Source organism: Canis lupus, chromosome 23, assembly GCF_048164855.1.
Source record: "Canis lupus baileyi chromosome 23, mCanLup2.hap1, whole genome shotgun sequence".
NCBI lineage: Eukaryota > Metazoa > Chordata > Mammalia > Carnivora > Canidae > Canis > Canis lupus.
In genome coordinates, this window is record NC_132860.1 from 41,277,744 (window position 1) to 41,379,930 (window position 102,187).

At 37.4% G+C, this 102,187-nt stretch overlaps 2 protein-coding genes across 3 annotated transcripts; both read left to right on the plus strand.

Moving 5' to 3' along the window:
* Positions 1 to 15,597: 15,597 nt before the first annotated feature.
* FOLH1 (folate hydrolase 1) lies at positions 15,598 to 81,159 on the plus strand. Of its 2 annotated transcripts, XM_072794980.1 has the most exons (19): positions 15,598 to 15,827; positions 18,260 to 18,368; positions 23,529 to 23,715; positions 30,973 to 31,074; positions 38,839 to 38,964; positions 39,811 to 39,997; positions 43,496 to 43,589; positions 49,980 to 50,078; positions 50,367 to 50,452; positions 51,991 to 52,110; positions 54,301 to 54,383; positions 59,908 to 59,971; positions 64,017 to 64,084; positions 66,555 to 66,646; positions 68,224 to 68,314; positions 73,111 to 73,375; positions 73,887 to 73,968; positions 78,428 to 78,520; positions 80,258 to 81,159. In XM_072794980.1, exons 1-19 carry the CDS (start codon positions 15,710 to 15,712, stop codon positions 80,445 to 80,447), a joined length of 2,256 nt encoding a protein of 751 aa, XP_072651081.1. In that variant the 5' UTR covers positions 15,598 to 15,709; the 3' UTR covers positions 80,448 to 81,159. The 2 variants fall into 2 exon arrangements, 1 of the variants encoding a protein (XP_072651081.1); XR_012015802.1 differs by lacking the exon at positions 73,887 to 73,968.
* Positions 81,160 to 91,761: 10,602 nt separating this feature from the next.
* Positions 91,762 to 100,054, plus strand: LOC140615591 (tripartite motif-containing protein 64-like). The gene is made up of 7 exons (XM_072795435.1): positions 91,762 to 91,896; positions 93,508 to 93,922; positions 94,689 to 94,784; positions 95,455 to 95,685; positions 96,492 to 96,514; positions 97,854 to 97,951; positions 99,344 to 100,054. The coding sequence occupies exons 2-7, from the start codon at positions 93,512 to 93,514 to the stop codon at positions 99,835 to 99,837; spliced, it is 1,353 nt and encodes a 450-aa protein (XP_072651536.1). The 5' UTR covers positions 91,762 to 91,896; positions 93,508 to 93,511; the 3' UTR covers positions 99,838 to 100,054.
* The last annotated feature ends 2,133 nt before the right edge of the window (positions 100,055 to 102,187 follow it).

A 102,187-nucleotide genomic window follows, 5' to 3' on the forward strand; every position in this document is an offset into this window, starting at 1 on the left:
AATACAGAGGAAGATAGAATATACACAGACATATGGGACCGATTAGTCTGTGTGGGAGGGACAGCACAGAATTAACTACTGATTGTTCTAGGGCACAACCAAGGATCTGGATGGCTGAAGAAGAGTGGAAGTTCTCTGAAAAAGTGGTCAGGATTTTGGAATTTTAATCCATAGACATTTACCAAGATTTAGAACAGACATGTTATGAAGACTGACATTAATACACACATGATAAAATCTTGCGGCAATAAGGAGGAATAAGTTATATAATCTCATGATATGAGCATTGTGCTGGGGGATTTTTAAGGAGGACAGAGAAAAAAATAATCCGAAAGCGTCAACTAGGAGAAAGGACCTCTCTACATCTAGGTCCAGTGACAAGAGGTCTGAGAAACAAACCAGCAAACCCTTGAGAGTATATATTCTCTAAGTTTGTTCTTGTTATTATTCTTTCAACAGATATTTATTAGAATGCTAACTATATTCAGGTCAATAAATGAGGACTTTTTAAAAATATATTTTATTTACATATTTATTCATCTTACAGCATGCACTTGTGAACACACAAGCGGGGAGAGGGGCAGAGAGAGAGGGAGAGATAATTTCAAGCAGACTCTGCACTGCAGGTGGGGCTTGATCTCACACCCCTGAGATCATGACCTGACCCAAAATGAAGAGTTGGATGCTTAACTGACTGAGCCATCCAGGCGTCCCATGAATGAGAACTTCTTATATAAAGACTCCAGCATTATCTGATTCTGCCATTTTCATAGGTTTCATTCATATCTATCTAAAAGATTCGTATCCAGCATCTTTTAGAAGAAGATGGACATTCGTATCCTTGTGTTCCAGCCAATTTCCAACTCAGAAAACCATATTGTGCTTTCCTACGTATCTTCCTGCTATTTCAATTGAAAAATCTATTCTCTGCTTCCTCTCTATGGAGTTCAGCAGAGAGAACAGTGCCTGCATGTTTCCAGAGTGGGAGACTCTAATCAAGTGGTGTTTTATACTGTCGACTGATGGTGACACAGTCTCTTCAAAGTGCTTTCAGAGTCTGCAGAGGAAAAGTACCCAACAAATATCAGAGCTGCTAGGAACTTAATCATGTACCCTAAGCAGGAGATCACTCAAATATAATTGGCTAGAGGTTTCATTTTAACCTTTTTTGCTGGTCACATGTCACATCCCTATACCCCATGTGTTCTTGCTCCCAGGCTTATAAATTGTGTTTTCTTAAATTTGTTCTCTTTTTCAATTCACACAATCATAATGATTCTTCTTTGACAAGAGTCTTTCACTCTGATAGTTCAATTCATCCACATGCTTATAATGAACAAGATCTCAGTTCCTAGGGGAAAGGGAATGAAAAGATGAATGAATTCTGGTCCCTGTGGGCCATGAGCCTGCGGCAAAGAAGGAAGTTTGGTTCCCGCTGCCTCCCTAATCCTTTGGCCAGGAGAGAACGATTATTGTTTTACGCCTCCTCACATTAGCAATCCCCTAGGGTAGTGCCTGGATGTGGGAATTATTATTTTTTTTTAATTTTTATTTATTTATGATAGTCACACACACAGAGAGAGAGGAGAGAGAGAGAGAGAGAGAGAGAGAGGCAGAGACACAGGCAGAGGGAGAAGCAGGCTCCATGCACCAGGAGCCCGACATGGGATTCGATCCCGGGTCTCCAGGATCGCGCCCTGGGCCAAAGCCAGGCACCAAACCGCTGCGACACCCAGGGATCCTGGAAGTGGGAATTATTAGCAAGCACCTCAGATGCTTCTTGCGAACACGGAGTGATCCTAATAACATACCTGTAATTCTGATGTGGATCTTCCCTTTATGCGTCCTGAAGGGATCCTGCTTCCCCAATTTCCTCCTGCTTCAGTGTTTTCTGGTCATGTCACTATTTCACAGAAGTTCTGTTTCTCCTTTTGTTTTACTTGAAAGTGAAATTCACAGATTTTTAAGAATACAAAGTGTTCTAAAATCTGCCCACAATCTATCTTCTGACTCTGTGTTTTGGAGGACAGGCTTTTTCATGCAATAAACAGTTTGAGGAGATAGAATCTTCATTCCAAACCACAGTTGACAAGTCCAGGTGAATAAGTGAGTAAATCTGGGCGATGTGTGGTATGCTGTGGTAACATGAGTTCAAAGCAGACTTCAAAATCCTGATCTGTAAAGTGAGACAGCTATAGGCTACCTCAGAAAATGTGAAGATAATTAAGAAAATGTAAATCTTGATTCCAGTTCCTGGCACTTAGTAAGCCTTAAAAAAGTAATAATAACTATCATTGCTATGTCATTTTACTTATTCTACTTCGCTATGCTCCAGACAAATGAACTGCTAATTACCCAAAGGTTCTTGCTCATTCTCATCTTGACAAGTATAAATGGGCTCTTTCACCACCCTCTATCAAAATCAACTGCTCTTTGTAAACTGAGTTCAAAAGACTTCCCTTAGAGGCCTTCCCAGACCTTCCCGTGGCCAAGGGTGATCACTGTTCCCTGTTCTTTATACACAGATATTTCTTCCCTCCTTGACAATTATCACATATTTGTGTGCACTAAAATTGTTGTTATAAAGACATGGTTTGCCTTCTTTTCCTTCAAACTATTTACATAACACGCAATTGTTTTCTCTCTCTCTCTCTCTCTCTCTGTGTGTGTGTGTATATATATATATATATATATATATATATATATATATATATACCTTAGTGTATACTCTTTTTTCTTTAAGATTCATTTATTTATTTAAGAGAGTGCATACATCTGAGCAGGGGGAGAGGCAGGAGAGAAAGAGAGAAGCTTCAAGCATACTCTCCATTGAGCTCAGAGCCTGATGTGGGGCTTAGTGGGGTGCTCAATCTCAGGACCTGGAGATTACAACCTGAGCCGAAATCAAGAGTCACAAGCTCAACTGACTGAGCCACCCAGGTGCCCCCTTTGTGTGTATTCTTAATGTTCCACCCCAGCATTGTCTTCCAGACTTCCTCATGAAAGTAGGGATCATTATTTCTTGTGTTTACCACTATATGACCCTTGAGATGACTGAGTGCTAGTTACATAATTACACCGGCACTCAATAAATATTTGATGAATGAATTTTGGATCTTAAGGCAGGAATCACATCCTACATTTTATATCCATTACAAAACTACCACAGAGTTAAGCATGTGACAGGCAAAGTTACTTCCCTTGATGAACACACACTCTAGTGTGGAAAAAAATGCCAAAGAAAAAATCTGCAGTTAATAAGATAAATAGAGGCATCACACTAATTCCCCAGGGCTGCTACAACAAAATGCCACAACCACGTGGCTTAAATAAGAGGAATTTATTATCTCACAGTTCTGGAGGCTAGAAGTCCAAGATCAAGGTGTTGGTAGGGTTGTTTCCTTCCAAGGACAATGAGAGAAGGATCTGTTTCATGTTTCTACTCTAACTTCCACTGTTTGCTGGCAATCATTGGTGTTCCTTGGCATGTAAAAGCATCACCCTAATCTCTGTCTTGTTTTCACAAGGCATTCTCCCTCTATGAATGTCTATGTCTAAATTTTTCTTTTTCATAAGGACACTGGTCATGTGGCATATTGCATTAGGGCCTCCTCTAGTGGCCTCATTTTAACTTGATTTCCTCTGTAAAAGTCTTGTCTCCAAATAAGATCATATTCTGAGGTACTAGGGGTAAGGACTTCAATATATATAAATTTGAGGGGAAACATTCAAGATATAATAGGCACATCTACATTTGATTGGAGCACAGAAGTAACTCATTTCTAGACATAGTTCATAAGATCTGAGGTTGCTTACAAAAGATTTATAAAGTGTAGTAGAATAAAAAATAAACAAGGATATAGGGAAGATGTGTTAATTTAGCATGCTTCCCTAACATCTTATGGGATATAAAATGGCTAACCAATAATTCTAAACTATTTCAATCAAAGGAAGATAAAATAAAAGCTATTATATATAAGGTGCCAGGTCATCTGCATTTCTGTCCAACGAGAGGAAGTTTTTCATGAGATCTCCATAAATATATTCTTCCTGTGAAGAAAACTACATTTTTAATGCCAAAGGCAGATCAGTGATCAACCCACACTAGGAGGAACAGAGATGGAAAGAAAAAGTAAAAGTACATTGCACATATACCTCTGAGTATTTACAGTGAATTCTGAAAATTATGGATGTACATATATGTGGTTAATTTCAGGACAAAGAAATATCTGAACACAGAAGGTACAAGAACAGAATGTGAAGACATTTAGAAAGAAATTTGCAAAATTTAGGTCAAGCAACAAAGAATTCCCCAAACTAGAATAAAGATGACTGTCATAGCCAGTATAAGTTAAGGGATTATTAAATTGGAATTAAATATTTATAACTGACCAGTGCCTCAGGGTGCACAATCCACATTGAGTACCAATAGTACCCCCATGAGAGCTGTGCAATGCCTGGCTCTGATAGAACCCCGTCATTTATCATTGGTGTTATATAGCCCATAATGAAATTTAAATTAATAGTGCAAAAAAGTACATAGTTTTTATTCTTTTATTTAGAAGAAAGGATTTTTTTTAATTAGCCTTTTCAAAAATCTTTCCTTTTTGAAGTCTTTTTTTTTAAGATTTTATTTATTTATTCATGAGAGACACAGAGAATGAGAGGCAGAGACACAGGCAGAGGGGGAAGCAGGCTCACTGGAGGGAGCCTGATGCAGGACTCGATCCTGCTCCATGATCATGCTGTGAGCTGAAGGCAAACGCCCAACCGCTGAACCACCCAGGCGTCACTGTGTTTTGAAGTCTTGAGTTACACAACTCCTCCATATTTTGGGCTGTGATAACTTCATCTTACTCTTGCTGACAAATTCCACTCCCAGAATGTAAAAACCCACAGTAAGCTATAATAATAATGATAATAGTAATAATAAAGGTGTCCTGCCTATTGAAATAGCATAATACCCATTGAGGTAGCATAAATAGTTACCCGATTTGCTTATTAATCAAAATTATTTTCCTATGTGCAGATATTTTTTAAAAGTAAGTTTGAAAAAAATAAATAAATAAAAGTAAGTAAGTTTGTTTGTTTGTTTGTTTATTTTAGAAAGAGAGAGAGAGAACGTGCATGTGAGCACAAAAGTGAGGAGAGGGGCAGAGGGAGAGAATCTTAAAGCAGATTCCCCGCTGAATGCAGAGTCCAAAGTGAGGCTTGATGCAGGGCTCCACCTGGTGACCCTGAGATCATGACTTAAACTGAAACCAAGAGTCAGATGCTCGACCGACTGAGCCACCCAGACACTCCTCCTGTGTTCAGAGTTTTAATTGAATAATAGAATTTATCTGGGATGATGAAGTCTGAAAAGGAGTCTTTCTGTCAATAACTTACTCTGTCTTTAGGTAAAGTCAGTAGTGAAAATGGGGAGAGGAAAGGAATGTTTATGACCTCAATTCTCCAAAGGGGTAAAAAAAAAAAAAAAAAAGAGAGAGAGAGAGACTTAAAGGAATGTCTGGGTGGCTCAGCAGTTAAAGCATCTGCCTTTGGCTCAAGGTGTGATCCTAGAGTCCCAGGATCAAGTCCCACATCAGGCTCCCTGCATGGAGCCTGCTTCTTTCTCTGCCTCTTTCTGTCTCTCATGAATAAATAAATAAAACTTAAAAAAAAAAAAGAGAATAATAAATGAGTACTATAAGCTAATGACAAGAAAACAATTCCATATATCCAGGTAGAAACACAGATGGAATTGAGCAGCCTTCCGAAGAAACAGGAAGAGGAGTATGTAGGAGAGATGAGAATGAGCATTGTAAGCAGAAGCTAAGCTACAAAAGGATATCTTGACTATTCAGGGCAGAAATGCCTTTTCTTCTGGCATCTGAAACTACTTTACAACTCTCTCTTTGTCCTTGTCCAGGGGGTAAATGTTTATTTTGCAGGGAAACTCCTGTTTCCTACTTCATATCAAGTTTCCTATTGCTGGGCTTTCCAGAAAGGATCCTCCCCCATTGATTTGCCTCCTTAGGAATAGGCTGTTTCTTTATGTATTTAGATCTGAGATCTGGAAACATTCCTTGTCCTGTCAGTTCAGCTAGGACAAAGCTAGAGTTTTTCTTTCTAATTTGTACCAAAATTTTTTTTTTAAAGTAAATTTTTTAAAACTAGAACAAAAAGACATAGAGGAAGAAATTCTAATCCAAATGTGTTTTGCCTGGTGGACCTAATTTTTCAGTCTTTCTGGAAAATATCACCTTGAAACCCTCACTCTCAGGTCTCTTTCACCTTTATCCCATAATTTTCTGCTCTCCTTTTACTTTCCTGCTATGAAGGGGAAGATCTGGAACAGAAGAACAGATCAAATTCCTCACCAGAAAGGGCAAGAAACAATGAAATGAATCATCAAGCATTCATTATTGTATATCATCATATGATCACGTCAGAATCACAAGCCGAGAAGCCAATCTTGAAGATCAGTATATATTTCCTGCCACTTCTGAAGTGTAAAGAGGTCTTTCTCCCACAAAAATGTTCTAGCCAGTAACCTTATACCACACAAAGAGCTTATTTGCATATTATTAGCCAGTAGCTCAAAAAACATCTTATTTAAGTTCACAACTCTTGGCAGAAGAAAAGGTGGACATTCATTAGGGGTTTCTTAACCGAAGTAGAGAACATATTAGAAATGTACACAATTATAGAAAATACATTTCTGAAGAAAACAACAAAATATTGTAGTGTAAAAGGGCATCAAGTACCCCAACACAGGAAGTGTGGAATAGCTCACAACCTATTCTAGGCCCTCAAATGGTTGGTTAACAAACTCCTACTCCAAAAACAAAAAGTCCTTATAAACCTAAGTAAACAACTTACATTAGTGAATATCTTTGGCAAGTGACCTTTTCTATATAACCCCTGGACCCGGATGAATCCAAAATCCCAAACTGATAAATGAGCAGTGCTAAGTTAACTTAACTAGGAGGCCATTAGAATGACGTGGTTCCAATGCTAGGGAAGCCTTTGTAAGCAAACTCAAATCTAAGCCTCAAGGTTAAGAAATCAAAATCCTAAGGACAGGGGCACCTGGGTGGCTCAGTCTGTTAAGTGTCTGTCTTCTGCTCAGATCATGATCCAGGGGTCCTGAGATCATGACAGGCACGCCCCAAGTCAGGCTTCCTGCTCAATGGGGAGTCTGCTTCTCCCTCTGCCCCTCCCCCCACAGTCCTGTGTGCACTCGTGAACTCTCTCTCTCTCTTTCAAATAAATAAATAAAATCTTTTTTAAAAATGCTAAGGACAACCATTCAGAATCAGCCAATTGAACTTTAAGCTATAGTCAATCAGTAATTTCCTTACTTCCCTTTTGCCCTTTCTCTGTAAAAAGCCTCTCAGCAAGCTCCTGTCAGTGGAACATTCTTAACCACTTCCAGTTTGATGCAGTCCAATTTGAATAGATTTTTAAAAAATACTCTTAAAATGTTAGCATGCCTCAGTTTATTGTTTAATAGTTCAGTTGTGATAAGAGGGAAACAAAGGAGACCTTTCCCCCACTGCCCAATGGCCTCCAGGAGCTATGAGCAAACAGACAAAGGTACCTGTTGAGTCTCTTGAGCACTGCCCTCTAGCTGCCTCTGGAAGTGATGAGAGCTGAGAATTCAGAACTAGAGCTGAATGAGAAATGAGATGAAAGAGGTTAATTATTCAGGATTATAAGGAGGAGAAACCAACTCTAGTTAGGTTATGCAAAAAGGAAACTAAGGGAGCAGGGGTTTATTATAAAGCCACGAGATTGTCTCACAGAACCCAAGAGCAGGAATGGCACTGGCTCTCCAGAAACACTGAAACCAAGATCTTGAAGGTCAGGAAACAGGGAAAACTCCATTTCTGACGCTATGTCTGCTCCTTACTGACTACATGCTTCCTTCTACTTTCTAATTAGTCCTACTTTCTCTGTTATCATATCTGTGTGGTAGGCAGAAGCTGACTGGCCACCTATGTAACACTTCTAGCCACTTGGGCAAACTTGAATTCAACACCTTACCAAAAAAGACTTTTCTCTAAGCTGAATCAAGTGTCTATTCTTCATTCAATTAACTGTGTCTAGGGGCATGGGGTTTTCAAGGTCAATGTCCACTACAAGAATGGATTTGAGTAAAGTTTTGGAAAAATACACAGATCTTGATGAAGAATTTAAACTTTATTTTTAGGAGGGAAAACAAGTAAAGGCAAAGATTTTCAAACAAAAGGTTGAGATGATTGTATTTATTTTTTAGGAGACATTGATGGTAGGTAGTTGGGTATGAGTAAAAGAGATAACAGGAATCAAGTCTACTTCATTTATTATTGTCTGTTGTACCTGGCATAGTTCCTGGCACATAGGAGACACTAAATAAATATTTCATAAGTGAATAGGTAAAAAATGACTTGAGATTTCATCTTCTGCAGCAATGGAGAGTGGCGTCATTTATTCAGAGAGTGCAGACAGGGAAGCTAGCAGGAGGTGGGAGTGGTGTTGGAATGTGGTGTTATGGATTTTACCTCAACATGACTAGGCTAAGGGACACCCAATTAGCTGGTAAACACTATTTCTGAGTGTGTCTGCGAGGGTGTCTCTTGAAGAGATTAGCGTTTGATTCAGTAGGCTGAGATCTTTCCTCACCAATGTGATTGGGGGCCTAATAAAACAAAAAGATTTGAAAAATGTAAATACTTTTTCCTTCTTCTTAAACTGAGGCTTACATCTTTTCCTGCCCTCTGAATTCAGACTTAGGGACTTTAATCAGAGATATCCCTCCCCACCCAACACCCCTTCTCAGGACTTTGGACTTGACTGAATTATACCACTGGCTTTCCTGGTTCTCCAGCTTGTAGACAGTAGATTGAGGGACTTTTCAGCCTCCATAGCCATCTGAGCCAATTCCTATAAATAAACTTCTCTTATATATACTCACATGTATCCTGTTGGTTCTGTTTCTCTGTTGAACCTTGGCTAAATACAGCTGGGTAATAGACCAACTTCTTGATCATGTGAAGTTTGAATGGCCTAATCGACTTCTAGGTAGAGATCTCAAGTAAGCAATTAGATATTTAATTCTGTATCTCAAGGGTGAAGTCTAGGCTAGCAATAAACATGAAAAAAATGGCAGATTTCATCAAGATCAATAATATTCAGTGACCAGTTATTGCAACAAAGAAATCCATTGGCTTAAAAAATATAGAAGTTTATTTTTCAATTCTTTGAAGTCTAATTGGACAGTCTTGACTACTGGTCACTCTTCTAAGAAATTATTTAGAAATCAATGTTCTTTCCATCTTGAGGTTATACCATCCCCAAGGGCCTTGATTCCTCTCTTAAGATTGTGTGCATTCAGCCAAAAGATTGATGTGAAGAGGGAGAGTGGAAGATTGTATTGAGGCTTTTATGGGCCAGGCTTGGCAGTGACAGACAGTACTTTCTCCTGTATTTTAGTAGACCTTATGCAGTAAAGTGGACTACCTAATTTTAAGAGATACTAAAACTTGTAGTCTAGCTGTGTGCCTAGGAAACAGGCCAATGTTTGGTGAACCTCTAGCCAGTTTCTGCTAGAGTATAAATGGTACTTAGAGTTTGAAATCACCTCAAAGGATACCATAGAAAGATGAGAACACAGGGCCAAAGGCAGACATGTGAGACACTCAAACATTTAAAGGACTGGCAAAGGAGGACCTGGCAAAGGAAACTAAGGAATGTCAGTAAGTTTGAGAGTGTCATCTAATCTAAAAGAGAAAATATTAATTGGGGAACTAGTAATTAACTTTGCTAGATAGACACTGTGACACTTTTTTTAAAAATGTTCTTGAGGGCAGGTTTTATATAGAAAAAATATTCAGAGTTTGACTTTGATTTTTATAATTAGTATTTGGTTGATTCGAGTTAGAAATTTTAAAAAGCCTTGTTCTTCCTTATTGGCTTTAATTTCAGTGTATGTATCTCATTCTATTTATAAATCTAATAAATTTTAACAATAACTATGGGACATTTTTTCATTTTAGTCTTATGTTACACTGTTAACATTTTAAATAGCATTTAATGGATTCTATTAATTTTTAGGCACTTCAATCACTTAACAAAAATTTTCAAGTACTTGAAAGTAATTCTTATAAGTCTAATAAATTTAATTTATAATTATGGAGAATCTTAATCTCTTCTACATATTCTAGTAAAACTGCATATAAATATACTAAGTAATTTCAATTTAAAATCCAAAAGGTGAACTCAATTACTTGATTATACAGCTTAAATTTAGAATAAAATCTAATTGAATAGTCCAAATTCTCTCAAATATCACATATTACATTTTTGAAATCCTAAATATGCCTAAATTTCTTATAGTTAATGAGTCCAATTACTCATACATTTCTATGTTTAAATCTAAATATTCTGGGGCAGCCCGGGTGGCTCAGTGGTTTAGCGCTGCCTTCCACCCAGGGCCTGATCCTGGAGACACGGGATCAAGTCCCATGTCAGGCTCCCTGCATGGAGCCTGTTTCTCCCTCTGTCTGTATCTCTGCCTCTCTCTCTCTCTCTCTCTGTGTGTGTGTGTGTCTCTCATGAATAAATAAATTAAATCTTTAAAAAAAAAAAAAACAAATCTAAATATTCTGGAGGTAAAAACATGCTTTTTCCAAAAGGAAACACTGGTGTTATCACAAAGGGTCTTCAAGGATACTCTCTCAGATATTTGGGATTTGCACAATTATCTGAGATACTGACCAGGGATACTCACATCTGTGCTTGTATACCCTATTGTAGTCCCTATATCAACCCACTAAATGGTCACATGGATTTCAAAATTACATGCTTGGATGGATTTAATCTAATTCTTTTTCGTAAGACTCTACAGCCCCATACGGTGATTATATCACTGGAACTAATTTTCCTTGATTCTTATGTTATTTAAAATGCCTTCTTCTGTAAATCTAAATACCTGTGATCTTGATAGAAACCTGTATGTTAGTCATGTTTTTTCTATTTGGTTGGAACAGATGCTTTTGTTGGTCTAGATTACTCTCATAGCTATATAGCCCCAAGGTTTAGACGTTCCAATGGCAGAGAGAGGTGGGGTGGGAGTGGGGAGAGAGGGAGGAAGAGAGAGACTGAGGCAGGGTGGACAGAGAGAGAATTGACTACAGTCTTGGTAATTTTGAGAACTGAACAACTTACCTATAATTGTGTATGTGAGTAATTGAGATAGATTTAAAATCAAGTGTGTATGGGGGTGCCTGGGTAGCTCAGTTGGTTAAGCATCTGCCTTCAGCTCGGGTCATGATCTAGGGGTCCTAGGATCAAGCCCCACATCAGGCTCCCTGCTCAGAGGGAAGTCCACTTCTCCCTCTGCCCTAACCCTGTTCGTGTTCTCTCTCTGTCTCTCTCTCTCTCTTAAATAAATAAATAATCTTAAAAAAAAATCAAATCAAGTATGTATGATTTTAAAGCCATGATTTTGAGAAGATGTACTTGGCATATTTGTATATGGGGATATTTGTGTCTTTTCAATAATATTTATTGTTGTTGTGTATTTTTTTTTAGGTGAATACACTTAATGAATCCAAGATTCAGCATTTGGGAAGCTGGATCTTTATTAATTTGTTGTTTTGGTTATAATTTGGGCCTTTCAACCTCCTTTAGTTTTTAGTATTGCCATGTAGTTTGTTTTTAAAATGGTGGTGAGAACATTTAACATAATATCTACTCTTTTAACAGATTATTTATGTATTTTGCTTTTTGTTCCTATTTTTTATTTTTTTAAATTCCAATGTAATTAACATACAGTGTTATATTAGTTTCAGGTGTACAATATCTGATTCAGCACTTCCATACATCACCCAGTACACTTAATCTCCTTCACCTACTTCAACCATTCCTCCTACCCATCTCCCCTCTGGTAACCACCAGTTTGTTCTCTATAGTTAAGAGTCTGGGTTTTTAAAATTTGTTTCTGTGTTCATTTGTTTTGTTCCTTAAATTCCTTATATGAGTGTGATTGTACAGTATTTGTTTTTCTCTGACTCATTTAACTTAGCATTATACCCTGTAGATCCATCCATGTTGTTGCAAATTGCAGATTTCATTCTTTTTATGGTTGAGTAGTATTCCATTGTATACATATACCGCCTCTTCTTCTTCTTCTTTTTTTCAAGATTTTATTTATTTATTCATGACAGAGAGAGAAAGAGAGAGAGAGAGGCAGAGACACAGGCAGAGGGAGAAGCAGGCTTCATGCAGGGAGCCCCACGTGGGACTCAATCCCTGGTCTCCAGGATCACACCCAGGGCTGAAGGCGGCGCTAAAGCACTGGGCCACCGGGGCTGTCCTTGCCTATTCTTTATCCGGTCATCTATCGATGAACACTTGGGTTGCTCCCATATCTTGGCCCTCTTCTATCAGATTTCTAGGTGTTTTCTGAAAAATGGTATTGTTATTTATTCTGTACAATGTTGTCTATAGATACAATGTTATGCACCATATCTCCAGATCTTTTTCATCTTGCACAACTGAAATTTTATAGCCCTTGATTAGCAACTCCCTGGCAACCACTATTCTATTCCTTGCTTCATTGAGTTTGACTATTTTAGATATATAAGTGGAAGCATGCAGTAATTTCTTCTTTTTTTAAAAAAGATTTTATTTATTCATGAGAGACACAGAAAGAGAGAGAGGCAGAGAGATACAGGCAGAGGGAGAAGCAGGCTCTATGCAGCGCGCCTGATGTGGGACTCGATCCTGGGACTCCAGGATCACACCCTAGGCTGAAGGCAGGCGCTAAACCTCTGAGCCACCCAGGGATCCCCAGAGGCATGCAGTATTTTCCCTTCTGTGACAGGCTATTTCACTTAGCAGAATGTCCTCAAGGTCATTGATGTTGTTGCACACCGCAGGGGTCTCTTCTTTTTCGAGGCTGAATAATATCAACTTGTATGCATACATCACATTTTTTTTAACCCATTCATTGATTGGTGGGCATTTAGGTTGTTTTCACATCCCAGCTATTGTGAATAGAGCTGTAATAAACATGGCAGTGCTAATATCTCTTTGAGATCCTGCTTTAAATTCTTCTGGATAAATACCTAGACATGGGACTGCTGGATTATATGGTAGTTCTATTTTTAACTTTTTGAGGAAACTCCATACTGTTTTTCATAGTGGCTGCACCATTTTACATTCCCTCCAATTGTGCACAATTCCAAGAATTCTAATGAAAACAAAACAAAACAACAACAATAACAACAACAACAAAACCCAGAGATTCTGGCTTTTAGTTTCTAGTTTGATATAAACAATGTAGTTATCCCTCTATTCCATATTCCTCCCATTTCTGAATAAAATTGCATTTTAATTGAATCTTCAGTTTCCTCTCCCCTTATTCTGTCAAGAGCTTTGACAAAGATCTTTCTTTAGCCATATGCTAACTCGATTCCCTTCAGTTTATGTCTTAATATATTTTTTTTCAGAATTCCCATTATAGACCTTCAAAGCTGTGACCTTTAGGGCAGCCCCGATGGCTCAGCGGTTTGGCGCCGCCTTTGGCCCTGGGTATGATCCTGGAGACCCGGAATCAAGTCTCACGTCGAGGTCCCTGCATGGAGCCTGCTTCTCCCTCTGCCTGCGTCTCTGCCTCTCTCTCTCTGTGTCTGTCATGAATAAATAATTAAAATCTTAAAACACACACGCACACACACACAACTGTGACCTTTAGGGACTCTAGGGGGGACTCAGTTGATTTTGTCTGACTCTTATTTTGGCTCAGGTAATGATCTCGAGGGTCATGAGATCAAGCCCCTGGTCAGGCTCTGTGCTCAGTTGGGAGTCTGCTTGAGAATTCTCTCTCTCCCTCTGTCTCTGCCCCCACCCCTCTGCCTTGCTCACACATTCTCTTACTCTAGAATAAATAAATAAATCTTAAAAAAAAGAGTATCTGTGACCTTTGCCAATATTTATTCCCAATCAGCTTCTGGGAGTTCTTACTTTTATATTTCAAACAAATCTCAATTAAGTTTTCACTTTGCTCTGTACAAATCCCCCTCAGCTTGCTTCTTACCAAACGAAAATCATTAACGTTCTCTGATTATTCTGCTGTGTATGGAATAAAAAAAAGCCTTTTCTACTTCATCTGTCTGGAGAATGCCCTCTCCTTTTTCAAGTTGTTTAAGGCCACTTCTTTTTTAAAATGTTTATTCATGATGATATTTGTGGTGCTACTTTTCAGAACAGATTTCAGCTTTAATTCAATATATTAAATTCTTATATGAATCAGATACACATAGTAATTTTTGGTATGCTTAGAAAAAAATTGTTCTTTAAAATATTATAATGTGGGGCACTTGGGTGGCTCTGCTGGTTGAGATGAGGACTTTTGATTTCTGTTCAGGTCATGATCTCAGGGTCATTAGCTCTAGCCCTATGTAGGGCTCCTGCTGTGGAGCCTGCTTAGGATTCTCCCTCTGCCCCTCCTGCTCTTGTTCTGTCTCTCTCTATAGAAAAAGAAAAATTATATTATAAAGCTACTATAAAAAATAAAGGAGATCATTTATGTATTGATATGAAAAATTTCATTATTGAGTAAAACAAATTTTAAAAATTATAGGTATGTATATGTATGAAAAAAACTTAGAAAAGCCGAATACTCAGTGGAAAATAGCTTCTTACTTTTTAAGAAAAACCACATTTGTAATCTTTAGTAAAATGCAGCCTTTTCTGTTAATTTTTATTACTCAATAAAAGTTGCTTACTAAGAAGTGGACGGGAAGTAAGATGCTCAAGGAGATCTTTTACACCCTTCTTTCCTTTCCCTTACCATATCACCCTCCAGGGGTAAATACTGTAAACATTTTGCTGCTAACACTACTGGGACATTTTTCTATGCACACAGGCAAAATGAGAAATAGAAAATGAGAGCATGCTATTGCTTTCTTCTTTCTTTCTTTCTTTCTTTCTTTCTTTCTTTCTTTCTTTCTTTTTCTTTCTTTCTTTCTTTCTTTCTTTCTTTCTTTCTTTCTTTCTTTTTCCTTCCTTCCTTCCTTCCTTCCTTCCTTCCTTCCTTCCTTCCTTCCTTCCTTCCTTCCTTCCTTCCTTCCTTCTCTCCTTCCTTTCTTTCCCTTTCTCTTTCTCTTCCCTCCCTCCCTCTTTCTTTCTTTCTTTCTTTCTTTCTTTCTTTCTTTCTTTCTTTCTTTCTTTCTTTCTTTCTCTTTCTTTCAAGATTTTAGGGCACCTGGGTGGCTCAGAGGTTGAGCATCTGCCTTAGGCCCAGAGGGCGATCCTGGGGTCCTGGGATCAAGTCCCTCACGGAGCTCCCCGCAGGGAGCCTGCTGCTCCCTCTGCCTGTGTCTCTCCTCCCTATGTCTCATGAATAAATGAATAAAACCTTAAAGAAAGGGAAAAAAAGATTTCGACTACTGACATACAGGTAAGCACACAAGTCACAGTCGGCCAGTCTCAGGAGGCGAGCTCCGGGCGCCCGCACTTTGTAAGAGCTCCCGAGGCTGATTGGTCCCCAGGGCGCTCCAACTGCTTTAGGGCGGAGCGGGCGGAGGGGGCGGGCGGAGGGGGCGGGCGGGCGGGCGGCGGGAGCTGACTGGCCCGGCGCGGCGGGAGGGAGCCTCGGTCCCTCGGTCCCGCTGCCCCGTTGCCGCGGGGTCACAGCCCAGGCGCAGGCCCCGGGGAGCCCGCCGGCCGCGCAGAGATGTGGAACCCCCTTCGCGAGGGCGACTCGACCTTCGCCGCCTGGCGCCGCCCGCGCTGGCTGTGCTTTGGGGCGTCGGTGCTGGCCGCCGGCCTCCTCGTCCTCGGCTTCCTCTTAGGTAGGGGCGCTCCCCGCAGCCCCCCCGCAGCCCCCTCCCGCAGCCCCCCGCAGCTCCCCCGCAGCTCCCCCGCAAGCCCCCGCAGCCCCCCCCGCAGCCCCCCGCAGCTCCCCCCGCAGCTCCCCCCCGCAGGCCCCCGCAGCTCCCCCGCAGCCCCCCCGCAGCCCCCCCCCGCAGCCCCCCCCCCGCAGGCCCCCGCAGCTCCCCCGCAGCCCCCCCCGCAGGCCCCCCCGCAGCTCCCCCGCAGCCCCCCCGCAGCCCCCCCCCCCGCAGCCGTGGGGCGTCGCCGGGACTCTCTGGACGCCTGCGTCTGGACGCCTGCTCCCCGGGGGCTGGGGTTTGGGTTGCGGGAGTGGGGGCCGCGGGGGCGCAGTCGGGGTCCCGGCTGCCGTGGGACGGTGCCCCGGGGCTGCAGCGGGACGCGGGGACCCCGAGACTGGCCGTCAGCAGGTGCCGCCCGCTCCGGCCCGTGGAGAAGCTGCCGCGTTAGGGCGCGGGGCAGGGGGACCGGACCGTCCCGGAAGGACCCTGGCCTGTTGGGGTCTTGGGTCGCGGCCTGGGCCGCTTCCCGTGTAGGGTCGGTAGACGTCGGGCCCCGGGGCACCGAGGCTCTTCCCGCTCCTCATTCTTTGGTCCTTGAGGCTCGCACAGTTAGAGGAACACTCGGACACCGGCTGTTACTGTCCCGCCCTGCACGCGTCTCTGCCGCCGGGTCGTTGGCGTCCTCCGTGTCCGGATTCGCAGACTTAACCCAACTTCCTAAGACCCAGGGGCTGCAGGGACAAGCTCTGACTCTCAGATTTCAATCTTGACTCTGCTACGCCTCTGTGGCTTTGAACAATTTATCGAGTCTCCCCTGGCTTCAGTTTCTCAATCTTTATGAGGAGGAGAATAGCCGTAATTTATTCGGAATGGGCAGTGAAATAGCGCCTAGAGCTCCTAGCGCAGTATTGGGGTGTTGGCACTTTTCTTTATTTCTGCTTGAGGAGGAGGAGATGCTTTCAATTGGACTTTGGTGCACGCGGCTAGTGTAAGATAGTTCACCTCTGCTCTGAATTCTGGATTCCTCTCCTGGGATTAAGAAGACCAGGGCAGAGGCCAGCTATGCTGACTTAAGTTAGCGCTCTTTGGCTAGCTGTGCGATCTTTGGGGTCACTAATGGACTTTTGAGCTTCTCTCTGCTTGTAACTAACACGTGGATGTTAGTAATCACCGAGGGTGGCTGTGGGGTTGAGGTGAGGTGAGTGCTCATTAAGGACACGGTTCAAATTGAGTTTCAATGGTCTCAGTTGTAAAAATGGGAACTAGACTTGGCAAGGCTGGTGCAGGGATTAAAATCTGCTTCTCAGAAAGCATTCTTATTCTTGCCCTCAGCCTCATCCTTGTATTCACTGCCCAGTGGATGACACCGGATAAGATCTTTATTAGGATTTATGAGGTTACTTTTCTCCTGGGATTCTCTACTTTCCTCTCTCCCGTGGTTTTCCCACTTCATTTTGTTCATTTTTCAGCTCTCAATTCAAGCATTTCATCCTCAGTGTGTCTTTCCCTCCTTCCAGGCTGATCCAAGTCCTTCTGTCCTATGTAGTGGTAGAAATAGATTTCCATGTGCTGCCAACCATTTATTTCAATATGCATGTAAATGTGCATGTATATGATTAATACTTGGAAAGTTCTGTGAAAGCTAGATGGGTGATCCCAGTAATTATTTTATGCCCAGATCATACCATTTCTCTAAATAAGCCCTGTAAAGATGACTCCTTTGCCCCAGGTTGAAACGCAGAGCTACAAGGGCTAATTGCTCTACGTGGTTTGGCCACCCATTCCCTGTGGCCTCTGTGTGCAGTGGACATCCTACAGAGCCATTGGGTAAACTGTAGTTTCCTTGTAGCTTTCTAAAGTTCAACACATTTGTTTTAGTTTTCTGAAATAGAACAAATTACAAGTCTGAGTTTTCTTCAACTCTGAAGTAATTTATGTACTTGAAATAGATTCATCATTAATTCATTATAAACATTTACTAAATGCTCATTCTGAGTCAGCAGAAGAGCAGTCACTGGGGATAGAAATTTTCAGGAGAAAATCGGTAGAGCTTTTTGCCTTAAACTTTAAAAAATCTTGTTTATCGCCATTTGTTGAAATTTAATTTAATTTAATTTTAGTGGTCATTTTCTTAAAAACATTTTTTTTTAGAATAGCAGCAACACCTGTCATTGAAATTGAATTAAAAAACTATGTTGTGACTGATCCATATTTGAAAAGTATTACATTGTTTTTTTTTTCCAGTGGAAGTGGGCAAGAGAAATTAAATTTAAGAAAATCTCAGTTAATACGAGAGGCCATTGATAATTCCCATTTCACGTATGATAGATAGGAAAAATAGGTCCTGTCTATAAACTCATGTCTCATTTTTATATTTTATATTTTTACAGGATGGTTTATAAAATCCCCCAGTGAACCTACTAACATTGTTCCACAGCATGATATGAAGAAGGCATTTTTGGATGAATTGAAAGCTGAGAACATCAAGAGGTTCTTATAGTAAGCACATACTTGATGGTTTATATGAGTAATTTGTTGGAAGTTAATAAGTTTAGAAAGTTTTGATTCAATATTTTACGTACAGGAACTGGCTTTTTAGTTTTATTTGTTGAAGACCTTGTATCATATTTCATCTGGACAGGATTATACTTCTTTAAATTAAATTGTATCATTTAGAGACAGTTTTGAGCAGGAGTCAGCAAACCTTGTCTGTAAAGGACCAGCCCCTCGTAGACCAGCTGATTTGTGTCACAACTACTCAGCCCTGCTATTGTAGCACAGAAGATGCCATAGAAAATACATAAACAGGGACGCCTGGGTGGCTTAGCAGTTGAGCATCTGCCTTTGGCTCAGGGCCTGATACCAGGGTCCTGGGATCGAGTCCCACATTGGGCTCCCTGCATGGAGCCTGCTTCTCCCTCTGCCTTGTGTCTCTGCCTCTCTGTGTGTGTCTCTCTTGAATAAATAAATTAAATCTTAAAAAAAAAAACATAAACATATAAGAGTGGCAGTTTCAATAGAACTTTATTTATGGGCACTGAAATTTGTATGTCATATATGTCACAAAATACTCTTCCTTTTTTTATCTATTTAAAATGTAATAATTTTAAATTATTAAATTTTCAGCTTGTGGACTGTACAAAAACAAGGAAGTGAGCTGGATCTGGTCAGTGGAACAGAGTTTACTGACTCCTATTTTAGAGGACAACATTATATTTTAGTCAAAAAAGAATAAACTTGGACTTTGGAGTCAGATATACTTGAGTTTAACTTCCATCTTTACCCATTGAGAGTAAAATCACTCAGAGTGAGTACTTAACCTTCCTGAGCTCTCATTTCCACATCTATAAAATGGGGACCATGATATTGTTGCTGTGACCAAGATGAATTAGAGAGCGTTTATAAGTCATGGTTTGAAAACTTATTCCCAGTTTCCTGAAATAGCTGTCTCTAGTGTAGAGCAAAAGATGTAAATGAGTAAATTTAAAGAGTATTTGCATAGCAACAAAAATAAAACACTTGGGTAGAATGATTATATGTAACTGATTAGAATACTTTGTTTTTCAAAGCAAAATACTTGATGTTTCTGATAGTGACTGCAGGATTCCTTAGTGAATACAAGCTATACGTTTATATAAAAGATAGTTTTATGTGTGTATATTTATATATTTACACACACACACGTATACAAGCACACATATATGTATAGATGTGCACACATCTAATCATAAAAACACATATGTCTATTTTAATTACAATAGAATTAAAACTACAAATAAAAATGTGTTAGGGCACCTTCCAAATATTTGGAAGGGCCATTTAAGGTGAGAGAACCTGAAGCTTAAATTTTTATTTATTTTTTATTTATTTTTTATTTACTCATGAGAGACACACACACACAGAGAGAGAGAGAGAGAGAGAGAGAGAGGCAGAGACACAGGCAGACGGAGACGCAGGCTCCATGCAGGGAGCCGGATGTGGGACTCGATCCTGGACTCTAGGATCACGCCCTGAGCGTGGCTTAAATTTTTTGGAAATGCCTCCTCTACCTCTTGGATTTATTTCACTATAATTATATATAATAGGTACAATAAAAGTGGAAGTCTGGCAAGATAGAGTATTCACTCCTAGACAGAGCTGCTGTCCCTGCTTCCTTCTTCCTTTCCTAGCCTGTAACATGGACTGAGCAGCAAAGAAGAGAAGTGAATGCCCTCATTTCTCTTTCTGGACCCTGAATAAAATAGAAGCTGGCAGTTTCTTGCTTATTCTCCATGACCCCGACCAAGCTTTTCTGACTGTTCAGAACTCAAGGATTTTCACTGTTAGCACAAAAGATAGAGAGTAAAAGAACCCCAGCTCATCCCTCCAACGACCATGAAATTACTCGAAACCTCCTGGACTCTCCAGATTTCCTATTTGCCATTTGGCCATCAGAGAGTTTTCAATCTAATTACACCCTTAAACCAGGGGTCGCCTCCAGTCTTCCATTTTATCCCCCTTTGCTTGGCTGCTAAAGATCCTCCCTACTTCCAAGCTGTCTGCCTCTCCATAGTGGCTGAGAGGATCAAAGCTGTTCATTCAGCTTCCCTTGGGATGCTGGGTTGTCCTGTTTCCCTTCTGTTTTGTAAACACCTAGTTGAATTCTTAGCTCTGTTGACCATTTTGCATCTCTTTAGAGAAACATTCCTTCTCTTCCAGGTTCTGAAAGACAAGATTATTTTAGAAAACTCTTTTTAGACCTTTGGGTTCAGAATTTCACTGATAAGCCTCTGAGCATCACTTCTGCCTTTTACTAGTTGCCTTCGAGGCATCTAGCTCCTGGGAGCAGTGTTCTAGCATTTGTAACCTGGATAGTGTATTAAAACAGGAATGCTAACAGCTCTTTTTATTAAATGAGATAATGAAATGATACGTGGAACTTCTTAACCAGATGGAGGATTTTAAGTACAAGTTGTTGGCTATTTGGGATGATTTGTAAATTATTATTTTTAAAGAAAACTTGAGATTTTAGTAGGACCAACGAATTACTTGCAACACACTTCTAACTTGATTAAAACAAGAAAAAGTAAGAGCTGCAGTTTAATCAGTTACCCAATTGAGCCACAGATCTTTGAGAAGTAGTGAGTTAGCAATATTCTCCCCATATACAGATGAGAAACTAAAGCTCCAGGATCACACAGATTAGAGGCAAATAGAAGATTTTATGCCAGTTTATTTATTTATTATTGGAAATGGATTTTTTTATCCTCTTATTAGGCTCAGCTTTGCTCCAAAGGAGTGGATTCCAGCCCTGATTGTAGCACATTTTGTATCCTAGTTAGTAATGACAACACTGTTACAAGGAATTTGACTTCTAATAGCCAGGTCTGATAATAATCAATCCCTCCTGCCATCTCTTCCTCACTCCCTCCCATCCTTCCTTCTATCTCTCCTTCCCTCCTCTCTTTCCTTTCATTTTTGGTGGTGAGGAGAGCAGGTTCAGGACTCCTTATTGACAACTGTTCTTGTCCTTTTTCTTTTTTTAAATTATTTTTTTCCTTTAAGAAACTCTACCCCCTAACACGGGACTCCAACTCCTGATCCCAAGATCAGGAGACTTGTGCTCTACCAACTGAGCCAGCCAGGTGCCCTGTTTCTCACATGTAGGGACAGAGTTATCACGGACTTAAAGGAAATATGCATAATCTGCATCCACCTTAGTTATGTTACAGTTTGTGATCTGTGTACTATAGGAAAAAAAAACCCAACATGTTGGCTCTTTTTCTGTTTTCTGTGCCGGTATACATTGAAGAGATAAAAGACAGCTGCCTCTTAAAATTGTGTTATTTTTGTTACTACATTTTGCAAATACGTTAGAAATTTTGTGTGAGTCGTTGTAAGGGAACAAGAATGTCCTATATCCCTTTCAAGGTTCTTCTAGCAGGCCTAAGAATTAAATTGACCCAAGAGAGATTCACAGGAGAAAATCAGACTTAATAGTGTATGTGTGGGGAATCCATATGGACGTGGGAATTCCAAAGATAGGCAAAATGAGGTATATGTCATCCTGAAATAAGTAGAAGTGGTCAGGGGTTTGGGACTTCAGAAGAAAGGAATGCATTTCACAGGTGATAAGAAGAGCAGATGTTTAGTAATGAGATAATCACCTGCCATACAGATGAACCACTCAGATAAAATTGATCTCTGCTAATAACCCTTATTTTGAGAAAGACCCCCAATTTAGATTCTTCTGTGTTGTAAAGGAAGCTGCAAGTTTCTTTTGAGCCCATAGGGCTTTGATTGCATTGATCTCAGAATAATGTTCTTGCCAAAATGGCCCATCTTGGGGCAGTCTACTTTTGGACCCTCTAAGTGTTAAGTCCTTTAGCATTTTTTGAATAAGGATTTTGATACTATCTTTATACACACAATTTAAATTATTTTAATAGAACTACAAAAAAAATCATGAGAACTCCAGTTTTAAAAAATCGAGAGTTATTTTCTTAGCAGTTAACCTTCTTAGTCAAAAATTAAGATACACAGGGTGCCTGAGTGGCTTAGTTAGTTAAGCCTCTGCCTTCCGCTTGGGTCATGATCTTGGAGTCCTGGGATGGAGTCCCACATCAGGCTCCCTCTGCTCATGCTCTCTCTCTTGAATAAATAAAATCTTAAAAAAAAAAATTAAGATACACAGTAAAATCAAACATTTGAAAGTGGAATCATAGTCATAGATTTTTAAAAAATCCCTATAAGGATAGACATGTGTTGATTTTAGAAAAACCTACATATTCAGAACCAGAAGTTGTGAAGCTCAAAGTTCATGATCTAGAAATAAATGTCTTTTTATGATACATGATGCATGTGGATTTTTTTTTCTTTAAGTGGTTTAAGATGAAAATATCAATAAGCCCAAACTTCAGAGAAACAACACATTTCCAGGAGAGAGATAAATTTAAACAAACAAAAGCACAGACATCCAGCCATATTAAATGAGAAGGTAGTAAACTCGCGAAAATGTTTTTGGTAGCTAAAATTTTGCCCTCACAGCTTATTTGTTAGAGATATTTCTGGTCAGGCTAATTATCATCATTGATTTTTAAGTGTATTACTGTGCATGATGAATGGAGTACAAGAGCTTCGGTCTGAGCTTCTGTAAATATGTTTAGATTATTCCTTAATGAAGATAGTTTATAAGGTTGCTAATCAAAAGGTTTCTCACTTGGCCGTAACTCTAAGTATTTAAAAATAAATTTAATTATCCTTTATTCTTGGCATGTTACAGCCTGATATTTTGTATGAAAACATTTTTTACCTTCTAATTATATTTTACACAGTGAAATAAACAAGTAATTCTATGAAAGTTCTAAGATGCATGAGTCTTAAGGAAAGAATATGATATTTTCCTCATCTATATGGGGACACATCCATAGGATCACATAACAATTCTCTACAAAGATCAGTTCTTCCAATTTTTCTCTTGAATGAGTACAAATTAGAGCATGAAAACTTTAAAATATGCTTTGAAAAATCTATTTCATGCAATAATAGTGCCACTTTGCTTTTTTATCGTATCACATTTCAAAGCACTTTTAAATGTCAATGTGCCATACTTGTTTGTTCACTTGGGATAAAAGCTGACTAAACATTAATTTCTAACCACTTTCAATTTTTGTTCACCAGTAATTTTACACGGCTGCCACATTTAGCAGGAACAGAACGAAACTTCCAGCTTGCAAAGCAAATTCAATCCCAGTGGAAGGAATTTGGCTTGGATTCTGTAGAGTTAGCCCATTATGATGTCCTGTTGTCCTATCCAAATAAGACTCATCCCAACTACATCTCAATAATTGATGAAGACGGAAATGAGGTAAAAAAAAAAAAAAGATAAAAGATAAAAAAACTACTTACATCTCTATTCTTTTCAAATACCTTTTATGAAAGAATGCCCTATACCATCTCTAATTATTGATAGAAATCAGTATCATTGAAACTTGTGAGTGATATCTTTAACATCTCATTACCAGTGTTATTACTCCTTTCTTATGATGTTTGAATTTAGTGTGATGTTGGAAAAAGTCTGAGAAATTAATGCTTGATGACATTTCTATTTTCTGTTTTATAGTACTTCATGCAATAAAATACAATATATTAGTACTTTGAAGCAAGTAAAATAGACACATTTTTGATAGGTTCAGACTATAAAAGATACTGTATAAGTTTGGGGCTGTGAGGAAACTCAAGACCCCACTCTATGCAGTATGAGTCAGCAGGGTTTTTTTTTTTTTTTTTTTTTTTTAAGATTTTATTTATTCATTCATGAGAGACAGAGAGAGAGAGAGGCAGAGACACAGGCAGAGGGAGAAGCAGGCTCCATTCAGGGAGCCCGATAGGACACTCGATCCCAGGACTCCAGTATCTGGGGGCTGAAGGTGGCGCTAAACTGCTGAGCCATCCCGGCTGCCCAGTCAGCAGGTTTTTATTGGTACTTATTGATATGACTCAGGTGATCATGTGTTGAGCTCTGTGCCCAGAATTTGACTGTGGGCATTTGAAAGGGAAGAGAGTTTGGAGAGAATGTCTATAGATGATATCGAAAGAATTTACAATCTTGTTTGCAAGTTAGGGTACATACTTGAGGAAGAAAAGATAATACAAGTAATTGAGGTATTTTTTAAAATTTAAATTCAATTAGCCCACATATAGTACATACTTAGTTTCTGACGTAGTTTTCAGTAATTCATCAGTTGTATGTAACACCCAGAGCTCATCATCACATGCCCTCCTTAATGCCCATCACCCAATTACCCCATTGAGATATTTCTTATCATTATATATAATCAATAGGAAAGCTGGTAAAATAAAACTTATACATTTAACCCTATTTCGCATACCTTAGTTTTAGAGTTGTATCTTACCTAAAATAGCTCCTTTCAATCTGGGTATTTTCCTTCAGTCCTCTTGTTAGTTGGGCCTTCTCAATTGTGTATAAGCTTCAAATACTGTGAACTGAAAATGTGTGATTTAAATATATTTACATTTAAAAATTTTTTCTAATATGTTGATAACCTTCTGTCGACTAATGTATCAGTCTTTTAATGGCTAATATGCTGTTATGTTTTGCTGTCAGTGTTGTAATCCCTTGCTAAATTTCCTAATATGATTTGAAACTTCCCACACTATTTTAAATTATAGTAGTTAATAGTTTATCAAAATATTAAACTATCTCAAAATTTAAAAATTATTTTTAAAAAAGGTATGTGGAATATCTATATACAATATATGGTCCCATAACATTTGTTAAATAAATGGGGACATGCCTATATAATTAAGTACTAAACAGTCTATAAAAGAATGTTTTGGAAAATTATTTAATGATGAAATAAAATATTGATTATGTTAAAGAATATGTACATGTACTTAAACCTCTGTCTTGGTTTGTCAAATTTGGGGATGATCTATATACAAATGAGGAAAATAGCATTCATGCACTTCTTTTTTCCTTATTCTTTCATCTCCCAGTTTTGACTGTGAGTTCGCTTTTATTATTCCCTTTCATTGTTTGTTTTGCCATTATAAGCATTTATTAAATTCTTCAGGCCTGTCACATAATAAAAGGTATCATGTAGAAATGTCATTTTGGAGATTTTCTGGAAAGGTGTTAGCTCTCTTTTGGGTTCCTAGACCAATTTTTATTGAGATGGGGAATGTTTCCCCCACACATCCAACAAGTAATTCTCAGACACCAGTTGGGTGTCCTACAATTCAGATCAATTCTGACACGACCTACCTGGAGATACTGGCAGATTCCATAGGTAAGAGTTAAGTATCATAAGACTGTCCTCCCCCCAACCCATTCAGATGCCAGTTGTAAGACCAGGTTGTTAACCTGTGTTTCTGACCTACCAGCTGTAGACTGGAGGTTCCAATGACCCCCTTCAACTCAGGAGACAGGTTGTTAATTCTACTTCTGACAGACTGGCAGAAGTCCAAGGTTCCTATGATCCCCTCCTCAGGTTTGATTAATTTGCTAGAGCTAATTAACATTTACAAAAAACATTTTACATCCTAGATTACTGATTTATTACAAAGGATGATAGATGATAGGAAGCAATAGCCAGATGAAGAGATGCATGAGGCAAGCGATGTGGGAAAGAGCAGAGAGCTTCCATGGCCTCTCTAGGAGCGCCAGTCTCCCCACATCTCCATGTGTTCACCAACCCAGAAGCTCTCCAAACCCTGTCCTTCGGGTTTTTATGGAAGCTTCATTACGTTGCTGTGATGATTAAATCTTGGCTGTTGGTGGTTGATTCAACTTCCAGCCTTTCTTTCCTCCTGGGTGGGAGGCTGGCTGTGAAACCAGAGGCTGGTTCCAGGCCTCTAATCACAAAGTTGGTTCTCCAAGCTCCTATCCTTAAGTGGAGTCAAAAAGTTACCTCGTTAGCATAACAATAGACATCTTTGTTGCTCTCATCAGGAAATTCCTTTTAGAGGGTTTTAGAAGCTCAGTGCCAGAAATGGAATAAAGGTCAAATAAATAGAGGTTTACTGTAAATCACAGTATCACGCTGCCTAAAGCTTCCTCATTTTTTAAAAGCTGTATTAGTTCATTTTCCTTCTCGTTTTCATCTGAAGTACACCATTAGAGCTTCATACTTCTCCAAAGTCCTTGTTTCCTCCCTATTTCTGCCTTTCCTGAAGCAAGCACTATTCAAGTGTTGACACAAAATGAACAAACCTTTTACAAATTTTTCAAGGAAAAAGAAAAAAGTTTTATTTGAGCCCAAGTTAAGACAGCTGCCCAGGATACACAATCTTCACAAAAGAAAAAGGAGCATTAGGGGGGGTAAAGGAAGAGAAAAGAATCATGTAATAGGAAAGTGGAAGTGACTTAAATGCTGTGTATCAGTAATTAGAAAAAAATTAATGGAAAAAACTGTCCGATTAAAAACATAGTATGTCAGACTGAGTAAAATTAGCTATGTACTATTTTATAAAGATTGACTTGAACATAACATCACAACTAGCTCAAAGTAGCAAAACTGAAAAAGAAATACTAAGCAAATATTGACTTAAAAATGATTTTATCTTATAAAGTAAATTTTAGGGCAAAGTCAAAAACCTTATTAAAAGATAAAGAAGGTCACTATCTAGCTGTTTGAATTTACCAACAACTCTAAATTTGTTTTTATCTGTTAAAGGAAAAGATACAACAGGCCCAAAATGGATTTACTTATACTGAGCCCCACTTCAGCAACCAAGACTTAATACCTAACCTTATGCAGTTTCAGCCTCTCCCAAGAATGTAACCCTTAACTAGTCAGTCTGGAATGACCTGGTCAGCACTGATGAGGTAATCCACCCACATGACCCCTTCTGTCCTGTAAAGGACAAAGATCAATAAGGAAAAATACAGGAAAAGCATAAATAAATAATATAAGGAGTGAAAAAAAGAGGCGTATCTATAGATGCACAGATTCAAAAAAGATAGGAAAATACTAGGAAGAGGTATGCCAATAATTCATAGCTGGGATGAAATCAAAAGATGGAAAAAACATGAAAATTGACATAAGAATGCATTTTTAAAAACTCAAAGAGTTCTATAACATTAAAGAAATTAAATCGATACTTCAAGGACTCCCACAACACAGAGCACCAAGACTAACTGGTTTTCCTTTAAGTTTCAAAGATTAAAGTGTAAGATCATTTAAATATAATACAACCTATTTCAGAGAATATTGAAAGTTCAACTCATTTTTTAAGGCAAGATATGATCTAGAAATTATAACTCAACAAGCAAATTGCAAAAAAACAGGTGAAATGTGTAGTGAATATATATGGATAATATCATTATCATTAGGAAAAGGAAAAATTACATATTTATCTCAAAAAATATCCACCCCCCCCCAAAAAAAAAGTTGAACAAATGAAACGTAAATTTCATGACAAGAACTCTTAGTAAACTTGGAAAGGAAGTTTTTTTTTTTTTTTTTTTTTAAAGGAAGTTAATTAACATCACCTAATAAAGGTCACAGCAAGTATCAAAAAAAATTTTTTTAAAGATTTTATTTATTTATTCATGAGAGACAGAGAGAGTGAGGCAGAAACAGGCAGAAGAAGAAGCAGGCTCCCTGTGGGGAACCCAATGTGGGACTCCATTCCCAGGTCCCCAGGATCATGCCCTGAGACAAAGGCAGATGCTCAACTGCTGAGCCACTCCAGGCATCCTGCAAGTATCAAAATTAATGGGGAAACATTAAAAACATTTCCTTCAAGTTTGGATATCCCTACTTTTCAACATTTTACATGGTCCTGGCCAGTGCAGTGGTACAAAGAGTGATGGGAGACCAGGAGTAACCCTCAGCTGACATTATATTAACTAGAGCATCAAATATTTTCCTTTTCTGAGGCAGACAGAACCTAAAATGAAACCATGTCAACCACCACCTTCCAAAATTCCCCACATAGTCCATATGGCCCATAATTTTTCTGTGATCCACAGAGGGTGCAAAACTTGTCTGAATCATTGAGAAAGTTTATAAAAGAAACGGTAGTAAAGTACAATAGAAATCCATATAGAAACAAAGTCACTGCATCAGCCAAGTCTTTCAGCCAAGGGAGCATTCAAGTTGGTCTCAATTTGCCCCAATTACCAATTTGCAATTTTAAAGCCTCTGGACAAGTGGATTTTAGAGCAAGTTTATGAGTTATTTTAATAAGTGGGAGAAATTTATAAGATCAAGGAAACAACTTTTTTGGGTGACTTTATCAAAGGTAGACTATATACCAGAGAGCATTGCTCAACTTTCCAAAATTCACCAAAATAACCTCAAATTATGTATTCAGAGTATAACTACAATAACTTTGGTTAACAAGTTTTTATTTCTATTTTTACCTTTTGTGACATAAAAAAAAGGCAGTATAGAGTTCAATCTATATCATGTTATCTCTATATAAACAAAGATACTGTGTCTGTATGTATTTAAAATATTTCTGGTAGAATCCACAGACCACTAGTGGTATTAATTGACTGTGGAAGAAGGAACTTGTGTATGTTGTGCTGGAGAGTAAAAGTTTACAGTTCACCACAGAGCTCAGCTCTGAATAGTCATGATAATTAAAGTACACTGGGAGATGGTGATAGTACAAAGGGTGATAGTACATTTGCAGGTGGGACAGAGGGATGAAAACAGTTGAATTGTTGCAATGTTGATAGATAACTCCTGAATCTGAAACACAGCATTTTTTTTTTTTTAAGAAATAGAGGTAATTAGCTACAAAAGCAACTCCTGGTTGTAGTAAAATAAAGGAAGTTTTCAACTTTTCGTGTCCCTACTCCTGGGCTCGCAGAGAAGCTATACTTGAACATTTACCAAGATCAAAATGACTTGGCAAAACTTTAAAGTATGGGCTCTATTTCTGCCCCCAGCACATATTTTACCTCTACTTCATTAAAAAATAAAAATAAAAAACAGCCTAAAAACAAAGAGAAGCTTTCCAAACATAAGGATAAGAAAAAGAAAGAAACCTCCCTAGTTCCCATAAGATTAAAATCATGCAGACTTGCACATGAAAAAAATAAGATAAAGTCTGTAACTTTCCAGAATGTTCTTTGTCATGATGATTTCTCACTCTTTCTCCCCCTTCCCTTTTTTGGGAGGCGGGGTGAAGGGAGTGGTTAGCCTTATTAGTTTTATTTTTTAGTAGTTCAGAATCTAAAAAATCTGATCCCTACTTAACAATGTCATAATTCAATCAAGATTTCTGCAATACAAACATCTTAGAATACTTTCACTTTGGTCATACCCCACCAATTTATGCCCATAAATCTAATTCAATCTTGTTCTTTTCAATTTGAATAATACTTGCTTTTTACAGTATATTTGTTTTTTCCACATGATACCTTGCTTACCAGCCCTTGAATCAACTTAGAGCTTCCTTTAGAGGCTTTGTTTTGTTGAATGATATCCTTTAGAGATATTCTTTGTTTTAAGTGAATATCTGTTGGCTCCAAACTGGTGATTTTAGGTAGAAAATGTGTTGTTCATTTTTCTTTTCTTTTCTTTTCTTTTCTTTTCTTTTCTTTTCTTTTCTTTTCTTTTCTTTTCTTTCTTTTCTTTTTCTTTTTCTTTTCTTTTCTTTTCTTTTCTTTCTTTTTTTCTTTTTGAAAGAGAGAGTGCATATGCCTGCATGTGAGGGAGGAGAGGGCAGAGAGAGAGAGGGAGAGTCTCAAGCAGACTCCATGCTGAGGGCGGAGCCTGACGTGGGGCCCAATCCCACAACCCCAAGGCCAGGACCTGAGCTAAAACCAAGAGTCAGATGTCCACTCAACTACCCAGGCGCCCCTCTGTTCTCTCCTTTTACAGGTCCTCACATAGACATCCAATGGGTTTGTCTCTAGAGTATTCTTAACCCTGAAGGAGTTGTTCTTCAGAGACCCAGCTTTATGCAAGGGTGTCTTATTAGACTCCATTATTTGGACTGGTCAGTCTAGTCTTTAAACTTCTGTGCCTCTCCTTTGGCTCTAATGGGTCCAACTAAGGCAAAGGCAGACTTTAGAGCAGTCTCCCAGTTTTCTCAGTCTTCCTGTTTTCATGTCATTCTTTTGGCTTTTGAGTATTCCTTACTCCCTCCCCCCCCCATTTGACGATACATTTTAAAAAAATTATATTTAGTTCAGCATTTTTAGTTCTTTTCAGGGTGAATGTTGTTCTGTGTGTCTAGATACTATTTGGTATGGATCACTCCAAAATGTAATTTTTTTTATGGAAGTGAATTTAGTGTTTAATTTGTTGCTAAATAATTAACAGTATTAAAAAAGACTAAGATTACAATACAATACTACTTTTTATTTGGGTGTTAAAATTTTCGTCCTACAAAAAAGATTTTTTTTTCATCCTACATCAAAACCTGCTGCTTTGTAGATCCTCTCTGGGTCTGTGGCTTAGTCTTCTCATGAAATCATCACAAGCTTCTAGCACAGTGCTGAGTATTTGATATGTACTTTCAAAATACAAAACACAAAACCTTCTACTGACAAAAATGATAATGCACATTTTTCCTTGTTTGATGGTAGTAATTAAACTTTACCTGACTTAGTTTTAACTATAATATTTTGTTTTTCTAGATTTTCAACTCATCGTTATTTGAACCACCTCCTCCAGGATATGAAAATGTTTCAGATGTTGTGCCACCTTTTAATGCCTTCTCTCCACAAGGAATGCCAGAGGTAAAAGTGCAATACAATAAAATAAAAATCACAAACAGAACCCCCTCATACAGTCAGGCAATAATTAATCAGTTATAATGAAATTTTTGATATAATCCAAATTTACACAGTTTTACACAGTTCTTAATGAGGAAAAGACTATTTATTAGTTTTATCAACAGTTTTTAAAGATAAAATTTACTACAATAACATGCAGAAATCCAAAATGTACATTTATTGACTTCTGATAGATGTATATACCCGTGTGATCCAAATCTCTTAACACACAGAATATTATCACTTCAGAAAGTACCTTTATGTCCTTTCTCAGTCGGTACCACACCTCCTGCCCCCTGCTGGGCAATCCTTTTAGTTTTTTTTTTCACCATTGATTAGTTTTGCCTATTAAAAAAATTCATATTGATAGAATTGTACAGCATGTAATCATTTGTGTCTAGTTTCTTTCACTAAGCATAGAATCTGTGAGATTCACGTTTTAACTTTTATTTTGCTTTTTTATTGCCAAAGAAATAATTTCCATTGTATGAGAATGCTGCATTATTACTGTTGCATAGCACTGATTAGTTTTCAAAGAATTTGCATCAGAGTATTGTCACCATTTTCAAATGAAGAGTATGAATATCCATTCTAGAAAATCTTGTGTGGTCTAGTCTATAAAGCAGTGTTATCATAAAGCATAATTATCATCTGAAATTCTGTGGTTAGTCCCCAGATTTTTGCCCAGTACTTTGTTTTTTTGTAAGAAAGCTACATTTGAAAGAGTTGGATATAATGTATTAGTATCTTTTTAAAAGTTGTTAAGTAAATTCAATTTTGGATGTATTGGGTTGAAGTGCCTGGGATATATTTAAAAGAAATTGTTAATCCACAGGTATATTGAAGCATCACTCAATAGAAGTCTCTTTATATATTCATGAGAGACACACACAGAGAGAGAGAGAGAGAGAGAGAGAAAGAGAGGGGCAGAGACACAGGCACAGGGAGAAGCAGGGCCCCTGCAAGGAGCCCGATATAGGACTCGATCCTGGATCCTGGGATCACGCCCTGAGCTAAAGGCAGATGCCCAACCGCTGAGCCACCCAGTTGTCCCCTCAATAGAAGACTCTTATTGGAAACATTCAAAGTAAAAAATGTGTTTTTAGAATGAGTATCTTAAAATCTGTCTTCACCAATTAGGATTTATTGCAACAACATAAGGATGATTTAATATCAGGCAGTGCCATATTTCTAATAAATAAGAGAAAAAATACCATTTTTATTTTCAAATATATTGGATTTATTAACTTATTTATAATTTAAAAACTCATAAACTTAGAATGAAGGAGTATCTTCTGTTAGTTGTATGATATTTACTTCAAATGAATGGTTTTACATCTTAATGATATATTAGAAAAATTCTTTCTGAAATTTAGCACATGAATAGAATGCTTGCAATCATAACTATCTCATAATTATAACATGGGATAGGAATGAGACATATAAAAATGGAAATGAGATAGTTTATTTTATTTTTTTAAAGATTTTATGTATTTATTTGACAGCGAGAGAGAGTGAGTGAGAGAGAGAGAGCGCATAAGCAGAAGGAGCAGCAGGCAGAGGGAGCGGGAGAAGCAGACTTCCCACTGACTGGGAAGCCCAACACAGGGCTCTATCCCAGGACCCTGGGTTCATGACCTGAGCTGAAAGCAGACACTCAACTGACTGAGCCACCCAGGTGCCCTGGGATAGTATATTTTAGATCCCAGGCATACTGTGGTCACTTAGACTTATTTTGCAGATTAAGGTTCCTTACCTTCATGGGCCCATGTATGATCCTTACTTTATTTTCTCTTCCTTTCATCTCTCATCCTTATTCTCAATCTCATTCCTCTCTCCCTGCCCAACATATTTATGTCCCTAGCAATGCATATATTCCTTTTTTTTGTTTTCTTTTTTTAGAGAGAATGAAAGAGCAGGGGAGGGGTAGAGGAAGAGGGAGGCAGGCGCCATACCCAGCGGGGCTCGATCTCACAACCCTGAGGTCATGACTTGAGCTGAAATCAAGAGTTGGACACTTAACCAACTGAGCCACCCAGGTGCCCCCAACAACGTATATATTCTTGAAAACACATGGCTTTATTTTGTGTTTGACGTGTTTTAAATTTATGTAAATAGCATTAGGCTTTAGGTCCTAATTGGTCTCTTACTCTTTTCAATTAATGGTGTTTAAAAAAATCCACCCATGTTGCTTTATGTCAGGGTAGTTTACTTTTTATTGTTGCCTCTCATTCCAGGTTATGTGCACACCACATGTAACTTGCCCATTGCCTTAGTGGTGTACGCTGCTTTACTCCTAAATCCTCATCACCACAGTGTTGCAGCGAACATCCTCATACACATCCCCATCTGGGCTTGTAGGGGTTTCTCTGTTTACAGTAAATCAGGTGTGGGATTCTGTTTCAGGTGTGGGATTTAATTTCACAATGTCCAAACTCTAGCAGTTTATTGCTTCCACTGACACTAAATGAGGATCCTTTTTCCTCATATTTTCGTCAACTCTTGAAGTTATGTAACAATGAATTTTTGCCCTTATTTTATTTTAATTCACATTTCTCTGATTACAAGTGAGGTTGCTCATCTCTAAACAAATTTATTTATTAGCCATTCTGGGGTTTATTCTGTGCAATGTCTAAGTATAATCTTCTAATTTTCCTGTTGAATTTTTAGCCCTTTTCTTATTAAATTTAAGGGTTTCTTAAATGTTTTACTTATTTATTTCATATTGTTTAAATATTACAAATACCTTCTTCTAATTTTCACCCATTTGTTCATGTTATCTAAGCTTCTCTTTATTTATTTGTTTATTTATTTATTTAGAACACAAACAGGGGGAGAGGCAGAGGGAAAGGAAGAGGACAGGAAGGCCGATGTGGGACTTGATCCCAGGACCCTGGTGTCACAACCTGAGCCTAAAGCAGATGGTTAACTGACTGAGCCACCCAGGTGCTCCAAGCTCCCCTTTATTAAAAAGATATCTTTAATTTTAATATTGCCCAATTATTCTCCTTATGCTTTTGTATTTTGGGTCTTCTTTATTAATCCTTTTTGTTATTTATGGTGATATATCTGAAAAACCAAAACATACAAAAAATATTAATACTTCATTATTTAAAAATAGCATTAATATTATCAGATTGGATTTAAGTATATATGGGCAAATAGTGTATAATAACATGATATATAACAAAACAATATAATTTATAATAGTTCTAAAAGGGGCATCTAGGTGGCTTAGTGGTCAAGCGTCTGCCTCAGGGCATGAACCTGGGGTTCTGGGATCGAGTCCCACATCAGGCTCCCCGCAGGGAGCCTACTTCTCCCTCTGCTTGTGTTCTGCCTCTCTTGGTGTCTCTCATGAATAAATAAATAAATAAAATCTTTAAAAAAATAGTCATAAAATTTAAAGTATGCTTTAGACGTCTTCAATGAATGTGAAGTTGTTGAAGAACACTGTGAAATTTATTGAGCAGCGAAAATGTTATGTATAAAGAAACAGATTACATTTCTAGATGAGAAGACACAATGCTATAAGGAGAAAATTTTACCCACATTAGTTTGTGGCTTTAATATATAATCAATTGAAATCCCCAAATAATTTGTGGACCTTAACAGAATTATTCTACTCATAAGAATCATAGAGATTATTAACTCATTTCTTTCAAGTACACTTAAACTCTTCTAGATTAATGGGAAAATAGAGCCTGTGATTCTGCATAAGATTATTGTTTGTGTCGAATATTGGATGAGTTTGTTGGTGGATGTTCTTCCCTGGATCACCTGTTACTCAGCCAGTGCAACATTAATTCTTTTTAAAGTTATGTATGTCTGTCTGTATGCTTAAGATAATTCACTGTAAATAAGCTTTGGATCTACATCTGAATTTTCTGGAGTGTGAAATACTGGACTCTGCTTTAGGCTATTTGAAATGAACAATTTGACAAGGTCTTATAAAAATCTATTCTAATCTAGTGGTTCTCAAATTTCATTGTGTACCACAATTACCCATAAGACATGTAAACACCAGTTCTAGTTCCCACTCCCTTGAGTTTTGGTAGGTCTTGATAGTTCAAGTCTAACAAGACCCTAGATGACACGGATTCTGAGGTTTTAAGAACCATACTTTGGGAGCCACTGGCCTGGCCTCCCAGTTTGGTTTCAATTAACAAGAGCAGGAAGGTGGAAGCTTGCAAGAAATGGAAAATTCTAAGCTGGCAGTGCAAGATTGTATTTATTCCCAGTCATAGAACAATGGTACAGTGTAAACTTTACAAGAAGGTCATTGTCTGAGAACAAAGCTTTTTTCTTTTTTTCTTTTTTTTTAAGATTTTATTTATTTATTCATGAGAGACACACACACACAGAGGGGGGAGGGGGGTGCAGAGACACAGGCAGAGGGAGAAGCAGGCTCCATGCAGGGAACCCGACATGGGACTCCGTCCCAGGTCTCCAGGACCACACCCTGGGCCGAAGGTGGCGCTAAATCACTGAGCCACCCGGGCTGCCCACAAAGCTTTTTTCTAAGTGACAGTGACAACTTGTGTTTGTGAAGTGCCCAGAGGAGTATCAGTCACGCTTGTTTTCATTTTCAAAGTATACTGTCATGTTTCAACTAATGTCTTCTCCAATCCCTTCTCCATCATAATTTGTTTTGTGAGGATTGCAGCTTAATCAACATATAGCCACAATTTACGTGTATTTAAGGATGTGGTCACCCCAAAGTTAGTGATATTGAATTAGGGATAAATTTCAAGCGAAATTTGAAATTTCGATACTAAAATTTGAAATTTGAAATTTGATACTAAAACGAAATTTGCTGAAATCAGATTGGTTAATAACTCTCTAGTCACAGAATGATAGTGAGCCCCAGAGAGGCCTGACAATTATAAATTGGACATACAGTGCTGTCATTAATATTGCATTAATATTGGATTCCTTGAGGAAGAAATAGAAGAACTAAATATTGCATTGCTTGAGGAAGAATATAAGAGCAAAAAGTAATCCCTTTACTGAAGCAAAGATTCAAATGCCACCTTCTCAGGAGACTTTTCCTCTTTTCATTTAAAATTGCATGCACCCATGTACTAATTTACTCTTTGCCTCTTCAACCTTGAAAAAATTTTCTACAGTACTTATCGCTTTTTAATATACTGTATAATTTACTTAGTTATTACTTTTATTATTATCTTATCTTTCTGCATTTCACATGAATGTAAGTTCCTCCAAGGACGGGGATTTGCTGAATCCCTAGTTTGTAGAACACTGTGGACTGTGGAGTCCATAAGGATACATTTTCAACAAGTTTGTCAAAAGAATCCCAGAAGTAGCTTAGAAACAACTTTATTTTGGTATCTGTCATAAATTTGTTGTGAACATGCTATGAGAAATTAGCCACATAGGGAAACAATAAAAATAAAATAAAATTATAGGATACAAAAAGTTGTCCAGCATAGGGACTTCAAACTAGGAGGGGTGAAGAGTTTCCAAAGGGAGACATGAGATCATTTTAAAGAAATCAGTTTCCTCCGCCAGTTTCTCAGTTTACAGTTACATTGGATTGAGAACTAGCCCATGGTCAGGTCCTGCTGGTACTTTGTCCCCACTTCCTTATTTATAATCATTATCCTCAAATGAAAGACATCTCTCATCCATCCTAAAACAATAGAAAGCATATCTCTGAGTCATAAAAATCTCTGAAGTTCTGGAAAAAGAGACAATAGTGAAAGATTCTAACAGCTGGGCAACAAGTGATTTGGCAAGTCAGATGGTTTGCAATTAGACAAAATCAGATGAGCCTAATTGAGTGTCTAGCTGACATCATTAGAATTAACTTGGATAATAGATCAGTGTGTGATTTGGGTGTTGTAACTTGGAAGGAGATTAAGTTATTTAGTGAAAATTCCATAACAAAACTTCTTTGGTTCCCATCTCAGTTTCTCAGAAATTATGTCTAAAAGCAAGAAATGTGAATAGAACTAATGTGGAGTCGTGTCTCATCCTAGCTATAATTTATTCATGCAATGACCTAATGTTTTAATATCTGATAACATTAAGAGATATAGTTCAAGTAAAATTTTATGCTTTGGTATTATTTACACACATTTGTAACATTGTCAGACTCAGTTTGATACTACTAATAATTAGCTTACTCCTAAAGCATTTTCTTAGTGCATACATCCGGTCACAAGACATCACAGAACATTCAAAATTATATATGTGTATATATATACACACACGCACAAATATATACACACGTATATATACACACACACAAATATTTACACACATACATATACACATACACATATATACACACACATATATGTGTGTGAGTGTGTATGTGTGTGAATTTATATATATTCTTAATCAAGGGAAGTTTGGCAGTGATCAAGAAAAGACTTCCAAACATTCCCAGTTTCTAGGTGACAGAAATTGAAATGAAATGTAGCATGCTAGAAGTTAATTAAGAAATGTTCTCTTGGGATCAGTAGTTTGTGTCAGAGGAGGGAAGGGCAGCTGGATTGAGCAGAGGGAACAGTTGACTCTCACTGCCAGTTTAGAGACCGCCTCAGCTGACCTGAAGGGCAGCTCTGGAGTCAGTAGAGCCCTTCAGAACTGCCTTGGGCTGGACTAAAATGTCGAAGGCTTTATACTCCCACATACATCAATCATGGACTGTGTGTCATCCTAGAAAGAGGCATGACTTTGAGCAGGGTGGTTGTCCATAGCTGAAGCAATTCCTGAAGAGGCTTGGGAACTGAAGGCTGTCTGCAGAGAGCCTTCCTTGCAGCGGGAGTGAGAATGTCTTCACTCAAGGCGAATCTGGGCAGCACATCCCAATGTCTAGGATAAATATATTTTACTGTAGAGTACAATTCTCTGGGGGAAAGGTGGACAAAATAGAAGCTCAAAGAGAAAAAGGATGATACAATTCTGACTGAAGAGTGTCTTCCTGTATTTTTTAAATGGATGATGTTGAAGAATAAATCAGTATAGAGTGTGTATTCCTTTGGATACATACAAACGTAATGTACAATTGTTTTCAAAATATCTGTACTTATAATATGCTGGCAATTGCATTTGTTGTAGCAACTTAAGGGTATGATAAGCAATTTTAGATATTAAGTAAGTATATGAAGGAGGATGTTGCTTTTCAAAATTAATTTAAGGAAGTAGGTAAGAAAAAACTGGAGAACACTGGTCTAATCCACAGGTCATTTGCAAATGAGAGTATTGAGACTCAGAGATGTTATGAGACTTGCACATGGTCATACTAATAATAATATGAAACCAGAGCCGTAAAGCCATTATATTACCTGACCTTTCTTCCTTACCTGGTAGTTATGGAGACCCATTTGTGAATACTTCTAAGAGAATAAAGTTCTTGTCAAGGGTTTCTTAACCTAGAGTGCCTGGACCCCTTCAAACTGCATGCCGCACTGTATATACATATAAATTTTGGGGGGAAACATTTCCATGGCATTAGAGCCAATCTAGTAGAGGCATATAAACAAAGCTTACTATTAAATTCATAACATCTCTAACTCAGGCCATTGCCTGAATTCAAGTTCATTTCTCCCTTGAATCTATTCTGTGAAGCTCATGTTTTTCTGACCCTCTTGCACCTTCTTGCCTCTTCCCTCATTCAAAGATGTGAAACAATCCTCCAGCAGAGAAACCTCCTTGTATTACATCTTACTTATACTAAATCATTCCTGATCTCAACAGGGTGATCTAGTGTATGTTAACTATGCACAGACTGAAGACTTCTTTAAACTAGAGAGGGACCTGAAGATCAATTGCTCTGGGAAGATTGTGATTGCGAGATATGGGAAGATTTTTAGAGGAAATAAGGTAAAAATCATTTCTTTTTCCATTTTTCTAAATATAAAAAATCATTTGATATCTTTACATGTGCAGAAACACACCCATAAAACTTTCTGAGAACCATGATCCTCTCTTATTCTTGACATGCCCACGTTATGGGAAGGACACATTTACTAGTGTATAGACAGGGGTTTTAAATTGGGTCAGTGGTGTTTGGATGAATGTAGAAATTCAGGGAGAACAGAACAGATTTCTCCACACCTACAAATCATGTGTGTAGTCTACATAGAAGCATTCATTTGATTTGTTGTTGCTATCAGTATCTTTGTTTTCAATATTGTCTTTGAAAATATGTACTAAATTAAATTTTAATGTGAATTGTTATTATAGGTAATCAGAGAAACCAAATTATACATAGCAGTTTTTAAAAATTACTCTCACTTGATCTGTTAATTTTTTTCTCTTTTGTGAGAAATTAAATTTCAGTCTGGCCTGTAGAGTTTACTTGCTTCTTGTGCTTCGAGACTAGTGGAAGAAACAGCAAGTACTTGCTATCAGTATTATGGACATTTTCCAAATCTCATGCTCTGAGGGATGATCCATCCCCAGAAACTCTTTTCTTTTCTTTTCTTTTCTTTTCTTTTCTTTTCTTTTCTTTTCTTTTCATTAATTAATTTTTTTTTCTAGAAACCCATTTTTAGAATTTGAAGTAGGAAAAAGCAAAGCCAGTTCTCTGTGAGATATCCTTTGTTGTAGGTCTAATGATTAAAGATTGGAATAAAGTTTGGCTATTCATTTAAGTGTAATTTCAAAAAAAATTGATATTATCAAATCTGGAGCAACCAATCTGAAATAAACACATTGTGCTTCCAGGTTAAAAACGCCCAGCTGGCAGGGGCCAAAGGAGTCATTCTGTATTCAGATCCTGCTGATTACTTTGCTCCTGGGGTGAAGTCCTATCCAGATGGTTGGAATCTTCCTGGTGGCGGAGTCCAGCGTGGGAATATCTTAAATCTTAATGGTGCAGGGGACCCTCTCACACCTGGATACCCAGCAAAAGGTAAATGGTCAGGCCTTAATCATCACAAGAAACTTAAAAACATTTTGAAGTGATTTTATTAAGGGATTTCCAAATGAAGTATATCTTTTTAAAATTCTCTTTGCCTCTAAGAAGTAAGTTAGAGTTTCAAACCCTGAAAATTATTGGATTAGGTCCCTTATCTCTTATTTGGGACCCTTGTGCCTGATAGGTTTTAGAATTCAGATATTTAAAAGTAACATGGTGCTGGCAGCTGGTGGCTCAGTCAGTTAAGTGTCTGCTTTCTGCTCAGGTCATGATCCCAGGGTCCTGGGATCAAGCCCCACTTTGGGCTTCCTGCTCGGTGGGGTGGCTACTTTTTCTTCTCCTTCTGTCTGCCGCTCCCCCTGCTTGTTCTCTCTCTCCTTCTCTGTCAAATAAATAAAATCCCTTTAAAAAATTAATATTAAAAAAAGTAACATGGTGCATATACCATATATTGCCTAACACCCTGGAGGCTGGGATATAATACAGGAAGAAGGTATATAAATATTTTTGCTATAAAATTTATGAATAATCTTACTAACGGAGGTAAATAATAAATGATAAACAGTATGAATAACCACATATCTGCTCAAGTTAGATTTTGCTGTCTAATGAGTTTGCATTATATCAGGTTTTTGTTTTTGTTTTTGCTTTTAAAGATTTTATTTATTTATTCATGAGAGACACAGACTGAGAGAGAGAGAAGCAGAGACACAGACAGAGGGAGAAGCAGGTTCCATGCAGGAAGCCGGATGTGGGACTCAATCCCGGGACTCCAGGACCACACCCTGAGTCGAATGCAGACGCTCAACCGCATCAGATCAGGCATTCCTAGATCAGGTTTTGATGCCAAGTAAATTCCCTCCAAATCTATGGTTTTTATAGGTTTTGGATTTCCTAGTTGGAAATAGCAATAAGGGATAGCATGAAAGAAGTTTATAAACCCCTGAAATGGCACACTTAAAATATAGAGTCCAGGGGTGCCTGGGTGGCTCAGTCAGTTATGTGTCTGACTCTTGATTTCAGCTCATATCGTGATCTCATGACTGTGAGATCATGCCCTATATCTGGCTGTGCACTCAGCACGGAGTCTGACTGAGATTCTCTGTCTCCATCTCCCTTTGCCCCTCTCCCTGCCCCCCACCGTAAACAAATAAAATCTTTTGAGAAAAATAAAGAAATAAAATACCGAGTCCAAAAAATGCTTATTGCATCTTTGCTGTATAAACCCAATAGTGATAGCTTTCTAAGGGTGTTTCCTGAATGACTGCTCTTACATGTATTAAGAGCTACTGGCTTTGTAGTATTACTGCCCCTCTGCTTGACAAAGGAGGCAAGGGAGACAAGAAGATGATCTGCCCAGATCGCCACACCACTAGATGAGGGCTTAGAATTCCACTTTAGGCAGCCTGGCTCCCAAAGCACATGCTTGTGTAAGGCCGAATGCTCCCCTGTAGAACTATAGTTTGATCACTAACAAAGGGAACCCATTTATTTTGAATGTTTTCAGCTACTTGATAATATGTACAAAAATCTGTAATCGTTGAGTTGTGTGTATGTGTGTGTGTGTGTGTTTTAAGGATTTTAATCTATTTATTTGAAAGAGAGATAGCGAGAAATAGCACGAGCAGGGACAGGGGCGAGGAGCCTGAAATGGGGCTCAATCCCAGGACCCTGAGCCAAAGGCAGATGCTTAACCAACTGAGCCACACAGGCACTCCTGAGTTTTTGTGGTTTAAAACTAGTTAAGGTGTAGAACTAGTATAAAATAGGCCGTCAAAGTATCTGTGGCAGATTCCTATTTATTCTTCATCTGGTTTTTCTGTCAAGTTGTAGACTCCTTTAAAGCTTATGTATTTTGGCTTTATAAATCTTTTTGTACACTCTCTATAGTATACTGTCATAGATTTTTTAAACAATTCATATTATCCTATAATAAAATCACATAAATATACCTGAACTTCACTTACTTCTTTATTCCCAAGTTAAAAAAAAAATACAACTTGTCTTAATCTCAGTTTTACAAAGCTAAAATTATGAATGTAAAATGAACTTAACTGGGATATTTCTGTTGATTATCCTTAAATTTAAACCATAGTATTTTGGGGGGGGGGGGAATGGTATCCCTAGGAGGCTTACGTTTATTGAATTCTCTTTTGTGTCCTATTCTTTTTTTCCTTTCCTTTTTCTTTTAGCTTTACTTTTTATTATGGAATAGTTCTGACATACAAAAAATAGACAATTACCAACATTTTATCAATCTTGTTTCATCTCTTTTCTTCCGTTTTTTGTTGTCACTTAGGAAAATTTTTAAATAAATTCCACATCACATATCATTATATGGGATTTTTTACTCATAAAAAATATACTTTTGCAATCACCTAAAGTTCTTATTAAATAATTTAAAATTTGGAGAAAAAAAGGAAAAATCACTCATTTTTTAAATCTGAAGAAATGACAATATGTTTTTATTTTGAAATAGTTTACATATAATAAAGTGCACAGATCTTAAGAATTCAGTTCAATAAAATTTTAAATTGCATATATCTGTATCACTCAAAATAATACTGGACATTTTCATGACTCCAGAAAGTTCCCTTTGCTCCTTTTTCTGATGAACCATTCTGATATCTCTCACCATTAATTTTGCTTTTGAACTTCATATACATAGAATCAATGTGTATTCTTTTTTTTTTCTTTAAGTTTTTATTTATTAGAGCATGAGCAGGGGTGGGGGCAGAGAGAGGGGGAGAAGCAGACTCTGTGGAGCACAGAGCCAGCCCGTGCAGGGCTCCATCCCAGGACCCTGAGATCATGACCTGAGCCTAAGGCAGATACTTAACTGAGCAACCCAGGTACCCCTAGTGTATATACTTTTGTACTTTGCTGCTTTTATTCAGTATAATGGTTTGAGATTTATCTGTATTATTGTGTGTACTAGTAGTTTGTTTCTCTTTATTGCTAAGTAGAATTCTACTCTGTGCATATACTACAGATTGTTGGTTTGTTTTTAAATGGAATGCTGCATTAATTTGTGTGTTATCTTTGCACAACGTCCAGGCTAATCTCCGTATTGTTCCAAATTTAGTATATGTGCTGCACCAGATTGTTTATTCCTGCTCTTGTTGGCAGACATTTGCACTATGTCCTGTGTTTGGCTGCCCAAATTCAGCTGCTATGAACAACTTGTACACGTCTTTTTGTGGACATATATTTTTCTCTTCCTTGGGGAAATACCTAGGGAAGTACTTGCTGTGTCTGAGTGCACAATTCTGTTTAACCTTAGTTTTTGAAAGAATTATCCAAAGTGACTGAATAGTTTTATACTTTTGCAAGGAATGTAGGAGAGTTTCAGTTGCCCCACATACTCACTAACATTTGAAACTTTTTATTTTAAAAATAAAAGTGAGATATAAGGATGTGTTTAAGGTGATGTACAGAAAAACTTTTGAAAGGGACTAAATTTTTACTAACATACATTCACCTCTTTTTCAGAGTATGCTTATAGACGTGAAGTCACAGAGGCTGTTGGTCTTCCGAGTATTCCTGTTCATCCGATTGGATACAATGATGCACAGAAACTCCTGGAGTAAGTTTGTAAGAAGCAAACAGATGGCTGGCTGGCTGAGTATTTTCCTTTACTGGCAGTCTTCAACTATTGGCAATATTCAACATCTGAATATTTTGTCAGTATTCAGAAATGCTGAAATTCCCTTAGATGGTAGAACCTATAATTTTATCACCATTTTAAAGAATAGTGGTTCTGTTCTGGAATTTGTATTACCTAGTGGTATCCAGTGTGTGTCATGAAAATGAGACTTTCACTTCTCCAATTGCCCAGGGCATGAGTGATCTGTGGCTCGAGCTACTCTGCTTTGAAATCCACCACCCTGTTTGTGTAAAGGCCATGCTTCCCAAAGGTGTTCCCAGTCAATGACTGGTTGCAGCGGGAACGTTAAAACAGGCCCATTACTGGAAGGCACAGGGCTTCTCTCATGGGAGACTTTGGCTCAGGATTCCACAGCAGGCTTGCCCAGCTCGATGCCACCACCCACCACCCTTTTCTTCCTTCCCTTTCTCCTTTACCCTATATGAGACCTGTATTGCAGTCTGTTAGCTTTATCAGCCTTGCCTCCTCACTCCCCCTAAACCCTCGCTATTTCTCTCACAGGCTTTTCCCCTAAGAAATCTCTTACTCATCTAATCCTCATGTTGGCTACGACTTGGGTAACCTCAGATAATACACTGTGAAAGCTATCCCATTTTATTTCCACCTCTATTCCTCTCCCCCCTCTGATTTCCTGACATTTGAACCCTCCCCCTCTCCTGCCCTGCGTTCTCCCATCTGCATGTCCCTTCTTGTCCAGTCTCCTTTGGGAAGGAGAGAGGATGTCTTCTTCTCTGTCAGTAGAATTGTGAGAGAAGCGTCTGGCTTGTTAGTAACTTTTCTTATTTGAGTTTAAAATATTCTTAATAATTTTATTCCAGGCTCCATAAGAAGCCTTTTTTTTTTTTTTTAAGATTTTCTTTATTTATTCATGAGAGACAGCGAGTGAGAGGCAGAGACAAAGGCAGAATGAGAAGCGGGCTCCCCATGGGGAGTCCAATGTGGGACTTGATCCCAGGACGTGGAATCATGACCTGAGCGGAAGGCAGACGCTCAACCACTGAGCCACCCAGGTGCCCCCTCCATAAGAAGACTTTTTATATTTTATTTTTATTTTTTAAGACTTTTTATGAGCTAATTCAATGCCCTCCTTTTACAGTTTAGGAGGCTGACATTCAGAGAGTGGAGGGATCTGTCCCATTTAATGGCAGATTAAGGAATAGCACCTTGGTCTCTTATTTTTGGGCTCTTAGCATTACCACATGGGTTAGAATTCAGGATCCAGGCACAATATTTGAGGGTGTCATGGACTACGTGTATGTCTAAGCATCTTTATAAATAAAGTCTAAATATTCATGATATTTAAAAGATAAAGTGATTGTAACATTATTTATAGTAGTGAAAAACTATAAATAACACAAATCTTCAATAATTGGTAAGTAGCCAAATACATCACTGGCTGTGATAGTGCATGGAGCCATTAAAATATATGTTGTATGAGAATGTTTAGAGATGTGGAAACACATTTATGCTACTAAGTGAAAATGGCAGATTTATCTATATATCTAGATACATACAGATATGTCTAAAGATAGATATTAAGTTTTTAGAGAGTAATCTCAATTATGCAAAAGTTTTCTTTAAAAACGAACCTGTAATATCTTTGTAATTAGAAAAAGAATGCATGGAGGGAGAGAAGGAAAGATCATATGGAATCGACTTGAGGTATATTTAATTATGTCTACCATTTGACTGCTCTGATTAACTAGGTCAGTGTCGGCTATGTCCTAAATGTGTGCTAGAATTACTTGATTGGAAAAAAATCACAAATGCAGTTTACCTCTAATGTATTTAAGTCAGCTTCTTTAAGCTGTCTCGTAAATGTAATCACTATTAGTAACATAACTTCTATGGAAAAGTGTATTGTGCATTGAAAACACCATAATTAAAAATGAACTTTAGAAGCACAATTTACTTGGAAGTAGGAGATGATCTTTATATGTTAAAAGCAGGAAAACAACTTCTATTTCTTTTTAAAAAAATTTTTTTTTATTTTTATGTAATTTCTATACCCACCATGGGGCTCAAACTCATGGAGAGTTTATGGAGATGGAGGTGGAGAGTTGCATGCTCCACCAACTGAGCCAGCTGGGAGCCCCTTCTATTTCATCTTCCATACTTTCTAAGATATTGTGAAATATTCTATACGACTGGAATTTAGTCTTATAAATTTTTTTCAAAGAACATATAATTTGTTTATGAATTTCACTGTGCAGATTTACTTCCTTTACACATTTACGCACTTAAGTGAGGAGCATGCTCCTTGTCCTTGACAGTCAATTCCCAGATGCCGACAAATGATTAGCCATTTCGCAGTAGGTATTAATTAGAAAAGATGGTGTTCTACAAGTTGGATACATCATAAAATGGAAGTTTCTTTTTTTTTTTTTAAGATTTTATTTATTTATTCATGAGAGATACACAGAAAGAGGCAGAGACATAGGCAGAGGGAGAAGCAGGCTTCTCGCAGGAAGCCTGATGTGGGACTTGATCTCTGGACTCGAGATCAGGCCCTGAGCCGAAGGCAGATGCTGAACCACTGAGCCACTCAGGCATCCCAAAATGGAAGTTTCTTAATAAATGCGTGAGAAGATGAAGAGAGATGTAAGTCGTATAATGGCCCAAGAATGCTGAGAATTTCAATAAAAAGTTGATGAGATGTGAGTTTTAGTAAAGTAAAACCACATTTACTTGGGGGGAGAGGGATTCCTATCTACATAGAAGGGAATGTGATTATATGGTTTTTATTTGCCTCCCTAGGTAACTACTAGGATTATGATAGCAACACCAACAATAATGACAATAATAATAGCATCTGTCAGACTATTATTTTTCAATTTTGTTAATCTGGTCAAAGAATCAACTTTTGGTGTCATGGATTTTCTCTATTTGTTCCTCTATTCTGTATTTAATTATTTTTGTTACAGTCTTTATTATTTTCTTTCTTATGCTGGATACAAGTTTGGTCTGCCTTTATTGTCCAGTTTTTTAAGGTAGAAGACTTGTTTATTGATTTAATGTCTTTCTACTTCTTAAATACGGATGTTTACAGCTATACATTTCTCTCTAAGCACTGCTTTAGCTGCATCCCCTAAGTTTTGATATGTTATGTCTTCATTTTCATTCATCACCAAGTATTTTCTAATTAGTCTTGTGATTTTTTTCTTTCACCTGTTGGGTATTTAAGAGACAGCTGTTTGATTTACATATATTTGCATATTTCCACAATTCCATTTGTTACTGATTGCCAATTATTTTGGGGCTGGATTAATAAACAGATTATATAATTAATAAAAAGGTTACATGATCTCAGCCATTTAAATTTATTTACTCATAAAAAAAAATTTATTTACTCATTTCACAGCTTAATATATAGTCTATTCTGACAGAATGTTCCATGTGCATTTGAGAAAAACATGTATTCAGTTATTGACAGAGTGTTCCATATGTACCACATGACATTTCTGGCTTGCCAGCTTCTTTAGCTCCAAATCTGGGGTAGATAAGCCAAAAAGGAAACTGAGGGAACCCACCACTGTCTTTTTTTGTATCCTGAGGTCTCAAGCTAGTTTTGTTCTATTCTCTCCACCCTTCAGAACCTAATGTTTGTCTTCTATGTCCATATGGTCCAGAGAATTTAGTTGTACTTAGCAGGAAGAATAGGGTAAAGCATATATCCATCTTTCCAGAAGCAGTCTTTTCCTTCTCAAGCTCCTGTCATGGTACCCTAATCATATTATACCTCAGCCAAAACAATCACCATGCCTGACACTTGCTCTATACTTTTCTGCATCTGTACCTCTTTAAATCATACTTTATATCTGGAATGCTTGTCACATCATCTTCCATGCCCAGATCTTAGCACATCCTTTAAAATTCAAACAAATAAAACTTCTAGAAAGTTGTTTATGATCCCACAAGCTAAATCTAGCTTCTTTTTTCTATATTCCTTAGAACTATCTCTATCATTTGTCTTGCTTCGTTTTATATCATAGTTGGTTTTATATGTATCTTCTGATTAACTTCTGACTAAACTTCTTGGTAGAACCACCATGTCACATACATATTTGTGTTCCTTAGTGGGTATAACACATTATCTTGAGCATTGTAGACAATAAATCTTTGCAAATGGAACAATAAAAATAAATTTGCTATAAAGATATAGATTTTATTTTATTTATTTTTAAAGATTTTTATTTATTTATTCATGAGAGACACAGAGAGAGAGAGCGAAAGAGAGGCAGAGACACAGGCAGAGGGAGAAGCAGGCTCCATGCAGGGAGCCTGATGTGGGACTCGATCCTGGGACCCCAGGATCACACCTTGGGCTGAAGGCAGGCACTAAACTGCTGAGCCACCCAAGGATCCCCAAGATATAGATTTTAAATGCAATAATGTTTATACATATTTATTGAGCATCTACTATCAAATCTTTTCAGAGACATTTTCTTTTTTTTTTGACATTTTCAAAATTTACTTATATTTCCTGAAATTTTTGTGATTTGAAAGTTTAATATTCAACTTTTTAATTTTCTTAAAATCTATGTTTTATTTATAGAGCAAGTAAGTATCTAAAGAAGTTTGTATCTCTATTATCTCCACAACATCTTTTGACTAATACGTCTATTCTCCATAGATGTGTGATATTTCTTAAATTGATACATTAGATTCTTACATACAGCTATTATATTCTGTTCTAGTCATCTGCTTACTTCTCCTTGTGGGGCACTATAATTTCATCTCTTTATTTTATTATTTTGTGGGACTCTGGACTATTACCTTCCTTATGTTATAATACACAATTGACTTTAATTCATGATGAATTTACCTTCTTTTGTTTTTCATATTTTTATTTTGAAAAGAAAATACATTTACACGTTCAAAATTCAGAAGAGTATACAGTAAAAGGTTTTTGTATTTACCCATTCACACCAAAAGCCATTAGCATTGTTAACCTACAATATACCATTATAGTAATATTTTATGTATAGTCAAGGATAGGTATATTTTTCTTCACTTGTGTTCTGCAATATTTTTGCATATTTAATAGTTTGCTGTTTTGACTGATTATGTTTTCTACCAGTGTAAAATGCCTCTTGGTGTTACTTGATGCTCTTTATGTGAAATTTTATTATAAATTTATTATAAGTTTATGTGAAATTTTATTAAAACAAATTTTATATAGTATGTTACTTGAAAATATTGTTAGCCAAGCTCCTTAGTGAGAGAAGGAAAAAAGTAAGCATTAAGCATTTACTCTCTGATAGAGCATTTTAAAACAGAATATTACTTATAATTAGTTTTCTATGAGAAGATAACCTAATCGATTGTTTTAACATTATGTGTGCAGTAGATTCTAGGTCAAGTAGAACTAATCACATTTCCTCAAATAGGCAGGCAGGGAGCAGTAGTTGTGTGTAGGCACAGAACAAAGGAGGAGGTGCAGAGCGTGCTCCACTGTAAAGCCTAGGGTGCGTCATCTTATCTTTATGATGACAGATAAGGTCATAAAAGATAGATTGATCTTCCCATACTCTTAATTTCCCCTTGAACCACATACCTTTATTTGCTGCAATTTTGCAAGGGTACATTTGGTTTCTGTGCCCAAATCACGAAAAAGTCCATCAGTGCTCTTAACAGAGTAAAGGCAGATACGTTGTAGTATACCACAAGAACCCCTTTGTTCCATAAACATTATCATATTATATTCCCCAGTCACCTGCTGAGAAGTAACTGGGGTTAGTGGCATAGACTGGATGGTCTGCCTGAATCCTTTTACCTTTTTAAATTACAAAAGAAAAAAATATGAAACTTTTAGGACCTGTTGATTGAAGTGAAATCCTTTCCTTTGCTCTTCTTTGCTCCCTAATAGATACCTGTGAAAGCACTTTGTAATAGATGACAATATGGGGATATATTGATCAGTGGGGAAATGACAAAATAGAAAATCCCAGGCTTTGACATCAGAGCTCTTCCTCAGAGAGTGCCCTGGAAAGAACTTTTAAACTGGCTTTCTGTTAGAAGCTGGGAACGCAGAGTCTGGATTCTTAGTAAATATTTGACCCTCAGCTATACCACATACCAGCAGCACAACTTAAGGCCTGTTACCTATCTCTCTAAGCCTCATGCCTCGTATCTTTGAAGTGAGAGTAATAGTAGCTCCCACCTCATAAGAGTCGCAGTAAGGGGTAATGGCATTTCCCTGACTCATGGAAGCTGTTATGAGCTGGCACTCAAGAAAGCGAGCTCTTTGACATTTTAACTGTTAGCTCCAGAGTTTTCCTCCAGCTAATAATCCTTTGTGTTCAATAGGAAAATGGGCGGGGCAGCACCACCAGATAGCAGCTGGAGAGGAGGTCTCCAAGTGCCCTACAATGTCGGACCTGGCTTCACTGGAAACTCTTCTACACAGTTAAGAGACTATTTTTATTGCAACTTCCTTTCAGGGGAGAAAAGCTTTCTCAAAAAAAAGAAAAGAAAAAACAATTATAGGCGATAACTGGAAAAGTACTATATATCTAGTACCAGCAGGAAACAAAACCATAGGTTTTAGAAGGGAATACAGTTACGTCATTAGTATTGCACAGCTGGACAATGGAATTCTTGCATTGTGTACATTTAGAAACTTAAGGTTAAACAAAATTGTGAGCGGCAGTGTTAACCAGTGTTTTCAGAATGTGTCCTCTATTTCTGAATTAGAAAAGTCAAGATGCACATCCATTCTAACAACAAAGTGACAAGAATATACAATGTGATTGGAACTCTCCGAGGAGCAGTAGAACCAGGTAAATTAATCATTTGTTCAGCAAATATTGATTGAGCAGTTCTTCTGAGCCAGGTACTGCTCTGAGCTCTGAGAATGTAGGGTAATGAACCATAGCAATTCTTCCTTGATGGAATTTACATAAACACAAGATACATGAATATGAGGTGATTTTGTATTGTGATAAATGTAAGAAAAGTAAATGTAGGGCTGGGTTGGTTAGATGCCCAGGATTAGTTAATGTTGAGCTGTGCATGCTTCAATGAAAGGATCAAGGGGGAGGAAGGTCAGGGAGAGATCATTTTTAGGTATTTTCTCTGAGCTTTCTGGATTTGTTTACCACATATTTTGCTTGAGGAAATATCTTCATGATAGCTACAAGCATCTATATAAAAGATAACACTCAGAAAATTAAGGTAAACTTGGGGTTCCTGGGTGGCTCAGTCAGTTAAGCATCCCACTCTTATTTCGGCTCACGTCTTGATCTCAGGGTCATGAGATCAAGCCCCAAATTGGGCTCCAGGGCCAACTTAAGACTTCCTCTCTCCCTCTGCCCCTGCCCTCCAAACCCCACTCATGTGTGCTCATTCTCTAAAAAACTAAAAAAAAGAAAAAAAGAAAAAAGAAGAAAAAAAAAGAAAATTAAGTTAACCTTGAATTAATGGATCCTTTGCAGAATTTTCTTTTACATTGAAGTTAATGAGATATATAGACACATGATTTCCACAGAATTTCAGATGACCTACAGGTTCATACATTTTATAAATAGCCTTACTTCATTATGTTTTGATCCCTTAGAAATTATGGTTATAAATGTTACCAACAGGCATATGGTTAAATCACATAGTTTTCTTAGAAGCAGTCATTGCTTTCTTTCAGGAACAAAGAATATTGGTATACTTTCAGTGAGTATGAAATAACATATAAAAGGCAATTCATTGAATCTTTCCAAGTACCTTTTTTTGCTGGCTCTGTATTAGTCATGAGGGATAGAGGGATAAAATGAAGACATAGAGATATGGACAAAAAGCCATATGTTCAAGTGTGGTAACTGCTTTGCAAGATATAATAGTATTGCTCTGAGAGCTGGATATTTGAAGCAATTCTGTCCCCGATAGAAGCTACTAAAGAGTTACAGAGCGGGGAAACTGTTGAGCAGTACCTTGAAAATTGACTAGAAGGAGTAGAAGTGGAGAACTTACTCTGTGACTACTATGCTCTCCCACTCTGAAAATACTGGAAGCAAAGTGATATGTAGGTAAGAGAGGAGTAACAGAGAATTATAAAGAGGTGGTAGAATAATTTCTGTCCTTCTATACTTATCGTTACTTACATACTTACGATTACTATCATAAACTGAAGTATACCCTTGCTTATCACATTCATGTTTTCTTCATACATCAGTATCAGAACAAAATAGTATATTTACACAAATCTTCAGGAGCCTTGGTATCTTTCTTTGAGTCGTGAGTGCTCTGTGTTTAGATACTCTTGAGTCATTTGCAGTTTGCTCTGTTATTGACCTGGAATGACAAGTAATTTTGCAATGATGCTTTCTAGACAGATATGTCATTCTTGGAGGTCACCGTGACTCATGGGTGTTTGGTGGCATTGACCCTCAGAGCGGAGCAGCTGTTGTTCATGAAATTGTGAGGAGTTTTGGAACACTGAAAAAAGAAGGTAATATAAAGAGAAAGTGAAAATATCAACTTCTCTGAATCTCAGGCTATAGTCCTCTGTAAAGTGTGTAGAATTACCACCTTCTCACAAGATTGTGTGCAGGGTCACCTGAGAGGGTATGTGCAAAGTATACCATCTGCGTAGCATCAATTACTTAGTAATACATACTAGCATAGAACAGCTTTCAATAACTAGTGGCTATCCTACTCAAGTGGGTTAGTTAACTATACTGTTTCTTTATTTTTGATTATTTATAGAGTAATGTTTACATTATTGATATTCATAAAATCATAATCTGAAATAAAGGAATTCTGTTGTTAGGGGTCACTCTTAACAACAAAGAAGGTGAGGATGGGTTTCTTCACAGGAGAGGACAAGCCAAAATTATGTCATAGGCTAAAGTGTCCTGATCAGGGAACTGTGAGTAGAGGTTCCCTGGGCCCTTCTTGCCTCACACATAAGGTCAAGTGTACCACGTAAGTGAGGAGATGGACGGTTTCTCAGAAGAGTACTGGTCTCGCTGGCTAGCAGGATTCTCAAAAGCTTGACATTTGCATTCCCACACCCTCAGCCACGGTTTGCTCTACCAAGATTTAGGTTTATACTCCTAGCACCATTGCTCCAAACATTTTAGAATCTTCCTATGAAAACAAAGATAAAATTTAGTTCAAATGGCTGCTTTTTAAACATAAATACACATTGAAAGAGGAAAATCCACTCTGTTTACTGACCTGCAAATGAGGGTTTGGGGCTGGAAATGTGATCCATGTTTTTTTAGCAACAATAAAAACAGTGGCAAAAATATGTTAAGTTTGCCTGGTAGTTGTTTTCTCAGAGAACCAGTGTTTTCATATGTTATCTATTTTGAACTCCTAGCAACTAGGGAGAACTTTACTTAGCTATTTCTGTTCTCATTTCACAAATAAGCTAATCAAGGTTTATAGAATCCAGTTGTGTAGCTAATATGTTGTGTAGCTAGTGTGTTGTGTAGCTAGTGTGTCGTGTAGCTAGGGTGTGTCAGAGTCAGAGAACCAGGGTTTAAACTCAAATTTTTGGCTACCAGTCCATGAAACCGTGTCTCTCTTTAAAGCAAAATGTAAAGGGACTCTATTCTTTTTTCCCCACAGCTCTCTTACATTTTAAGAACACAGAATTATGAAGACTTGAGTCTACATAGCTCATGAATTCGCTAGTGTTTAATATTAGTCCAAAAACTGTCACGATTTTGTAATAAGATTCCCTCTGATGGGTACAAAACATCACAGTGACAATGATAGCATGCCAAAAGAATGCAGTGATAAGGAATAACAGCTTATAGGAAGTTTGAATAATACCATGAACAAACTTGGCAAAAATAAAATACTGGACTCAGCTGTAGGGATAAACTTTTTTACTGAGCACAAATGAGCTATTTACTGAAATAATGACAAGTTTTTGGAGCACGTACGAAGTGCTGCATTTGTAAACATGACTCCATGCAATCTTCCCAAAAATCAGTAGTATTTTCATCTTTACTTTGCTACTCCTGGCATACAGATGAAGGAAAGATCACTTCCTCTTGGTCATACTGCTAGTAAGTGAAAGAACTGGGAATTTCAATTTGATCTTTCTTTAACTCCAAGATCAGTGTTTATAACTCACAGCCATATCATCTCCTTGTTGAATGATGCTGAATTATTGTAGCAGCCACAGATATTGGTACTGCTAACTGAGCTTCTGTTGATGAATTCTGTCAGAGAATGGAGTGAAATCACACAACCAGCTGACATTGAACAATTGTTTGTGCAATGCCAGAACGTGGAAGAGCTGTAAGGAATTTTCTCTCAGTCCTATCTGCTCTCAGAACACAGAACACATCTAGCACTTTCTTCTTTCACTCCGGACAGCTGCTGAGCCCAGATGGGTGCCTGTGTGTATCCAATCATTATACACCAATTAGAATATTATGACCTCACAGAATTTTTGCAATGTCTACATTTTCCCCCTTTTCAGTGCAAATGTGCTCCTTTGTATTGACCGATCAGCTTTAAAATCTCATGAAAGGAAATTATATAAGTAAAAATGCTCACCACAGTTCACCTTTCCTAAACAACCAGTGAAGTTTTAGTGTTGTTTTTCTGTTGAGTTTTACAATGTCTTAGATATATTATACATTTTTCCAGCATTTATGTGTATACACATATATTTTAGGATGGAGACCTAGAAGAACAATTTTGTTTGCAAGCTGGGATGCAGAAGAATTTGGGCTTCTTGGTTCTACTGAGTGGGCAGAGGTTAGTTGATAATTTGCTACAATATAAATTTTCATAATAACAAGGCAGTTAGGACTTAATTCTCAAGGATGTAAAAATAACAAGTGATTTCAGAGAGAACATATTCAGACTTTTTTTTTCCAAAATCTGAAACAACACCCGTTGTTCAAAAATGACAATCTCTTTGTATTAGAGAACTGTTTTGTTCGAACCTTTGAAGCCACTTAATGTCTAATGTCAATTGTCAAAATAATTTATCTTCACTTTCTGGGAGTGTGATAGTAAATAAGTAATTTCACTAGAAACCGAACATCAAAATTAAATAACACGTTTCTATTGCCCTTTCCAAATTAGCTCCAAAGCTAAACACATTAAAATACCCCCTTGAGCCTTTATAGTAAGGTATACCTTTCACATTTATGTTTCCTCTATGATTGACTCTAAATTAGATCGTGGTAAAAATGAGGAAGAAAGTCTCACTGCATAATATTTGATAGGCCCCTTTAAAAGTAATTTTACCTCTACACAGAAGACATGATACACAAATCAAATGGTAACCACAAATCAGAAACCAGTAGTAGACATGCAAAAAATAAAGAGAAAGGAATCTAAGTATGTCACTAGAGAAAGCCAACTAACCATGAAAGAAGAGAGCCAAGGAAGAAAAGAACAGAGGAACAACAAAAACAACCACGAGACAAGTGACAAAATGGCAATAAGTACACATTTGTTAATAATCACTTGGAATGTAAGTGGACTAAGTCTTCCAATCAAAAGACAAAGAGTGATGGAGTGGACAAAAAAACAAGACCCATCTACATGCTGCCTACAGGAGACTCATTTTAGACTTAGAGACCCATGCAGACTGAAAGTGAGGGTATGAAGAAGCACTTATGCAAATGAATATGAAAAGAAACCTGGTGTAGCAATACTTATATTGGACAAAGCAAACTTTAAAACAAAGACTGTAACAAGAGGCAAAGAAGGACACTGCATAATCATAAAAGAAATAATCCAACAAGAAGATATAATGATTCTAAATATATGAAACCAACATGGGAGCACCCAGATATATAAAGCAGTTAATAACAAATATAAAGGAACTGATAGAAATACAATAACTAGTAGGAGACTTTGACACCCCATTTATGTCAATGGCTATATTATCCAAACAGAAGATCGAAAAGGAAATAGTGCCTTTGAATGACACTTTGGACTAGATGGATCTAATAGATATATTCAGAACATTCCATCCTAAAACAGTAGAATACACATTCTTTTCAAGGGTACATGGAACATTCTCCAGAAAAGATCATATATGAGGCCACAAAATAAGCCTCAACAAATTAAAAAAGATTGAAGTCATACCATGCTTCTTTACTGACCACAACACTAGGAAACTAAAAGTCAACCATAAAAAACAAAAACAAAAACAAATGGAAAGACCACAGATACACAGATTAAATAACATAATACTAAACTACTAAACAGTAAATGGGTCAATCAAGAAATGAAAGAAGAAATTGAAAAATACATGGAGACAAATGAAAATGAAAACAATATGGTCCAAAATCTTTGAGATGCAGCAAAAGTAGTCCTAAGAGGGAAGACTATAGCAATACAGGCCTATCTCAAGAAACAAGAAAAATTTCAAATAAACAACTTAACTTTACATCTAAAGAAGCAAGAAAAAAGAACAAACAAAACCCCAAGTTAGTAGAAGGAAGGGAATAATAAAGATTAGAGCATAAATAAACAAAATACAAAATAGAAAAATAATACAACAGATCAATGAAACCAGGAGCTGCTTCTTTGAAAAGATAACAAAATCGATAAAGTTTTAGCTTTATAAAGCTAAAAAGTTTATAAAGCTGATAAAAGTTTAGCTAAACTCATAAAAAAAAGGACTTACATAAAATCAGAAATGAAAGAAAAATAACACCACCACAGAAACACAAAGGATTATAATGAAAAGTTGTATGTGCCAACAAACTGGACAACCTAGAAGAAATGGATACATTCTTAGAAACATGTAATTTACCAAAACTGAATCAGGAAGAAACAGGAAATTTGAATAGACCAATTACCAGCAATGAAATTGAACCAGTAATCAAAAAAATTCCTGACAAACAAAAGTCCAGGACTGGATGGTTTCACAGGTGAGTTCTATAAAAAAGTTAAAGAATTAATACGTATTCTTTTCAAACTAATTAAAAAAAAAAACAGAAGAGGAAAAAAAAATAGAGGAGGAAAGAAAGCTTCCAAATTCATCCCATGATACCAACAGTACCCTGATACCAAGATCAGATAAAGACACGACACAAAAAGAGGACTACAAGCCAATATCTCTGATGAACATAGATGCAAAAATCCTCAACTGAATCCAACATACCTTAAAGAATCATTCACTACAATTAAGTGTGATTTAATCCTTGCGTGGTTCAATATTTGCAAATCAATCGATATGATACATCACATCAGCAAGAGAAAGCATAAAAACCATATAATCTTTTCAATAGATGCAGAAAAAGCTTTTGACAAAGTACTATGTCCATTCATGATGAAAACCTTCAACAACGTAGCTTTAGAGGGAACATACCTCCACATAATAAAGGCCATATATGAAAACCCACAGCTGACATCATATGCTATAGAGAAAATCTGAGAGCTTTTCCCCTTAAGGTCAGGACAAGACAGGGATGTCCACTTTCACCACTTTTATTCAACATAGTACTGGAAGTCCTAGCCACAGCAATCAGCCAAAAGAAAGGAATAAAAGGCATCCAAATCGGTAAGGAAGAAGCAAAGCTTTCCCTATTTGCAGATGGCATGATACTATATATATAGGAAACCCTAAATTCCACCAAAAACTACTAGAACTTATAAGTTGCGGGATACACAATCAGTAAGGTTGTGGGATACAAAATCAGTATGCAGAAATCTGTTGCATTTCTGTACACTAATAGTGAAGGAGCAGAAAGAGAAATGAACAAAACAATCCCATTTACAATTTTTCCACAGATAACAAAATTCTAGGAATCAACTTAACCATAGAGATGAAAGACTTGTATTCTGGAAACTTTAAAATATTGATTAAAAAAATTGAAGATGATGCAAACAAATGGAAAGACATTCTATGCTCATGGATTCAGAGAGAAAATATTGTTAAAATGTCCATACTACCCAAAGCAATCTATAGAGTTAATGCAAATCCTACCCAAATATCAACAGCATTTTTCATAGAACTAAAACAAACAATCCTAAAATTTGTGTGGGACCTCAAAAGGCCCCAGATAGCCAAAACAATTAAAAAGAAAAACAAAGCTGGAGGTATCAGGGCCTAAATGTGAGACCTGAAATCATAAAAATCCTAAAAGAGAGCATAGGCAGTACTTTCTCTGACTTTGCCATAGCAGCATTTCTCTAGATATACCTTCTGAGGCAAGGGAAACAGAAGCAAAAATATTGAGATTACATCAAAATAAAAACCTTCTGAACAACAAAGGAAACAAAGAACAGTACTGAAAGCGTACTGAGTGGGAGAAGATATTTGCAAATGACTTATCTGATGAAGGGTTAGTATCCAAAATATATAAAGAATTGATACAACTCAACACAAAAAATAATCTGTTTAAAAAATGACCAGAAGACATGAACAGACATTTCCCCAAGAAGGTATATGGATGACCAATGGACACATGAAAAAATGCTCAACATCACCCATCATCAGGGAAATGGAAATCAGAACCACAATGAGGTATCACCTCACACCTGTCAGAATGGCTAAAATAAAAAACAAGAGTGTTGGCGATATGTGGAAAAAAGGAACCTTTCTGCTATTGGTGGGAATGCAAACTGCTGCAGCCACTGTGGAAGACAGTATGAAAATACCTCAAAAAATTAAAAATAGAATTACTACATGATCCAGTCATTGCACTACTGGGCAGTTACTGAAAAAATATGAAAAATATTAATTCCAAAAGATATATTCTCCTCTATGTTTATAGCAGCATTATTTACAATAGCCAAATTATGGAAGCAGCCTGAGTGTCCATCAGTAGATGAATGGATAAAAAAGATGTGACTATGTGATATATATATATATATATATATATATATATATATATATATATATTTCAACCATAATCTTGCCATTTGCAACAACGTGGATAGATCTAGAGAGTATAATGCTAAGCGAAATAAGTCAGTCAGAGAATGACAAATACCCATATAATTTCACTTGTGTGTAGAATTTAAGAAACAACCAAAGGGGGAAGAAAGAGGCAAACCAAGAAATAGGCTGTTAACTATAGAGAACAAACAATGGTCACTAGAGGGCAGGTGGGTGGGGGATGAGTGAAATAGGTGAAGAGGATTAAGAGTACGCTTATCATGATGAGTATTTAGGTAATGTATAGAATTGTTGAATCACTATATTATACACCTGAAACTAATATAACACTCTGTTAGCTATACTGGATTTAAAATTTATAGTGCATATATTTAAACTTGCATATATTGGCTTTGTGGAACAGAAGCATTAGCTATAAATGTATGCAAAGTTAATGTTTATCTCATTAACTTCCAATCATGCTGTAAAACTTATTTGGCTTCTATTGCATACTCCAGGAAGTATAAGAAGCTGTGTAAACTTCAATTTTCTTTGGTGGGTGGTGGGTGGTGGTGGGGTGGGTCGGTAAGGTAATGTTCCTGAAGATAGGAAAGATTTATGGTGGCATCAGAAAGAGCCTAAATATTTTGAGATTTGTCTCTTTCAAATTATTTTAACCACTGAGAGTTGCAGGTTTTTTCCACTTTCTTTCTTACTGTCAGGACACTTAGGAAATTACATGTTTTGGAGATTCAAAATCCACTTGATAGCTCAAAAAAAACTGGCTACACTTTTTGTATTTTAAAATTGTGCAATGATCAGCCATGACCAGTAGGTGGTGCCATCCTATAGAAGAACTTCATGCTTCACATATTTTTAACCCATAAATTTGAAATTGTTCATTCCCTGAGAATCAGGCAAGATTCTCTGCTTAAATAAAGAGATGCTCATGGGTGGGGGGAGCACCTGGGTAGCTCAGTTGGTTAAATGTACCACTCTTGAGCTCAGCTTCAGGTCTTTAGCATGAGTTCATGAGTTCAAGCCCCATGTTGGGCTTCATTGGGCTTGGAGCCTACTTAAGAGAGAGATATTCATAGGAAGATTTCCACTAAAAGGGTTTCTTTCTTAGGTCATTCATGTTTGCTAAGAGAATTTCTTAAAGGATAAACCATGGCATGGCTAAGGAATCAATTCCTTTTCTATTTACCATATTAAGAATATGGGCAGAGTCATCTTAAATTTTAGTCTTAAAATATTATTATTATTTCATAGAATAATATTTATTGAAATTCTTTCAAACAAGCTCTGTTCTGAGAATCTTATATATCGATTTTGTGGTCAGCTTAATTCAGAAATCTGCACACAGCAAATGTACATTGTTTTAGGGGAAGGTTATGGTATATGTTTATGATTTTCTTTCTTTTTTTATTATAGGAGAATTCCAGAGTCCTTCAAGAGCGTGGTGTGGCCTATATTAATGCTGATTCTTCTATAGAAGGTAAATAATATCGGTCTCATGGGAAAATATGTGATCATGTTAGTAGCAGCCCCTTAATTCATAAAGAATGCACTAGCAAGGGAGGCAAATCCTCAGCTACTGTGGGTCTGGCTGCTGCCCTTGCCTTCCAGTGGCTGTGAGCCTGAGTGCAAATTTGGGAAAGTAGCTGTCTTGGATTTACTTTGTCTGGCAGATTACCTTGTCTGTGCTAGGGATCATAAATACCTGTTAAATGGATAAGGAAATCCTAGAACTAAAGATGTCTAGTTAAATGAATAAGTGAATCACAGAACTAAAGATTTCTATGGTTTTAGAATAGGGTAGCAAAAAAGTATAGTTTAAATATAATCCTGGTTTCATCACACCATGCATATCATATGCATATTGATTTTGGAAAAAATACTGATGTCCATGTGTTTCTTTTCCTTAAGTCTTTTTCCCAAATTCAATGAATAGTTACTGAACACTTCTCTATGCAGCGTACTTTCCAGTATTTCAAAGGAATCAGGATGGGGGCATCTGAGTGGCTCAGTCGATTAAGCATTTGCCTTCAGTTCAGGTCATGATCCCAGGGTCCCTGCTAGCAGGGAGCCTACTTCTCCCTCAACCTCCCTCTCCCACATGTGTTCTCTCTCTCTCTGTCAAATAAATAAATAAAATATTAAAAAAAAACAAAAAAAAACAAAGGAATTAGAGGTTAGGGTCTTGCACTCAGGAGTTTGTGGCTCAGTCCCAGTGATAAATCAGCGTAGGATTCTAATAATATGCGAGGACTGTGAAAGGCTATAATCAGACTGGTCTGGGAGTTCAAAGGAGAGAATAGTAGGAAGTTTGGGAAAGACTTGAGAAATGTTATAGACACTTGAGACTGGCCTTTAACAATGGATTTGCTTTTGATAAGCAGAGATTTGAACAAAAGGACATCATGTTTGCAAGATCAAGCAGTCCATTGTCCTACTGTCTGCACCCACTTGTCTTTCTGTTCTCAATCGTGTGCAATTCCCTGCCAGGGCAGCTGCTGTTCTCGGTCTTCAGATGGGTGTTCAACACACATGCTACCTGTTTAATTCTTATCCTGACAGCCTTCCCTGAAATGTTACTATTCTTGGGAAGCCCTGTCTGTAGCACCCCTCACCACCACGACTAAACAACTATTTGCTTCACACACTATGTCTGTTACTAGGCTGTATTCTTCAGCCGGGAGCAGGATCTTCATAACTGGTGGCTTCCTAATGGCTTGTTAAAGAAACAGGTGTTGCACAAATGCAGCAAATGAATGAGTCCATGAACACAGGGTGGACCTTTAGAATCTTCCTGTTAGCATATTCATAAACTTTCTGTATCAGCAATAATTGAGGCCTTGCATTTTGATGGAGGCATGTTGGTGTGTACATTTCTTCTTCGACCACACGTCTCAGTTACATTGTCCCTGAAGGTAGCTCACACAGTGTGTTTCAACCTTCCTGCCCTACGTCCTCTTCTTACATTCATGATGAAGGGCCTGTCCTTCCTCATGGCATTGCCGCTTCCTAGTTGTGTGACCTCAGGTTGTCACTTACTTCCCTCCTGTGTCTCAGTTTTCTCGCCTCTATGTAGAGTTACCAAGAGCACATGTATCTCTAAACCTCTTTTTGGGCAAAAGAAGTTAATATTTGCAAAACTCCCAAACTTGTGTCTTGCACAGAGTAAAAGTTCAAAACTACTAGCTTTGAACTATTACCCTTACTTAGAAACACATAAAAGGATGAAACACCTTTGCTACACAGAGTAAATACTTAACCATGTATTTTTCAAAAGTAGAATAATGTTGTCTTTATAGCTAGTGTTGTTTGTAAGATTTGACTTTTAATATATGTTTTTAAATCATTGGAATTTGCTGATTATGTCACTCCCTGCCTTAAAATGCTGCTTTGTTTCTTCATCATTTTCAGGATCAAGAGCACCTGACCCTATGTTATTCGATAGCTAGGACACCCCTTACCTTACTTTGTTTTATATTTAAAATTTTGTTAAATATTCATCTTCAAAATAACACAATAAGTTGTATATTGCCTTTCTCATGCTAAAGGCAAAATTTATAAAACAAGCAAAAACCTTCACTAATGTAACTCTCAAACTCCGCTTTCTCTAAAAAGGTACTACTGCCCTCGGTTTGGAATGTCTCCATCACACTGACATTTATATAAAGAATTTAGCTCACACAGACAATCAATGGTGTTGAAGGCACTATCTTAAATGCTTCACATATAAAAATTTATTTAATACAATAATCCTGTGAAGGAGGTACTTTATCATCTCCCTTGTGTAGAAGAGGAAACTGCCAACTCAGAGAGATTAAGTAACTTTCCCGAGGTCACACAGCTAGCAAAGGATTGAGCTGAGACTCAAATCTAGTTTTATCCTTTATCCTTCTAACCACAGTATTCTGTTGCCTCTCACTACCTTATACGAGTTTTCATTACATATTACATGCTATGTGGTTCTGCATCTCCCCTTTTCCATTCAACAGCATATTACAGAAAACTTTCCATGTCAGTATATATATAGACCTATTTCACTTGAAAATAAAACTTTTACAGTGTTCAGCAGAGCAATTTAGGTCTCAAATTTCCAGCTGATCGTCATATTGCTTCAATTTGTTGCAGTAAGTATCTTTTGTGCTGGCCTGCCTTGCCTTTTCTATACAAGTGGAGACCTACAATACCATTGTTTGGTCATGGTACATGTGCATTACCCCGTAATACATGCAGCCAGACTACCCCTCTGACTCTCTGGTTTGTACTCCTAGCTCTTTATCTGTTTTAAAAACTGCAGTGGCTAAATTTGTGCATATTTATTCTTCCAGTTGAATTTTAGAACCAGCCTGTCAAATTCCATGAACAGTTCTGCTGGGGTGTTTTACTTATTTTTAAAGCCTCAACTTTTCTGTTCTCAGACATGGATCTTAAACTTTGAGATAAGAGTTGCTGGCAATTCTTTGGGTACATAATGTACTTTCATATTTCTGGGCATTTGTACAAGCTATTCCTTGATGAAGTTGTCTTGACTTCCCCTTCCCCAGGTCCCTATCGTGTTGCAGCCCCTTCTCCCTGTGCTCCTACAACTTCCTGAGGGCACCTCTCCTGGCTCATGCCACATGACTCTCAAACTCATTAGACAGAATTCCTGACGAATGGGAATACCATCTCTGCTCTCTATTCAGACTAGCTGGACAGCATCTGCCTTGTAAATGCATTTTTAAAAAGATTTTATTTTATGTGAGAGAGAGCTTGCACACAGGCAGGGAGAGGGGCAGTGGGAGAGAGAGAAAGAGAGCATCTCATGCCAACTCCAAACTGAACATGGAGCCCAGTGTGGGGCTTGATTCTAGGACCCTGAGATCATGAACTGAGCCAAAATCAAGAGTCAGAGACTTAACTGACTGAGCCACCCAGTTGCTCCCACAAATGCATTTTTACAACAAATATTTATTGGGTAAATGCTAACGGTCAGGACTGTGTTAAGCCCTGGAGATAGGGCAGCAAATAAAAGAGAACATCTGTTCCCATGGAACTTCTAGTCTGGTAGGAGGATGGAAAACAAAGCAAATATTTAACATGTTTGGTAGATAACCAATGACAAAAGAGAGTGGCTAGGATAAAGTGAAGATTGGGTGCTCTTCTAGGTAGGGTGTTCGGGGAAACCTCTCAGAATACATGACATTTGACTAGAAGAGTTTTAAGTCATGCAGATATAATGCAGAACTACTGTTCCAGGATGAGTGAACTGTAGGTGCAAAGCCTCTGAGCAGAAAACAGAAAACTTTTCTGAGCAGGAGGAGTCTGCTTGGGCAGAGTGAGAGGTGAAGATTTGGAGTGGTGATGGGTTGTTTCTTTCATGGAACTGGGGACCATGGTGAGCATATACCTTTTATTGAGTAATGAGTTGGAGAGCTTTGACTGAACTTGAAATTTAAAGGGATCCTTCTGGATAAAGAATTAGCATTCATCTTTAATGAAAGAGTAAAGTAAATAAAATAAAAAGCCGTTCCCTCTTTATCTTTTAGGAAACTATACTTTGAGAGTCGATTGCACCCCACTGATGTACAGCTTGGTATACAACCTAACAAAGGAGGTAAAAATAATCACATATAATTTTAGAAAATTTGAGTTCTACAAATGATGTAGTACCACTGACGTACCATTATTGAGGTACCTTTATCATGTTAAGCATGCATTGTTCTATAACTTGTCCTTTTATCATATGGCAAATATTCCATCTAATAGATGCCAGAGACCATTACATCTAATAAACTGTTTACACATATGACCTCATTTCTCCCGACTATACTGGAGCAGCCTTGGGATAACATTGTATTTACTATCCCCACTGGAAATCAAGAAAACTGAGATCAAAAAGCATTAGCCACCTGAATCACACAACTCGTGCGGTAGCCAAACCAGGACTTGGTCCTGTGGTTTAACTCCTTAATTTTAAAACTGGTTTATCCTCCTTCATATAATGATACCGGTTAGCCCAGGATGCAGGAAGAGTTCGTTTCTAAGTGATTGAGGAGTTTGTGTAACACCACCAATTGCTGACTCCAGGGTCAAACTGATTTGGGGCAGAGACTAGGTGAGACCATGTACCCCCCTTCCTGACTTCCGGCCTTGAGCTGTAATCCACTGAGCCCCACTAAAATGGGCTGACCACTGAAGTCTCTTAATAATTCTGACAACAGCACAAAATCTTGAACCTTCTGGAGAGAGAGTGTCTGAATTCCTTCAGGACTGACAGGCAACTCATTACTTCTCTTGTCCTGCCCCCTGGGCCTAATGTTCATCATAATGAAGAAGTTGCATGGCAGATTTTTGTTGTTACTGCTAATTACCTTATTTGAACTGGAAAGGGGGAAAAAAAAAAAGACTTGCCTATTTGACAGAATTACCAATTGAAGTATAATTACCAAGAAAAATACAATTATTTACCTTCAGATAGGGATTTTCAGTAAGATCAGTTGTCACTAACCTTTGGTTTCAAAAGCATGGAATGTAATCTTATAATTTAGTTTCTTCTCTAGGAATAGAAAAAAATTAATTTGAAAAAAATCTATTCATGTCCTTACTGAAGAGCTGCATCATTTGCCTGCAGTCTTAACAATTTCCATGAAATGTCTAAAAATTTAAGTTATCTGAAACAGGGAATTTAAGAGAGTTTTCACCATTCATGTAATTTAAGGTAAAGGCTAAAGAAGCTTGGCAGTTTTATTTGTTTACTGGATGGTTTGGTGGCACCCAGGGGCAATTGCAAAAACACAGCGCTCTAGGTCAGTTTTGAAATTATGTGATGCTTGACAGTTTTGGGGGTTTGCTTTATTCTGTCTTGTTTGTTTGGGGAGAATGATTCGTAGCATTTTACATTTTAGTGAAACACTGAGAATTTAGTGATATATTTCTACACTATTCTAAATTTGCATTTCTTAGGATAAATGGAGCAAGCAGTACTGTCCCTTATATCAAAATTTTGTATAAACCTATAAGCTTGACTGAAATTATTTTGTTGCTTATTTATTCATATTTTGCAAATTAGGATGTTAATAATGTAATTTCTATGAACATAATTTCTGATTCTTTCCTCATGCTTATGCAAATTTATTTGTATTCCCATAGACCTTTGCATATACCTGTAGTACAGCCCCCAGTACATTGAATTCCACATTTTTACTTGGAGTTTGCCTTAGCAGAGTTTGTAATGTGTCTTGTTGTATCCCTGGCATTTACAAAAAGTTTTAAACTGCATAAATACTCTATAATTTTTTTTAATTTCTATAAAAATTCAAAAATTTGTTGAAAAATAGAACATAGGACTTTCATTAAATTTAAAATAAAAACATTGGATACCATATAATGTATAATAAATAACTTGTGAATAGTGATGAACATTAATTAAACTTTAGTTTGCTAAATGTTTTAAGCATAACATCTAATGAGCTAGATTTCAAGAATAGGTCTAGAACTCAATAATAGGTCATATCTTTTCCCCTTACTTTTCTCATCTATAAAACCAGAAATGTATTTAAATCCTAGTATTAACACAATTACAATAAATACTCAATTAAATAAAATATTAATGCATTTGTCTTTATTATGTAATATTTAATGACTTTAGCAATCTTACTGGCAAGAAGCAATATTAAAAGAAATACCACACTTAATGATCTTGCTTCCTCTCATTTTCCTTTTTATAAGAGGCGGGAAATATGTCTCTTTGAAAGAAGCTGGCATCAATTCAGAAAAAAATAGAAAAAAGACATCTCACAATATGACCATTCATTTGAATATGGCAGCTTGGTAATAATATGGCCTTCTTTTCCATACACTTAATGTATTTTTTATAATAGTCACCCTTATATATAATTGTATGAGCATTTTCCTTTATTATCAGAAACTCATTACTGTAATTCTTAGTGACTGCTAATGTGTGAATTGTATCACTTGTTTTGCTGAATATAGTTTAGCTATTCTTTCCCTGGTTAATGGACATTTAAATTTTAAAATATCTGATTTATAAGTATTCTCTTTTTTTCCCCTTTTAATTTGTGCAGCTCCAAAGCCCCGATGAAGGCTTTGAAGGCAAATCTCTTTATGAGAGTTGGAATGAAAAAAGTCCTTCACCAGAGTTCAGTGGCATGCCCAGGTAAACAAACAAGACTCTCTACTAGATATACTATGGGATTGGGTTGAAAATAAAAGCGTATTTTCTTTCAATGGTAGAGGGAAGGCAATGCTTTGGTTCCAAAGTATTGCTATGTGTTTGGAAGTTAAATTTGTAGGCCATCAAAAAATGGTTCTTTTTTGAGTGGGCATTATATATACATGTGGTTCATAAGTCAAAAGTTATAGGTGACAAGTAGTTCCCCTCACATTTCTGTCCACTAGTTACTTGATACATTTTCTTTTTTCTGAATATCATACAGTTAAAAAATATTTTGGTTACTCTAAGAAAAATATAGACTCATTTCAGTATTGGTCGTGTCCTTCATAAGCGAGGTTCAAGGAATAAATATCTCAGAGATACAGATAGATTATAGATGAGATTATGGCTATTAAGAGTATGAATAATTAAAAATTCTTAAGGTATGATTTACATCTGAATTATCTAAAAATATCTGCTTCTTTTAACTTTATCATGAACAACAAATACAGATGATTAAATTAATGAGGGGAAATATTTTCCAACTTAATGACTCTTTTTATAAAAAGTAACTTATGCAAGTATGATATCATGATTTATAATAAGAAGTATATATTCAATCTTTGGCCCCTTTTGTGGCACAGAAACCTCCTAAAATCTTTAGAGTTTCCTAAGTGATGAAAGAGACATGGATGTCTCTTGTTATATTAACAGGTACCTTTGGACCCCACCTCAGGATGGGGGCTGAGGGCCCAGAGAACCAATCATATAACTAGAAGGGTAGGACATATGCAGAGGTTGAATTAGTCTGAAGTGGCCAATGATTTAATCAATCATGCCTTTGTAATGAAGCCTCCATACCAACCTAGAAAGACAGGGTGCAGAGAGCTTCCATGTTGGTAGATATGCGGCACTTAGAGCAGAGTGGCACACCTGAGTGGGGCGTGGAAAACTCTGCAGCCTTTCCTCACACCTTGCTATCTGTACCTCCTTCATCTGGCTGTTATGTATGAGTTATATCCTTTTATAATATAGTAAGTAAAATGTTTCTCTGGGTTCTGGGAACAGATCTAGCAAATTAATCAAACCCAAGGAAAGGAACTTGGGAATCTCCAATCTGTAGCCTGTTTGTCAAAACCACAGATAACAACCTGGGTTTGTGATTGGCTTCTGAAATCCATGGAGGGACAGTCTTGTGGCACCAAGCCCTTCCTTCACCTGTGAATCTGCTACTGTCTTCAGGTTCAGAATTGAGTTGAATTGGAGGACACCCAGCTGGTGTCCCAGAGAATTGCTTGTCCCTGGTATGTGGAAACACCACACATCCCCTTCCACATGTTAGAATTGGGTCTAGGAACTGAAAAGAACAATGGTTACTACTACCCACAAGTCTTATGGAAGTAGATACTCTGTGTTCAGAATTGATAGACCTCTCCATTATTTCTAGTTATTGTTGCTAGTCTAAGGTGATTTTTATAAACTAAAATTTATCTATAAGAGCAAGAGTGGAGTTTAATTAATATTTAATTTGTACTAACTGAAGAAGCTACTAAAATATTCTTGTATTTTATCCCTAAAAGAATTAGTAAGTTGGGATCTGGTAACGATTTTGAGGTGTTCTTCCAAAGACTTGGCATTTCTTCAGGCAGAGCACGATACACTAAAAATTGGGTAAGTCTGTCAGTAAGTTTTTCAAGATTACTTATGAATATATTTTAGCTATACAAATAATTCTGGATTTAAAAAAAAGGTGACTTAAGCACTAAAGAAGTTGAGGAATTTAAAGCAAAAGTGGTTGAGGTGGTGGTACTACTACTTGGGCTGGTGCCTGCATCTGGTATCCTGAGCCTTATGACTTGAACTTTCACGTGCTCCCTTAAATATATCTTCTGTTTCGTTAGGTGGCATTGCTTTCACCCACTTACTTACACTAGAAATGTAGAAATTGTCTTTGACTCCTCCCTACTTGTTATCATTCCAAATTAATTAGTATCCAGACCAGCAAATATTTGGATTTTTATCTCATTCTGTCTCCACTCATTAAACAGGGAAGTTACGATATGTGGCACAAGGATGAATGAACACGTATATAAGTCATGATTTTTTCCCTACTCTCATGACTCCTGATGATAATGACAATTTTATAGTTTTTATTTTTACCAAAGTAACATAGAAAAATAGTTCATAAAATGTCATGCAGTTCTGTAAAGGTGTATAATGAAAAACAGTGGTCCCTTATTCCTCGTGCATGCTCCTGTCACCTCTGATTCTGTTCAACAGATTAAAATGTTTTCAGCTTTTTCATTGGTTTCTTCTGATATTGCACTGCATTTTTATACATAATATGTTCATGCTGCTATTTATTTGTTTTTCAGTTTGATGTATTATCCACTTACTTGTCATTAGGGAATATAGGCATTTAGCTCTTTTATATTACTTTTTCTCCCAACTCCTGAATATGTTCCCTCGTTGCTTTTTCTCAGTATGTAGTTGTACTATACTTATTGATTAGAATATCTTTTTTTCCCCCTGCATGTATTCATAACTAGTTCACCACAAATTTTTAGTAATATTCAAACATAGGGAGCCTGGGCGGCTCAGTCGGCTAAGTGTCTGCCTTCCATTTAGGTCATGATCTCAGGGTCCTGGAATTGAACCTTGCATTGGGCTCCCTGCTCAGTGGGGAGTCTGCTTCTCTCTCTGCCTGCTGCTCCCCCTGCCTGTGCTCTCTTTCTCTTTCTGTCAAATAAGTAAATAAAATCTTCAAAAACAAAGCAAACAAACATATCAGGTGATATGGCAGATTTCTTTCCCCCTTGGACTCTTCTCCTGCTCATCTGGATCCTCTGGTGGTTCTCTTTTCCTGTGGCACAGCTCTTGGCTGTGAAATTTTCTTGCACTGAGAAGTCTGAGAGTACCTTTATTTCTTACCTGTTTTGCATCTTGTCTTCCCTGGATTTTGTATCCTCCCCTTTCTTGTTTACTTTACTGTTTTTGGAGCACATCCTTCAGGAGCTTCTTGGAAAGGCCATACAAAAGGGAAAGCCTTTGCTTGTCTGAGATATATTTGTACAACACACAATTCTTTGATTGTTTGCCTGGGCACAAAACTTTTGGTTGAGAGTCTTGTATCCTCACAATTTTGAACTTATCATTCAGTGTCTTCCAGCCTTTAGGATTCCCTTGGCTCTGATTTTTTTTTTAAGTATAATTGATATTCAGTATCTTGTTGATTTCAGGTATGCATCATACATAGTGACTCGGGATTTTTATAAATCACAAACTGATCTCTACAATTTCTAGTTACCATCTATCAAGACACAAAGTTATTACAATATCATTGACTATATTCTCTGTGCTGTACATTACATCTCTATGACTTAGTCATTTTATAACTGAAAGTTTGTACTCTTAATCCCCTTCACCTATTTTGCCTGCCCTCTAATCCCTCCCCTCTCTGATAACTAGCAGCAGTTTATTTTATATATCTGTCTGTTTATGTTTTATGTGTTCATTTGTTTTGTTTTTTAGAGTCCACATATAAGGAATCAGTGGTATTCATCTTTTTCTGACTTATTTCACTTAGCATAATACCTTCTAGGTCCATCCATGTTGCAAATGGAAGACTTCATTCTTTTTTATGGCTGAGTAATATTCCTCTGTGCGCTCTGTGTGTGTGTGTGTGTGTGTTTGTATGCATGTGTGTGTGTGTGTGTGTGCATGTATTCATCTATTGATGGACAGTTAGGATTCTTCCATATCTTGACTATTGTAAATAATGATGCAGTGAACATAGGGGTGCATGTATCTCTTTAAATTGATATTTTCGTTGTTTTCAGATAAATACCTAGCAGTGGAACTGTTGGATTGTATGGTATTTATATTTTTAAATTTTTGAGGAATCTCCTTACTGTTTTCCACAGTGGCTGCACTATTTTGCATTTCCACCAACAGTGCATGAGGGTTCCTATTCTCCACAACATCACCAACACTTGTTATATTTTGCCTTTTGGAAAATAGCCAATCTGACAAGTGTGAGGTAATATCTCATTGTGATTTTCATTCGCTTTCTCTGATGATGAGTGATGTTGAACATTTTTTTATGTAACTGTTTGCTATCTATGTCTTCTTTGTAAAAATGTTTATTCAGGTCCTCTGCCCAACTTTTTTTCTCTGCCCAGCTTTTAATCAAGTTGTTTGTGTTTTTGCTGCTGAGTTGTGCAAGTTATTTAGATATTTTGGGTAGTAAACCCTTAAAGGATAATTTGAAAACATATTGTGATCAGTAGGTTGCCTTTTCCTTTTGTTGATTGTTTTCTTTGCTGCTTAGAAGATTTTATTTTGATGTAGTGCCGTGTGTATATTTTAGCTTTTGCTGCCTTTGTAGAGGAAACTGGTCCAAAAAAATATTACTAAGACCATGTCAAAGAACTTACTGCCCATGTTTTCTTCTAAGACTTAATGTTTCAGGTCTTCAGTTCAAGTCTTTCTTCCATTTTTAATTTATTTTTTGTGTATGGGGTAAGAAAGTGGTCCACTTTCATTCTTTTGCATATAGCTGTCCAGTTTTCCCAGCACTGTTTATTGAATAGACTGTCTTTTCTCCACTATGTCATTCTTGCTACCTTTGTCATAGATTAAATGACCATGTATGTATGGATTTGTTTTCTGTTTCATTCAGTGATCTACATGTCTGTTTTCACACCAGTAGTACCATGATTTTTTTTGAAGGAAGGTTTTAGTATCTTCCATGTGGTCCTTGGTGTATACGTGTGCCTTGGTTACAACCATTTTTCCTTCCAGTGGGCTGGGCACAGAGTGAGCCCTTTGGTCTGGAAACCCATGTCTTACAGTTGGAGAGAATGCTTTTTCCTTTGATCACTTCTTCCCTCTTTCATCTTTTTTGAACAATTAGTAGTTTAACATCTGGGTTTATTTTCTGATGTATTTTTTTTTTATCTTTTGTTTCTGTGTTTTTTTTTTCTATCAGGAATATTTCTCTCAACTCTGTCATTCATTTTTTATTGAGTTATTATTGTTAAGTTTCCCTCCATTCCATGCAGTATCTCCTTACTCTTTTTTTTTTAAGATTTTATTTATTTATTTGACAGAGAGCTCAAGCAGGGGGAGCAGCAGAGGGAGAGTGAGAAGCAGGTTCTACACTGAGCAGGGAGCTCAATGCAGAGCTGGATCCCAGGACCCTGGGATGATGACCCAAGCCAAAGGCAGATGCTTAGCTGACTGAGCCACCAAAGCATCCCACCTCCTTACTCTTGAGTTGATTTTATTTTAGTTTGTGTGTTTGGTCTGTATCTTTCAAGTCAAAGGCTGTTATCAAATACCTGATCATCTTTGGCAACCTGTCTTATTTAGGAGTGAGTCCATAAATAGCTGACCGAAGCCTTGTATGCAAGGATGGCATTTGTCCAATGGGAAGCCTCAGAGAAGAGTGATCTAGAATGCCTCTTCTAGTTGTTCCATGTGGAGGCAGCAACTGAAAATCTGTAGGTCTTTAGATCTAAAATCTCTAGTTATTCTCCCTACACAGAAAATCTTTAATCTACCATTGGGGTTGGAAGTTAGTCAGGATTAGATGAGGGTGGAGTGAGGGTAGAAGTTAATATTATCTATGTTTTAGTCATGAGAATACTATAGAAAAAAAAAAAAGCTAATACTCTATAGGTTAATAACCACTCAAAGTTATTTGGTAACAAGTTCTAAAGCCCGGATTCAAACTTAGGTGTCTCATTTTAGAATCTCAGCCTCTTTAACACACTGGTATATAAAGTGTTCTTTTATGTCAATAAAAAAATAAACAACTCAATGAAGCAGGCAGAAGGCATAAATCAGCAACTCAAGGTTTGAAAAGTCCTCACCTCTTGTCATTTGTGTAGTTTCTTTGTGTCTTCTTTAAGTCTGAGCATTCTTTCTCTTTGGTAAGATTTTGAATCCACTACTAAACCCCTCACCTCAAGCAGATTCTTCATGCTTCTGCACACTGCTTGTCAGAGAATCATCCATTCATGGGTGATCACTGACAATTTGCAGCATTACCCTATATAATATTGTGTAATGCTCATTTACCATGGCCCCTAACAATTCTCTGTCTTCTTAAATTATTTGTACTGAAATGCAACATCATCTTGTCTTTGTTTCAGAAACGTTTTCACATCTCCTGTATCCTTGAAGGCAGGACTGTTAGGTCTTTCCAGATAATTTTTCACTATAATTTATGTTACATACACATATTTTTAAATTACACACCAGGGGTGTGTTTTAATATTATAATATTAACCCCTTAGTAAGTGGCTTATTGAGGTACTTAAATACTTCCCTTCATTTCATCACTGACCAAAACAGTTATTACTAATATTTACGGTGAATATGGTATGATGCATTTTATTATAAGCTGTCTTACAAGAGATATATGTTTATGTGTATGTTTTTTCTGTGTTTTTTTTTTGTAGGAAACAAGCAAATTCAGGAGTTATCCATTGTATCACAGTGTCTATGAAACATATGAATTGGTGGAAAAGTTTTATGATCCAACTTTTAAGTATCACCTCACCGTGGCCCAAGTCCGAGGAGGGATGGTATTTGAACTAGCCAATTCCATTGTGCTCCCATTTGACTGTCGAGATTATGCCGTAGTTTTAAGAAAGTATGCTGACAAAATCTACAATATTTCAATGAAACATCCACAAGAAATGAAAACATACAGCGTGTCATTTGGTATGCTACACTTCCTCTTTCAAAATTGATTATCTGTGTGTTTCAGTCAACCTCTAATATGTAATGACTTACATTTATCCACTTATTATTTATTGCCAGTCCCTGTGATCAGATACTTGGTTTACATCTATAAATGTATTTTTCATTTCACTGATGCTCATCTTATAATATATAAAATACAAATGCCTTGGGATCCCTGGGTGGCGCAGCGGTTTGGCGCCTGCCTTTGGCCCAGGGCGCGATCCTGGAGACCCGGGATCGAATCCCACGTCGGGCTCTCGGTGCATGGAGCCTGCTTCTCCCTCTGCCTGTGTCTCTGCCTCTCTCTCTCTCTCTCTGTGTGACTATCATAAATAAATAAAAATTAAAAAAAAAAAATTTAAAAAAAAAAAAAATAAATAAATAAAATACAAATGCCTTGTAAAATGCAGAAGAGAACAAACAACTTCCTATATTGTTCCCTTTGCATAAGCCATGGGACAACGTCATTAGGCCCCGATTTCTATTTCAGATTCACTTTTCTCTGCTGTGAAGAATTTTACGGAAATTGCTTCTAAGTTCAATGAGAGACTTGAAGACTTGGACAAAAAGAAGTATGTTCCATATTTTTAAGTTATGCTTATCCCAGATACAATGAAAAAGAGATACTACTTGACTTCTTTATTGCTGAAATATCTTTGGAAAGTCTTTTGCTCCTTTCTGTCTCCCCACCGTCAGGCATCCTGTTCAGGGCCATCATATTTCTCCCAGACCACCTCTTATATTCTGAGTGGCAGCTGTGTGCTGAGAAATGCCAGCGCCTCCTTTACTACAGCTGCCTAGTTACAAAATTCCCACCTTAGCATTGAAAGTCCTCTGCTGAGTGACCCCAGCTTTTTCTAGCCTTGTCTCGTATTCTTTCAGTGTCTCTCCATCAACCTCAACCAAATTCTCCTACTTCCAGAACACACCTTCTTTTCTTCCTCTTCTAATGTCATTACCTCCAGAGTTCATTTCCACTTCCACCTGGTAAAATTCTTTCTCCAGAACAAGTATTGAGAAGCCATTTTTCTTCAAATATTAAGCACTTAGGATTAATTCTATGTGAAATCACAGAAGTGAACATAATTGGAATAAAATTTTAAGATGGGAGAAAAATAATGTGAGGATATTAAGGACTTTTTTAAAAATAGAAGTTTAAGAGTGAACATCTACTCTATATTAAGACTATTATTATATTACAAATATCAAATTTATGGGGACTGGTGCAAAAATACATAGAAAGATAAGAGCAGACAGTCCAAAAATAGATGAGTGTCATATAAGAATGTTTTTGTGTAAAAAAGTGTATTTGTAATGAAGGGTATATAAAAATAAATTAAAATAATAATAATAAATGGGGGAAGAAAGACATATTCAACAATAATGTTGTATAAGCTCTTGTAGCAACTGATAAGAAAGTGAGTTTAGAACCTCACATCAAATTGCATGCAATGTAAGCAATGGGTATAGAATTCATTACTAAAAGTTGAAATTTCTTAGAAGTGAAATTCCCAGTTTGGAAGCAACAGGGAAATGAGAAAGCAGGCAAGTTTGAGAACACAGAAATGATTACTAATATGATTGTCGATCATCAAAAGCAAAGATAGAAGTCTAGGAAACCTCTTTTCCAGCAAATATGGAAAAGGAGTAACATAAACATCATAAAAATAATATTTGAAAATTGGTAAGAAAATCCAGAAGAGCAAAGCTGAAAATGTTGGCAATAGGCAAGACAATTCAAAAAGAAGACTCTATCTGTACAGAAATAAGTATGAAAAATATTCAAATTCACTAATTTAAAAATAACATTATACTATTTTCATATCAACTTAGTAATGATTTAAAACTTGGGGGGGGATCCCTGTGTGGCGCAGCGGTTTAGCACCTGCCTTTGGCCCAGGGCGCGATCCTGGAGACCCGGGATCAAATCCCATGTCGGGCTCCTGGTGCATGGAGCCTGCTTCTCCCTCTGCCTGTGACTCTGCCTCTCTCTTTCTCTCTCTCTCTCTCTCTCTGTGTGTGACTATCATAAATAAATAGAAATAAAAAAAAAACTGGTAAAACTTGGTTGTACACATTCTGCCAGATGGTGCAGTGGAGCAGATGCTCTCACACTTTTCTGATAGCATTGTGTATTGTTGTAAAAACCTTTTTGAAAATATTAAGTAAATAAAAATAAAAAATAAAACCCCTTTTGAGAAGTATAAATACATACTGGTAAAGTTTCAAGAGTAATTTACAGAGTTCTTAGGCTTTGCCATAGTATTTACATTTCTTGAACTTTTTCTTCAGGAAAGAGTTTCAAGTTTGGAAAGAAAAAAAGAGCTTCTCATAGAAAGATACAAATTATAATACCAAACAATTCAAGGGGCTCTTGGGGACACAGTTGGTTAAACATCTGACTCTTGATTTTGGCTCAGGTCATGATCTCAGTGTTGTGAGATTGAGCCCCACATCAGACTCCATGAAGCCTGCTTAAAACTCTCTCTCTCCCTTTCCTTCCTTGAGTATTTCTGTATTTGTCTTATCCTCTCTAAATAATAGTTGAAGTATAGTTTGTGTCTCTACACCATTTATAAACTCTGAAACACCTGCAGCAATGCATTGCATATGATAATAGTAAATAGTAATAATGATAATAGTAAATGCTGGCTAAAGTAAATTAAGTAAATTAAACTGGATGTTTAATTGTAAACTGCATGTCTCAACTCAAACTTTTAAATCTGAGGAAGAGGGGATCCCTGGGTGGCTCAGAGGTTTAGCGCCTGCCTTTGGCCCAGGGTGTGATCCTGGAGACCTGGGATCCAGTCCCACATCGGGCTCCCTGCATGGAGCCTGCTTCTCCCTCTGCCTGTGTCTCTGCCTCTCTCTCTCTATGTCTATCATGAATAAATAAAAAAATCTTAAAAAAAATAAATCTGAAGAAGAGACATTTCTGTGCTTCTACTCTGTTGAATCAATCTCTAGATCTTTCAAAGGGTAAAAAGTGTTGTCTCCTTGGTACCTTCAAGTATTTGAATACATGAAGACTTCAATGTCTTTCACTCGCTCTAGGGAGGCTTCTGGAATAAAAAGATCCCCTTAACTCTGATGTTCTGAGCATTTACCTCCCAGGGCTACTTCAAATTAAGCTGTGCTTTCTACAAGAAACATTATGTTTTTTATTAGTAACCACAAAAGCAGAAATCCACAGATGGAGAGATGTGTATGTGTATGTCCACATGAATTTTGTTGATGTAATATGTCATGAATTTGGTTCAGAAATTACTGAAATTATGTTTTATGCAACTGTCTCTTCTGTCAGTTTATATGAACTGCTCACAGGTAAAATCTACATGGAGTTTATTTACCTTGCTACTCATCACAAAACCTGAGTTCTTTTTTTTTTTTTAAAGATTTTATTTATTTATTCATGAAAGACACAGAGAGAAAGAGGCAGAGACAAGGCAGAGAAAGAATCAGGCTCCACACAGGGAGTCTGATATGGGACTTGATCCCAGGACTGCGGGATCACTCCCTGAGCGGAAGGCAGGTGCTCAGCCGCTGAGCCACCCAGTTGTCCCACAAAACTTGAGTTCTTGATATTGAATAAATGAATGTTGAAGATAGCTTAAATTCAAATTATAGGGCTTTTAGTTATTTTTTTTTCCTTTTGTCAACATAGTGTAGTTGAAAGAATAGTATTGAGCTTCTATTTCATTCTAAAAGTTTCCAGCTGTGAACCTGGGCAAGTTGTTTAACTGCTGAGTCTTAGCTATCTTACCTATGGAGTGGGGTTCTTGTCCTGCCCAACTTGCAGGATTGCTCTGAAGATTAGAGAAAATGTTACATAACCATTTGGAGTGTCTGGGTGGCTCAGTCACTTGAGTGTCTGATTTGATTTCTGGCTCAGGGCATGATCTCAAGTGAGTTGGGCTCTGCGCAGAGTCTGCTTAAGATTCTCTCTCTTCCTCTCTGTCTGCCTCTACCCTGACTCCAGTGCATATGCTACCAATAAATAAATAAATAAATAAATAAATAAATAAAATCTTTTTAAAAATTATATAATCCTCAGTATAATAATTGGCAACTAGCAGTCAATCAGTTGCTAAATATAGACTAAAATATAACAAAATTAAGAGATAATTGAATTATTAAATATAGCGATTTGTTGTTCCTTATTGTTTAACAGTTCTCATTAGTTAAGTTATAACAGAATCAATATGTTGAATTTAATAACTCATTGTTAAAAAAATAACTCATTGTTGAATTATTCAAGATGATAAATGTTCAATGATATAAAATCATTCTTATTACAATAATATATTCCCCCCCTTTGGAATGTGAACTTTGTGAAAGCAGGAGGTATCTGATAATTGATAAAAGCAGGCATTCAAATCTTATTAAAAGGATAAATATCAGAAAGGGAGACAGAACGTAAAGACTGCTAACTCTGGGAAACGAACTAGGGGTGGTGGAAGGGGAGGAGGGCGGGGGGTGGGAATGAATGGGTGACGGGCACTGGGGGTTATTCTGTATGTTAGTAAATTGAACACCAATAAAAAATAAATTTAAAAAAAGGATAAAGTAAACACCATTTCTTGTATTCATGATAGTTTATCTTTAATAATAATAAAACATTGGCTATCATTTGGTAAATATGTATAATTTTCCAGGAATCCTACTAACCATTAATAGACTATCCCATTCAATGTTGAAATGACTTCTTTGAGTAGATTGTTAGGATACCTAAGATGGAAAACATCTTGCCTGTATTTAAATACCTGGGTTTGTCAATTATTATTATTTCAAAGTAAATAAAAATTACTGCTGTCTTTTTCAACTGGCACATAAAAGTTTATGTGGTTTTATAAGCCTCAGCAGAAGAGTATTTTATAGGATTTAAAAAATAGCCATGTACACTATTCTTAATTTGCATATCAGAGGGATTTAAGATATATTAGTTATCTTTAGCTTTGTTGTGAATTTTTAGTTTTCTGTATACTGCACATAGTCTCATGTAGTGACAGCGGTATTTGTTTTCTTGTTTAGCCCAATATTATTAAGAATTATGAATGATCAACTGATGTTTTTGGAACGAGCATTTATTGATCCTTTAGGATTACCAGACCGGCCTTTCTATAGGTAAGGATACAAATATGACTCTTGACTCTTGATTATATCTTTTTTTTTCTTATTTTTTTAACACGGTGGAAAAAATAGCTGATTTCTTATAAGCAAATGGAAATTTCAATATATGTAGCAAATGATATATTATTTTTACATATTTTCTTTTTAATATCTTTTTTTACTCCTGATTATAAAACAATATATGTTCATTGTAGGAAATTTAGAAGATCCAAAGTCACAAGTAGAAAATAAAAATTACCCGATTCCCTCAGTTAATTATAAAATCATGCTTATATTTGGTTCATATAATTTTAGCTCCTCCCTCATTTTAAATATATCTGTGTTTATATATATACACGTAAGACATAATACATGTATTTAAAATGTATGAAATATGTATTTATGTACTCAATATTCACATTTTTTCTAATTTTTGACAACTGTAAATATTTTTGATAAATATCAGTGATGAACATTAGATTGATCTTACTAAGAATTGCAGGACGAATTAGATCAGTGACTAGCAAGAAATGGCCCCGTCTTTCTGTCTATGGATTATCAAAGGATCAGAATTAGGAGTAAGGACATCATTCAAACATGGTGACTGGTTTCCCAATGACAGCATGATTGTGCTTCCTTCCTTCTTTATCTCTTTGCTTGGGAGCATATCCTTCCCTTTATGGGCTATGACATGAATTGACTTAGGTCTTTCAATAAAACATCACCACCTAGGCCATGTTACACTTTCAAAGTTGCTTTTAATGATTATTCATGCTTTATGCTAGGCATTCTAACATGCTAGAGTGTCTTCTTTTTTATTTTTTATTTTTATTTATTTTTTTTAATTTTTATTGATTTATGATAGTCACACCCACACACACACAGAGGCAGAGACATAGGCATAGGGAGAAGCAGGCTCCATGCACCAGGAGCCCGACGTGGGACTCTATCCAGGGTCTCCAGGATCCCGCCCTGGGCCAAAGGCAGGCGCTAAACCGCTGCGCCACCCAGGGTTCCCTGTGTCTTCTTTTTTAAAGAGAAAATCATAATAGTAGGTTGGCAGATCAGAAATGGGACTTTAATAATCACAACTGTGCTACATTTCAGGAATAGTGAAAAGACAGTACTTATTTGCAATGCAGCTTAGGACTGATCACTTAATCTCATAGATCTCAATTTCTTCCTTTTTGAAATGCTAGTATCAACTTTGTAGAGTTGGGGTTTTTTAATATTTATTTATTTTAGAGAGAGAGAGTGGGCAAGCACGGGCAAGTGGGAGGAGGGGCAGAAGGATAGGGAGAGAGAGGCAATAGAAGCAAACTCCTCACTGAGCATGGAACCAAGACTGGATCCCAAGACCCTGAGATCATGACCTGAGCTGAAGCTAAGAGTCGAGTCAGAGGCTTAACCGGCTCAGCCATCTAAGCTCCCCTGTAGAGTTCATTTTTAAGAATTAGAAAAATTCTAGGCAAATCATTTAATTGTAAGCATGATCCATAGTAGATACAAGTGATTGGGGCTCCCATTGTTATTCTTGTTGCACTGAACCACTAAAGTCAAAACATAATTGATTAATGTATACTTCATAGATTGGTCTTTGGAGGTGATTAAACTTGAAAGTTTAGCTGACAAGTGGCTTATTCAAATCATAAAATTAGAATTATGCACTCCAGGATATGCAGAGTGCTCCTGTTTTTCTCTTGTATGTATCATGTGGACAACCCATGGACAGTGAACTGTTTTTATCAACAGGCACATCATCTATGCTCCAAGCAGCCACAACAAGTATGCAGGGGAGTCATTCCCAGGAATTTACGATGCTCTGTTTGATATTGAAAGCAAAGTGGATCCTTCCAAGGCCTGGGGAGAAGTGAAGAGACAGATCTCAATTGCAGCCTTTACTGTGCAGGCTGCAGCCGGGACTCTGAGGGAAGTAGCCTAAGGTGGTTCTTCTGAGAACTCATATTAAATAAGGATGGTCTGTCACTCAGAATCATGAAAGCTGTATTCTAAAAAATAAACTAAAAAATAAAGCTAATATACACACATCTTCACATTCTGTCTTCTCCCTATGAATCAAAAAAGAAAGATGGACAATTTTTTATTCTATAATTATAGAAGGTTATTCTGAATTTGAACTAAGTTAAAAGTAAGACAAACATCTACTATATTAAAAATCCTATGTGACATTATAGGGAATCAAGTCTAACTCAGCACTCATGTCAGCCCTCCTGGCCACCCAGGGCTAAGAGATCACTATCTTAGTGTACTAGTTGAGCTACTCTGGTCTAATCACCCTGCTGGTAAACATAGTCACTCTGTACCATAAAGGGTTTTTACTTTTATTAAATTAGCAAATACCCTATTTATATCAAAGGTATATGTAACATATGTACAGTAAAAAAGAATAAAGAAATGAACATTTGTAGAACTGCCCCCCACAAATAACCAGATTAAGAAAAGGAACATTACCGGTATCTTTAAATCCCCCATGTACCACTGACCAGTGTGCCTCCACCTTCAGCCAGAGGTACTTTTTTGAATCTCTTGTGAATCTTTTCTCTTATAGTTGTTCTACACATGGCTATATTCCTTATGTGTTTTTGGCTTTGTGTGTTTTTTAACTATTTATAAATAAAATCACACTGTATATATTTTCTAAGAATTGATTTTTTTTCACTCACCTTTGAAGGTGCATCCATGTGTCATTATGGCTGTGGTTCACTAGAGTTCACTGATTTTGAGCAATTCACTTGCATGAATATAACATTTATTGGTCAGGGTCCAGTTAAGACAGGGAAACCACACAGCAGCATAAACAGGGAAAGTTAATATAAAGAATGATTAGATATAATAGCATTGCAATAATGAGATACTGCCTAGTAAAAGGTAAAGAGAACTCTAGAGCATGTAAGTATGGAAGTATAGCAGATACAAGGAGCAGTCACTATAGGTAGGGCTGAGAAGAATTTCAGCAGCCAGTGAAGAATCTCCCCCACACTATGGGACTTACAGAACAACAGAGAAGGCACTGCAGTGCTGTGCTAGCAGAACTTGCAAAACTCCCCAGAGCCCTGTACTCTAGGCCACTGTGGGAAGCTGATTAGGGGAAACTGCCTTGCCAGAGGCACTCTGTCATCCCACCAACCAAGGGCCATGTTCAAAGAATCTCTCGGTTACGGACTTCTGACTACCGTGAACTGCAAGAAGCCAACTGCTCTAACAGTAGCCTGCACTGCAGGAGGGGAGCACTCCGGTATGGGGGCACTGCGGGATGAGAGCACTACAGGATGGGGACACTGCAGCATTAGAGCCCTGCAGGATGAGAGCACTGCGGGATGGGAGCACTGCATGAACCAGGAAGGATAACCCCTTCTTGCAATGTGTCTGCAATGCCTTCTACTCACAAAGTTTAACATCATGCCTCTTGGCAAAGAAATTTTCAAACAGTCCAGATATATATACAAAGCACAGCAACGAAGAGTAAATTTGGAGCAGAAAAGCAATGAATTGGACAGCTGGCACAACACAATGCATTTATTCCTTTTTTCTGCTGGTGGGAGTTTGGCGTGTTTTCTGTCTTTTGCTCCTATCAACATGTCTCTCTCACTGCAAATATTCAGGTTATTCTCTTTTCTGGTGGCATCTTCCTAAAAATGAAATGTCTGGGTTGTAAAGTGTGTACATCTTCAATTTTCCTGAGCAAAACTGTTACAAAGTGGTTTTATTCACTTATATTCCCAATGCAAAGAAATCATGTTATACAAAAGAACAGGGATAAGAAGAAAATTGGCAGATTAGAGAAATGCAAAGAATTTAGTGTTACCAGAATCCAAGGAATGTGTGGGAGGACAATCTATATGTTTAGCATCAGATCATGTAAGGTTTGGGAAGATGACACTAAGGAGTGTGACTCTTCCTGTATAAAAAGCCATGTAGTAAAGTCAAGCAGCTTAGACATATGGTAAGATTTACATTTTATGGAAGCAGTCTGGCCTAGGCATAGATGATCGGAAGGGTATTAACCCAACAAGAAATCGCAACCTGAATTTTTTCTCATAACACCTGTGTCATGCAGGCCTTTACCCTCAGAAATGACAAGACTTTCCTCTTATCTTTCACATTTCGTTGCTTCTGCAAAGTCTTTCTGGGATGTTTGCCCATTCCCTTATCTTAACCTCTACCAATACTTGTGAAAAGTCTTGATCATTATTGTGGCTCCAGCGTCTCTCTCCTAGGATCCGGAGTCCGCAGCAACCACTCATTTGTGAAGAGCCAGTAGCATGCGTATGGAACTGTGTCTGGGAGATGATGTGTTTGGCAAGTGGAATGTCTGGGCAGTGATGTGCTCAGCACTAGTATTTCAGCAATGCCTTGTAATGGGACTTGATCGAGCATACTAACAGGCTTTAACTGATGACAGAGATAGTTGGACAACACTGTAGGTGATTCATGGGACTTGGGACAAGGCGAACATTCTCATTTAAAAAAGTGGATAAAACCCCACTCCATACTGGAAAGTTTTGTGAACTTTCAGTCTAATTATAAATACGCATTAAGCATTCCCCCAAAAACATTTTGTTTAATTGCATGACTTAATAACATATTTTGGCAATACATTTGATGTAATTGTCATTCACAAGAGATCATACAGTAACGGGACACCTGGGTGGCTTAGAGGGTTAAGCATCTGCCTTAGGCTCAGGTCATGATCCCAGGGTCCTGGGATGGAGCCACACATCAGGCTCCCTGCTCAGCAGGGAGTCTGCTGCTTCCTCTCCCTCTGCCCCTCCCCCACTCGTGCTCTATCACTCTCTCTCTTCAAATAAATAAAATCTTTTTAAAAAAAAGTGTGTGCAAGAGGTCATGCAGTGATAGTCTGAAACACAGCTATGGGAGACAGACTGCCAGGTTCAAACCCTGCTCCTTTCACTTGGATGACTATGGGCAAATTATTAAGGCTCTCTTTAGCTTCTTAATCTATAGAATGGATATTAAACAGTATTTGATAAGGTTTCTGTAAGTACTAAAAGAGCTAATACACACAAAGCACTTAGAAGAGTGTCCAGCATATAATTACTAATCAATACATGTTTAATATTGTCATTTGAGTGATAGGGCATTTCTTAATATGGTAACGAGTATCATTTTTTTTTCTTTTCTGCATGATGATATAGTTGAATTAGATACCTATTATAGCTTCCAGACCTAAAATTTTATTTTATTTTATTTATTTTTTAATTTTTTTAAAATTTTTATTTATGATAGTCACACAGGGAGAGAGAGAGAGGCAGAGACACAGGCAGAGGGAGAAGCAGGCTCCATGCACCGGGAGCCCGACGTGGGATTCGATCCAGGGTCTCCTGGATCGCGTCCTGGGCCAAAGGCAGGAGCCAAACCGCTGAGCCACCCAGGGATCCCCAGACCTAAAATTTTAAATTATTGTTTGTTCTTTTATATGCATATTTTCATTTGCTTTTTTTTTTCTATCTAGAAGGTTGTAAGATGTGTCTCTCCAGATTGCAGTTACATATTTGTTGTTGGCTGTAGTTTAAAAATGAGGTGAATTAACTAGTTTTGTGCACAGGAAATACACCAAATAAATTTTACATCCATCTAGATATTTAATAACGATTAAGTAAAATCATTTACATAGCTGTAATGGCATGAAAATGATAAAGATGCTGTTTATATTTTGGACAGCAATTTCATAATTATACTAAGGCCAAATTTAGCTGTTTTATGAAATTGGAAAGACAATGCATGAACTTTAAAGATGAACTGAGTTCCATGGACTTCCTCAAATCTTTGTTTCTTATTAATCTCTTGGGACAACTTCAGAACCATAATGGGTTCCATATCAACCAAAGGCAGGAAGGATGGCTACAGGCTGTCTGCTTTGTAGTTAGATGAGAAAGATGTATGGGTAAGTGGTTTTATAGCTCAAAAAAGAATATCAAATTAGAATAATAAATAGAAAAATAAGTCAATATGTATACTAAAGTTACTTTTTAAAAAAAGGTTTTATTTATTTGAGAGGAAGAGAGAGTAAGAGAGACAGTATGAACAAGGTGGGGGACAGAGGGAGAAGGAGAAGTAAACTCCCCACTGAGGAAGGAGCTCATTGGCAGGGCTTGATCCAGGGCTGTATACCAGGACCCTGGGACCATGACCCAAGCTGAAGGCAGACACTTAACCAACTGAGCCACCCAGGCACCCCTAAAGGTACTTTTCTAGTCTCAGGGATAGTACTCTATATTTCTGTCTTACTCTATGGGCTACATTGATCCACAGATTTAATGACTTATATGTTCATCTGATAGGAAAATTTATAAAACATACATTGCTTTGGGAAACTGAAAAGATTATAAAGTCCAATAGAGATGGAATTTCATCTGATTATTAGGGCTTATTATTATGATTTCTCATATTTCAATTCATACACTCTCCACTACATTTACTTGAGTAAATCAAATATTTCAATACATAAGTTGGGGATTTTAATAAAAAAATCAAATTTAATGCCAAATAGTGAAATTTTCAAATAATTTAAATTCACTTTGTATTCAATCAAAACAAATTTATATTTTAATCAAAGAATTTAAATTCAGTTCAACTTATATTCATCCCAGAATATATTCAAATGCCAAAATAAAATCAGATGAAATAAGCAATTAAATATGGGGAATACAACCATAAAATCAGAATGAAATGAGTGTATGTTTTAATGTCTAAATGGATAGGATCAACTATACTTAAAAAGTGGGGGGGATGGAATCAAATGATCTGTAAACAAAATGGAAACACCATATTGGAAAAATATCTGCAATGACTATAACAAAATGTTACCATACTTAACTTATAGGCTCTTTGAAATCAATAATTTCATTATTAATAACTAATCTCCACTTTTCTCCCTGAGGGCTGTGTGTATGTGCATACTCAGGTTAGGAGAAAGAAAATAAAAGAATAAGGATTAGAACATAAAACCAAGGCACAAAGTAGTATGAGTATGCATGCCTAAACAGCAGGGGTCTTCACCTCTACCTCTTTTGAAGGTCAGCCACGACCTTAAGATAAACATAAATCTGTTGCTCAGGAGAAGTGAACTGGGCGACAAAATGGCAAGCTGAAATGCAGTGCCAAGAGGATTACTCAAGAAGAATAAATTAAGAGAACGTGACGAGGAGGTACAGAAAAAGTTAATCTGTATAATGTGTTGCACCAGAGTTGAAAGAGCCCCTAAACCAGTAGACATACTTCTCAATGGACCTATTTCTTCAAGAATGCTTCGAGTCTTTCTCGTTTTTCATAGTAATGCGAGTTGTAGATAATGCTCCAGAGAAGTTCATTAGCCTACTACCAACTTTTGATCTATAAATTCATTTTGCTCAGTGATTTGGGAATTTATCTAAGTCGCTACAACTAATTTATACTTTGGAATACTGACCCAGTGATTTATAGCCTTTTTTTACAGCTTCATACCTATATAACTCAGTCCCCATAGATAGTTCTGCTCTTGAGTGGTAAATTTATCTTAAAAGTCATTCAAACTGTTCTTTGGTTTGTAAAACTTTTAACTTTAAAAAAGCTCACAAACAAAAAGTAGTTCTTTATAAGAAAACATATATACCAAATGCTTATAAACTTCCTCAGGCTAAAGGACACATTTCTTTTTTTTTTTTTTTTTTTTAAGATTTTATTTATTTATTTGGCAGAGAGAGAGTGTGGAGAGAGCATAAGTAGGGGGTGGAGCAGAAGGAGAGGGAAAAGCAAGCTCCTCACTGAGCAGGGAGCCTGCTGACAGGGCTTGATCCAATGCTGGATCATGATCTGAACAGAAGGCAGATGCTTAACTGGCTGAGCCATCCAGGCACCCCGAAAGGACAGATTTCTTTTAAGTTTTTTTTTTTTTTTTTTTAATTTATGATAGTCACAGAGAGAGAGAGAGAGAGGCAGAGACACAGGCAGAGGGAGAAGCAGGCTCCATGCACCGGGAGCCCGATGTGGGACTCGATCCCAGGTCTCCAGGATCGCGCCCTCGGCCAAAGGCAGGCGCCAAACCGCTGCGCCACCCAGGGATCCCGAAAGGACAGATTTCTAATAGAACTCACAGCTTTTAATTTATATCAGAAAATATTTATTTTTAATTGCCTTTTCAGAAAAATATCCTCCACCTAAAAAAAAAATTCATGATCAGCATAGAGAATTTTGGTAGAGCACAGAGGATGTTTAGGGCAAGGAGACTACTCTGTGTGATGCTATAATGATGAGTCATTTTATTATAAATGACCCAAACACACAGAATGTACAGTACTGAGTGAACCCATAGGTAAGGGTTGGACTGTGGACTCTGGGTGACAACGATATGTCATATGTAGGTTCATCAATTGTAACAAATGCACCATTCTGCTGAGAGATGTTGATAATGGGGGCGATAGTGCATGTGTAGGGGCAAAGAGTACATGGAAAATCTCCACACTGTCCCCTTAGTTTTGCTGTGAACCTAAAATTGCTCTAAAAACTAGTTTCTTTTTAAAAAAAATTCATGCAAGAGTCCTATTGTAGTTAACGTATTTTGACTTTAGAATCGTCTCTGAAAAGCATATGTGAAGTCATCCTATGTGGGCTTGAAAATGTAAAATCAAATGACATCAAACACACTGATCTAATTATCTACCACCATCAGGTAGATTTGTTGATGTTTCCCTAAGAGATTAGGTGATTATGTAAATCCAACCAGAATAGCCTGAACTTGTGTTTACAGCTACAATAACCTAATCTTCTAGTAAAAGTGTAACACGTGGGACGTGGGGAGGGCTAGAGGGAGAGAATCTCAAGCAGGCTCCAAACTCCGCATGGAGTCCGACTCGGGGCTCAATCTCAAGACCCTGAGATCATGACCTGAGCTGCAACCAAGAGTTGGCTGCTCAACCAACCTAACCAACCTCCAAACCAACCTGATTTATTTTTAAATCAGTTAGCAGTCCTAGTTAGCAGTACTTGCATCCCAGATATATCAGAAAATGTACTATAATACACTATGTTCTGAAGGGACCTATGCTATAAAATACTTTCAAACGTTCATTTGAGATCCAGTTCTAACAATGCTTGTAGCTGCTGCATTTGGGTTCTTGCTATACAGCATTACTGTTAACGGCAAGCTGATACCTGGCTTTACAGGCTGAGTTGATCCTAAATATTCCGGCCAAAAGTTGTCCCTATTGGTTGAAAAGCAGATGACCAAGTTGGCCTAATTTAGGCTGTTTTTCCCATATAAATGTTCACATCTATTTCTAATTGCCCATGTAATACTGACCACAGTTTTATAACTTCTTGATCACCTTCTGGTGAAAAGACTCACCAACTCTTCCCACCAACCACACCGATGTCAACATTGGAATTTATTAGTGTTTGTTAGTAGCAAAGTTGGGCTGTACCACCCATGATTTTCAGGTGCCAGAATCTGGTGAACCTGACACCAGTCATGTTACAATCCATGTTACAGTCCAGATGGATGTGTTATTGCCGGGGCCTTGGCTTCTCACAGTATCCACCCCCTATCCTGGCCCTGCCATGTGACGTGAATGAGCTGAATGTCCTTTTTAACCTTCCCAGTGCAAACTATTCTTTGTGAGAATCTCTAAACATAATAAATTATTAATGTTCTTTTGAAATTATTATTTGGTCTGTTTTTTATTTCCAAAGGGCCTGATATTTGTGATATTAGCATTTCCTTAGCATAACAAAAGATACTGGCTCTCAACAATCTATTTTTAGACTTATATTCCTATTGGGTTTTTATCAAGCTAAACCCATAAAGCTTGGTGAATCCACATCTGGCAAATGTTCAAAAATTAGTTCATGGCAAGTAGGAGATATATTCTACTTTTTGGCAGGCTCAGTGTTGGCTACAGCAGGGAACTCAAGCTTTCTTAATCAATGTTTTTCAGGGGGCTCTTCCCACAGAAAGGTGAGGGATGTCAGGTTCAGTCAGCTGCTCTTTGTTTTCTTCCCCAGTTGTGCACAGCAGATTTCCCTTGTACTCGAGATGCTAGGACTTTCTTTATTTCTCTCTATATACATGCCTTCACCTTTCCTACTAACTTAGAGTCTCCAGATTCTAGGGGTTTTGCCTAATTTACTTTTGAAAATTAGATTTGCGGGAAGGGAATTGAGAAGTTGCTATGGTGCTCAGTAAAACTTACGAAGAATAGCAACTGTTTAATTACTATATTTATTACTTGAGATAGGGATGAGATCACAGAGCCTAGTTTAGAAAACTTTTATATAAAGAAATCTCAAATTCTGGAAATGATGGTGCAAGCAAATGGTTGACAAATCCCTATATAGAAGAGCACCATTTAACAGCATTATAGAGGGTATCCTGTACACATAACTATTTAATTTTTACTGAAAAAATGAGAATACTAGAATCTCCTTCCTCTCTATACTTATGTAGATGACATGCAACCTGTTAAGAAATGTTTGAGGCAATTTACCCAGAATTAAAATTTCTGGAAAAGTCCTCATATACATATCTATATATATATCTATATATATATGTTACTAACATATACCCTAATGGTATATAATAGTATATACTAAGTAATACTTAATTTCCTTAGAATACATTTTGAAGCATAATTGCTGGTCAAATGATGCTTCTGAAACTTTTATTAATTTATAAACCAATGCATTCAGGAAGAGGCCAAATATTTTACCGCTTCCTAGGATATCTAGCTTTTATGGCTTTTATCTTTAATTTTTCAACTTGATAACTTTTAAAAGGTGATTTTTATCTAAATTTTCACTTTTTAAATTTCTAGTAAGGTTAGATTATTTTCAAATGTTTATAAAAATAGACCCTAAATCCCTAAGCATTAGGTCATTTAGTGAGACAACTTTGGTACATAAGCAGTGATGACTTGTTGAACTGTGATAGGTATCAAAATATAGGTAGTATGGCAGTTCTGTTAAAAATAATTTTCTACAGCATGCACAGCATGGTGACTATAGTTAATAATACTGTGTTGCAAATTTGAAAGTTGATAAAAGAGATCTTAAAAGTTCTTGTCATGAGGGGCACCTGGATGGCTCAGTGGTTGAGCATCTGTCTTTGGCTCAGGTGGTGATCCCAGGGTCCTGGGATCGAGTCCTGGGTGGGCTCCCCAAAGGGAGGCTGCCTATCCCTCTGCCAATGTCTCTGCCTCTTTTTCTGTATTGTCCATGAATAAAAAAATAAATAAATCTTTTTTAAAAAGTTCTCACCATGAAATGGATAAAGAAGATATTGTATAAATATATATGGGATATTACTCCGTCATCAAAGAGAATGAAATCTTGCCATTTGCAACAATGTGGATGGAGCTAGAATGTATTATGTTAAGCAAAATAGGTCTGTCAGAGAAAGACAAATATCATATGATCTCACTCATGTGGAATTTAAGAAACAAAACAGATGAACATATGGGAAGGAAAAAAAAAGAGATACAGGGAAGCAAACCACCAGAGATTCTTAACTGTGAACAACAAATTGAGGGTTGCTGGAGGGAGATAGGGGAGGGGATAGGTTATGGTGATGGGGATTAAGGAAGTCATGTGTGATGAGCACTGGTCATTATATGTAGGTGATGAATCACTAAATTCTTCTCCTGAAGCCAGTATTACACTATATGTTAACCAATTAGAATTTAAATAAAAATTTGAAACAAAAAAAGTTCTCACTATGAGAAAAAATTTTGTAACTATGTATGTTGCTGGATGTTAACTATTCATTTTGTAATATATATAAACATCAAATCATATGGTAACACTTGGAACTAATATAATGTTATATGTCAATTATACTTTGATTAAAAATAATTTTCTGTGCGCATTTCATTAAAGATAATTGTGCACATAATTTTTGTGTAGATAAGTATTATCACATATAATATAATACAAGCACATACATGGACATATATCTCATATATATAAAGAATCTGGTTTAAAATTATTTGCCAAGATACAAGAATCTGCAAAATAGATTTTATTTTATTTTTTAAGATTTTATTTATTTATTCATGAGACACACACACAGAGAGAGAGAGAGAGAGAGAAAGAGAGGGAGAGAGAGAGAGGCAGAGGGAGAAGCAGGCTCCATGCGGGAAGCCCGATGTGGGACCCAATCCCAGGACTCCAGAATCACACCCTGGGCAGAAGGCAGGCGCAAAACCGCTGAGCCACCCAGGATCCCCAATAGATTTTATTTTTACATGAACCAGTCATTTCAAAATAGTCATCAAATATTGACGGTAAGAAAAACTAGCTAATGTATATATACAACTATATAAAACTAGCAGAGTTATATATACAATTATTTAAAACCCAATTAAGTGCCTAGATGCACTTTTTCATTCTTATCTCTTATTTTACTTTTTTAAAGATTTTATTTATTTTAGAGAGACAAGGGTGCATGCATGAGTGGGGGAAGAGGAAGAGAGAGAGAGAAGGAATCCCAAGCCAACTCGGTACTTAGTGTAGAGTCCTGCAGGGCTTGATCCTATGACCCTGAGATCATGACCTGAGCTGATATGAGAGTCAGACACTTAACCAACTGAGCTTTTTATTTTTTATGAGAAAGTCGCACAATATAGATATGTGGGTTTTTCCATTTAATGTTTATTGTCTTGACATACTCAGATAAACAATAGTTAGAGCTTAACTAGCAATTATAAATTTAAAAAGGAGAGTAACAGGGAACCTGGGTGGTTCAATCGGTTAAATGTCTGCCTGAGGCTCAGGCCATGATCCTGGGTCCTGGAATCAAGCCCCACTTCATAAATGGGGGAGGGGGGTCCCTGCTCAGTAGGGAGTCTGCTTCTCTCTCTCCCCCCTCCCCCTCCCTCGACTCTTGCTCTCTCTCTCTCTCTCTTAGATAAATAAAATATTTTAAAATATAAATAAAGAGTAAGAAAACAAATTTTAAAAATTGTGAGTTTAAAGCTTGTTGAGTAAAAAATCACTTAATGAAGCAATTGCTTCAGTTAAAGTGTCTTTTTGAATGACCTGTGTGAAGTCAACTTCTTCCATCATCTCCCAAAGCAAGTCCAGATCGTGAGGACATTAGCGCTCACGTGTTGTTCTCTATAAACTCTAAGTAGCCATTTTAATACCTTCCCACTTAACCTAATCAGCCACTTCCGCTTCTTTTTGAAGACAACAGCCAATCTCAAGAAGTAGGTGTGACCTTAGGCAAGCCTCATCATATAAAAAGCGCATTCATCCAGGGAGGACTTCTTCCCTGGGATAGACTGAACTTGCAGCTGCCAGGCTTTGGAGAGCAGAGTCCCTACTGACCCCTGAGATCGACAGACCTTCCAAACCTTCCAAACCTTTCACACAGGCCAGTGAGTATGGAATTTACAGTGAATATCTTCATACCTACTTTCTCTTATACAAATACTTTCAATTTAGCTGTGTCTTGCTTGGGTCTTGTCCCAGCAAAGAAATAGTTTTCCTAGTTATTTAAAATGGCGTCAATATTTAAAATATCTGTAATTAGAGCATTTTTAATATACTAATATTTGTTATATTGAGTTGATTGTTTTTTATTCTATTACATTTTGTGTTGCTAAAAAATTTTTTAGGTCCTAGACATTTCTGCAGATTTTTAAAAAAGATTTTATTTATTTATTTATTTAGTTAGTTAGTTAGTTATTTGAAAGAGAGAAAGAATGAGAGAAAGCAGGAGGAGAAGCAGAGTGAGATGGATGAGCAAACCCCATGCTGAGTGTGTAGCTTGATGGGGGCTTGATCCTAAGATTCTGAGACCATGACTTGAGCCAAAATCAATAGTTGTGGAGGCTTAACTGACTGAGCCACCTTGGCACCATGAGATTTCTGCAGTTTTTATGCAGTTATGAAACCCATAAAGTCCCCGAAATATTCAACATAATGTATGCATGTAATAGTCTCTACACCCATCAACCTAAGTTTAGTGTGCTGAATGAATTAGAAAACTTGTTGTAAAAGTCTATTTACTATCCCTCCCCCTTCAGTTTGCAAACTATTTGAAAAGTGTTCAAAATAGAGCCAACAAACCGGTAAGGACTCCCAAGAAGTGGCGTTGGTCACCACAGGGAAATATGAAAAAGATGAATTGATCATGCTTCATTTGACTGCATCTCTGTATTCAGTGCAGTAAGGAAATCCCAGTGCTTATTTTCTTTTTTGTTTGAAAAAAAAAAAAAAAAGATTAGTTGTTGCTAATTAGCACTGTAGCTTGAACATTCACCAGTTCAAGATATGAAGATGCTCCGAGGATCTGAATTGACTCTAGGAAAAATTATTTCCTGAACTAGAGACAAAAGACAATTTTTATACTTTATTTCCTGAAAGGAAGAGTTTTGTTATTAAAGTTAGAAGCATAAATTCAACTGACTATAGTTTCAGAAGTCAAAGGTGAAGTTAACACTGATCAAGTTAAACAAATTTAAATTAATAAATTTTATTTATCTTTAGAAGAGAGCACTTGTCAGTTTGGAGACAGGATGCATAGAGGCTATTAACATAAAGATAATTCCGTGTGTGTGTGTGTGTGTGTGTGTGTGTGTGTGTTGAAGTTGTGGCCTTATGGAGCTAGAGGGAGAGCTTGAGATTTTATATGTGCTTCTGGACTGATCAGCTAAGAAATGTAATTCTGAAATCATCCTAACTTTGACTCTCTCCCCAATCTTTAAGTTTGTCCATGTAGTTTAAATCTGATTGAGAACATGGTCTATTTGAAACAAAAAGGATGGTGAAGATGCTCTTGTCCCATTTTCTCATTTGTTTCACAGCATCAGCCTAAGCTTCTATACTTACCATGCCTCATTTGTATTGGGGTTAAATTGGTAGGTAATTAGATAGAGTTCAAGCAGACAAGCTTTAGTCTAAATAGGCTTTTTTCTTTTCCTTATTGGGGCAGAAGAATGACTTTCTCTTTTTCTTCTGTTTTTTTTTTTTTTTTTAATTTACAGAAACATGGATTTGGACACCTTGCAAGCCTTTCAGAATGAACTCATCTGCTCCATCTGTATGAACTACTACTTGGATCCTGTCACCATTGACTGTGGGCACAGCTTTTGCAGTCCCTGCCTGCGCCTCTGCTGGGAGGAAGCCCAAACCCCAATGTATTGCCCTGAATGCAGGGGAATTTCACAGAAGTCAGATTTCAAAACGAATATTACACTCAAGAAGCTGGCTTCCCTTGCCAGACATGCCAGAGCTTACCATGTCAACAGCTTCGTGGAGCAGATCTGTGTGGTGCACAAAGAATCAAAGGGGCTCTTCTGTGAGGCTGACAAGCGCCTGCTCTGCGTGTCCTGCTCTGAATCACCAGAACACGTGGCTCATAGCCACTGTTCAGTACAGTGGGCTGCTGAGGAACACAGGGTAAGTGAAGCCTCTAAAGCAATTTGGAATCTTCTAGGCTTCTAAATCTGAGAGAAAGATGAAGAAAGTGATGAGGAAGTTGATGTGAGTGGAAATGGCAGAGAAGGTGATTTTTCAATAGAAACACCAAGATGTACATGCGTCCTTTCAATGCTGTTGACCAATTTTTAAAATATTTTATTTATTTATTTGAGAAAGAGAGAGTATAAGTGAGGAGGAAAGGGAAAAGCAGGCTCCCCCTGAGCAGAAAGCCCAACATGGGGCTCGATCTCAAGTTCCTGGAATCACAACCTGAGCTGAAGGCAGAAGCTTAACAGACTGAGCCACCCAGACACCCTGCTGTTGACCAATTTTGATGTTATAATCATAACTATGTTGAGCCTCTAGCAAGTAGCCTCAAGCATGTCCTTAGAAACATTGTCCAAATATGTGCAGGTGATGCCATTGTGGAGCAGGTGGCCAGTACCAGGAACAGTGGCTTCTGATGCAAGCTTGATTCCTTCATAGTCAGGTTATATAAAATTCTGAGCACTAATTTATCAGGAAATGGATTATATTATCTACAGAGTGCCCGCAAATCTCTACTATGTTTGTCATCTCTGATTTCCCAAATGTTGGAATCAAATTAGATTAATGGAAAGAAATCTGACCACTCCATGGTAACTCAAGATTACAGTTTTCTCAGCCACTACCTTTTCCCATAGGTAAGGAAATGAGATCTATAATATCATTTTCTGTGTTGTTAAAGCTCACGGTTATCTTGCAGGAGAAACTTCTGAAGAGAATGGGCTCTTTATGGAATATGACTCAGGAAATGCAAAACAATCTGAATCAAGAAGTTAGCAAAATAGAGTCATTTGAGGTAAGAATGAAAATGTTCTGTTCTTATGCAGATTGATATAATGCTAGTTGAGACTTTTAGCTTAATTTAAGTTACAAAATAAAGATAATGTTTTTTTTTCCAGGAAAAAGTAGTAGTTTCAAATGATATATCAGTAATCACAAATATACAGGCCAATAAAAGCTGGTGCCAAGAATGCTAGCATATGAGTTAACTAGGCTATGATAGGTCCAACCTTGAAAGTTTGGATGGACCTTTTCAGACACTGAGTTTAAGAAAACATCATCATACATTTGATGTGAAACAGAGGAGAGCAATAGGATAGTACCTAGAGGAAAGGTAGAGAATCATTTAAAAATCTATAAAATATGGTATATACAAAAATATTTTTAAATTTTTAGAAAAATCAGGCAAAAGAACAAAAGAAAAAAAGAGGTTCCAGGAAGAAAGGAAATAATTAACAGAGCATCACAGAGAGACAGATACTGGGACTCCTTAGAGGGCTTGATTCAAACAGGAAAGGAGTCTAAGAACATAGAGACAGGGTGGTCAGAAAGGACCAGCAAATATCCAAGACACTTGGAGATGTGAGGCACAAAGTTTGTCAAGCACTTTCTTGATGACACTAAGGAAATAGTACTCTCTGTTGAGAGTGAGGATATGTAACCCTTTACATCTACTATCTCTTCAGGACTATGTGGCCTTAAGGAAGGTGATGATCAAAGCAGAATATCAGAAGATTCATCTATTTCTCCATGAGGAAGAACAACTCCATCTGGAGACAGTGGCGAAAGAAGCAAAGGAGATTTTCCGACAACTCAAGGAAAGTGAATTCAGAATGACCCAACAGAAAGAGAGCCTGAAAGAGATGTACAGAGAGCTGACTGACATGTGCCACAAGCCTGACATGGAGCTACTCCAGGTGAGAAGGGAGAGTCCATCCTCAGAGGCAGGAATGCTTTTTTGGGCAATGTTGCCTTGACATTGAAAATGTTGCCCACATATACCGTTACTCTCAGCTAAGTGATAATGCTCATTGACTTGCATCATTGTTTCTCCAACCATTTATTTCCTCATATCCTGGTAATCTTCGGGAGATTTTTTGCTCATCTTTTAGTAACGCCTAGGATAAAATTATCGCTGTGTAATCAGGAGTACTAACCACGCAGATAAACTATCCAAAATCAGAAAAAAAACCTGTAAGCAAAGGAAGGTCAGCTTTGTTGCAGTAATCCTCCATTTATGTTTCCTAATCCAGTGTCACTCTCTGTTCTACCCCCGCCCTCCGCCCCAGAAGTAACTTGCCGAAGATACTGAGATTTTATCTTTTGCTTAAGCAAGAATTGTAGAATTTGGTAATCAATTTCAATGTACTCTACAATTTTTTTTTATATCTAAGTTCTCTGTTTTGCTTTCATTGTTATCATAAATGTCAGATTTCTTCTTAGGAATACGATGGGCAATGAGTGAAGTGAAAACCTAAATCATAATGCATCACTACACATCCCTAACCTCCAAACCTACCTTCCTAACCTCCCTCCTTCCTTAATACATCCTGAGGAAGCCTGTCATGCTCTAGTGTAGGTTCTATTATGAAGGTAGTTTCTGATTGTTCTTTAGAGGAGAATAAGGGAAAAATACATTATTTAAACGAACAAAAATACTAGAGAAGATACAAAAGAATAAAACCCTCATGATTAATGTTACTTTTTTTTTTTTTCCTTGCAGGACTTGGGAAATGTATTGCAAAGGTGAGTTTGCCCTAATAAATTCTGATTGCTGATGAAGTCTTTTGTTGATAAAGTGGATGTACATGTTTTGACCTCTTAACATCATTCTTTGTGGCTACTTTCTGTTTGTTGTTGTAGTTTTTTAGAAAGATTTATTTATTTTAGAGAGAGAGAGAGAGCAGGGGATGGGGCAGAGGGAGAGAGAATCTTAAGTAGACTTCCTGCTGAGCATGGAGCCTGCCTTGGGGCTGGAAACTGGGACCCTGAGATCATGACCTGAGTGGAAATCAGGAGTCAGACACTTAACCAACTATGCTACCCTAGGCACTCCTACTTTCTATGTGTTTTAAAAGAAGCCCGAAGACCTTGGTCTCAGAAGTTTTCTTCTTACGTGGCTGGATTCAAATATACTTAAAAACCACATGATATTCTGGGGTTTGTTCATCCACTCCCCTTTCCTCCATCCTCTCCAGCCTCATCACAAGAAATCTTGCTGAAGGAATCTTTCTAAGATGTCACAGAAGAGGTCCCTACCCTAGAGACTTGGATGTGAAAAAGACAGGAAAGAGGGAGATTCCCTAAGAATAGGGAAAGGGTCATGATTTTGTTCCCAGCAGTAGAAACAGGACATCTATGAGATAGGCAAGGCCTCAGAGGGGATGGCTTCCTGGTGCTCACTGGGGGTTCAGGCCCTCAGGACCAGGCTGTCAGACTGGAATTAGAATCTCTTGCTGGATAGAAAAGAGTAAAGCTGCATGATTCAGTGGGCTTTCCTGAATATATCATTGGCGACTACTTGCACACTGCAATCCCAAAGGCTTGAGCTGAACATGCTGCTCTCTGTAAGACCCCAAGGATCTTTGCTTTACCTGAGGTTGGAGCAAAGGGAAGGGAAGGGATGATTCTCAGTGATTTTAGAAATGGAATAATATCTGAGAAGAATGGGGAAGTTGGAAGAATTCAATAGAATTGAAATTTAGAAAAACAGTCACATTTCTTATATCCCCAAGGGTGTAGAATATAATGTATACCCAATTAACTAAAATGAGAGAATTCTGATGAAAACTCCTTGAATAGGGATCCCTGGGTGGCGCAGTGGTTTAGCGCCTGCCTTTGGCCCAGGGCGGGATCCTGGAGACCCGGGGTCGAATCCCACGTCGGGCTCCCGGTGCATGGAGCCTGCTTCTCCCTCTGCCTATGTCTCTGCCTCTCTCTCTCTCTCTGTGACTATCATAAATAAATAAAAATTAAAATAATAATAATAATAAAAAAGAAAACTCCTTGAATAAAAACTGAATTTTTTTAATGGTTGTGTGATTGACCTTTGGCTCGGAAATATAACTGATGTCATTCTATACAGGACTGAATTGGTGGAGGTACAAAAGCCTCAGCCAGTGAACCCAGAGCTCACTCCACAGAGCATCACGGGAATCCTAGATATACTGAACAACTTCAGAGGTAAGAGACAGCGCTTTGGCAATCAGGCCTCCATATCCTTGGTTCTTGGAAATGAGCCTACTTCCCTTTTAATTTTATTTTTTCCTAAAAATAAATTATTTTTTCCTGATATGAAGGTAATATATGACTTTCCAAAATTATTATCTCTTTTCTCTTAATAGTCATATTACAATATAAAAAAAATAGTCATATTACAATGACCAAGACTAGGGCAGCCCCAGTGGCCCAGCAGTTTAGCGCCACCTTCAGCCCAGGGTGTGATCCTGGAGTCCCAGGATCAAGTCCCATGTCAGGCTCCCTGCATGGAGCCTGCTTCTCCCTCTGCCTTTGTCTCTGCCTCTCTCTCTTTCTGTGTCTGTCATATATAAGTAAATAAAATCTTAAAAAAAAAAAACAATGACCAAGACTAAATTTTCCAACTTATACTTTGCCAAAAATGCAAAGCATGACATATATTTTTAGTTACACCTGACAGAAATAGGGCAAGAGAAAAGCAATCAGGTTGGTCATGTGGTTAGGAAGAGATAGAATATTTAGTTCTCAGAGTAGCAAACAATATTTGTATATTTATTTGGTTTATTCTACTCTTGAAAGTTTTGGGTGTGGCATTGGTGGTTGTTAAATTGTTTCATATTTGAGTGCATTTATCATGCATTGTTCAAAGAACAGTTATTACTTATAAACTCAGAAAGTTTTGATGGAGAAAGACCAAAATTGCCATTGGCAGAATAATTTTAATGTTATTAGATCAATCTCAAAACCACTGAAAAGGCAAGGGATATGTGAACAGGGCTCAACCATAGTAGGCCTACAGTAGAGAGCAAGTCTAGACAGCAGAGAACTGATACTGGGATTCCACTGAATCTGGGGTGTGAACAGATAATGTAAAACCAGAACATTCTTTTCAGAAGTTCTAAATTTTGCATATGTGGATTTCTATCAAATTTTTGACATTTGAAAAATGTAACAGGTACTAGTTATATCCCAGAGAAGACCCACATAATAGCTAAGTGCTATTTATTAAATAGTATTAAAGACAAAAAACACAAGAAGAGTTTTTCTAAAATAAAGAAAAAAGTAAAGTAAAAGAAAGAAACCTAGGTGTGTCCTGAAATAAATTATCCAGATTGACAGTCAGTGACTGCTTCCCAGTTCACAATATGTCTGGATGCTTTCCTTTTTCTGTATGATTGAAGGGTTTCTGTGTGCTAGAGATAGAGAGGTAGTAACAACTCTTGTTCTTCATAGACAGTTCAGAGTCTGAACTCTCTTTACTCTGTTTTGTGTTTCCCTGGAGGAGGGGTAATGAAGGGTGTAGTTGGCGGGTAGGGAGCCCCTGGCCCTCAGGACATGGAAATCCCATTTGCTGACCTCAGTTTTGCCTCTCCGCAGTGGATAATGTTCTGATTCAGGAAGCCACCAATCAGTACATGCGCTTTTCTAAGGAGCCTGGAAGTACATTGCCTGGAGTCACCCAACGAGACATATCTGGAGAGCCCCAGGGTACTGAGAGCTGTGCAGCCCCAGGACCTCAGGTCTTCACCTGTGGTAGGCATTACTGGGAGGTGGACCTCACATACTCACCAAGCTGGATCCTGGGAGTCTGTAAAGATTCCTCTACCAGCGATGCTGATGCTGTTTTTCACCCTGAAGAAGCATTTCTTCTGTTTTCTCTGAAGATAAACAATCGTTATAGTCTTTCCACCAACTCCCCAACCCTAATCCAGTTTGTGAAAAGGCCTCTGGGTCGGATTGGAGTGTTTCTGGATTACGACAATGGAACTGTGAGCTTCTATGATGTTTCCAAAGGTTCCCTCATATATAGTTTCCCTCCTTCCCCCTTCTCTTTCCCTCTGAAGCCTTTCCTTTGCTTTGGTGCCCCCTGAAAAATCAAGTTTCATGAGCATTTGATGAATTCCCATGTCTGAGGGACTTCCTGTCCTGAAACTTTTTCACAGGGGGTAACGAGAATACCATCTTGGAGCACGCTGTGACTTAAGAGACAGAACTGTTATATGTTTGTAAAATGGCATAACCATGTTGAATGTATACATTTGTTTATTAAATTTTCTTTTAATAAAGTTGTTTATATTTTTTGGAGCATTTTCTGGAATAGAGTCAATGCCTTTTCTTCTTTATTAACAGTTTTAGTGAGATGAAATCTGCATACCATTAAAGTCATTCCTTTAAAGTACATAATTTAGTGGTTTTTGGTAATGTCTAAAGAATTGTGCAACTATCATAACTATTTTACTCCCAGGACATTTCCATCACTTCCAAAAGAAACAAGAACCCATTAATACTTACTCCCTGATCACACCCCCTCATTCTTCCTCAACCCTCAACTCTCTTTAGAGTTTTTATGGATTTTTGTCTATTATATATACTTCATGCAAATTGAATCACAGAATGTGTGACTCTTTGTATTTGGTTTCTCTCACTTAGCATAGTGTTTCCAAGGCTCCTCTGCATTGTGAGCAATGTGTTTTATTTGTATATTTGAACCAGATTGGAGTAGAAGAAATGCAGTGGTATGCATCTCAGTTTAGTAAGCAAAAGAAGTGGTGCTTATTAGTTTTCTCTTTAAGTCTGACCTAGTTGAATAGATTCAAGTATCTGCAATTATCATTTCTCTAACCCCTAGTCACTCATCACATCTGGGCTGAAACAAGAGCTTTTTAAGGAAGTCCTTCTGACTCCACAGACCAGGAGTGCAAGTGAAAGCCTCACTTAGGACCAGTTAGGGGATGGGGTAATCTGATCTAACAAGAACCTTCAAATTTCAATGAGTTCACAGATGTGTTCCTCTTGCATGGCTGCCCAAATATGAGAGGAGGTCAAGAGGAAAACTGACATACTCGTTCAACAACTATCTATTATCTATGTGTCTGTAAAATTCCAATTTGCTGCCATGTCCCATCCAGCAGGAAAGCTGCAAAAAATATCTGGGGCAAAGTGATCTGACTTTAAGGAAATGAGCTGGTGTTTTCCACAGCACTTCTGTTCCCTTCCTATTGATTCACAATTAGCCATATAGCACATTAAGCTACAAAAAATATCCGAGAATTCTGAATACAGAGCACAAAGGAGATTTATTTTCATTGTTTCAAAAGAGAAAAATGAAATGACTGGCACAGTAGAAGAAATCCCAAGAGGTTGTGATCAGTGAGAAACAGGGAGCCTCGGGATCCCTGGGTGGCGCAGCGGTTTGGCGCCTGCCTTTGGCCCAGGGCGCGATCCTGGAGACCCGGGATCGAGTCCCACGTCGGGCTCCCGGTGCATGGAGCCTGCTTCTCCCTCTGCCTGCGTCTCTGCCTCTCTCTCTCTCTCTCTCTCTCTCTCTCTGTGTGACTATCATAAATAAATAGAAATTTTTAATAAAAAAAAAAAGAAAAAAGAAACAGGGAGCCTCAACAAAAGAGGGTGTTGTTCAAGGTTAGACCAGGTCTCAGTGTTCAAGAGGAATACTCTGCTTTTCACCATTGTCAAAGTGCCAAGCGTTTATCTATTCTAAGCCTGGCTAACTGAGAGCTATGTAGCCGGAGCATCTTACTTATCTTTACACCCCTAAATGGATGACTAAGACAGAAGTGATTCTCCAGATTTTGAAAATAGTTATCAGAAATGTTCCATTGTTCTTTCAGTCTAGCACACTGATTCTCTAAGTTAGCTTTCTCTCTTCTGTATTTCATGTAGCACTGCATTGATGAGTAGAGAGAACCGTTATTGCTAGCTGCTTTCTGACTCGATGCCTCTTTCCAAGTGATCTCAAATTGTATAATGTTACCTGCTGGAGCTTGAGTCTAGCCTCCTCTTCTATTCTTCCCTGTGGTTCCTGAGTTTTTTTAATCAAATGCTAAAGTTTTACTGAGTAACAGCAAATGTATCCTAAGTTTGGTAATCTTAATTTTTCTTCCTTTTCAAAGAAACTTAGCATTCTTCTTACTTACCTTAGATTTCCTTGTACATACAGGCAGAATTGGCTACTTTACTTTTATTTTTTAAAAATATTGTATTTATTTATTCATGAGAGAGAGAGAGCGAGGCAGAGGCAGAGGGAGAAGCAGGGAGCCTGATGTGAGACTCGATCCCAGGTCTCCAGGATCAGGCCCTGCGCTGAAGGCGGCGCTAAACCGCTGAGCCACCCAGGCTGAGAATTGGCTACTTTAAAGACATTCAGCATTTGCGTATCATTTTTGAAGACAGGGAGAGTTTGTGTTTCTATTTGGAAATTTT

Bases quoted from the DNA above. Each gene is read 5' to 3' on its own strand.
- FOLH1 (XM_072794980.1), top strand. From the start codon at position 15,710: ATGTGGAACCCCCTTCGCGAGGGCGACTCGACCTTCGCCGCCTGGCGC. The intron at 50,079-50,366 runs GTTAAGAGACTA...TTTCTGAATTAG, and splicing joins ACTGGAAACTCTTCTACACA to AAAAGTCAAGATGCACATCC. The intron at 78,521-80,257 runs GTAAGGATACAA...TTTTATCAACAG, and splicing joins CCAGACCGGCCTTTCTATAG to GCACATCATCTATGCTCCAA.
- LOC140615591 (XM_072795435.1), top strand. From the start codon at position 93,512: ATGGATTTGGACACCTTGCAAGCCTTTCAGAATGAACTCATCTGCTCC. The intron at 94,785-95,454 runs GTAAGAATGAAA...CTATCTCTTCAG, and splicing joins GCAAAATAGAGTCATTTGAG to GACTATGTGGCCTTAAGGAA. The intron at 95,686-96,491 runs GTGAGAAGGGAG...TTTTCCTTGCAG, and splicing joins CTGACATGGAGCTACTCCAG to GACTTGGGAAATGTATTGCA.